This window comes from Gobius niger (genome assembly GCF_951799975.1).
Source record: "Gobius niger genome assembly, chromosome: 5".
In the NCBI taxonomy this organism is placed as follows: Eukaryota; Metazoa; Chordata; class Actinopteri; order Gobiiformes; family Gobiidae; genus Gobius; species Gobius niger.
The window spans coordinates 38,061,910-38,206,088 of NC_136856.1; the positions used below are offsets into that span (position 1 = coordinate 38,061,910).

At 44.3% G+C, this 144,179-nt stretch overlaps 4 protein-coding genes across 4 annotated transcripts in view; 1 reads left to right on the plus strand and 3 right to left on the minus strand.

Annotated features, from left to right (window-relative positions):
* The window catches only part of LOC306962733 (uncharacterized protein), a 25,467-nt gene extending 25,441 nt beyond the window's left edge, over positions 1-26 (plus strand). The window contains exon 7 of the mRNA XM_079555987.1: positions 1-26. This exon is cut by the window's left edge and continues 1,952 nt beyond it. The gene's annotated coding sequence lies outside the window, so the exon portion shown is untranslated.
* A 33,886-nt stretch (positions 27-33,912) lies between these two features.
* LOC306963084 (protein phosphatase 1 regulatory subunit 15B-like) lies at positions 33,913-41,925 on the minus strand. The gene is made up of 4 exons (XM_079556538.1): positions 41,144-41,925; positions 39,106-39,271; positions 36,924-37,856; positions 33,913-34,250 (listed from the first exon to the last, which is right to left on the minus strand). The coding sequence occupies exons 1-4, from the start codon at positions 41,299-41,301 to the stop codon at positions 34,053-34,055; spliced, it is 1,455 nt and encodes a 484-aa protein (XP_079412664.1). The 5' UTR covers positions 41,302-41,925; the 3' UTR covers positions 33,913-34,052.
* An 8,075-nt stretch (positions 41,926-50,000) lies between these two features.
* On the minus strand, positions 50,001-103,976 carry pik3c2b (phosphatidylinositol-4-phosphate 3-kinase, catalytic subunit type 2 beta). The gene is made up of 33 exons (XM_079556044.1): positions 103,700-103,976; positions 99,732-99,991; positions 99,251-99,433; positions 93,740-93,837; positions 91,628-91,785; positions 91,372-91,489; positions 89,176-89,287; positions 86,061-86,140; positions 84,676-84,739; positions 81,894-82,040; positions 81,765-81,798; positions 81,241-81,436; positions 78,162-78,284; positions 76,508-76,675; positions 75,766-75,874; positions 75,383-75,525; positions 75,098-75,286; positions 74,451-74,544; positions 73,513-73,607; positions 72,395-72,575; positions 71,282-71,482; positions 70,085-70,214; positions 69,884-70,020; positions 62,290-62,459; positions 62,041-62,197; positions 61,058-61,167; positions 60,752-60,944; positions 58,929-59,047; positions 58,124-58,241; positions 57,975-58,053; positions 55,958-56,064; positions 55,729-55,857; positions 50,001-50,438 (listed from the first exon to the last, which is right to left on the minus strand). Exons 1-33 carry the CDS (start codon positions 103,968-103,970, stop codon positions 50,241-50,243), a joined length of 4,671 nt encoding a protein of 1,556 aa, XP_079412170.1. The 5' UTR covers positions 103,971-103,976; the 3' UTR covers positions 50,001-50,240.
* A 10,245-nt stretch (positions 103,977-114,221) lies between these two features.
* LOC306963151 (protein FAM107B-like) lies at positions 114,222-124,578 on the minus strand. The gene is made up of 4 exons (XM_079556629.1): positions 124,456-124,578; positions 118,310-118,493; positions 116,362-116,521; positions 114,222-114,568 (listed from the first exon to the last, which is right to left on the minus strand). Exons 1-4 carry the CDS (start codon positions 124,493-124,495, stop codon positions 114,455-114,457), a joined length of 498 nt encoding a protein of 165 aa, XP_079412755.1. The 5' UTR covers positions 124,496-124,578; the 3' UTR covers positions 114,222-114,454.
* Between the last annotated feature and the right edge of the window lie 19,601 nt (positions 124,579-144,179).

Sequence of the window (144,179 nt, forward strand, 5' to 3'; positions counted from 1 at the left end):
ACAAAAACAGTGAAACTCCTTGGAATTAGGTAGCCTTGGCTATCGCCGGACAAAAGATCACATGTTATTTTTAGTCTGGGGACCACCAATTCATTTTCTGGTATAGGAGAGGTGTGGCTACAATTTTTCATAGTCGTTTATTGGGCTGAATGTCTATCATGTACGTAGCCACAGCCATCGTATCATCGTATCACATGACGTATGACGTGCCTGCTGTAAACTTTCAGCTAAACTATATAGGACACGGTCTAAAGCTTGATCCAAATATGGAGTCGCTGCTGTCATGTTGGATCCGTAAATAAACTTGAAAAAGATTTTTTGTAAAACGTAAACAAACTACGAGCTTCTGTATTTCCAATAGCGCGTTATCGTCTTTCCGTCCCTCCTCGTTCTGTGTTTGGTCCCAAATCCATGCGAAAATTTGGGCCATGTTCCCCAGGCTGTTGTGCAGCATGGGTGTTCGCAGGCTAGGAATTAGGTACATTCTCAGAATATATTAGCTTTCCTTCTTTAATATTTGTAACCTGGTCAAAAATATATTTTTGAAATATTTACTGTTAGACCAGATGACTTACGGCGTTACACCAAATGACATGGTGCTTTTTCCACACATACAGTAATACTGAAAACAATAACGAGAGTTTAGTGCACAGTTCAGCTGAATGACACTGAGACTCAAAATGACAAACTCTTTCATCAATTTATGAACTTTTGTTATGAACAATCAGCAACAATGATTGTCAGTAAAACAGCCCCAAAGAAACTGAACCTTTGTCCACTTAAACATTTTGATCATAAACATTTGATATGTGTACTTGTCTCTCTTTACACGCTTAGGGCCTGGCAAAAGGTCTTCACCTCCACCATCTAGCGATATGGTATTCTCCGAGTGGCAGATCTGTTGCGCTATACGCCTTCGCCACTTGCGAGAGAAAAAAAGAGTTTGACTGAGGTGGTTTATTACCAGCAGCACTGATGGGAGCCTAACCTTCATGTCCTTGTTTACATCGTGCTGCCTTGTGTCCTTGTTTAAGCTTTATAAGCTCAAAGTAATAACTTTATTAACCCCATCATGACCTAAACGATGTTTGTGTCCTGAGAGAAAGAGATGTCGCCTATAGCCGGTCCCACTGTGGCGCGGGTCGGCACTCGCATGGTAGTAAATATGTTACGGAGACGAAAACAAAAGCACATGTTCACCCCCCACAGCCCCTCTCCCCTTCCCGGCCGTGGAGTCTGGTTGGAGGAAAACACAGTTGTTTCTCCAAGTGCACTAAGTCTGGAGCGGAAAGATCTCAAAGTGCGCTCCTACTAAGAGAAAAATGTTGCACTATAGTCTGTTTTTAGAAGCACAAGATCAGGCCCTTTATTTTGAGGCTCTCAGTCATCCAGGTGTTGACCACAAGTCTGTTCAAAAGCCGATGTTACAAGAGAAACATTATGTTTCTTACAAAGTCCAGACTCGGCCTTTGACACAGACCTGGAGAAAACTCAAGTCCAAAGAAACAACAGATCGAGAACTGTCTTCGTATATTTATTGTCCAATAACTCTTTTCAGAAATAGAAATGAACCTCCTGGAACCGCCACCTTAACGGGGTGGAGGCGTTTGATCTTGGGAGCTCTGTTGTCGGGGGCTTCGTGTCCCTGGGTCTCCCAGGTCAAACAGGTCCTATAGGTAATGGATCAGACAAAGAGCGGTTCAAAAGCCTCTTATGAGAGATCAACAGGCCTGAATCGTGAGGCCGTCCTTCTGTGGACCCACCACCTGCAGGAGGAGCCAGAGGGGCTGGTGCTGCTCCAACAGCTGCCCCAGAAAATGACCCAGCAACGGACTAGAGGAAGACAATGCACGGATGGAAAGAGAAACAAAAATGAGCCTGACAAAACCCAAATTTCTCAACACACGTGCTTAGTTTGAATTTAAAATGAAAAGTTATATCAGAAAACTACAGTATTCCCTTGTAAGTGTAGAAAACAAATCCATAAACATGTTGTTTGACCATGTGACCAATTATGTTTTTGTTGAATTGACACATCTTGTTTGTCCAGATGACATTTCCATATGTTTTTTGTTGTAAAAAGGCACATTATGTATCAATTAATAAGAAACACAGGCATTTATATTGACTATTCATAATAATGATTAATGTACAACACAATATTTTTTATTTAAATCTGCATATTATTACTTACACCCAAATTTATGCCATTTCCACTTTTCAGTACAAATGGGAAATGAGTACAAATATTAACCCAGTGCCCAACTTTTGTGTTCTGCCATGACGCGTCTTCTAAAGAAAGTCACGTGATTATTTTTAAAATGGCCCTTGAAGTTTGTTTGACCGAATGACATTTAATTGAAGGAAATTGCTTTTCCAGGACAAATGTGTTTTAAACTTTAATGATGGTGGTAGTGTGTTTATAAAGCTCATCCTGGTCAATGTTCAGTTCAAGACTCGACAGAAAATCATTTGTTAATCATTTATTGAGGAATTTATTTTTTGAGAAAAGGCTTTGGCTCCGCTAGACCGAATTACATTATAACACTTTAAATGGGAAAGTGTGGGAAAGTGTGGGAAAGTGTGGGAAAGTGTGGGAAAGTGTGGGAAAGTGTGGGACAGTCTGGGAAAGTGTGGGACAGCGCGGGACATTGTGGGACAGTTGTAAAAACCTGTCGGCTCCACTTTTTGCACACGTTTTTTACCTGGACTTTGTGGACAGAGCTGTACATACACTTCCCCCTTGCCGTGGTTCAACGTGACGCTGTTTTTATCCTTTAGAGCAGATTCTAGAAGCGGAACGCCGAGACGGAGAGAGGCCGCAGTACCGACGCCGTCCCACCAGGAGGGGCACAATCACTGTTCTCCATATGATTTAAATTAAAAAAAAAACGTTATTCTTGTGTTATTCAGGAGGGTCTCGTGTTGGCGTCGTGGGCCGAATGAAACTCCTCTATGGACCGCATTTGGCCCGCGAGCTGCACTTTGAGCACCTCTGGTTTACAGTTTTACTCCAGCAGGGGGCTCCAGTCTATTCCCGTGAGCAGAGAACTCTTTCTGCTCTTTCCGAGTCAGTTCTTAAGTCGAGACGAGTAAAAAACTTCCCGAACTCTCTCTTTGCCGTGTTTATCCTCTGACGTTTGTCACTTTGAGTCGGAGATTTACCCACGTGTCGCACGAAAGGCCTGGATGACCCAGTAATCCAAACACGGTCATTCAAATATACACAGGGCGCATGTGCAGACAAAGGGACTAAACTTAGGGCCGTTTTCATCCCACTCTTTAAGGACAACTTTACAAAAATAATCAACAAGTTGGTAAAAATATACTTGAAATACATATATTTCCCCTTGATTTAAGTTGGCCAACGGAAAAACATATGTGTTTTACATGAAACAAGAGCAAATATCTTATTGCTTTTAAAACTGGATAATAAAACTAATTTGACTTGAAATAGACGCTTTATTTTTACGTGCATTGGTAGATTTGTCGACTTGGCAAATCAAAATTACTTAAAATAGGGGAAATTCTTAAAGGGATATTTCAGGATTTTTGACACAAGGCCTCATGTCCTAGTTATACAGAGTGCATTTTTTTTTCTTTTTTATAATTCATGCAGTTCTTATATTTGAAGAGATACGTGGTGCTAGGCTAGTGCATTTCTACGGTATCAGCTAGCCTGCATTAAAAACAGTGTGACCCGCTCCACAGAGCACCTGAGGCAAATCACTTATAACACCAGACTAACCATATAAATGTTTGTCGATAGAGTAACTTTTTGAATATAACTGACCTTGCATCACATGAATTACCGCATTTTGAGGGACTATTTTCTAGCAGATCACTCCGCCGCTGCGTAGCTTATACAACCACGAAGCTGATGCTGCTCAAATATAAGGTATTTTAAATGCAAAATGGTATACAGTGTGCGAGAGATTTTTCCTTTTCTATATTTGGCCCTTGTGCCTTCTCTTACGCACCTGTTGAAAACAAAGGAGATGTGCGAAGTAAACCTTCTTTAAATGCAAAATGGTTAAAATTATTCTATTGACACCAGACATTTATATGTTTAGTCTGGTGTTATAAGTGATTTGTCTCAGGTGCACTGTGGAGCGGGTCAGACTGTTTTTAATGCAGGCTAGCTGATACCATAGACATGTGCTAGCCTAGCGCCACTGTTCAAATTTGAGAACTGCATGAATTAATAATAATACATCTCCAGAAAACAACAACCTTCTGTGTTAAAAATGTGTCAAAAATCCTGAAATATCCCTTTAAGTGATTTTTATCTGATCTGGATATGACTTTTTGCAGTTTAGTAGCTCCTCCTTTGAACACACACAAACAAAATGGAGGATTATTCTGCAGATCAGGGCAAATTTTTGGAACTAATTTGTCCCAAAATAAAAGCACACATTTAAACCTTTTCTATTCACCTGCAGCGTCTCGCCTTAAGCTGTCGCCTGACTCGCCTGAAACGGCCGCGAGGTCCCGGTCCCCAGGTTGAGAACCGTCCTCAGTCTTGAGTGGGGGAAGAGTTCGGAGCCACTGGGATGGACTGGAGTCGGCACACCGGGTCTGCGGCCCGAGCTCGCTCCTCTCGGCGCCTCGTGTCCAAGACGTGTTTCCTCTTGTACATGTTTTTTGCAGATGATTTAGCGCCGTCTCTTTGTTTCGAGCGGTTTTTAAACGGGAGGTTTTTTTTCTGTAGTTTCATGATTTTGTGTAAAAAAAAACGTGCTGTTTCACTTTCACTTTTGAGTTGAATAAAAGACACGAACTGAACCGGCGTGTGTGGGTGACTCTGAGGGGGAAAACCAGCGAACGTTTCAAGCCTCTCACCTTAACCGAGCGCTGGGTCCAGTTCGGCTTTACCCAAATCTAAAAGCTTCTTGAAAAAAGTGTCAAATTAGCGACGAAAACCAGATGTGAATTCGGATGACAAAAATCCACAAAAAAGTGACAAAAATATGAGCGTTGAAATAAAAACGACAACGGCACAGAAACAACGCGAGGAAAAAGATCTGTTTAGCTCAGTTTAGTAGGTCTTAGCTTTCAAATGAGGCGTTACTTTGGCTAATTGGCTATTGGCTGTCCAGAATCTTTTAGTTTTGGGTAAAGCTGAACTGGAGAACATGCACTTGGTAAGGGGTTCAATGAACACAGAAAGCAACACCTCGCCTGAGCTGTGTCACAAGTCTCGTGACCAACACTTTCACTGTGTCATGTTGTATCATGTAGTGTCGGACGCAACGTGCAGCAGGGGGCAGCAGGGGGCAGCAGGGGGCAGCAGCGAGCAGCAGGGAGCAGCAGGGAGCAGCAGGGGGCAGCAGGGGGCAGCAGCGAGCAGAAGGGGGCAGCAGCGAGCAGCAGGTGGCAGCAGGGGGCAGCAGGGGGCAGCAGGGGGGCAGCAGGGGGCAGCAGGGGGGCAGCAGGGGGCAGCAGCGAGCAGCAGCGAGCAGCAGGGGGCAGCAGGGAGCAGCAGGGGGCAGCAGGGGGGCAGCAGGGGGCAGCAGGGGGGCAGCAGGGGGCAGCAGCGAGCAGCAGGGGGCAGCAGGGGGCAGCAGGGAGCAGCAGGGGGCAGCAGGGGGGCAGCAGGGGGCAGCAGGGGGGCAGCAGGGGGCAGCAGCGAGCAGCAGCGAGCAGCAGGGGGCAGCAGGGAGCAGCAGGGGGCAGCAGGGGGGCAGCAGGGGGCAGCAGGGGGGCAGCAGGGGGCAGCAGCGAGCAGCAGCGAGCAGCAGGGGGCAGCAGGGAGCAGCAGGGGGCAGCAGGGGGGCAGCAGCGAGCAGCAGGGAGCAGCAGGGGGCGCCAGGTGAAGGAGAGCAACACCTCGGCCGAGCTGTGTCACAAGTCTCGTGACCAACACTTTCACTGTGTCATGTTGTATCATGTAGTGTCGGACGCAACGTGCAGCAGGGGGCAGCAGCGAGCAGCAGCGAGCAGCAGGGGGCAGCAGCGAGCAGCAGCGAGCAGCAGGGGGCAGCAGCGAGCAGCAGGGGGCAGCAGGGGGCGCCAGGTGAAGGAGAGCAACACCGAGCTCATTTGGTCATTTGGGATTTACGTGCCAGACGCCCGCCCTCATCTGTGGGCACCAGGAGCACCTGCCCGGATGACATGATTGGATATCAGGAGAGTGTCAGGAGTGTCACCAGAGTCAGCACTGGGAGTCTGATGATGGTTTATGGTGGTTTAGTCGTTTGACTTGACACCCTCTGGTAAACAACAACAAAAATATGCCTGGTGCCCTAGAGTTGTCACGAGCACTATCCTTTATTAAATCTCGGTCAGTGACTTCATTTTGAGATAATGAGTGTATCACTGATACTTCTCATGAATTCTCATACATTAGTTTCTATTCTCAATATCCACAGCAGTTTCCCTCTGACCTTTACCATCACTCTCAGCTGTTAAAGCGCTGAAATATATTTTTTTGTCTAAGATCTTAGATCTTGACCCACTCTGAGTCTCTGTGATCTGATTGGCTTCAGAGTTACACTGTAGGTCAGACACCGTGAGTGACAAAAGCATGATGCTGAATACTGAGCTCTTTATTTTCTGTAAAAAGGCTGAGGCCTCATTGCTCTTCAGTCACAGACTGAGAAGTGAAGAAGGAAGTCATGGAGATTCTGCTTGAGAACATTACACTTCTGCTGGAAGCAACAATAAAATATTGAAATTCAAGTATTCCTTCATAATAAGTGTGAAAATCCTGTATATTAAAATATTAGTTAATTATTAATGACACTCATTCTACAAAAACAAACCCTTGTCATTTGTATCTGCTGTAGAGTCGTGGTGCAGCAGAACTGATGTGGACAGATGTCGCAGAAGAAGCTCATGAGGTTCATTTCTTCAACAGTTACTATAGTAACTATTTTCTCCAAAGTTAAATCCACCACAGTCCTGTCCACATCTGTCATGATGTGGACAGGCGGGTCCTATACGGGCTCAAGCTCATTCATGACGATTTGGTTCACAAAGTGTTGAGCTCACTTTTCTCAGGCTCACTACTGCAATGCTTTTTCACCACCAGATGGCGCCAATACAATGTAGCCGACCAACACTGTGCGATACAGTGTGACACACACATTGACACATCTGCCCATCACTACATTAGAGTGCCGAGTTCTTGACTGAATCGACTCTTTTTAATGGCTCTTCGGTATACACTGTGTTCCAAATTATTATGCAAATTGGATTTTTGTGTCAAAAAGGTTAAACAAAAAACAATAATAATGAAACTCATGGATGGTATCGTGTCTTGGGGCTCTATGAGTCATTGACATTAATCTCAGAGACCTGGGATGATTAGTTTTCAGGTTAAGCCCAGTTAAGGGAAAAACTACTGAAAAAGGGTGTTCCACTTTATTATGCAGATCATCATTTTCAAGCAATATGGGAAAGAAAAAGGGTCTGTCTGCTGATGAAAAGCTTGAAATGGTTGAATGCCTTAGTCTAGGTATGAAAACCTTCGATATTTCATGAAAGATTAAGCTTAATCATCGTATTAATAAGAGATTTGTGGATGATTCAGATCACACTCCGGTTTATGCAGATAAAGGCACAATAAGGACGGTTTCTGCCAGACAAACACATCAGATTAGGAGAACAGATGCTACAAAGCAGCATACAGATATTTGAAGCTGCTGGTGCCTCTGGAGTCTCGTGAAGATCAAAGTGTAGGACCCTCCAGAGGCTGCAGTTGTGCATAAACCTTCTATCCGGGCCTCCCCTGAACTGTTCATTGAAGCTGATGAACAGAAACGGCTGCAGTGGCTCAGAAATACATGAGGACTCATTTTCAAACAGTCTTGTTCACTGATGAGGCCGTGTGACCCTGGATGGTCAAATCAATGGAGTAGTGAATGGTTGGTGAATGACCACAATGTCCCAACAAGGCTGTGACGTCAGTAAGGAGGGGGCGGAGTCATGTTTTGGGCCAGAATCATGGTGAGAGAGCTGGTCGGCCCCTTTAGGCCCTTTTAGGATCCCTGAAGGTGTGAAAATGACCTTTGAAAAATATGTGGAGTTTCTGACTGACCACTGTCTTCTATGCTACAAAAAGAAGAGCTGTGCATTCCTGAACAAAATCATCTTCATCATGACAACGTACCATGTCCTGCTGTAAAGAAAACCTCTGCATCACTGGCTGCTATGGGCATAAAAGGAGAGAAACTCATGATGTGGACCCCCTCCTCCCCTGACCTCAACCCTGGTGAGAACCTTTGGAGCCTCAACAAAAAACACTTCTATGAGGGTGGGAGGCAGTTTTCATCCAAACAGCAGATCTGGGAGGCTATTCTGACACCCTGCAAAGAAATTGAAGCAGAGACTGTCCAAAACCCACAAGTTTAATGGATTTAAGAATTTTGAAGCTGTTTCACACAAGGGCTCCTTTGGTAAAATATAACTTGACCTGTTAATATTTTTTTGATTGAAATAGCTTTTGATTTCAGTAAGTATGACCTCCTAATGCTACAAATTCAACAAATGACCATTTTCAGTTAATTACAAGCTTTAAAATGTATTGAAACGATGAGTTGCATAATAATTTGGAACAGTGGATTTTGAGGTTTTTACTATATTTATTTTTGAAAAAAGTACTGTTATCACTAGGAAATTTTTTCCACCACATTTAAATGATCCTCTACCAGCTTAAGACTTGAAAATTATGCTGACTCTCATTTGAGTTGACAATTTAGAAAATCTTAGAAAAATGTCATTTGCATAATAATTTGGAACGCAGTGTAGTAGGCAGGCAGGTTCGTTCAGCAGAGGTCGATTTTCTTCAGCCGGACCCTCCAACTGCAGCTGAAGCAAAGCATCACTTTACTGGCACCAGTTCTTTAACGATACTTGTTCTTTAGTCGACACAGTAAAACCAGACACATCAGAAGTGGCTTTTCTGCAAAGACATTTTAAAAACAGCCGACTCGAGCTCGTGACAGTCCTCTATATCCCAGGGCTCTCAAACCCGGTCAGCTACTACTTTTACGCAACAAAATCTGTCGGAGAGCAACTTGTTTGTCAAAGACACTTGTGGTCACCCAGGAGAGTTAGGAGCCAGGTCTTGTCCTGACGGGGGCTGAGAAATGTTACTTTTGTCCGATACCAGTACTTTAACGATACTTGGTTCACGATGCCAATACCTTTTCTAAATACCTATATTGTGCATCCAATTACACAATGGAGATCACTTTTTTCACTCAAACGTTGCTGTAAATACTGTTTAAGTGGCGCTAGCCCGCAGTTAGCTTTGCCCGTTAGCCTGTTAGCGTCTTCTTCGTGATTCCATTAGCGTGAATTGGGCCCACCAACCCGGAGCAGGGAAAGTTGCAATTGTGGTTTTCTGTCCTGAGACACCAGGGGGAGATGACCGACCCCCCTATCATCCCGTTAACACCTGCATTACCCCCAGAGGGACGACGGGAAGGACTCATTAAGGAAAACAAGTTACTGCTTTAATGCTGTCCCTGAACCAACAACAATGCTTGGATCCAAAAATGTAAGATTCTTTTTTTTTTAAGTTCCTTTTTTTCAATGCCAACTAAACCTAAAGTAAGTTTGACTAGCTTACGATGGGAACACACTAACCCCATGACGAGGGGGGGACTCATGTATAAGTGAACTGACAAGCCCAACAAAGCAGCAAATAGGTCGACATGCACCATTTTTTCAACGTGTGTGTGTTGTGGGAAACAGTTTCGACACAACAATCCCCTCTTCTGAGAACCCATTTGATATTAATCACAGCAATGAATAACCACTCGTGTCGAGCCATTCAAGAAAAACACTCAAAAATCAACATAAGAAAATACAAAATGATTAGGATAAAATGTGGTCAAGTTTATCTTGCTTCAGGATCCCTTTACATGAAGTCATTTACCCGTAATAAATGTAATGGATAAACACAGGACAGTCACTCACAGCGCCCTCCTCTAAACCTGAATATCACCCACACAAAACATACGACGACTGAATTACCTCCTTTTACGTAGAGCCTTTCAATCATACCAAATGCTAACAGTATTTCAGTATCACCATAGTATTTCATTGTTTCAAAAATGTCCTCTGTGGTGGACATTTTTACTTATTTTGTCCATTGTGATGAAGGAAAACAGGACAAAGATGGAAGAAAATAACGACACCCCCCACATCAGACGCCTCAGCCAAATGAAGCTCTGAGACACTTTGGTCCGTCCATCTTCAGAGAAGGTGGACCACACATTCATTAAGGCGTCGCCGATCAAGATGCAGGAGCAAAACCTGTGCACAAAGTCCAAGGCTCTGTGTTTCCAAGAAGAAGAGCAGCTTTTTCAACTGCCCTCCCAACAAAGTGACACCAAAGTGAGGATGGACAGATTTATGGATGTTCTTATGTTGGCATTTTCTTTGGGACTAACTCTGCCAACAAGGTTCAGTTTCACAAATAATATGTATAATAATATATCTTAATGTTATGATATATATGATGCAGTAACAGCTCGACCTGTGCGTCATTCTGCCAAATTGTGCTATTTGAATTTTGTTTTTTTTAAATCAATTAAACTTTTCATCAGAATGTGTTTTTGGGCCCGTCCCGCTATCTTTAATGTGTAAACTGTATAAAAGACACATTGTCCACAAAGAGAGCTCATTGTTTTACTGTTTCTTTGTTATGGTTTTGTTAAAGGTCCCGTGACGTCCCGCTTCACTCTGACCATGGAACACCTGAAAGAACAGATTTCAGTTTTGGTGCATTTATTGAATAAGAAGTGTCAGCAGGTCATGCATTCTGCAGTCACGGCCGCCGCTCAGGAGGGAAGTGTGTGCTACAAAGAGAACATGTGACGGTTGTTCTTCAGAAGTGAGAATGTTTATCATGAGCTCGGGAATGTTGGGAGTGAAACACTTTGACCCTGAATCTTATCCAGGCTCTTCCTCAAATACAATCCACCAGGTTCCAGTTTGTGTGTCCTTGGAGCAGCTTTACTTTACCCAAAACAGACACTGTGTTTCTATAGATGAAACTATGTGAAAGTGTCCCTTTATAAAAAAAAACAACGTATTACTATCGAACCTTCCCAGTTATATGTGTCAAAAGTAGTGACACCAAACAATTACTTGAGTAAAAGTTCAAAAAAACGGTCAATGTCAATGTCAATTTTATTTATAAAGCACATTTAAAAACAACCATAGTCGACCAAAGTGCTGTACAAGAACAGTAACAATAAGTACAATAAACACAATAAAAGTTAAACACAGGTAATATATAAAGGCACAAACTGTGTCTGGTCTACATGGAACCGAAGGCCAAAGCAAAAAGATGAGTTTTTAATTTGGTTTTAAACTCCTCTACAGACTGAGCCGAGCGCACATGTAGAGAAAACTGTGAGTTACTGTTTTGGCACAAAAGTGTGATTTATTTTCAATGATGCCACAAAGTGGGTGAAACAACAATAAAATCCTGCAGATATTGTGATATTTACAAAGAAAATGTCAGAAAATACAGGAAAAACTGAATCATTGTAGGGAATGTAGTTATATTGGTCCAGCATGACCTTCTGCGTTTGTTAGCATTAGCTTGGTCTAATGTTGTCATTCCTGTTAGCGACATTACTGATCCCATTCTGGGAAAGAGAAATCCATTCAAAAAGGTAATAAAGAGAGACCAAGTTGGCCCCTTTACGTTTTTTGTACATTTAAACATATGCTAATGAAAAACATAAAAAACTGATTTGTGGAATGACCATATGATTGTTCTGTGACGCTTGGAGATGTTTTGTTTAGGTTTAAAGGTTTGAGACTTAAAAACACATCCAACTAAGTCGTCTCCATCAGTGCGCCGCCTGCTGGCCTGATGGGCTCTGATGGGTCAGCCTGGACGAGCCCACAGTGACGCGGTGAAGCTGGATCTTCAGTTCTCTCAGATGGATCTCTGCTCCCTGGGTCTCGTCTCCAGCGGCGCTGATTCCACAGTGACTCCGACGATGCAATGTCAGATATCTCAAACACGAAAATCTCTTCTTACACTGGCCACATCGGAAAGGTTTTTCTCCAGAGTGGATTGTTAAGTGGTGTTTATAATTCATCAAACAAGCCAGCTCCTTCCCACACTGCTCACAGCGGTAGGGTTTTAGTCCCGCGTGGACCGAGCGCTGGTGCAGGGAAAGGTATCCCGCTCTTTTGAAAGCCTTGCCACACTCTTCACACACGTACGGCCTGTCATCTCTGTGGACGACCTGGTGACACGTGAGCGAGCTTCGATCGATAAACGTTGCCCCACACTGGTCGCACTTGTACGGCTTCTCTCCAGTGTGGATGCGCTTGTGCTTTTTCAGATACATGGGTTGTCTGAACGCCCGGTCACAGACGTCACAGACGTACTTCTTTTCACCCGTGTGGATCTTCTTGTGATACATGAGATTTTTCGCTATAGAAAAGGTCTTCCCACACTGGTCGCATTCGTATGGTCTTTCTCCCGTGTGAATCCTGTAGTGCTGCTTCAGGGAGGAGCGGTCTCTGAACTCCTTCCCACACTGGTCGCACTCATACGGTTTTTCTCCAGTGTGAGACCTCATGTGGCTCCTCAAGGCGTCTCTCATCACAAACCTTCTCCCGCACAGTTGACACTCGTACGGCTTCTCCCCAGTGTGACGTCTCTTGTGTACTTTCAAGTAAGACAGGCACGTAAACTCCTTCCCACACTGGTCACAGCTGCATGCTTTCTCTCCTGTGTGGGTTCGACGGTGTCTTGAGAGATCACCGGCCTCTCTAAAAGCCTGATCACACTGGTCGCACCTGTGCGGCCGCTCGCCTCGGTGGGACTTTTGGTGACGCTGGAGCTTGCCCTTAAGCCTAAAGGTCTTCCCACACTGGTCGCACTCGTACGGCTTCTCTCCAGTGTGAACCGTCATGTGCAGTTTGAGCCCGTCCTTCTGCGTGAAGGCCTTCCCACACGTGTCACAGCTGTACGGCTTTTCCCCAGCGTGGACTCTCATGTGGGAGTCCAGATTGGCTTTTGAGGTGTACGCCTTTCCGCACTGATCGCACTCGTACGTTTTTTTACCCGTGTGAATCCTCTGGTGCCGTTTATAGTTTCCTAACTGACGAAATTCCGCCCCACACTGGTCACAGCTGTATGGTTTTTCTCCCGTGTGAATTTGCTTATGAGCGGAAAGGTGTGCTAACTTTTTGAAGGCCTTGTCACACTGGTCACACTGGTGCGGCCGCTCGTCCGTGTGGCAGAGACGATGTTGTGAAAGGCCGCTTCTGAATCCAAACGTCTTCCCACAGTCGTCGCACACGAAGGGCTTCGCTCGGTAGTTTTTCAAACCAGTCCGCCCCATGTTCGCTGCTTAGTCGACCCAGATCTGCAAGAAGATAAACAGGAGATGCAAAGTTAGAGATAAATACAGTCAGAGTTTAGCCCTGTCCTTAGACTCTTCAGCACGGCGAGGGAAAAACTCAAAAAACCCAGGGGGGAAAACGGAGAAAGCTCAGGGAGAACCACAGAAGGAGAGATCCACTCCCATGGACGGACGGGAGAGTTTGGGTCATTTGGACGAGACAGTCCCTGTTTGTTGATCATCAGCCGTGGATGTTCAAATGTAGATGACAGGTCCGGCTCTGACTTTAGAATACGTCAATGTTTCAGGAAAATGGATTTGATCGCGTGCGAATCAGTGTTAATTTCGTCGACTAAAATATTTAGTCTTAATTTTAGTCAATGTGATATTTTTGACGACTGAAATTGGACTAAAACTAAATTAAAAGTTTCTCATGAGACTAAAACTGTGACTAAAATGTCCAGATATTTTAGTCGACTAAAATCAGACTAAATAAAAATGAAAAGGAGAGATTAAAATCATCCAAACTTCTATTGAGCGTCTGAAAGAGCCTCAGATCATGTAAATTCTCTGCCAAAGGATCAGCTCTGAGCTTTGTTCATGTGGAGCAGCTCCATGAAGCAGAGGAACAAGATTAAAAATGATTATAATAAATATTATCAATTATCAATCAACTTTATTTACACCGCGCATTTCGTACACAAGGCAACTCAATGTGCCTTACAAAAGAAGATCTGCGGAATTACAATCAGGTGACGTTAAGGCAAAGCACATAGATAGAAACATCAGGACATGGGAAAAACACACCACACCAGGGAAGGCGCTGGTGTAGTGGGGACAGGAAGGACGAGCGGCCATTTGACCGGGGGGCGGGGCTGAGGAAAGGTGTTGAGGCAGACGCAGAGCGGCGGGGGCGTGGTTAGGGAGGGGTATGTGTGTGCAGTTGTTTACAATCTGAAAGTCAGTGTTATGCAAAATATGACCCAGAGCTCAGTCCTTATCTGGTTTAGCCCCGTGGCTTGGCCTTGAAGGGAAGTGTTGACGGCGTAGGAGAGATAAGAGGTCCAGGTGCTTCAAATAAATACGAGAGTCATATCCGCGGATGTGCATGCATTATATATATTTCAGCACAATGCCGTGAAAATATTAAAAACATAAATACGTGGCTTATTGCGGGGTTTGTTTGGGCTGAATGTTTTGCTCGTCCACGACATCCTGAGCTGCGGCAGATTGTGGATAATTCCTGACCTTTACCCGTCCTGGGGCAGGCTTTGTCCCCGACGTGGACCAGGGACCACTGGGGGGGAGGTGAAAGCCGGGGCCGGAGAGAGAGAGAGAGTTCAGCTGATGGAGTTCAGTGGAGGGAGAACTTTTATCCGGGTCTGTGTCTTGACTCCAGAAACAGGAGCTCTTCAGACTCGCCGCCGTCGCCATGTTTGTTTATAATTAACGATGCAAGGAATGGCCAGTGGCTTCAAACAAACCGGAAAATAGAGTAAACATGCTGTTTTATCCCATTTACTGTTGGAGAATCCGGGTTTCTATAATCAGGAAACTGAGTTTATTTGATCAAAGATAAAATTGTCATATTAAGGGGAGACACTACAGGCAAAACTCAATTTTTTCAGTTTTTAGGTTTTGGGCCAAATTGGTCTCTGCACATATAAACTTTCACCTGGAAACAGAAAATATACCTAATCCTCACAATAACATGTTTAAATATTGCGCTGATTCAATGTTCCCCCATAGACTTATATGGGACAATGCAATTTCAAGGGCCTTTTTCTCAAAACACATTTTTCTGTCATTGTGGCGACACTATGTCCACGTCAGTCGGACCTAAAGACTTCACATTTTCCAGCCTTGGACTGAACAACACTTGGAAGAGGGATTTTTTATTATCTAATCCCTAAGCCCCATTTATTGAGTTTTGAATGTCAAAAAATAAGGCGAAAATTAAATTTTTACACATTTTTTCACTAAAAAACAGCTTATTTTAAAACTAAACAAGAAATCCAAAATCCCCTCTGAAAAAGTCTTGGCAACTCATTCATCAATAAAATGAAACCATAAATTTGAATGTAGCTCTATCCATTATTCAGATTTCGTCACTGAAAAGATGGGAAATTTGGGGCATTTTTAGGCATAAAACACCTTGTTCTTATATGAAAAGATAAAATGACACAAAACTTGCAATGTATTTTTTCCCACATTCATGCCAGTGATCGACAGCAACAGTTTCAAATTGATATCTGTAAATTTAATTTTCTTTCCTATTCACCTGCAGTGTCTCGCCTTAAACACTCCCGATAATAACCAGGAAAGACCAGCGCTTGTAAACACTCACAGTCAAATAAAACTATAGGCTTTAAGTCACACTGGCAACCAAAAAACAGCAACAACAAAATCTAAGGAATGCCATTTAGGTCGAGAAATTATTATTATTATTTTTTTCCTCTTTTGAATGAACTCTTGCCAACATGTACAATACAGGGAGACGGCAGATGAGTGAGAATCTGCAGCACACTGAGACTGGTGAACAAACGTGAGTGTGAAGGACAGAGATACAGACTCTTAGATCTGGACCAGACGCCCCAGACCAGGTCACAGAGAAGCTCCCAGGCTCACAGCTGTGGTGGAACTCTCACCCTGAGCTAAACCTGGGCACAGCTTCAACAATAACAAACACATCACTGAACCAGAGAAAAGGGACAAACGAGTCTATATCACATATTAGAGTCACAATTTAAGATGAATTACAACAATAAATGAACTTTTGAATTATATTTTAATTTTCAATGTCAGAATCAGTTTTATTGCCATGGTCATAAACAGATTCACAACAAGACATTGTGTCGGTCGATGGTGCAACGTGAAACATAAAACATTTAACTTCAGATAAACTATAAAGACTTTAAACTAAATGGCTATAAGGGCATGTGTAAGAAGATTACATTGAAACCATGATAAAGACAATTAGACTGAGAACAACAGTGTGAGTGTTCTCAGACGTGTGAGCAGCAGATGTGAGAGTGGACAGACCACAGACCACAGACCACATTCACCAGACTGTCACTGAGTTATTGTTCATGAGTCTGATGGCGGAGGGGGATTCAGATGAAGCGACACACTGGCCTACAGGCTGTAAACTCCAGTCCAGAAAGTTTTAGACTTGGGTAAAGCCGAACAGGACGAAACGTGCTGGGTTCAGGCGGGGGGGAAGAGGTTATTAAAAACATGGATTTGAGTTTCCTCATTTCTCAGAGACATAATCACCAAATCCCCAAAACACACACACTGACATCACACGACACTCACCACTAACACGTGTGGACTTTCCCTCTGGGGTCCCGACAGCGATGATCCCGGGACAGTCTTTTGGAGCGAGGTGCAGAGGTGGATGGTCTTCCCACTGGTCCTCTCTTCTGACACGCTCACTCGCCAGATCCCATCCTCGGACTTTCTCAGTGATGTGTAACTGTGGCACAAATTAAGAAGAGTCCAAGTCTGAATGAGGGAGAGCGCAGACCAGCGCACAGGCAAAGTGTTCTGCTCAAGGACGAGTCAGCAGTGTTTATACTGGAGAACAGACAGAGAGAGAGAGAGAGCTGTGAGTCACTGTCACAGTTTACCATCACTCTCCTGTCACACTTCACCGTTACTACTGACATTGTTCATGTTTGTTAATCATGATGCAGGCACTAATGTGAAAAAAGGACGAGGTTTTTTATTAATGATGATTCTTTCTATCTGCATTGTTCTCTGTTGGCGACGTCTCTGCTGATCTACCATTCTGAAGGACATTGTAACTCATCACTTTTTCCACAAGCCTAATTTAAAAAGGATTTTGAAAATATTAGATTTATTATTTATCGATATCGTCTTTCAGATTTTCTATTATTATCACACTCCTTAAGTTACAAACAGCCTTAGCTCTCATTTCAACTCTTCTTTTTGAAATGGGCTCATTGATTGACTGCGGAATTCTTCCGGGACTTCTGCAACTTACGTTTTTTCCGCAATCGGCCAAAATGTCGGAGATTTTTCCCATTGACTTATAATGGGGCTGCCACAAATCCATGCTTTTCTGCACTTTTTTCTGCATTTTATGCAATTTCTGCACTTTGTGCATGTTCAGCTTCTGCAACTTGTGGGTTTTGAGAAAAAATTGTCCTTCTGCAGTTTTCCAGTTTTTTTATACGGGAGTTTTAAATTTTTGCATTGGTGTGTATGGGGGAATCCAGCCAATGGGGAGACTCCAGGCCTTTCAGCCATTTGTGCAGCTTCTGCCAATCAAGCACTGAGGTCATTTCAACAGTTTGACCAGTTTATGGAATATAAAAGTTTATGCAATATTAACAATTTATGCAAATTAACCACTTTATGGGATTTAACCAGTTAATGCATTTTAAAGCGTTTATTCAACTTAAGAGTTTATGCTATTTAGGATTAATGAATTTTAAAGAGTTTATGCAATTTACATAATTTATGTAAATTAACCCATTCGTGCATTTTACCACTTTATGCAGTTTATACAGTTTGTGCAACATGACATTTTATGCATTTTACCAGTTTATGCAAATTAGATTATGCAAATTAAGCAATTTGTGCAATTTGAACAGTTTATGCAATTTCTGCATTCGCTTCCCGCAATTCCGCAGTCAATCGCAATGGCACAATTTCTAGTTTTAAAATGCAATTTCAGTTAAATATCGCATTGTTTTTGGCTAAAAACATGTTTATATTTGTGATTATTATCAGTATCAGTATTTGTTTCTGATTGTGCTTTTTTTTTCTCTGTGGACTTGAAAGGACGTGGGTCAAAGCTGTTGTTGGACCTTTCAGGTTATACGACACATCCTTTCAGACGCTTGAAGGACGAACTGGCAGATGAAGCACCATCGTTGTCCTTTTCAACCTCACGTTCCATTGTTTAGTTGGGATCATAGGTAATAGACTGACACATATTTGCAATTATTATATCTTTTGTCGCCTATGTCGCTGCAGGACCTTTTGCTGAGGGTTGAGTCCTGTTCGTCATCTCAGTGCTGTAGTGGCATCGAGTCTGTTTGTAGGAGGCAGATTTGAGACGATAAAAAAGGTTTAATTCTTCTCACCTTTGCCACTTCACACGGTCAACATTAGGTCCTTAAATCTTTTCACATCAGATGAACTTCCCCACAGAGGATTTATGTCGGCGGTGACTGGATTTTGCTGGTTTGTTGTGTTTGCCTTCAGTGCATTTGGGAAGGAAAACATACACCAGGTCATTAATATAAAATACTCTTTCCTTTCTTAGTTTATCCACATGACAGAAAAAGAAGTTGTGCTGATCCTCTGTCAAATGTGAGCAGATATGAGCGGAAGATTCTCAGAAACTGGAGGTTTTGAATCTCAGATTAAACCATCTGAGAATTGTAAAACAAGTCATTCTAGTGAATGTTTTGTCTAAGAAGAGGGTGGAGAGACTTGACTCTGAAAAGTGCTCCATCACAAAAGGCAACAAGACTCTGCAGCTGTGGGGTCTGAACATACGTGTTTTTCCAGGCCTACAATGTGACCAGATGTGACACTTAGATGAATTAAAAGAAAAACATTTGTCATAAATGTGACCTTGTAGGTTTACAATGGAGACAATATAAAACTCAAATTGGCCCCGCCTGAAGACAAGTGGATAAGGAGACACGCAGGTCAGATGTGAAGTATGTTTGGTATGATAACATCTTTATAGACACCCTTGTATCTTTCAAAAAGACCTAAAAACGATGAGGGCACATTTCTACACTGACTGCACGTGTCGATAGGTAGAGTTGTCAAATTCTCTAAAGGAGGAACTTCTCCACATGGGCGGCCATTTCAACAGAACACCAGCACCATGGCCACCATCAAGCACCGCTAGATGCGCCACCACCATGTGCGCCACCACCATGTGCACCACCACCACCATGTGCGCCACCACCATGTGCACCACCACCATGTGCGCCACCACCATGTGCACCACCACCATGTGCGCCACCACCATGTGCGCCACCACCACCATGTGCGCCACCACCACCATGTGCACCACCACCATGTGCGCCACCACCACCATGTGCACCACCACCATGTGCGCCACCATGTGCGTCACCACCACCATGTGCACCACCACCATGTGCGCCACCACCATGTGCACCACCACCATGTGCGCCACCACCATGTGCGCCACCACCACCATGTGCGCCACCACCACCATGTGCACCACCACCACCATGTGCGCCACCACCATGTGCGCCACCACCATGTGCGCCACCACCACCATGTGCACCACCACCATGTGCGCCACCACCACCATGTGCACCACCACCATGTGCGACACCACCATGTGCACCACCACCATGTGCACCACCACCATGTGCGACACCACCACCATGTGCGCCACCACCACCATGTGCGCCACCACCATGTGCACCACCACCATGTGCGCCACCACCACCATGTGCGCCACCACCATGTGCGCCACCACCATGTGCGCCACCACCACCATGTGCGCCACCACCATGTGCACCACCACCATGTGCGCCACCACCACCATGTGCGCCACCACCACCATGTGCGCCACCACCATGTGCACCACCACCATGTGCGCCACCATGTGCGTCACCACCACCATGTGCACCACCACCATGTGCGCCACCACCATGTGCACCACCACCATGTGCGCCACCACCATGTGCGCCACCACCACCATGTGCGCCACCACCACCATGTGCACCACCACCACCATGTGCGCCACCACCATGTGCGCCACCACCATGTGCGCCACCACCACCATGTGCACCACCACCATGTGCGCCACCACCACCATGTGCACCACCACCATGTGCGACACCACCATGTGCACCACCACCATGTGCACCACCACCATGTGCGACACCACCACCATGTGCGCCACCACCACCATGTGCGCCACCACCATGTGCACCACCACCATGTGCGCCACCACCACCATGTGCGCCACCACCATGTGCGCCACCACCATGTGCGCCACCACCACCATGTGCGCCACCACCATGTGCACCACCACCATGTGCGCCACCACCACCATGTGCGCCACCACCACCATGTGCGCCACCACCATGTGCACCACCACCATGTGCGCCACCACCACCATGTGCGCCACCACCATGTGTACCACCACCATGTGCGCCACCACCATGTGCGCCACCACCATGTGCACCACCACCATGTGCGCCACCACCACCATGTGCGCCACCACCACCATGTGCGCCACCACCATGTGCGCCACCACCATGTGCGCCACCACCATGTGCACCACCACCATGTGCGTCACCACCATGTGCGTCACCACCATGTGCGCCACCACCACCATGTGCGCCACCACCATGTGCGACACCACCATGTGCGCCACCACCATGTGCGTCACCACCATGTGCGACACCACCATGTGCGCCACCACCATGTGCGACACCACCATGTGCGTCACCACCACCATGAGCACCACCACCACCATGAGCACCACCACCATGTGCGCCACCACCATGTGCACCACCACCATGTGCGCCACCACCACCATGTGCGCCACCACCATGTGCACCACCACCATGTGCGCCACCACCATGTGCGCCACCACCACCATGTGCGACACCACCACCATGTGCGCCACCACCATGTGCGCCACCACCACCATGTGCGACACCACCATGTGCACCACCACCATGTGCGCCACCACCATGTGCGACACCACCATGTGCGCCACCACCATGTGCACCACCACCATGTGCGCCACCACCATGTGCGCCACCACCACCATGTGCACCACCACCATGTGCGCCACCACCACCATGTGCACCACCACCATGTGCGACACCACCATGTGCACCACCACCATGTGCACCACCACCATGTGCGACACCACCACCATGTGCGCCACCACCACCATGTGCGCCACCACCATGTGCACCACCACCATGTGCGCCACCACCATGTGCACCACCACCATGTGCACCACCACCATGTGCGACACCACCATGTGCACCACCACCATGTGCACCACCACCATGTGCGACACCACCACCATGTGCGCCACCACCACCATGTGCGCCACCACCATGTGCACCACCACCATGTGCGCCACCACCATGTGCACCACCACCATGTGCGACACCACCATGTGCACCACCACCATGTGCACCACCACCATGTGCGACACCACCATGTGCACCACCACCATGTGCACCACCACCATGTGCGACACCACCATGTGCACCACCACCATGTGCGACACCACCATGTGCACCACCACCATGTGCACCACCACCATGTGCGACACCACCATGTGCGACACCACCATGTGCGCCACCACCATGTGCACCACCACCATGTGCGCCACCACCATGTGCACCACCACCATGTGCGTCACCACCATGTGCGCCACCACCACCATGAGCACCACCACCATGAGCACCACCACCATGAGCACCACCACCATGTGCGCCACCACCATGTGCGCCACCACCACCATGAGCACCACCACCATGAGCACCACCACCATGAGCACCACCACCATGTGCGTCACCACCATGAGCACCACCACCATGTGCGCCACCACCACCATGTGCGCCACCACCACCATGTGCGCCACCACCACCATGTGCGCCACCACCACCATGTGCACCACCACCATGAGCACCACCACCATGTGCGCCACCACCACCATGTGCGCCACCACCACCATGAGCACCACCACCATGTGCGCCACCACCACCATGTGCGCCACCACCATGTGCACCACCACCATGTGCGCCACCACCACCATGTGCACCACCACCATGTGCGCCACCACCATGTGCGCCACCACCATGTGCGCCACCACCATGTGCGCCACCAACATGTGCGCCACCACCATGTGCGCCACCACCATGTGCACCACCACCATGTGCGCCACCACCATGTGCGCCACCACCATGTGCACCACCATGTGCACCACCACCATGTGCACCACCACCATGTGCGCCACCACCATGTGCACCACCATGTGCACCACCACCATGTGCGCCACCACCATGTGCGCCACCACCATGAGCACCACCACCATGTGCGCCACCACCATGTGCACCACCACCATGTGCGACACCACCACCATGAGCACCACCACCATGTGCGCCACCACCATGTGCGCCACCACCATGTGCGACACCACCATGTGCACCACCACCACCATGTGCACCACCACCACCATGTGCACCACCACCATGTGCACCACCACCACCATGTGCACCACCACCATGTGCGACACCACCACCATGTGCTCCACCACCACCATGTGCACCACCACCATGTGCACCACCACCATGTGCGACACCACCACCATGAGCACCACCACCATGTGCGCCACCACCATGTGCGACACCACCACCATGAGCACCACCACCATGAGCACCACCACCATGTGCGCCACCACCATGTGCGACACCACCACCATGTGCACCACCACCATGTGCACCACCACCATGAGCACCACCGCCATGTGCGCCACCACCATGAGCACCACCACCATGAGCACCACCACCATGTGCGACACCACCACCATGAGCACCACCACCATGTGCGACACCACCATGTGCGACACCACCATGTGCGACACCACCACCATGTGCGACACCACCATGTGCGACACCACCACCATGAGCACCACCACCATGAGCACCACCACCATGTGCACCACCACCATGTGCGACACCACCATGTGCGACACCACCACCATGTGCGACACCACCATGTGCGACACCACCACCATGTCCGCCACCACCATGTCCGCCACCACCATGTGCGCCACCACCATGTGCGACGCCACCACCATGTGCGCCACCACCATGTGCACCACCACCATGTGCGCCACCACCATGTCCGCCACCACCATGTGCGCCACCACCATGTGCACCACCACCATGTGCGCCACCACCACCATGTGCGCCACCACCACCATGTGCGCTACCACCATGTGCGCCACCACCATGTGCGCCACCACCACCATGTGCGCCACCACCACCATGTGCGCCACCACCACCATGTGCGCCACCACCATGTGCACCACCACCATGTGTGTCACCACCATGTGCACCACCACCATGTGCACCACCACCATGTGCACCACCACCATGAGCACCACCACCATGTGCGCCACCACCACCATGTGCGCCACCACCATGTGCACCACCACCATGTGTGTCACCACCATGTGCGCCACCACCATGTGCGTCACCATGTGCGCCACCACCACCATGTGCGCCACCACCATGTGCACCACCACCATGTGCGCCACCACCATGTGCGCCACCACCATGTGCGCCACTACCATGTGCGTCACCACCATGAGCACCACACTCGCAAACAACAGAAGAAGACTGGCACCCCCGCACCACAAACACATGAACAAGAGATCGCACATGTTTGAAACAGAAGACGCAGCAACAGTTAGCGGCTAACAGTTTAGCATTATGGCAGAAGTTCACAAAAAGATGGTGACCTGACAAACATCTGACCAACCTGCTCTGATGCAGCTGAAACCCTCCCGTTTATGAATCCAACATCTGCAGGAGCCTCAGGTGTTTCTCCTCCTCATGATCACAAAGCAGAGGATGAACCGGCCATATGTCCATTCTGGAAGAGAACAGAAGGGCCACCGATCTGGCCTCTCGATTTTCTCCTTCACCTCTTACCCCACGCCTTAACCGAGCTTTACCCAAATCTAAAAGCTTGAAAGAAAATCATCAAAATAGCGACGAAAATGAGGATGAAAACGGAACAAATAAAAAGTGAGTAAAACGTGAAGAAAACATGACAAAAAGCGACGAAAAAAGTAATGATAAACCAACAAAAACATGACAAAAAACCTGACAAAGACGTGATGAAAACACGACAAAGCAGTGAAAAATAAGCCACGAGGAAAAGCTCAGTTTAGATGAGTTGTGTAGTTGTTGGTCTTAGCTTTCAAATGAGGCATTACTCTGCGTTATAGGCTGTAACATTTTAGATTTGGGTCAAGCTGAACTGGAGAAAATGCGCTCGGTTAAGGCGGGGTCTCATGTTGTTGATTCGGTGATTTTGGGGGTCGCAGCCTGAAAAGTTTGGGAACCCCTACCTTAGGCTGTCTACAATAAAAGGACACTCTGAAACATTCAGTTTGGCTTCATTTATTGTAAACTAGTCAGTGAGATGAGTGAGAGCTGGTCAACTCTTCTTCAGTGGAGGACACTGTTGTATACCCCGATCCAGAGCATCTAAAACATGCTCAATGGGGGACATGTCATTCAAAACGTCATTAGTAAATCCCGTCTCGGTGATGTGGCAGCATTTCCCAGAGTCCGGGAAGTCGCGGCCCCTAATCCATCCAAATGTGGAAAGTGTTTTTTCTGTTCAAGTAAAACAATGTAAATGCAGATGTTTGCAGCACATTTAAAGATATTTCTCACTTCATCATCATCGTTATCCAGAAAGTCCCACAAATATCAAGATATTCATTTTGTCAATATTACCCGGTGAGGAGGTCCTTACTCCCCCTGGCGGCTGTGTAGGGAGTAAGGGTAAGCTGCGACCTGGAGCTGAGACAGATCTACCGTGAAGTGAATCCACCGTGATAGTGCGCCCTCTGCTGGATAAAGCGGATCTAGACCGATAGAAATTGGAATCTCAATCTCAACGATCGTCCTGGGACTTTATGATGGACAGGTTTACAGTCATTTCTTTGGCACAAACAGTTCCTGGTTTGGGAGTTTTCCACGAGACAATGGAAGACTTTTGTGAGTTAAATGAGACTTGATGAAAGCATTTGTTTTTGTTTGAGCTGAGGTTTGAATAAAAGATTTATCTAATTTTTGTTATTGTTATTGTTATGAAAAAAATGCAATAGAATCGAAAATCAAGATGATCGATATGGGGAAAATAATCGTGATATTATTATTTTTTCAATTGCCCAGCCCTAGCTTTAAAAAGGTTGATGTTGATATGTTGATCTACTTAATGCAGTGAGAAGTTTGGAACTGAGTTATTTAAATGTTATCATTAAAATAAAAACGAAGAAATATTCTTATGAACAAATCTGGAAAGTCTAACTGCTTCTGTTGATTGATAAACATAACATAACTTCTTACAGCATAGGAATTGTTATTTTTGTTCCTAAATGACCTTAAACCCAATCCTAATACTAACAATAAATGTACAATTTTAAATATTAACAAATAATACCGTCGTGTATCCGCTCCTACCAGCAGAGGACACACTAGCACGGTGAATCCACCTCATCGTCGTAGATCTGCCTCGGCTCCGGGCCTGCAGTGAACTATTATTGTGTGTAGGAAGTCCTTACTCCCCCTGGTGGCCAGTGTAGCAGATCGTGACTCCCCCTGGTGGCCGGCGAGGAGGTCGTTGCTCCCCCTGGTGGCCAGTGTAGGGGATCGTTACTCCCCCTGGAGGATGTCGTTGGCCTCTTTACTCCCCCTGGTGGCCGTGTAGAAGATTGCTACTCCCCCTGGTGGCCGGTGAGGAGGTCCTTACTCCCCCTGGTGGCCAGTGTAGGAGATCGTTACTTCCCCGGTGGCTGGTGTAGGAGATCGTTACTCCCTCTGGTGGCCGGTGAAGAGGCCCTTACTTCCCCTGGTGGCCAGCAAGGAGGTCCTTGCTGCCCCTGGTGGCCGGCGAGGTGGTCCTTTCTCCACCTGGTAGTCGGCGAGGATGTTGTTGGCCTCTTTACTCCGCCTAATGGCCGGCGAGGAGGTCTTTGCTCCCCCTAATGGCCGGCAGGGAGGTCGTTACTCCGCCTGGTGGCCAGTGAGGATGTCGTAGACCTCTTTACTCCCCCTGGTAGCCGGTGTAGGAGATTGTTGCACCCCCTGGTGGCCAGTGAGGATGTCGTAGACCTCTTTACTCCCCCTCGTGGCACGTGAGGAGGTCCTTACTCCCCCTGGTAGCCGGTGTAGGAGATCGTTGCACCCCTTGGTGGCCGGTGAGGATGTCGTTGGCCCCCTGGTGGCCGGCGAGGTGGTCCTTACTCCCCCTGGTAGCCGGTGTAGGAGATCGTTGCACCCCTTGGTGGCCGGTGAGGATGTCGTTGACCTCTTTACTCCCCCTGGTGGCCGGTGAGGAGGTCCTTACTCCCCCTGGTAGCCGGTCAGGAGGTCCTTACTCCCCCTGGTAGCAGGTGTAGGAGATCGTTGCACCCCTTGGTGGCCGGTGAGGATGTCGTTGGCCCCCTGGTGGCCGGCGAGGTGGTCCTTACTCCCCCTGGTGGCCGGTGAGCAGCCTCTGCAGCTCGCTGATGTACCGTATGGCGGCTCTGAGCGTCTGCACTTTGCTGAGTCGCGGCTCGCTTTTGGGCAGGATCTCCCTCAGTCGGGCGTAGCCCTGGTTCACGTGCCGCACGCGCTCCCTCTCGCGCTCGTTGCGCCGCCGCACGAATGCCGGCTCCGGGTCGAAGGTCAGGGGCGCGTGCACGGCCAGGGGGGCGTGCACGTGGGGGTGGTATCCGTGGTAACAGGGCGGCAGCAGGGCGTGTCCCGGAGGGGGCGCTAGAGAGAAACCCAGCGGGGACAGAGGGTTCATCCTCACAGCTAGAAAAAAGTGAAAAGGTTTAGTCATTAAACTGAGTTTTAAGTTTCTCAGTCAGAGTAAAAACATCACAAACTCTCTCTCTCGAAGTTTATTCTCTGAGGTTTTGTCGTTTTGAGCTGGAGATTTATCCAGGAAGTAACTCCAACATGGCTGTGTGGCTCCCTGACGCTGACCTGTTTGGTATCCATGTGTAGCTCGAATGGCTGTGAACGAAATGACGCTGCAATCCAAATTACTCTAATAAGTAGTATATTTAAAAACTAAACTAAATCCCTCTGAGCAAATCTTTGTTACTAATATGTAACAAAATAAAACCACACATTTAACACTGGCTCTGAACATTATTTAGATTTCTTCACTAAAAATGAATTGAAAAATGGCAGAAAACGTACATTCATATTTATGTCAGTGTCCACAACATTGATCTCGATAACGATGATGAAGCGATATTTTTACAAACCATTAGAAATACAGTGCGTTCCAAATGACTATGCAAACTGTATTTCAGTGTCAAAAAGGTAAACAAAACAAACTCATGGATGGTATCGTGTCTCGGGGCTCTTTGAATCACTGACATTAATCTCAGAGACCTGGAATAATTAGTTTTCAGGTTAAGCCCAGTTAAGGGAAAAAACACTGAAAGAAGATGTTCCACTTTATTAAGCAGACCATCATTTTCAATCAATAAGGGAAAGAAAAAGGACCTCTCCGCTGATGAAAAGCGTGAAATAGTTGAATGCCTTGGTCTAGGTATGAAAACCTTCGATATTTCATGAAAGATTAAGTGTAATCATCGTACTGATAAGAGATTTGTGGCTGATTCAGAGACACACGGGTTTGTGCAGATAAAGGCACAAACTGGAGTCCCCCGAACATCAAGGTGTCGGACCCTCCAGAGGCTGCAGTCGTGCATAAACCTTCTATCCGGCCTCCCCTAAACTGTTCATTGAAGCTGATGAACAGAAACGGCTGCAGTGGCTCAGAAATACATGAGGAGTAGTGGATGGTTGGTGAACGGCCACAATGTCCCAACAAGGCTGTGACGTCAGTAAGGAAGGGGCGGAGTCATGTTTTGGGCCAGAATCATGAGGAGAGAACTGGTCAGTCCCTATAGGATCCCTGAAGGTGTGAAAATGACCTCTGAAAAATATGTGGCGTTTCCGACTGACCCGTGCTTTCTCTAACAAGTAGGGCTGCAACTAACGATTATTTTGGTAATCGATTAATCGACCGATTATTTTTACGATTAATCGATTAATCGCTTGGCTGTGAAAGGTTCATGGAAATTGTATTTCTTCATTTTTTTTTTATCGCATAAAGCTAAAGTGGCGCCGCTTGAGGACACGTGGATGGAGTAAACTTAAAGTAAACGTTTGTAGGAGGCTCTTTGTGCTAATTCTGCTTTGATCGGACGAGACAAAGACAGATATTTATGAAATTTACGATGTACAAAACACTGCAGACCCTAACTTTAAAAAACAACGTAGGTTTTCATCCAAAATAAATAATTGTCTTGTCTTTTTTGCTCTATTTTAGTCTATGTTTACTAGAAAACGATTAATTGATTACTGGAATAGTTGACAACTATTTTAGTAATCGATTAGTTGTCGATTAATCGATTAGTTGTTTCAGCCCTACTAACAAGATCATCTTCATCATGACAACGTACCATGTCCTGCTGCAAAGAATACCATCACTGGCTGCTATGGGCATAAAAGGAGAGAAACTCATGATGTGGACCCCCTCCTCCCCTGACCTCAACCCTGTTGAGAACCTTTGGAGCCTCAAGAAGAAAAACATCTATGAGGGTGGGAGGCAGTTTTCATCCAAACAGCAGCTCTGGGAGGCTATTCTAACATCCTGCAAAGAAATCCAAGCAGAAACTGTCCAAAAACTCACAAGTTTAATGGATTTAAGAATTTTGAAGCTGCTCAAAGAACGGCTCCTATGGTAAAATATAACTTGACCTGTTAATTTTTTTTTTATTGAAATATCTTTTGATTTCAGTAAGTATGACCTCCTAATGCTACAAATTCAACAAATGACCATTTTCAGTTAATAGGTGGCGTTCACGATTTAGAATGTGATGATGTCATAATGTCAGATAGAGGGCGGGGCCAATGCAACTCTATGGGAGAAATGCAGTTTTGGGAAGAAATCTCCAAAACGAAAATTTACAAATGTTTTTCCTCTTCAGTATTTGATCGTGATTGGATTCACAAACCTGTGATATTATTTTTTTGTCTGAAAGTCCTTTCTATTGGACAACATCATGGTCATGTTTTCGCATATTGTCACCACTTTTTGACATTTTTCAGAGATAATAATTGTACATTAGTTCATATGTGCCGACAGAGGAGACGATGAACTTTGTGACAGTTTTTGTTTCATGTGGATTCCTCCAGTAATGACTGAGATATGAGCCAAAAAACAAAGACATAAAAATCTGCATTTTGTCAGTTACCACCGTTACCATAGTTACCGTCAGTTGACCTCCACCTCAATGTTAAACTATAGGCTCTTTAGAATGTTGTGATGTCACGTGAACGCTACCTATTACAAGCTTTAAAATGTATTGAAACGATGAGTTGCATAATAATTTGGAACAGTAGATTTAGAGGTTTTTACTATATTTATTTTTGAAAAAAATCCTGTTATCACTGGGAGATTTTTTCAACCGCATTTAAATGATCCTCTACCAGTTAAAGACTTGAATATTATGTTGACTCTCATTTGAGTTGACAGTTTAGAAAATCAGAGAAAAATGTCATTTGCATCATTTGTTGCTCAAACTCAAATTGTCCTGAACAAACAAAAAAGTCATTATTTTCTCAACTCCTCCCTCTATTTTTTGCGCAATATTTCCCCACCAAAAAAATCGAAAAGTTTTCCTCATTTTTTCCTGACACTGGAGATATATTTGCGTCACTTTCAAACTGCAAATGTCTATATTTCCTTGACATCCTTCCAGCTCTGTGACTGAATAAACCCGTACCTGCTCTACACGTTCAAACATGAAGGAGTTTTACCTGCAGCGGTGCGTCCTCTCTCTCCTCTCTCCGTCTCTGATCTGCTTCAGCTCACACCGAGGAAACACACCTGAGCTCAGCCAATCACGGGCCTGCACAGACCACAGCCCCGCCCCACAGGTGGGTCCTACCCGGGAATGATTTTGTGATACAACTCATTTTTCCCCCACACAATTTTTCCTCTTTCTTACCAAATTTCTTTCCCATTTCCCCCCTTATTTCCCCCATTCTGTTTTTTCTTTTCCCTTTTATACTTTCCCAGTTTTTCCCCCCCATTACATCCCACTTTATCCACTTTCTTACCAATTTTCCCCTTCATTTTTCCACAATTTCAGTTCTGAGCATGTGTTCTGTAAGGTTCTCCACTTCCTCAGTCCCGTCACGGTTTGGTGTAGCCCGGCTTTAGTCCGGCTTTAGTCCGGCTTTAGTCCGCGCTGATCCCTCGCTGCCGCGGTTCAAAGCCTCCCGTTTAAATGATTGTTTTGGGTTCCTGGATCAAACGCACACTTCCTGTCATCAGCCCAGTCTGAGCCGTGTTTACTCCCAACACCGAGGCCCCGCCGCCCGCCCTCACATCCTCCTGCACCGTCTGCGGGGGACGCTGGGGCAAAAATTCACAACTCCATGTTTGTGGGACTTTCTCGATGATGATGAAAAAGCAAAAATGTGCTGCATACATCTATAGTTACACAAATGTTCTATGATGGTACTTTGGGAAAGGTCTGGAAAGCTTTGTTGTTGTAAAGTCATGTTCTTGTGCTGTTCGGAAACAGGACTGCTATTATGTCTGTATATATTCGTAATGTAATCTGAAGTTATGTTTTAAAACCCCCTTAACCCCCGCCTGAGCCGAGCACATTTCAGCTTTACCCAAATTACCCGGTTTCTGCCAGACAAACACATCAGATTAAGAGAACAGCTGCTACAAAGCAATAAACAAGTATTTGAAGTTTCTGGTGCCTCTGGAGTCTCCCGAACATGAAGGTGTAGGACCCTCCAGAGGCTGCAGTTGTGCATAAACCTTCTATCCGGGCCTCCCCTAAACTGTTCATTGAAGCTCATAAACAGAAACGGCTGCAGTGGCTCAGAAATACATGAGGAGAAGTGGATGGTTGGTGAATGGCCACCATGTCCCAACAAGGCTGTGACGTCAGTAAGGAGGGGGCGGAGTTATGTTTTGGGCCAGAATCATGGTGAGAGAGCTGGTCGGCCCCTTCAGGATCCCTGAAGGTGTGAAAATGACCTTGTGGGCCTGTAGTTCAGGCTTATTACTGCCTTTAGCTGTAATTTGTCCACATATGAAAAAAAGCTCAGAAGGTCATTTATTATGCTATTATTGAATACATTTCTGCTTTTTTGGCGATTCAGTTTGTGGAATGGAGCATTCTGCATTGGAAAAAATGATCGATAAACAAAGGCTATATATCAATGCTTACTATTGGTAATGCACAATATTTGTCACTTTTTGGAGAAAATGTGTTCTGTTCAGGTGGGGGTGATGAGGTTTTTAATATTGTACTTGCGTGAACCCCAAGAAGAATTGGAAAAGACTGTTGGGGATCCAATAATAAACAAGACTACAAACGGGAAGACTAAAACCTTTCATTTTTCCCCTATATGAGCGATCGCTGTCATTGTTTACTGACGCAATTTTGGCCGGATGTTTTGGTGAATGGTCGGCAACAGCTGATGCATCCAGGCCTCTAACTCGGGTTTATAAAATGATAGATCTGTTACAGTGCAAGAGAAGCAATGCCCTGTTTATGGACATTGTTTTTGTTATTATAGGGTTTTAATAAAATGTTTATCAAATATGAAAATGTAAAATGCCGACCACGGCCAACGGATGTGACGACATCGCGATCGCTCGTATTGTTTCAAATCTTCCTCAACCATTTGTTCCCTATTTTTTCGCATAATTTCCCAATAAAAAATTAAAAACATTTTCCACCCCCCCTCGCTCTCCCACTTGTCGACGTTGCAGATAAACTGGACATTGTGAAGATGAATAAGAATGAAGAGTCCAGACCGAAGTGCGATCATTAAATACTGGTTTATTCATTAGTTTGATTCAATCAAAGTCAGAAAGAGCAAACGTTAGAAAAATAAACTGTCGGAGTCCGTCGGTCCCTTCAGTTCACTCTCTCATCAGTTATGGATCAGTTATGGATCATCTTTGGTTTGGGGCTGAACACTTTGGACTGAAGAAAGACCTGGAAACAAAGTCTGTCACAGGGAAATACTGCCCCCAAAAGCTTTCTTCAGCGTTTCACCTTTTGGAAAGACTTTAGTCGACGCTGCAGGGAAATTAATATCGAGATAAAAATGGAACTCCTGCTGTAGAGACATAATTATGAGGAACAAATGTACTGCATTTTTGTTTTCAGATCAAATAAAGCATTTAAAGCTCTGTCTTTATGGATTATGTTTATGTCAGTGACTGCCCCCCCTCCTCTGGCTCCACACGCTGCTCTGATGGATTCAATCATACACAAATGTCATTAATGTGAGAAACACACATTTATCTGCATAAATAATGTGTAGCAAAGTAAACATTTCGTTGCTGAGATTAGATTTTTTGAATGTGTAAAATGTCTCATTAATACAAAAACACAATGTGACAGAAGTTTCACATTGATGTCTCTACACTTAAAGTTCCTCCTCGTTTCACCTGCAGCGTCCCGCCTTAAAGGGAGTGACCTGGGCGTGTCCCACTGACCCTCGTGTCAGGTGACTCGGACAGATGTGACCTCCTGCTGCACAGATGTTGGTTTCTGGCGGATTTGGCCGCGTTCTGACCCTGTTTCCAAGTCTGTTTGTGAATCTGGGTTAATACAGTCATGTCAGTGAATACAGGAGCTTTTGTATTTCAAACACTTCTTACCAGAAAGATTAGTCTGATCTAGAGATGCACCGATCCAGATCCATCGCCTCCGATACCGATACTAGAGCTTGAGCATTTACCAATACCCGATATCAACCGATACCAGGAGACTTTATGAACCTTTTAACCCCCACTTTAACCGAGCTCTTGATCCAAATCGAAAAGCCTTGAGTTTACAGCCTGTAGGTCAGAGTAACGCCTCTTTTGAAAGCTAAGACCAACAAAACTCATCTAAGATTTTTCCTTGTGTTGTTGCAGATGTTACAGATCTTTTAACCATGAAACAAAACACACTGGACCTTTCTGCACTCAACGTCCTCAGGCTTTAGGTCACATTAGCAAATTCATTTAAAAACAGTTTTCTTTTACCTCTCATTTTGATCAATCTCAAGTCTTGATTCATTTTTTTCAGGATAAAAACAAACACATGCAGCTGATTCATGAACTCAAACTCAACTTTAACCCAAAACAAAAGCTTTCCACCAACTTAATTGAACACAAACATGTCTTTAAACCATTATTGAGATTGACCAGAGCAGAGACTGTGACTGACTGCCCTGTCCTTAAATCTTGAGGTGGTGACCCGGTCATAGTTTCTGTCCCAGTGCTGGTCAGTGAAGTCCGTTTGTGGGGGTTAAAGCTAACTCAGCGACTCCGGGTGAAGGCAGCAGCTCCACAGTCACTGAGGTTTCGTTTTGTGAATGTTCGGTATCGGTTCAGTGTCAGGTATTTGGAATCGATGCCGGATCAGGGTTTATCCAGGCAGCAGCATTTTTAAATACCACTGTTATGCCCAAATACTACATTTCAATGCCACAAACGCAGGAAAATAAATCAGGGCATATTCAGGCCCATCACAGACTGGGCTTTGGTGAAGTGGAGTCCAGTCGATGATTTGGCTCCTCTGTGATGGACACTCCCTGGACATTGAAGGCCTTGTTTTTCACTACATTCGCTTAATGCCTTTTAATGCCCTGCACAAAACCTGCTGACACTGGATTTTTCCCGTATCGGATCAGTGCATCCCTAAAGTTAAACATTATTTTCAGATTTTAAAAGTCGCCTCAAACAAAGCAGTCCTGGTTTTTCCATCCCGTGGGCGTCGGACACACCGGGTTTTAAAGAGTTTGAGTGAACGTCATGGACGACTCTGAAGTCTCTCCGTTTTAAATTCTCTTCATTTCAGTTCAACAAAAAGTGTTTCCTTTATTCCTGGGACTCTGATTGGCAGAGCCGGAGGTAGACCCGCCTCCGGTGCTCGCGCTGCAGACAGGAGCTCAGCACCAGCTCCATCTCGCTGCAGCGTTTGGCGAAGCGAGCCCGGTCCCTCGCCAGCTCCTCCCACGGGCCGCAGCGCTCCTCACAGCCCACCGCGAAGACCCGCACCTCGGCCAGGAACCGAACCTGAGACCAGAGACACCGTTAGGACTGAGGAGCCAGGAACTGAACCTGAGACCAGAGACACCGTTAGGACTGAGGAGCCAGGAACTGAACCTGAGACCAGAGACAGCGTTAGCACTGAAGACCCAGGAACCCAACCTGAGACAGTTAGGACTGAAGACCCAGGAACCCAACCTCAGACATAGTTAGGACTAGGGATGTCACGGTAACCGGTGTAGCGGTAAACCCCGGTAAAAGTTTTGACGGTGAAAATGACCGTCTTGTTTTGTGTTTTTATTATTATCTCGGTGAATAACCGCACCCGCGGTGTCGGCACAGTGAGCCTCACCAGCCACCGTCTCATCTGCTGCAGTTTCCGCGCATGCGCACGTTGTTGTTTGCAACCCAAACAAAACTTTCTCGAAGCTGGAATCATGTCCGACACGACAGCGCAGGATCTGTCAGCCTTCAGAGTTCAGTTTGCGGAACGTGCAGGAAAAAGTGTCTCCAAATGCAGCAAGACTTCGAACCTCTGACTCACCTGCGTGACCGTCTCCCACAGCTCTATAGCAGTAAGCTAACGTTAGCATGACCGTCTCCCACAGCTCTATAGCAGGAAGCTAACGTTAGCGTGACCGTCTCCCACAGCTCTATAGCAGTAAGCTAACGTTAGCGTGACCGTCTCCCACAGCTCTATAGCAGTAAGCTAACGTTAGCGTGACCGTCTCCCACAGCTCTATAGCAGTAAGCTAACGTTAGCGTGACCGTCTCCACAGCTCTATAGCAGTAAGCTAACGTTAGCGTGACCGTCTCCCACAGCTCTATAGCAGTAAGCTAACGTTAGCGTGACCGTCTCCACAGCTCTATAGCAGTAAGTTAACGTTAGCGTGACCGTCTCCACAGCTCTATAGCAGTAAGCTAACGTTAGCGTGACCGTCTCCCACAGCTCTATAGCAGTAAGCTAACGTTAGCGTGACCGTCTCCACAGCTCTATAGCAGTAAGCTAACGTTAGCGTGACCGTCTCCACAGCTCTATAGCAGTAAGCTAACGTTAGCGTGACCGTCTCCCACAGCTCTATAGCAGTAAGTTAACGTTAGCGTGACCGTCTCCACAGCTCTATAGCAGTAAGCTAACGTTAGCGTGACCGTCTCCACAGCTCTATAGCAGTAAGCTAACGTTAGCGTGACCGTCTCCCACAGCTCTATAGCAGTAAGCTAACGTTAGCGTGACCGTCTCCCACAGCTCTATAGCAGTAAGCTAACGTTAGCGTGACCGTCTCCCACAGCTCTATAGCAGTAAGCTAACGTTAGCGTGACCGTCTCCACAGCTCTATAGCAGTAAGCTAACGTTAGCGTGACCGTCTCCCACAGCTCTATAGCAGTAAGCTAACGTTAGCATGACCGTCTCCCACAGCTCTATAGCAGTAAGCTAACGTTAGCGTGACCGTCTCCCACAGCTCTATAGCAGTAAGCTAACGTTAGCGTGACCGTCTCCCACAGCTCTATAGCAGTAAGCTAACGTTAGCGTGACCATCTCCACAGCTCTATAGCAGTAAGCTAACGTTAGCGTGACCGTCTCCACAGCTCTATAGCAGTAAGCTAACGTTAGCGTGACCGTCTCCCACAGCTCTATAGCAGTAAGCTAACGTTAGCGTGACCGTCTCCCACAGCTCTATAGCAGTAAGCTAACGTTAGCGTGACCGTCTCCCACAGCTCTATAGCAGTAAGCTAACGTTAGCGTGACCGTCTCCCACAGCTCTATAGCAGTAAGCTAACGTTAGCGTGACCGTCTCCCACAGCTCTATAGCAGTAAGCTAACGTTAGCGTGACCGTCTCCCACAGCTCTATAGCAGTAAGCTAACGTTAGCGTGACGTCTCCCACAGCTCTATAGCAGTAATGTAACGTTAGCGCTTTAGCTGAAATGCTGATGTGGGACTTTGGGTTGAAGGAGAATGTAACGAGTCGCTCCATAGTGCGGCTGCAGCGCCACCGCCAGCATAAGCCGTGTCCGGATACCTCCGCACGATGGCACAATGCGTTACGGAGCTCCCAGTGGCAGATTGCAATAGATTCACTCTCGCCGCAGTTTTATGAATTTAATAATGACGGCATTTTCCCAAATCTGCAAAGCGAAAGCTCACTGGAAGGACAACAACAATGTTCCTGATATAGACAGTTTATCTTCGTTTCTGGTGCTATAAATAGTCCACGTAATACCCTCGAAACATCAACAACACATCGTTATAGTTCCTTTACTTTGATGTGAAAAGGCTTTGTCTGTATTTTTTTTATGTAACAAGTACTGTTAAACCTTTTTGAAACGATTTCAGTTTGTGTAGGACTATCGATGCTTTCTGAACATATTAACACACATTTAAAAAAAATACTGCGATAATACCGAAAACCGTGGTAATTTTGGTCACAATAACCGTGAGGTAAAATTTTCATACCGTGACAGCCCTAGTTAGCACTGAAGACCCAGGAACCGAACCTGAGACAGTTAGGACTGAAGAGCCAGGAACTGAACCTGCGAATCGATGCCGGATCAGGGTTTATACAGGCAGAAGCATTTTTTAAATCAGCTTTGGCCCCGCCCCCTCAACTTCGGCCCTGGTCCTCTGTCCCCATCTCCTTAACATATCCAGGCCAAACTGTGTAAACAAGTGTTGTGCTTCTCTGTCCTGGGTCAGACTCACCTTCTTCTTCTTCTTCTTCTTGCTGTTGCTGGTTCTGCTGCTGCGGTGAGAGGACTCTGAGCTCGTCCGGACTCTCTGCTCCGGTTCCAGTTCCGGGTCCGGTCTCGGTTTAGTCCTAATGGAGGCCTGGAAGTTGAGCGGGCTGTACGGGTCTGAGGAGCAGAACGCCGCCAGCAGCTTCTCCCCCTCCGTCTCCGTCTCGCTGGCTTCATCCCAGGACGAGGAGGAGGCGCAGGAGGAGGCGCAGGAGGAGGCGCAGGACGAGGCGCAGGACGAGGCAGAGGGGGAGGTCCCGGGTTCCACTCCCGCGCGGGGCATGTTGGGGATGGGGCGCGGTGCCGAGCCCTGTTTGGCGGTGAAGTTGCGAGGGCTGTACGGGTCGTGGTTTTGGCACAGGGTGCTCCACAGCCGCTCCGCCTCTGAATCAAACTCCGCCTCCTCCTCCTCCGGGTCGTCCGAGTCCGAGATGTCGCTGGAGCCGTCGCTGTCGAAGCCGTCGTCGTCGTCTTCATCGTCCTCGTCTTCGCTGCTGTCGGAGCCGCTGTCGTCACTGCAGGGACAGCCCATGATGAACGCGATGGCCTTGTTGTCGCACTTTAGCACGGGGACCTCCTCTTCCTCCTCCTCCTCCTCCTCCTTGGCTGGCTCCGCCCCCGCGCTCTGCAGCAGCTGGGCCTTGGCCGCCAGCAGCTGCTCCTCCTCCAGGCTGGAGTAGCCGTTATCGGGGTCGGGGGCGAGCGTGTTCAGGCCGAGGCTGTGGATGAGGGCGGGGCTGAGGTGGGGGAGTCCGGGGGCGGCGCTTTCGTGGATGAACGCGGCGGTGAGCAGACCCGCCCCCGCAGGTTTGAGGCGCTCGTCTTCGCTCCACAAAGCGCCGAGCCAGGGCTGGGACGCAGCGCGAGGAGGATGGACCAGGACATGGCTCACCACCGTCTGCAGAGGAAACATGCAGGGAAATACGGTCACATGGACGGACCACAGAGGGGGGCGGGACAAAGGGTCAAAACAGAATAGCACCACTTGTTTTTTTGGAAAAGTTTGGAGTTTTTAAATAACTTCTGTATGAAAAGCACTTTAGAAATAATGTTTTAATTGATTGATGTAGCACTAAACACTGATCGTTTAACAATAGTATTGAGATGTTACTTAAATGGTCTCTTTTTGTCTTTACTTCAGCTTCGTGTATTTTCTCGTGTGTTTGTAGCAACTTAGCGAGTAGCTACAGCGTTTTCATTGTTCTGCTGCAGCTCTTTTTTGCTCTATATAAACATGCTGTATGTCTTTATTTTGGATTTTCTGAGGACTTTTTAGTCGCTGGGTTAGTTTGTCAGATGAATAAACCCCTGGGCATAAAACGGCGCCAGAATGGCCAAAACAGCTAGCCGCGAGTTAGCAACATTAGCCTGTATGTTGTAAACACTGCAGCACTAACAACATTTAGCTCTGGTTAAATCCAGCTCAGACTCTGATTTAGAGAGCGCAGTCTGTAATAAAGTCAGCTCTATGTGGATTATTGTATTTCCACTAAACAATTCTCCAGTTTGTTGCTTCTTCTCTCCTCAGCTGAGAGCTGCGCCTCGTAGCTGCGCCTCGTAGCTGCGCCTCGTAGCTGCGCTGGCCGCACGTCAAATGGTATCGGTTTCTGGTATCGGGACCTCATGAATGAGTACGAGTACAAGCGTGTGGTATCGGCCCGATACCCGATACTGGTATCGGTGCATCCCTATCTTATACATATTTATTGTTTTTAGCTAAAGTGCATGAACAAGCCTTTTAAAATCACAAAGGTACTCACTGCAAAACCCTGAAGTCATGTTTGCAAACATCCAAATTATTAAGACTAAAAAATGAATGAATTAATCAAATTGGTTTTCTGACAATATGAATCGACCAACTCGATTTCTAAATCCAATACTTTTTTGGCGCTGAAAATGAAAAGTAGTTCTAAATGTAACCTCTCGGAAGTCTGTTCATCACCTCGGAAAGCGGGCTGTGATATACGTCAATTTTTTAAATTATAAATTTATTAGATCTTTTTTTTTTTAAATGACTTTTCCAAAGGGTTAACCCAGAGGTCTCTATTGTACATGTTTATTGAGTATTACATCAGTATAAATCTGACGCTGAACACTTGTGTACTACTTTATTTGACCTCATACTGTGGTACTTCCTGTGTACTGACCTGGAGGCCTGCGTCCTCAGGGCTGTGGGGGTCGTCAGGTGAGTGGATGCCCAGCTCGCTCAGGTCAAACCAGGGCAGCGAGTGCAGCGGCTGCGGAGGCAGGAACTCGCTCTGCTGCTCCACAAAGTCCTGTTTGAGCGCACGCCCGGGCACGAACGAGGACCACCTTGAGAAGGAGACGTCGGACCATGAGAACCGAACACTGACAGACCGAAAAAATAAAACACTGCTCCAAACCAGAGAGTGAAAGCTGCTCTGCCTAAATCTGAGACAGTGTTTAGTAAACACTTTTCCAGCTCTCACAGACCCTCCAGACGCTCCTCTCTGCTGGTGGAGCGACTTCAAACTACCGCCCATTCACCTAACCCCCCAGTACTTTCAAATCAATTTAAATTACCCCCGGGGGTAACCTGAAACTCAAGCCCAACTCTCTTTAAGGTTATGGCTAAGGTAAGGTTAGCTTTAGCTTGTAAACTCCACTAACCTTAAGGCTAGAGCTGAGGTAAGGTTAGCTTTAGCTTGTAAACTCCACTATCCTTAAGGTTAGGGCTAAGGTAAGGTTAGCTTTAGCTTGTAAACTCCACTATCCTTAAGGCTAGAGCTGAGGTAAGGTTAGCTTTAGTTTGTAAACTCCACTATCCTTAAGGCTAGAGCTGAGGTAAGGTTAGCTTTAGTTTGTAAACTCCACTATCCTTAAGGCTAGAGCTGAGGTAAGGTTAGCTTTAGTTTGTAAACTCCACTATCCTTAAGGTTAGGGCTACGGTAAGGTTAGCTTTAGCTTGTAAACTCCACTATCCTTAAGCTTAGGGCTTAGGTAAGGTTAGCTTTAGTTTGTAAACTCCACTATCCTTAAGGTTAGGGCTTAGGTAAGGTTAGCTTTAGTTTGTAAACTCCACTATCCTTAAGCTTAGGGCTTAGGTAAGGTTAGCTTTAGTTTGTAAACTCCACTATCCTTAAGGTTAGGGCTTAGGTAAGGTTAGCTTTAGTTTGTAAACTCCACTATCCTTAAGCTTAGGGCTTAGGTAAGGTTAGCTTTAGTTTGTAAACTCCACTATCCTTAAGGTTAGGGCTAAGGTAAGGTTAGCTTTAGTTTGTAAACTCCACTATCCTTAAGTTTAGGGCTAAGGTAAGGTTAGCTTTAGTTTGTAAACTCTACTATCCTTAAGGTTAGGACTAAGGTAAGGTTAGCTTTAGTTTGTAAACTCTACTATCCTTAAGGTTAGGACTAAGGTAAGGTTAGCTTTAGTTTGTAAACTCTACTATCCTTAAGCTTAGGGCTTAGGTAAGGTTAGCTTTAGTTTGTAAACTCCACTATCCTTAAGTTTAGGGCTAAGGTAAGGTTAGCTTTAGTTTGTAAACTCTACTATCCTTAAGGTTAGGACTAAGGTAAGGTTAGCTTTAGTTTGTAAACTCTACTATCCTTAAGGTTAGGGCTAAGGTAAGGTTAGCTTTAGTTTGTAAACTCCACTATCCTTAAGGTTAGGACTAAGGTAAGGTTAGTTTTAATTTGTAAACTCCACTATCCTTAAGGTTAGGGCTGAGGTAAGGTTAGCTTTAGTTTGTAAACTCCACTATCTTTCAGGTTAGGGCTTCAACAGCGGTCCCTGTAAGGTAGCCTATTTCCATAACGGATGAAGGCAGCAGTTGACAAGGGGGTAATCTGAAATCAGCGGGGGTAGCTTGAAATCGCGGTCATCTTACCTCCGGGGTAACTGAAATGGGGGGGTGTTAGGGTTAGAGTTCATAGAGCCCTGAGACGTGAGCAGGGCGGGGCTAACACGGCACTAATTTAGCCTCTGACTTCCTGGTGCTCACTGGAGGAAAATGCGCTAAAATTAGACACAAAACACACGGTCTTTTTCAGTCACAAATGAGCCAAATGAACTCTACTTCTCTCGCTCTAAAAAGAAAGTTTGGCCCAAAGAAATAAAACCCGTCGCTTCTTTAACATCAATGAAAACTTATAACACAGGTCAGAGCGAGGTCAAAGGGGTAAAAAAAAAAAGGCAGTGCAGGTCGACCCCGCACGGACAGGTACCTCTGGAGGAAGGACACGGCGGGCCTGGACACGGCGGAGAGCAGCCCGAGCAGCGGACTGTCCTGTGGGTACAGGCTGAGGGAGGAGAGCTCTGGCGCGGGCGCAGGGCTCGCTCTCGCCCCGCTGTTTCCTCTCTCCCCTGTTACGGTTCTCCACATTTTCCTTTCAAATTTCACAAATACTAAGAGTCAGAGATGAGTTCAGTCCTTGGGGAAAGAGGGGGGCTTCAGTGCTGCTCATGGCGTTGATTCGAGCCGACGACAGCGGGGAGCCAGGGATCTGAGGCCGCGGAAGGAGCGCTGCTGTGCGGGAGAGCTTCGTGCTGAGAGCGGGGGTCAGACTTCCTTCTGGTGTAGAGTGTAATACCGACAGAAAACCAACACTGCGACATCAGCCTCGACTCGTACGTGAATAATCCCAGCTCCGAGCACGAACACACTGCCATTATGTTCCAGAAATGTTATAAGAAAAGCGAAACAAAAAACCCCGCAGGTTCTGGAAGTAGCAGTTAGCCGCTAACTGTTAGCTTTTAGCTTAGCATCAACTGACAGCTGCTGACACTGGCGCGTTCTGATCCGAAAAACACCGATTTATAAGAAATACTTTCGGTGAATACTGGCGTTATTAGTCCCGGGAGTGGGATACGAAGCAGGTGCGACGGTCCCAGCGGAAAAAGCGCCCTGTCCTCGCGGTTAATACTGTTTTTGGCTCGGTTTATGGCCCGGTGTGACTGGACTCGAATGTCGCTTTGGAGGAAGATTTCATCAGAAACTTTAGGGACCGGCTCCAGTGCTTGGTCCCGGGTGAAAGCGTGGAGCAGCTGCAGATCCAGGACCGCAGATTTAGGACACTCCAGCTGCATGTGCGAAAAGCTGCAGTGATGCAAAATTATTGAAATGAATTGAACAGTTTTCTCACATTGAGTACGTTTTCAATGTATATTTAACTTTAAGCCTCCACAGATTGTATGCCATCAGGGTTTACGCAAAAAAAAAAAAAAGCTAGTCAAATTGTATGTTTTTTAATGCCACAAATGCTAAAAATCTCATTATTAATTAGTTCTGATGACTGTTATTGTGAAAACTGTGATATTTATATTCAAATATTGTATAGAATTGTATAAAAATATTGTATAAAACTGGCAGAAAATGAGTAATTATATGCAAATGTGTTCTGGCCATTTTATATTTATCGTTTTATTTATATTATGGAAATTTAATTAAAAGAAACAATAAGTTGTATTTCTATTGCACTTTCATGTAATGCCATGCATGTCATTTTAGACAAATGTATGTCTTTTGTGCAATGTCCCTGATCAAATCAAAATGCATTAACATGTATTTGTAGGCTAGGCTTACATTACATGTTTGTGTTTGGAGGTTTTTCCCCTGCAAAAAAAAAAACGAATCTTAACTCTTTATTTATTTGGGATAACTTTGGTAATTCAACTGGTGAAGGTTGGGTTCTTCGGGTTTTCTCTCGTAGTTATAAAAAATATTCTCTCAGTTCTTTGATAGGTGGCGCTGTCTTCGAAATAAAAACGACGGCCGTGAATCTGCGGTCGTGAATCTGCTGCGCTCGTCTGGAAGGCCCAGGGACCGTCGCGATGTTCGTGTCTCGGCTCCTGTGAAACGCAACGGCGGCGAAAAACGAAGAAAATATAATCCCGTGTTACGTAACCACACGGCCCGAAGTCCACGAGCGGAGTCAGCTCCACGTGTTTATCAGAGGGAAGTCACACGCCGTTTTTAGACTCGGCCAGAGCAGTTTTTAGACTGGGGGTGTGAGGGAGTGGAGCAGCAGATAAGAAGAGTCAACACAGCCAGACTCCAGGTGACTGCTGTCTCACCTGGGGCATTTTCATATTATCACTATGTTTGCATCATATTTTTGCCTCCAGGCTGTTCTCTTACTGTAATATTTCACTCCTGTCAAGAGTTTGCACAATCTCCAGATTCACATTCAGCAGATTTCACTTAAGGGAGACACAGCTGTCTGTAGTTTTGAGTTCATCCGCGGGTTAATCCTGTTTAATGATCAAAACCTGAAAGTCCATTATCCAAATATATATTGGTTCAAAGTGTGTTTATCATGAGGCCGAGCTGAAGCTGTAAACCAGGGGTGCCCAACCTTTTTTGAGACCAGAATCTTCTTTTCAAGTAGCCAACCAGTGTCAACATTGCAAATCCGCTCACATCGTTTACATCCTGCAGTAACTGACCTTAAAACAAGTTTTCTTATTGTCACACAAACACTAGACATCACATCACAAACCCTTCCTCTCTCAAACACATGCACACAAACTCCTGTCACAGTTAAAATACACAATACACACACATCAATCTGCATGACGGGCCATAACTGTCCTTAATATGAACCAAACAGAAAAATAAATGCTTTTTTGTTGTGTTTTCATCAATATTTTGATTAGCCTATATTTTTTCAAGAAGCTTTTAGATTTGGGTAAAGCCAAACTGGAGGGGGTTGGTTCAGGTGGGGAGGGGGGCACAGTATTCAGTTAGTCTGTAAAAATTTACTCAAATCTAAAAGCTTCTTGGGAAAAAAAAAGGTCAAAGCGAGCAACAAAAAAGTGATGAAAATGAGATGAGGGTTACGATAATGGGATCAGTTTTGTAGGTCTTAGCTTTCAAATGAGATGTTACTCTGGCCTATAGGCTGCAAGCTTCAGATGATAAACTTCTAGATTTGGGTAAAGCTGAACTGGAGAACAGGTGGTGGTTAAGAGATTATGATCAAATTGAACTGAACATTCTAAAATAACCCGGCTCTTCTTTCTGACTTTGGTGCATAGATACAGACGGCATCTCGTCATCGAAGGGGGCGTGGCTTTGCCGAGGGGGAAAATAGAATCTTTAGAGAAACACATTTGTCCACTCTTTTTAGCCATTTTCTGGTGGAATATGAACTTATTTATCACATATAAGTAAAGTCAAGTGTAAATCGGGCCCATAAGGATATTTTCTTACAGCAGATTGTTCAGTAGAAGTGAAAAAACGGCAGTTGTAGCTAGCGCTAGCTAACCATTAGCATTAGCCCGATGCTAACATGTAGCATTATGTTAGCATTCTCCGTTATGTATTTATGGGCTGTTGAACCACTTTGCTCCTCTCCACGTCTTTGTATCTTTATTTAGTAGAAAAATATATTCATAATTCAGCATTTGTTAAAGTAATTTTTGAATAATTAGAGAAAGTTTAGATTTTTCTCCAACTTGTTTTCCCCCTTAACTGTTTTTAAACATGACCATATATGGGCGATTCCAGAGATGCTGTCTGCTATTGTCCCTGATACACACATACATTTAGTTATTAGTGGAAAAAAAACTGTACAAATTCAAATGTCTCCTTGTTTTTTTTTTAGTCCAGAGCTCAGTAAATAAATGTCAGAATCCAGTGCGTTCTGCTGAAGTTAGTTTTAATGGTTGCAGGATCTTACAAAAACACTTTGTACATTCATATTTACAGTTCATTTCATTCTGCTTCGATACAAAACAAAGGTCTAGTACATTCAGGAGGAGTCTCAGTGTTTCAGACGGTTTTCACCATTCTGCATTTGACACGGTTCTACAGTGCATTTCACCTGGTACACGAACAGGACCCAGAGAGGGGAAGGAGAAAACAACAACCAAACAGAGACAGGGAATCTGAGAGAATATCTGACCTTCATCTGTTTTATCAACCTCTACATTATTTCATCAGTTTGTATGAACTGAACTTAAAGGAAGACAGACTCGTGTGTAGTTCTTAAGTCAAATGAAAGCAAAAAAAACAAAAACAAAGGATAAATATTAGTGTTTTTGTGAAATCAAGTTTTATCTGAATTACAAAAACAAAAAACATTCACATTTCTCTGAATAAGTAAATTCCCCTTGATCTCAGTGATTCAATAAAAACTCTGCAGTGGAACAAGTATTTCTGCAGTGAAACTAAGGAACAAATATCTCATGAGGGACGGGCGGATCGATACCAACATATCGATACTTTGGCCTGAGCAGCTCCGCTATCGAGCTTTTTTTCCATACATCTCACTGCACTTCAAATCTGAAAACACAAGGGCTGGGACGATCTGATACGTATGCCGATACTCTGGGCCGATGCGATACGTCTGCGATACAGTAAGTCATTATGAGTCATGTGTTTCGCTTAAAATGTGTCAAACAGGAATGTCCAAACAGTTTTCACCGAGAGCCGCATATTGAAGCCTACATACTGAGGAGGGCCACAGATCGGTGGTCAAGGCGGGTGAAATTACAACAGGATGTATTTAGAAGGGGTTTTCCTGTTCCCCACACCTTTGATTCGACTTGGAACAGTAATGCAAGAACGTGAGGCACAAGTCTTTAGCCGCTGCTGTCTCCCACAAAGGAAATGACCATATTTGGATTACAGCGTCATCTCGGTCACAGCCTTTCGTGCTACACGTGGATACCAAACCTGTCAGTATTTGTGAATGAAGAAGCGTGGGGAAGACCAGGGAGCCACACAGCCAAGTGTGAGTTACTTCCTGGATAAATCTCCGGCTCAAAGTGACAAAACATCAGACGTTGAGGAGGAAACACGACACAAATCTCTAAAGCCGACCTGTTTCTGAAGTGGATTTTTCCGGTGTTTTCTTTCACACTTGAACACGAGTCATTTTCTTTGTGTCCACATGTTTTTGTTTGAGTGAAATTTCCAAAACAAACCACTGTGAACCCAATTTAAAATATTAAAAAACACACGTCACTCTTTACTAAAGCGAGGTCCGCCCACTGTCCGCACGCGTCACATGATCAGCGTCGTATTTAGGTCCAATGATTCGTCCAAAGTCTGAAAATCCAGGACGTAAACAGAAAAAACTGTCTTGAAATCCCTTGGTTTTAAAAGAAATGTTGCTCCATGAACTTCACAATAAAACGCAGTCTTTCATGGCCAGTCCAGAGGCTTTTAACCTCTCCACCTCCGCCTGAACCCAGCACATTCTCTCCAAAATCTAGAAAGCTTCTTTACGACAAAGTGCTTCACAGAAAGATAAGAGTGGTGAGAAAGAGAAAGTACACATTTCCCGTCACATTTGTGCCTAAATTGGTCACTAAATGTGGTCTGTCCTTCATCAAAATCATAAGAATAATTAAACAGTGTCTGCTTAAACTAAAACCACCCAAGCCTACATACTGAGGAGGGCCACAGATCGGTGGTCAAGGCGGGTGAAATTACAACAGGATGTATTTAGAAGGGGTTTTCCTGTTCCCCACACCTTTGATTCGACTTGGAACAGTAATGCAAGCTCTTTCTTACAATAAAATGTTAGTTTCTAACGCTATAATTGTGCAGAAGCCAAGTCACTAAAGGTGGTTTTCCACAGACAGGCGCGTGTCAGCCAAGCTTTTCCATAACAAAGGCCAGGGCCAAACTGGTCTGACCAGGTATACGTTTTGGGACCGACCTCTGGCTGTGGCCAAAGTGCGCTAACCCGTGTCTGATGTGACGTGAACAGACTTCTGGCTTCTGATTGGTCAACGAGAGAGTGGACAGCCCTCATGATTAACACGCAGGTCATATGGATATAATATTTCACAACATCATACGGCTGTGCTATAAGATTTTGCAGATATTAGCATTTAGCCGCTGTTATCGCAGCTCTAGCTGGTGTTAGCATAACATTTACATGTAGCTTTTGTACAGCGTGCTCCTCCGTGGGGGCGTAGCCCACAACAAATGTGTGTGTGTGTGTGTGGAAACAGAAGTGTGTGTTGGGTAGAGTCGATACGTGCACGTAGATCGTGGTGTGCACGGGTCGTGCTATGTGGAACTATGCTTAAGAAGCCTGAGGGCCACCACACTTTGGACAACAGTCACGTGTGCAAAGTTTATAAACCAAATGGCATTTACTGAAGTGTAGAGATTAAAAAGTACATTAACATAAAATGTTACTGTTACTGCAGGATAAAAATGCCTCCAAACACAAGTATTGAAAGTGTTGGGATATTTGATTAAGGCATCAATGCTTGGTGTTGCAGTACAAAGTATACTAGTATCTAGTAGTAGTATAAGTATACAAAGTATCGGCACGGTAGCGAAGCGGTTAGCGCCTCCGCTTCACAGCTAGAAGGTCCCGGGTTCGATTCCCACCAGGACGGGGCCTTTCTGTGTGGAGTTTGCATGTTCTCCCCGTGTCTGCGTAGGTTTCCTCCGGGTACTCCGGTTTCCCCTACCACTAAAAAAAACATGTGCAATAGGTGAATCCTCCAGCCAGGTGATTCTGACCATCAGCCTGGCTCCACATCATGGAGATGGGTCCCCGGGCGCGGCACGGCCGTCGACCACTGCTCCTTACGGGTCGCCCCAGTGGCATCGAAGGATGGGTTAAATGCAGAGGACAAATTTCCCTACGGGGACAATAAAGTATACAAACAAAACAAAACAAACAAAACAAAGTATTATGATCCGATATTTTGTCCCAGCCCTAGAAAATATATCTCCATTTACTTGAAATACGTTTTCCCCTTTACTTTAAATGCTAAAACATTTGTTCCACTGGCAGATAGTTTCGTTTTACTTGGCAAACTCCAAATGACTCAAACTAAGGTCAAACATTCTTCGTTCGAGTCATTTAAACTCATTTTAGTAGGCTGTGCATCATTTTCCGGATTTAGAAAGTTCATTTTATTCACTTTTGTTAAAAACAAACCCAAAGGTTTTCATTTGTAAAACATTCAGTGTAAACCGTCTACAGCGCGTCAACACTTTCCCTTCAGTTCAGCAAAAATCACCAATATTCATTCACACAAACCCTTATAAAGGCAACGTCACAACGCGGTTCCACCACAAACAAAAACGTGAGGCACAAGTCTTTAGCCGCTGCTGTCTCCCACAAAGGAAATGACCATATTTGGATTACAGCGTCATCTCGGTCACAGCCTTTCGTGCTACACGTGGATACCAAACCTGTCAGTATTTGTGAATGAAGAAGCGTGGGGAAGACCAGGGAGCCACACAGCCAAGTGTGAGTTACTTCCTGGATAAATCTCCGGCTCAAAGTGACAAAACGTCAGACGTTGAGGAGGAAACACGACACAAATCTCTAAAGCCGACCTGTTTCTGAAGTGGATTTTTCCGGTGTTTTCTTTCAGCACACTTGAACACGAGTCATTTTCTTTGTGTCCACATGTTTTTGTTTGAGTGAAATTTCCAAAACAAACCACTGTGAACCCAATTTAAAATATTAAAAAACACACGTCACTCTTTACTAAAGCGAGGTCCGCCCACTGTCCGCACGCGTCACATGATCAGCGTCGTATTTAGGTCCAATGATTCGTCCAAAGTCTGAAAATCCAGGACGTAAACAGAAAAAACTGTCTTGAAATCCCTTGGTTTTAAAAGAAATGTTGCTCCATGAACTTCACAATAAAACGCAGTCTTTCATGGCCAGTCCAGAGGCTTTTAACCTCTCCACCTCCGCCTGAACCCAGCACATTCTCTCCAAAATCTAGAAAGCTTCTTTACGACAAAGTGCTTCACAGAAAGATAAGAGTGGTGAGAAAGAGAAAGTACACATTTCCCGTCACATTTGTGCCTAAATTGGTCACTAAATGTGGTCTGTCCTTCATCAAAATCATAAGAATAATTAAACAGTGTCTGCTTAAACTAAAACCACCCAAACATTTACATTTGACCATATTATTATTGGCCATAACATGTAAACAGTGCGGAATAAGTAAGTACACCCCCTGAATCTCGCTGACCTGCAGCAGTTTTGTAAAGAGGAATGGTCCAAGATTCATCCTGATCGTTGTGAACGTCTAATCTGAAACTATAGAAAAGCAGTTATTGCTGCAAAAGAAGGATCAGCAGATATTTAATACAAGGTATTCCACGCTGTTGTGAATGTCTCAGGTTTTTCAGAAAAATATCATGATTAACTTGTGAATTCATCTCACGCTGTCCAGGCCCTGAGGAAACAAAACAACCCCAAACCATGATTCTCCTGCTCCAGACTTCACAGTGAGGAGAGGGTTTTGATGTTCCATTTTTCCTCCTCACATGAAGTTGTGTGTTCCTCCCAAACTATTCAACTGTAGTTTGTGAAAGAGCTCCTGGATGAACCCAAAGTTGAATATTTTAGTGAGAATCATGGTGTGGGGCTGTTTTGTTGCCTCAGGGCCTGGACAACGTGCTATCATCAATGGAAGAATTTAAGAAGTACCCCCTGTATTAAACAGCTGGCTGACTCAGACGCTCACAATGATCCGGATGAATCTTGGATCATTCCTCTTTACAAAACTGTTGCAGTTCAGCGAGATTCAGGGGGTCTACTTACTTATTCCACATTCTCCAGTGAATGTTTACATGTTATGGCCAATAAAAATATGATCAAAAGTAAAGGCTTGGATGGTATTGCTTTACTTTATTTTAAGCTGTTAATTCATCCATCATGAATCCTTATGAAAACAAAAATTATTACATCCCAGACATAATTCAGTGCGTTCTTGAAGAAAATTATGGCAACAACAAGGAAAAAGATCTGTCTAGATCAGTTTAATCAGTCTTAGCCGTCAAATGAGGTGATACAATGGCCTGTAAGGTCCAGTCGAGAAGCGTTTAGATTTGGGTAAAGCTGAACTGGAGATGCGCTCGGTTAAGGCAGGTTTAATGTGACAGGACGTGTTTCCTATTCATGTCAGTGCAGTGGGCTCATTGGGGGAAAACCAAACCCTTAACCCCCGCCTCAACCGAGTGCCTTTTCTCCAGCTCAGCTTCTTGACTGGAGAGCTATAGGCCAGTGTAATGTCTCATTTGAAAGACCAACAAAACTGATCTTAACGGACCTTTTTCCCTGTGTTGTTGCCGGTCGGTTTTGTCACTTTTTAAAAACGCTTTATCGTTGTGCTTTCATCTTCGGCTTCGTCTGTTTTTTTGCCGCTATTTTGCCGCTTTTTCAAGAAGCTTTCAGATTTGGGTCAAGCCGAACTGGAGACAATGTGCTCTGTTAAAGCAGGGGTTAAAAGTGCAGTGGCTTCATTCTTCAACAAAAACACCTGGAGCTCACGGGGAAAACCTGTGCCTCGGTCTTCAGCGTCTTTAACCTGCTCCTCCGGTCAGTGCAGCAGAGCCGTGGTCTCGGACGGCGCCCCCAGCTGGTGCCAGTCCACCCAGTGCTGCCCCGGGCTGAGAGACGACAGCGGGATGAAGGTCTCGCCCAAAACCGGGTTCTCCCAGAACGAGCCGTCGCCCAGAACCCGCAGGTGGATCATCCGGTGTCCCAGGTCCCCGCGAGAGACACGCTCGTACACCAGCTGTGGACAGAGACATGAGACACTAGTACACCAGCTGTGGACAGAGACATGAGACACTCATACACCAGCTGTGGACAGAGACATGAGACACTCATACACCAGCTGTGGACAGAGACATGAGACACTCGTACACCAGCTGTGGACAGAGACATGAGACACTCGTACACCAGCTGTGGACAGAGACATGAGACGCTCATACACCAGCTGTGGACAGAGACATGAGACACTCATACACCAGCTGTGGACAGAGACATGAGACACTCGTACACCAGCTGTGGACAGAGACATGAGACGCTCATACACCAGCTGTGGACAGAGACATGAGACACTCATACACCAGCTGTGGACAGAGACATGAGACACTCGTACACCAGCTGTGGACAGAGACATGAGACGCTCATACACCAGCTGTGGACAGAGACATGAGACACTCGTACACCAGCTGTGGACAGAGACATGAGACACTCGTACACCAGCTGTGGACAGAGACATGAGACGCTCGTACACCAGCTGTGGACAGAGACATGAGACACTCATACACCAGCTGTGGACAGAGACATGAGACACTCGTACACCAGCTGTGGACAGAGACATGAGACACTCATACACCAGCTGTGGACAGAGACATGAGACACTCGTACACCAGACAGAGACATGAGACACTCCTACACCAGCTGTGGACAGAGACATGAGACACTCATACACCAGCTGTGGACAGAGACATGAGACGCTCGTACACCAGCTGTGGACAGAGACATGAGACACTCATACACCAGCTGTGGACAGAGACATGAGACGCTCGTACACCAGCTGTGGACAGAGACATGAGACACTCGTACACCAGACAGAGACATGAGACACTCGTACACCAGCTGTGGACAGAGACATGAGACACTCATACACCAGCTGTGGACAGAGACATGAGACACTCATACACCAGCTGAGGACAGAGACATGAGACACTCATACACCAGCTGTGGACAGAGACATGAGACACTCATACACCAGCTGAGGACAGAGACATGAGACGCTCGTACACCAGCTGTGGACAGAGACATGAGACACTCATACACCAGCTGTGGACAGAGACATGAGACACTCCTACACCAGCTGTGGACAGAGACATGAGACGCTCGTACACCAGCTGTGGACAGAGACATGAGACACTCGTACACCAGACAGAGACATGAGACACTCGTACACCAGCTGTGGACAGAGACATGAGACACTCATACACCAGACAGAGACACTCGTACACCAGCTGTGGACAGAGACATGAGACACTCATACACCAGCTGTGGACAGAGACATGAGACACTCGTACACCAGACAGAGACACTCGTACACCAGCTGTGGACAGAGACATGAGACACTCGTACACCAGACAGAGACACTCGTACACCAGCTGTGGACAGAGACATGAGACACTAGTACACCAGCTGTGGACAGAGACATGAGACACTCATACACCAGCTGTGGACAGAGACATGAGACACTCGTACACCAGCTGTGGACAGAGACATGAGACACTCGTACACCAGCTGTGGACAGAGACATGAGACACTCGTACACCAGCCGTGGACAGAGACATGAGACACTCGTACACCAGCTGTGGACAGAGACATGAGACACTCGTACACCAGCTGTGGACAGAGACATGAGACACTAGTACACCAGCTGTGGACAGAGACATGAGACACTCATACACCAGCTGTGGACAGAGACATGAGACACTCGTACACCAGCTGTGGACAGAGACATGAGACACTCGTACACCAGCTGTGGACAGAGACATGAGACACTCGTACACCAGCTGTGGACAGAGACATGAGACACTCGTACACCAGCCGTGGACAGAGACATGAGACACTCGTACACCAGCTGTGCACAGAGACATGAGACGCTCATACACCAGCTGTGGACAGAGACATGAGACGCTCGTGCACCAGCTGTGGACAGAGACATGAGACACTCGTACACCAGCTGTGGACAGAGACATGAGACACTAGTACACCAGCTGTGGACAGAGACATGAGACACTAGTACACCAGCTGTGGACAGAGACATGAGACACTCATACACCAGCTGTGGACAGAGACATGAGACACTCGTACACCAGAAAGAGACATGAGACACTCCTACACCAGCTGTGGACAGAGACATGAGACACTCATACACCAGCTGTGGACAGAGACATGAGACACTCATACACCAGCTGTGGACAGAGACATGAGACACTCATACACCAGCTGTGGACAGAGACATGAGACGCTCGTACACCAGCTGTGGACAGAGACATGAGACACTCGTACACCAGACAGAGACACTCGTACACCAGCTGTGGACAGAGACATGAGACACTCGTACACCAGCTGTGGACAGAGACATGAGACACTTATACACCAGCTGTGGACAGAGACATGAGACACTCATACACCAGCTGTGGACAGAGACATGAGACACTCATACACCAGCTGTGGACAGAGACATGAGACACTCATACACCAGCTGTGGACAGAGACATGAGACACTCGTACACCAGACAGAGACATGAGACACTCGTACACCAGCTGTGGACAGAGACATGAGACACTCATACACCAGCTGTGGACAGAGACATGAGACGCTCGTACACCAGCTGTGGACAGAGACATGAGACACTCATACACCAGCTGTGGACAGAGACATGAGACGCTCGTACACCAGCTGTGGACAGAGACATGAGACGCTCGTACACCAGCTGTGGACAGAGACATGAGACGCTCGTACACCAGCTGTGGACAGAGACATGAGACACTCGTACACCAGCTGTGGACAGAGACATGAGACACTCATACACCAGCTGTGGACAGAGACATGAGACACTCGTACACCAGCTGTGGACAGAGACATGAGACGCTCGTACACCAGCTGTGGACAGAGACATGAGACACTCGTACACCAGACAGAGACATGAGACACTCCTACACCAGCTGTGGACAGAGACATGAGACACTCATACACCAGCTGTGGACAGAGACATGAGACACTCGTACACCAGACAGAGACACTCGTACACCAGCTGTGGACAGAGACATGAGACACTCATACACCAGCTGTGGACAGAGACATGAGACACTCGTACACCAGCTGTGGACAGAGACATGAGACATGAGACACTCGTACACCAGACAGAGACACTCGTACACCAGCTGTGGACAGAGACATGAGACACTCATACACCAGCTGTGGACAGAGACATGAGACACTCGTACACCAGCTGTGGACAGAGACATGAGACACTCGTACACCAGCTGTGGACAGAGACATGAGACACTCATACACCAGCTGTGGACAGAGACATGAGACACTCGTACACCAGCCGTGGACAGAGACATGAGACACTCGTACACCAGCTGTGGACAGAGACATGAGACATGAGACACTCGTACACCAGCTGTGGACAGAGACATGAGACATGAGACACTCGTACACCAGCCGTGGACAGAGACATGAGACACTCATACACCAGCTGTGGACAGAGACATGAGACATGAGACACTCATACACCAGCTGTGGACAGAGACATGAGACACTCATACACCAGCTGTGGACAGAGACATGAGACACTCATACACCAGCTGTGGACAGAGACATGAGACACTCATACACCAACTGTGGACAGAGACATGAGACATGAGACACTCATACACCAGCTGTGGACAGAGACATGAGACACTTGTACACCAGACAGAGACATGAGACACTCATACACCAGCTGTGGACAGAGACATGAGACACTCATACACCAGCTGTGGACAGAGACATGAGACACTCGTACACCAGCTGTGGACAGAGACATGAGACACTCATACACCAGCTGTGGACAGAGACATGAGACACTCATACACCAGCTGTGGACAGAGACATGAGACGCTCGTACACCAGCTGTGGACAGAGACATGAGACGCTCGTACACCAGCTGTGGACAGAGACATGAGACACTCGTACACCAGCTGTGGACAGAGACATGAGACGCTCGTACACCAGCTGTGGACAGAGACATGAGACACTCGTACACCAGCTGTGGACAGAGACATGAGACACTCATACACCAGCTGTGGACAGAGACATGAGACACTCGTACACCAGCTGTGGACAGAGACATGAGACGCTCGTACACCAGCTGTGGACAGACACGCTCGTACACCAGCTGTGGACAGAGACATGAGACACTCGTACACCAGCTGTGGACAGACACGCTCGTACACCAGCTGTGGACAGAGACATGAGACACTCGTACACCAGCTGTGGACAGACACGCTCGTACACCAGCTGTGGACAGAGACATGAGACGCTCGTACACCAGCTCTGGACAGAGACATGAGACACTCGTACACCAGACAGAGACATGAGACACTCATACACCAGCTGTGGACAGAGACATGAGACACTCGTACACCAGACAGAGACATGAGACACTCATACACCAGCTGTGGACAGAGACATGAGACACTCGTACACCAGCTGTGGACAGAGACATGAGACACTCGTACACCAGCTGTGGACAGAGACATGAGACATGAGACATGAGACACTCATACACCAGCCGTGGACAGAGACATGAGACATGAGACACTCGTACACCAGCTGAGGACAGAGACATGAGACACTCGTACACCAGCTGTGGACAGAGACATGAGACACTCGTACACCAGCTGTGGACAGAGACATGAGACACTCGTACACCAGCTGTGGACAGAGACATGAGACACTCATACACCAGCCGTGGACAGAGACATGAGACACTCGTACACCAGCCGTGGACAGAGACATGAGACACTCGTACACCAGCTGTGGACAGAGACATGAGACATGAGACACTCGTACACCAGCTGAGGACAGAGACATGAGACACTCGTACACCAGCTGTGGACAGAGACATGAGACATGAGACACTCGTACACCAGCTGAGGACAGAGACATGAGACACTCGTACACCAGCTGTGGACAGAGACATGAGACACTCATACACCAGCCGTGGACAGAGACATGAGACATGAGACACTCGTACACCAGCTGAGGACAGAGACATGAGACACTCGTACACCAGCTGTGGACAGAGACATGAGACACTCGTACACCAGCTGTGGACAGAGACATGAGACACTCGTACACCAGCCGTGGACAGAGACATGAGACAGGCCCCAGTCCAAGAAGGCCATACTAGGCGACGATGGGCCCTTGATTTATCCCTGTCCATAAAGGTCTTCTATATAAAATGGACCAAACAAATGGTTACTATGGTTACCATCTCATTATAGGTGGGGTTGCAGGTCTTCCTCGCCGCCTTGGTCTTCCTCTTGCTGCTCTTCTGAGGGTCCGGGAGCAGGTAGACCTTCACGTACGGGTCTGGGTCCGTGCCGTCAGGGAGCGACTGCTGAGAGACCGAACACACCCGGGTCAGTCCAGGTTTAGTCCTGGGTCAGTCCAGGTTTAGTCCAGTACCAGTCCCGGTTTAGTCCAGTTTGAGTCCTCACCAGGCCGCGGATGTGCATGACCATGATGAACAGCTTGTCGTTCTTGTAGGAGATGGAAAGTTTGATTTGTCCCAGTTCTTTCCCTGAGACCGGACTCCACGTCAACTCTGCAACACACAACCAATTATGAAGATAAACGACGACAAATGTAGGAGGCTTTTGAAGCATTTTCATTTTAAACCTGTTTCTTCCCACTTCTAAAGAATCACAGATGTATAAATCACCAGCAGGTTGCGGCGTGTGTCATGTTTATATAAGTATAAAAGGGGAGTTACCTGCAGGTTTGGGGGCGTGTCATGTTTATATAAGTATAAAAGGGGAGTTACCTGCAGGTTTGGGGGCGTGTCATTATATAAGTATAAAAGGGGAGTTACCTGCAGGTTCGGGGGCGTGTCATCTATTATAGAAAACGCTATCTCAATGGCCGCCGCCTGGGCGCCGCCATGTTTATTTCCCATACCGACTTTGAAGCTAAGCAGGAAAGTGCCTGGTTAGAACTGGGATGGGAGACCGTTCCTCGGATGCTAAGCAGGGAAGGGCCTGGTTAGGACTGGGATGGGAGACCGTTTGGGAACACCAGGAAGCCTGGCGACAGTACTGAGTGTGTGCGTGGTTGGTGTTATTACATCCGCGGCCGGCCCCCACGTGACGAGTCCCACCGGCCGCGTGCATTGGCCACGGGTCCATATGGACCGCGGTGCTGCTGCCCGAGGACAACCCGCTGTCACAAAAACGCGAGTGCATGAGATCTGACTGCCGTGCGTGTGCGCGCATCCAAACAGGGCGATGTGTGTGTGCGCGCGTGTGTGTGTGTTCGTGCGTGTGTGTATGTATGTGTGCGCGTGCGCATCCAAACAGGGCGATGTGTGCGTGTGTGTGCGTTCGTGTGTATGTGTGTGCGTGTGTGTGCGTGTGTGTGTGTGTGTATGTATGTGTGCGCGTGCGCATCCAAACAGGGCGATGTGTGCGTGTGTGTGCGTTCGTGTGTATGTGTGCGCGTGTGTGTGTTCGTGCGTGTGTGTGTGTATGTATGTGTGCGCATGCGCATCCAAACAGGGCAATGTGTGCGTGTGTGTGCGTGTGTGTATGTGTGTGCGTGTGCGTGCGTGCCCAAAACCTGCTCAAACACGAGCCTCTAATCACACGCGCTGCTCCGACTGATTTATCCTCCGTGTGAGTAAAAGCGAAAATGACCACTTAACGAGCGCATGGCCTGCACTGCGTAGTTTTTTTTCTTTTTATCTTTTTTTTTACTTTGCTGCTGGACCATTTGTTTTCTATTTTGCTTTCACGTATTGAGCCCAGAGGTACATTTTATTCTAAAGCAGCTTGGAAAGCATTGCCAATTTTATTGTAAGGTTATAAATACTGTCTAACAACGATAATTTGGCTATTTCATTTCAAAACCTACTCATTATTTTTTGGATTGTAAACCAAACCACGGGTCCTGCACCGTGAACCTAAGCGTTAGAACTGAACCCCTAATATTTATCCATAATTATTCCACTGTCTCTTGAATCCTGTTCCCCGAGTTTAGCGAAAATATTGTCGTTGTAGTTTATAAGAAAGGAGTACGGGTGCATCAAACACTCCAATTGCAGTTTGTTTGAAAACATTTTTGGCATTCATTCTTTTACTCATTTGTAGTGGCCATAGTTTCTGGAATGGGTTGGGAACCACTGGTCTACAGCTGAACTGTGTGACGGGTTGGACATTTCTTTGTAATCACTCATAATCTCAGAATATCAAATGTGGAGACTAGCGAGGCCCGGCCGAAGGCCGGGTGTCAGCTAGTGTTTATATAAGTATAAAAGGGGAGTTACCTGCAGGTTTGGGGGCGTGTCATTATATAAGTATAAAAGGGGAGTTACCTGCAGGTCGGGGGCGGGTCATGTTTATATAAGTATAAAAGGGGAGTTACCTGCAGGTTTGGGGGCGTGTCATTATATAAGTATAAAAGGGGAGTTACCTGCAGGTTTGGGGGCGTGTCATTATATAAGTATAAAAGGGGAGTTACCTGCAGGTTTGGGGGCGGGTCTCTCTGACGGCGTCTCATCTCGTGGCAGAGGGTGGAAGAACGAGTAAACCAGGTCACACTGAGGAAATAAAGACAAACATTTATATTTCCTGTTTAACTTGTGATGTTTTTGAGCTGTGACCACTTACCTGGGCGACCTCGGCGGCCGCGTGCAGCAGGTGCCACACATATCCGTTCAGCTCGTCTTTCCTCCTGTCCGCTGCTGCCTCACCACGCGACCGGCCAATCACGAAGCGGCTCGGGAAGCTGCGGAAGGGACCGTAAGTCAATATATAAATATACACTGCTCACAAAAACTTAGGGCACACTCAAAAAACACAATGTAACTCCAAGTCAATCAAATTTCTGGGATATCAGACTGTCCAGTTAGGAAGCCACGCTTATTGTGAATCAATTTGACTTGGTGTTGTGGAAATTAAACAGACACAGGTGGAAATGAGAGGCAATTAGCAAGATCACTCCAAAAGAGGAATGGTTTTGCAGGTGGTGACCACAGACCATTTCCCTGTCTTCATCCTTTGGACCGTATTTTTGGAACACTTTTGCATTTGTCCAGTGTTCTCACCACTAGAGGTATCATGAGGAGCATCTACAACCCACAGAAGCTGCTCAGGGAGTGATGCTCATCCAAAATGGCACGTCCATTCGTGCTGTGGCAAGAAGGTTTGCTGTGTCTCCCAGCGCAGTGTCCAGAGCATGGAGGAGATACCAGGAGACAGGCCAGTACACCAGGAGACCTGGGGGGGGGGCCGACCGAGGTCAACAACCTGTTACCTGGGCAGTTTGAAGGAGGCAGAGTCTGGAGTGTTACCTGGGCAGTTTGGTTTGGAGGAGGCGGAGTCTGGAGTGTTACCTGGGCAGTTTGGAGGAGGCGGAGTCTGGTGGAGGGTTACCTGGGTAGTTTGGAGGAGGCGGAGTCTGGTAGAGTGTTACCTGGGCAGTTTGGAGGAGGGGAAGAGCAGCCGCAGTTTGCTGTGGAGCTCGTGGAATTCCTCAAAGGTTCTCTGCACCAGTGACGTCTCTTGCTCCCGCTCCACCTTCACCACAAACAACTGGAGGAAAACATCCAGAAAATCAAAGCAGATGAACACATGTCAACAATACACAATACATAGCGCTTGTTGGAGCAGATTTATAATAACGTACATAACCCTTGTTGGAGCATAGTTATAATAACGTACATAACCCTTGTTGGAGCATAGTTATAATAACGTACATAACCCTTGTTGGAGCAGATTCATAATAACGTACATAACCCTTGTTGGAGCATAGTTATATTAACGTACATAACCCTTGTTGGAGCATAGTTATATTAACGTACATAACCCTTGTTGGAGCATAGTTATATTAACGTACATAACCCTTGTTGGAGCATAGTTATATTAACGTACATAACCCTTGTTGGAGCATAGTTATATTAACGTACATAACCCTTGTTGGAGCATAGTTATAATAACGTACATAACCCTTGTTGGAGCATAGTTATATTAACGTACATAACCCTTGTTGGAGCATAGTTATATTAACGTACATAACCCTTGTTGGAGCATAGTTATAATAACGTACATAACCCTTGTTGGAGCATAGTTATATTAACGTACATAACCCTTGTTGGAGCAGATTTATAATAACGTACATAACCCTTGTTGGAGCATAGTTATATTAACGTACATAACCCTTGTTGGAGCATAGTTATAATAACGTACATAACCCTTGTTGGAGCATAGTTATATTAACGTACATAACCCTTGTTGGAGCATAGTTATAATAACGTACATAACCCTTGTTGGAGCATAGTTATATTAACGTACATAACCCTTGTTGGAGCATAGTTATATTAACGTACATAACCCTTGTTGGAGCATAGTTATATTAACGTACATAACCCTTGTTGGAGCATAGTTATATTAACGTACATAACCCTTGTTGGAGCATAGTTATATTAACGTACATAACCCTTGTTGGAGCATAGTTATAATAACGTACATAACCCTTGTTGGAGCATAGTTATATTAACGTACATAACCCTTGTTGGAGCATAGTTATATTAACGTACATAACCCTTGTTGGAGCATAGTTATATTAACGTACATAACCCTTGTTGGAGCATAGTTATATTAACGTACATAACCCTTGTTGGAGCATAGTTATAATAACGTACATAACCCTTGTTGGAGCATAGTTATATTAACGTACATAACCCTTGTTGGAGCATAGTTATATTAACGTACATAACCCTTGTTGGAGCATAGTTATAATAACGTACATAACCCTTGTTGGAGCATAGTTATAATAACGTACATAACCCTTGTTGGAGCATAGTTATAATAACGTACATAACCCTTGTTGGAGCATAGTTATAATAACGTACATAACCCTTGTTGGAGCATAGTTATATTAACGTACATAACCCTTGTTGGAGCAGATTTATAATAACGTACATAACCCTTGTTGGAGCATAGTTATATTAACGTACATAACCCTTGTTGGAGCATAGTTATAATAACGTACATAACCCTTGTTGGAGCATAGTTATAATAACGTACATAACCCTTGTTGGAGCATAGTTATAATAACGTACATAACCCTTGTTGGAGCATAGTTATAATAACGTACATAACCCTTGTTGGAGCATAGTTATAATAACGTACATAACCCTTGTTGGAGCATAGTTATAATAACGTACATAACCCTTGTTGGAGCATAGTTATAATAACGTACATAACCCTTGTTGGAGCATAGTTATAATAACGTACATAACCCTTGTTGGAGCGCATGTGTCTGCAGATGTACAGGTTCTTGATGGTGCCATCGCTCCTCGCCGTATAAACTCGGGGGCAGAAGGAAAGCGTCGGTCGCTCTTCGTTCGTCGTGAACTTCATTTGGGCCAAGTTATGGATGAAAAAGTTCAGTTTGGTGGCGACGCTGCCCAGACTGGACTCGATCAGCCTGGACACAACGGAAAAGAGGAATAAAGTCTGGAGGCGGCCGGGTTTTAAAAGTAGTCATCTGATAACGCTGCCACTGAAAGCCATGGAAAGAAAGAAAACCAACACCATTACCTGGTGAAGTACATGGTAGCATCGGCCTCAGACTCCTGAGGTCTGAGCGCATCATAAACATATTTCAGATCCTCCAGGTCGGACAGCTCCGGGATCCCACAGGACAACATCTAAACAAGAAAACAACACCTTTACAAAAGCATCATGGACATTCACGTGGGAACAGTGATTACATTTTTACAAAACAAAATAACAGTAAACTGACTGGTGACGATATTCCTTTGATGTATTTGTGTTGACAGAGCTAATGCTGCGGTCCATTTGTCCTCGGAGGTTGGAAAGCAGTTGGAAAGTTTAATTAAAATCTAACTCCTTTAGGCTACGAAACTGTAAAAAGGCCATACTCTGCCTGATCCTGTCAGACCTCGAGGCTAAGCAGGGAAGGGACTGACTGGTACTCGGATGGAGACCATTTGGGAAACACTAGGAAGCCTGTGTGTCTGTAGTGAGTGAGCGGTGGTGGGAGGGGACGAGGGCACAGACTGATTGCCTCGCTTCCGTCAGTCTACCCCAGGGCAGCTGTGGCTACAGTAATAGTTTACCACCACCGAGTACAGAGTGAATGAATAATGACTACAGTGTGGCGCTTTGAGAAACTTGGTAATAAAGGCTTGTAAAGTGCAATACATGTAAGACAACGGGGTCACAATTTTTAAATAGGTAAACATCAGCCATTTTACTGTGGGTACTAATAGAGTAATGGAGGGGTACTCACCAGGCCCAGCAGGTTTAGAATGTGTGGGTAATCGTGGGGTAATGGAGGTGTACTCTGGGGTACTCACCAGGCCCAGCAGGTTGAGAATGTGTGGGTAATCGTGGGGTAATGGAGGGGTACTCTGGGGTACTCACCAGGCCCAGCAGGCTGAGAATGTGTGGGTAATCGTGGGGTAATGGAGGGGTACTCTGGGGTACTCACCAGGCCCAGCAGGTTGAGAATGTGTGGGTAATCATGGGGTAATGGAGGTGTACTCTGGGGTACTCACCAGGCCCAGCAGGTTGAGGAACAGGTGCGTGTGTTTGCGGATGAGGTTGTAGGCCTCGCAGCACAGATCCACAAAGTCATGAAAGCGACTGGACGGTTTGTCTCCGCCGTTAATCACGTACGCCATGTCGGAGGTGAACACGAACGGGGCGCGGTCTCTGCAGGGAGAGATAATGTGTGTTTTCTCACTGTACAGACGTAAACAGGGACTTTAAAAAGCTGTAAGTGGACCTGAAACTCTGGCTCTCACCGTTTGATGTTGCCGAACATCTGGGCGTGTCCGAGGAACTTCCCGAAGTCGATGTGGAACATGTGTCCGCTGCTCTTCAACATGATGTTGTCGTTGTGGCGATCACAGATGCCCAGGACGTACGTGGCCACGCAGCAGCCCGCACACGAGTAGATGAAGTTCTCCACCGCCTGAAGAGGAGAAGAGGTGGTCAGGAGAAGCCCTTCTTTAGACAGAACTCACTGCTGCAGCCACTGCTGTCTACACATGAACTGTACAGGTAGAAGTATTCATGGTACCTTGTACTGGGTTGCAATAGTATTCCTAGTTTTATTATAAATATTGTGTTTGTAATTAGGACAAGGGCCGAGGTGGGTCACAATGTTTATCATGAGTTTTTCAGTCTTTTTATATATATATATATATATATATATATATATATATATATATATATATATATATATATATATATATATATACGTGTATGTATATATATATATATATATATATATATATATACATGTACGCCATACGCTTTGCCTTACTTTACATGGAATATTTAAAACTATAAATAAAGTAACTCTCTGATCATACAGAGAATATGAGCCAGCTGGGCCTTATATGAAACTACAAATGGTGCTGAAATGTCTTTCTGTTACTAACTTATTGTACAACCCACATCAACGTCTCAATGCCTTCGGTAAAAACTGGAATTGTAGTATATGCAGTAATATTTGCAGTACCTTGTCATACTGCTCCTCTGTGGGGTTGTAGTTGTAGTAATAGTATTTGCAGTAGTAGTAGTACCTTGTTGTACTGCTCCTCTGTGGGGTTGTAGTAATAGTATTTGCAGTAGTAGTAGTACCTTGTCGTACTGCTCCTCTGTGGGGTTGTAGTTGTAGTAATAGTATTTGCAGTAGTAGTAGTACCTTGTCGTACTGCTCCTCTGTGGGGTTGTAGTTGTAGTAATAGTATTTGCAGTAGTAGTAGTACCTTGTCGTACTGCTCCTCTGTGGGGTTGTAGTTGTAGTAATAGTATTTGCAGTAGTAGTAGTACCTTGTCGTACTGCTCCTCTGTGGGGTTGTAGTTGTAGTAATAGTATTTGCAGTAGCAGTAGTACCTTGTCGTACTGCTCCTCTGTGGGGTTGTAGTTGTAGTAGTAGTATTTGCAGTAGTAGTAGTACCTTGTCGTACTGCTCCTCTGTGGGGTTGTAGTTGTAGTAGTAGTATTTGCAGTGGTAGTAGTACCTTGTCGTACTGCTCCTCTGTGGGGTTGTAGTAATAGTATTTGCAGTAGTAGTAGTAGTACCTTGTCGTACTGCTCCTCTGTGGGGTTGTAGTAATAGTATTTGCAGTAGTAGTAGTACCTTGTCGTACTGCTCCTCTGTGGGGTTGTAGTTGTAGTAGTAGTATTTGCAGTGGTAGTAGTACCTTGTCGTACTGCTCCTCTGTGGGGTTGTAGTAATAGTATTTGCAGTAGTATTTGCAGTACCTTGTCGTACAGCTCCTCTGTGGGGTTGTAGTAATAGTATTTGCAGTAGTAGTAGTACCTTGTCGTACTGCTCCTCTGTGGGGTTGTAGTAATAGTATTTGCAGTAGTAGTAGTACCTTGTTGTACTGCTCCTCTGTGGGGTTGTAGTAATAGTATTTGCAGTAGTATTTGCAGTTCCTTGTCGTACTGCTCCTCTGTGGGGTTGTAGTTGTAGTAATAGTATTTGCAGTAGTAGTAGTACCTTGTCGTACTGCTCCTCTGTGGGGTTGTAGTTGTAGTAATAGTATTTGCAGTAGTAGTAGTACCTTGTCGTACTGCTCCTCTGTGGGGTTGTAGTTGTAGTAATAGTATTTGCAGTAGTAGTAGTACCTTGTCGTACTGCTCCTCTGTGGGGTTGTAGTTGTAGTAATAGTATTTGCAGTAGTAGTAGTACCTTGTCGTACTGCTCCTCTGTGGGGTTGTAGTAATAGTATTTGCAGTAGTAGTAGTACCTTGTCGTACTGCTCCTCTGTGGGGTTGTAGTTGTAGTAATAGTATTTGCAGTAGTAGTAGTACCTTGTCGTACTGCTCCTCTGTGGGGTTGTAGTTGTAGTAATAGTATTTGCAGTAGTAGTAGTACCTTGTCGTACTGCTCCTCTGTGGGGTTGTAGTTGTAGTAATAGTATTTGCAGTAGTAGTAGTACCTTGTCGTACTGCTCCTCTGTGGGGTTGTAGTTGTAGTAATAGTATTTGCAGTAGTAGTAGTACCTTGTCGTACTGCTCCTCTGTGGGGTTGTAGTTGTAGTAATAGTATTTGCAGTAGTAGTAGTACCTTGTCGTACTGCTCCTCTGTGGGGTTGTAGTTGTAGTAATAGTATTTGCAGTAGTAGTAGTACCTTGTCGTACTGCTCCTCTGTGGGGTTGTAGTAATAGTATTTGCAGTAGTAGTAGTACCTTGTCGTACTGCTCCTCTGTGGGGTTGTAGTTGTAATAATAGTATTTGCAGTAGTAGTAGTACCTTGTCGTACTGCTCCTCTGTGGGGTTGTAGTTGTAGTAATAGTATTTGCAGTAGTAGTAGTACCTTGTCGTACTGCTCCTCTGTGGGGTTGTAGTTGTAGTAATAGTATTTGCAGTAGTAGTAGTACCTTGTCGTACTGCTCCTCTGTGGGGTTGTAGTTGTAGTAATAGTATTTGCAGTAGTAGTAGTACCTTGTCGTACTGCTCCTCTGTGGGGTTGTAGTTGTAGTAATAGTATTTGCAGTAGTAGTAGTACCTTGTCGTACTGCTCCTCTGTGGGGTTGTAGTTGTAGTAATAGTATTTGCAGTAGTAGTAGTACCTTGTCGTACTGCTCCTCTGTGGGGTTGTAGTTGTAGTAATAGTATTTGCAGTAGTAGTAGTACCTTGTCGTACTGCTCCTCTGTGGGGTTGTAGTTGTAGTAATAGTATTTGCAGTAGTAGTAGTACCTTGTCGTACTGCTCCTCTGTGGGGTTGTAGTTGTAGTAATAGTATTTGCAGTAGTAGTAGTACCTTGTCGTACTGCTCCTCTGTGGGGTTGTAGTTGTAGTAATAGTATTTGCAGTAGTAGTAGTACCTTGTCGTACTGCTCCTCTGTGGGGTTGTAGTTGTAGTAATAGTATTTGCAGTAGTAGTAGTACCTTGTCGTACTGCTCCTCTGTGGGGTTGTAGTAATAGTATTTGCAGTAGTAGTAGTACCTTGTCGTACTGCTCCTCTGTGGGGTTGTAGTTGTAATAATAGTATTTGCAGTAGTAGTAGTACCTTGTCGTACTGCTCCTCTGTGGGGTTGTAGTTGTAGTAGTAGTATTTGCAGTAGTAGTAGTACCTTGTCGTACTGCTCCTCTGTGGGGTTGTAGTTGTAGTAGTAGTATTTGCAGTGGTAGTAGTACCTTGTCGTACTGCTCCTCTGTGGGGTTGTAGTTGTAGTAATAGTATTTGCAGTAGTAGTAGTACCTTGTCGTACTGCTCCTCTGTGGGGTTGTAGTTGTAGTAGTAGTATTTGCAGTAGTAGTAGTACCTTGTCGTACTGCTCCTCTGTGGGGTTGTAGTTGTAGTAGTAGTATTTGCAGTGGTAGTAGTACCTTGTCGTACTGCTCCTCTGTGGGGTTGTAGTAATAGTATTTGCAGTAGTAGTAGTAGTACCTTGTCGTACTGCTCCTCTGTGGGGTTGTAGTAATAGTATTTGCAGTAGTAGTAGTACCTTGTCGTACTGCTCCTCTGTGGGGTTGTAGTTGTAGTAGTAGTATTTGCAGTGGTAGTAGTACCTTGTCGTACTGCTCCTCTGTGGGGTTGTAGTAATAGTATTTGCAGTAGTAGTAGTAGTACCTTGTCGTACTGCTCCTCTGTGGGGTTGTAGTTGTAGTAATAGTATTTGCAGTAGTAGTAGTACCTTGTCGTACTGCTCCTCTGTGGGGTTGTAGTTGTAGTAATAGTATTTGCAGTAGTAGTAGTACCTTGTCGTACTGCTCCTCTGTGGGGTTGTAGTAATAGTATTTGCAGTAGTAGTAGTACCTTGTCGTACTGCTCCTCTGTGGGGTTGTAGTTGTAATAATAGTATTTGCAGTAGTAGTAGTACCTTGTCGTACTGCTCCTCTGTGGGGTTGTAGTTGTAGTAGTAGTATTTGCAGTAGTAGTAGTACCTTGTCGTACTGCTCCTCTGTGGGGTTGTAGTTGTAGTAGTAGTATTTGCAGTGGTAGTAGTACCTTGTCGTACTGCTCCTCTGTGGGGTTGTAGTAATAGTATTTGCAGTAGTAGTAGTACCTTGTCGTACTGCTCCTCTGTGGGGTTGTAGTAATAGTATTTGCAGTAGTAGTAGTACCTTGTTGTACTGCTCCTCTGTGGGGTTGTAGTAATAGTATTTGCAGTAGTATTTGCAGTTCCTTGTCGTACTGCTCCTCTGTGGGGTTGTAGTTGTAGTAATAGTATTTACAGTAGTAGTAGTACCTTGTCGTACTGCTCCTCTGTGGGGTTGTAGTTGTAGTAATAGTATTTGCAGTAGTAGTAGTACCTTGTCGTACTGCTCCTCTGTGGGATTGTAGTTGTAGTAATAGTATTTACAGTAGTAGTAGTACCTTGTCGTACTGCTCCTCTGTGGGGTTGTAGTTGTAGTAATAGTATTTGCAGTAGTAGTAGTACCTTGTCGTACTGCTCCTCTGTGGGGTTGTAGTTGTAGTAATAGTATTTGCAGTAGTAGTAGTACCTTGTCGTACTGCTCCTCTGTGGGGTTGTAGTAATAGTATTTGCAGTAGTAGTAGTACCTTGTCGTACTGCTCCTCTGTGGGGTTGTAGTTGTAGTAATAGTATTTGCAGTAGTAGTAGTACCTTGTCGTACTGCTCCTCTGTGGGATTGTAGTTGTAGTAATAGTATTTGCAGTAGTAGTAGTACCTTGTCGTACTGCTCCTCTGTGGGGTTGTAGTTGTAGTAATAGTATTTGCAGTAGCAGTAGTACCTTGTCGTACTGCTCCTCTGTGGGATTGTAGTTGTAGTAATAGTATTTGCAGTAGTAGTAGTTCCTTGTCGTACTGCTCCTCTGTGGGGTTGTAGTTGTAGTAATAGTATTTGCAGTAGTAGTAGTACCTTGTCGTACTGCTCCTCTGTGGGGTTGTAGTTGTAGTAATAGTATTTGCAGTAGTAGTAGTACCTTGTCGTACTGCTCCTCTGTGGGGTTGTAGTTGTAGTAATAGTATTTGCAGTAGTAGTAGTACCTTGTCGTACTGCTCCTCTGTGGGGTTGTAGTAATAGTATTTGCAGTAGTATTTGCAGTACCTTGTCGTACTGCTCCTCTGTGGGGTTGTAATAATAGTATTTGCAGTAGTAGTAGTACCTTGTCGTACTGCTCCTCTGTGGGGTTGTAGTAATAGTATTTGCAGTAGTATTTGCAGTACCTTGTCGTACTGCTCCTCTGTGGGGTTGTAGTTGTAGTAGTAGTATTTGCAGTAGTAGTAGTACCTTGTCGTACTGCTCCTCTGTGGGGTTGTAGTTGTAGTAGTAGTATTTGCAGTGGTAGTAGTACCTTGTCGTACTGCTCCTCTGTGGGGTTGTAGTAATAGTATTTGCAGTAGTAGTAGTAGTACCTTGTCGTACTGCTCCTCTGTGGGGTTGTAGTAATAGTATTTGCAGTAGTAGTAGTACCTTGTCGTACTGCTCCTCTGTGGGGTTGTAGTTGTAGTAGTAGTATTTGCAGTGGTAGTAGTACCTTGTCGTACTGCTCCTCTGTGGGGTTGTAGTAATAGTATTTGCAGTAGTAGTAGTAGTACCTTGTCATACTGCTCCTCTGTGGGGTTGTAGTTGTAGTAATAGTATTTGCAGTAGTAGTAGTACCTTGTCGTACTGCTCCTCTGTGGGGTTGTAGTTGTAGTAATAGTATTTGCAGTAGTAGTAGTACCTTGTCGTACTGCTCCTCTGTGGGGTTGTAGTAATAGTATTTGCAGTAGTAGTAGTACCTTGTCGTACTGCTCCTCTGTGGGGTTGTAGTTGTAATAATAGTATTTGCAGTAGTAGTAGTACCTTGTCGTACTGCTCCTCTGTGGGGTTGTAGTTGTAGTAGTAGTATTTGCAGTAGTAGTAGTACCTTGTCGTACTGCTCCTCTGTGGGGTTGTAGTTGTAGTAGTAGTATTTGCAGTGGTAGTAGTACCTTGTCGTACTGCTCCTCTGTGGGGTTGTAGTAATAGTATTTGCAGTAGTAGTAGTACCTTGTCGTACTGCTCCTCTGTGGGGTTGTAGTAATAGTATTTGCAGTAGTAGTAGTACCTTGTTGTACTGCTCCTCTGTGGGGTTGTAGTAATAGTATTTGCAGTAGTATTTGCAGTTCCTTGTCGTACTGCTCCTCTGTGGGGTTGTAGTTGTAGTAATAGTATTTACAGTAGTAGTAGTACCTTGTCGTACTGCTCCTCTGTGGGGTTGTAGTTGTAGTAATAGTATTTGCAGTAGTAGTAGTACCTTGTCGTACTGCTCCTCTGTGGGATTGTAGTTGTAGTAATAGTATTTACAGTAGTAGTAGTACCTTGTCGTACTGCTCCTCTGTGGGGTTGTAGTTGTAGTAATAGTATTTGCAGTAGTAGTAGTACCTTGTCGTACTGCTCCTCTGTGGGGTTGTAGTTGTAGTAATAGTATTTGCAGTAGTAGTAGTACCTTGTCGTACTGCTCCTCTGTGGGGTTGTAGTAATAGTATTTGCAGTAGTAGTAGTACCTTGTCGTACTGCTCCTCTGTGGGGTTGTAGTTGTAGTAATAGTATTTGCAGTAGTAGTAGTACCTTGTCGTACTGCTCCTCTGTGGGATTGTAGTTGTAGTAATAGTATTTGCAGTAGTAGTAGTACCTTGTCGTACTGCTCCTCTGTGGGGTTGTAGTTGTAGTAATAGTATTTGCAGTAGCAGTAGTACCTTGTCGTACTGCTCCTCTGTGGGATTGTAGTTGTAGTAATAGTATTTGCAGTAGTAGTAGTTCCTTGTCGTACTGCTCCTCTGTGGGGTTGTAGTTGTAGTAATAGTATTTGCAGTAGTAGTAGTACCTTGTCGTACTGCTCCTCTGTGGGGTTGTAGTTGTAGTAATAGTATTTGCAGTAGTAGTAGTACCTTGTCGTACTGCTCCTCTGTGGGGTTGTAGTTGTAGTAATAGTATTTGCAGTAGTAGTAGTACCTTGTCGTACTGCTCCTCTGTGGGGTTGTAGTAATAGTATTTGCAGTAGTATTTGCAGTACCTTGTCGTACTGCTCCTCTGTGGGGTTGTAATAATAGTATTTGCAGTAGTAGTAGTACCTTGTCGTACTGCTCCTCTGTGGGGTTGTAGTAATAGTATTTGCAGTAGTATTTGCAGTACCTTGTCGTACTGCTCCTCTGTGGGGTTGTAATAATAGTATTTGCAGTAGTAGTAGTAGTACCTTGTCGTACTGCTCCTCTGTGGGGTTGTAGTTGTAGTAATAGTATTTGCAGTAGTAGTAGTACCTTGTCGTACTGCTCCTCTGTGGGGTTGTAGTAATAGTATTTGCAGTAGTAGTAGTACCTTGTCGTACTGCTCCTCTGTGGGGTTGTAGTTGTAGTAATAGTATTTGCAGTAGTAGTAGTACCTTGTCGTACTGCTCCTCTGTGGGGTTGTAGTAATAGTATTTGCAGTGGTAGTAGTACCTTGTCGTACTGCTCCTCTGTGGGGTTGTACTTCTGGAGCCAGTCAGCCAGAGGTCTGTCCTTAAAGGAGCCTGTGACTCCGTGCTCCACCTGGATCCTCCTCAGAGTGTCGGCCTGAGGGATCATCTCCACCATCCCTGAGGAACAGGAGAGTGTGTCAGATGCCCTCCCACGCCTCAGATGCCCTCCCGTGCCCCGTACCTCTGCCGCGGCCCGTGGAGAAGCACTTGAACAGCACCATCCTCATGTCCAGACCCTCCTGGATCCAGATGTTGTTCATGACGCGGATCATCTGCAGCGTCAGCATGTCCTGGCGGAGGTCGTCCCCAGACTGGACATAAACAGACACACCGTCACACACCGACACACACCGTCACACACCGTCACACACACCGAAACATGTGTGAGAGATGATGACACAATCTGACAGTTAAAGTGCATATGACACAATTTTTGCTAATAACATAATGAACACAATTATATTGAAAATTGTTCTAATGTTTGTACCCAGTAGAAGTGTCCATGATTAACTGATTAACCGCTGAAAATTGCGTAACTTCTTTATTGAACACCGACAGGGAGTGACATAGATGAAGGCGAACAATTATCAACTGTTGCTGTGCCAACTAGGGATGCACCCAGTGTGCAGAATCTGGGAGGGTCCGACCCCCCTGATTAACCCATCAGACCCCTGGGGCCCGATCTTGAAGGCGAAGGCAAACGTGGTGGACGAGAGCAAAGACAGTGGCACTTGAAGGGCCCATCACGGGCAGGGATTGGGCACAATCGTAGGCCTACTACAATACCACCATTTAAATACAGTAATTTGCTGACGGTCCCTAAATCTGACCGGTCATTAGTGTACGAGCGCTAGCCGCTTCCCCGTGGGTGTCTTCACAGCCGCTGCAGCTCCCGCTCTGAATATTTGCGTGAAACCAGTGAACTTTTCCAGGCTGTCCACGAGTTCTGAACAATGCGACTGATGATGCCCGGTCATAACTGTCAAGTTAACCTATTTTGGCCGGGAAACTACCGTATTTTGCCCCTCGTATCAGCCACGGCAGAGCTGTCATTTCAAAGCCGAAATTGGTAAAGACCTCGGAGTGCCATGGGTCAGGAACAGTGAAAATAACTGAGCGGAAACTGGATTTCGCCACAAGAGCGAATGAGTTGTTTTTGGCCTTTGGGCTGTAGAGCTAGGCACTATGAGAAGAACTATTCTCTCGCGTGAGAATAGTTCACAGTTCAGGCAGTTTATTCCAAAACTAAACCAGATCCAAGAGCAAATCTTTGGAACTATTATGTCACAAAATGAAAATCTAGCCCTGAATATTGTTTAGATCTTGTGGCAATTACTGGTCGTATTTTTATGTCAGTAAACCGAGTCGTGGGCAGGACCTTGAAGATGACGTTGATGTTGTCTCCCAGCGGGTCCATGTTCCTGAAGCTCAGTTTGAGAGGGACGGCATTGGAGTTGAAGAAGGAGCAGGACTGAAGGTTTATGCCCCTCACGACCAGCGCGGGGTTCAGGGGCAGGCGGCACACGCTGTTCACTGAGAAGAACTGCTCCATCTCCGCCAGACTCTCCCTCAGCACCACCTGCAGGATGAAAAGGAGAGTGCATTCATAGGGCCACCTGCGAGCAAAAGAAACATGGCCTGGAAAGCACTGGGTTCATGAGGCGCTAGCGGCACATCACAATGTTTTAAAGAATATGTTTTTGTGGTTTAGTTTTCACAGTGTTAAAACGTTCAAAGAGTCAAGGGTGGAGCAGAATTAAAGATACAAGTATCAGGTTTTTTTTCTTGTGTAAAACAGATGCAGCTCCATAAGCTTTATCTTATCAATATATAAATCTGATTGCTCTTTTTAAGTGCAGAGAAAACATGAGATGTAATGATTTCAGATCAGTGTAAGTCGATGGGTGGTTACAGCAGCTGCTTCGCTCTAAAAATACATTTTCTCCAGTTTGGCTTTACCCAAATCTAAAAGCTTAAAAGAAATTTAAGCATCAAAATAGTGATGAAAACGAGGATGAATTCACATTCAAAATGGCGAATATCGCCGAAAGGTGAGTGATTTTCATCACCATCAACATTGACCCCCCGCCTGAAACAAGCGCATTTTCGCCAGTTTGGCTTTACCCAAATCTAAAAGCTTCTGTACTGGAGTGCAACAGTGTAATGCCTCATTTGAAAGCTAAGACTTACAAAAGAGATCGTAACTTTGTTTATCGCTGTGTTTTTGTTGTGTTTTCTTCTGTTTTTTGTCATGTTTTGTCATGTTTCCTTGTGGAGACTGCACTGCAACAGTTCAGGATTCAATGTAAGCCTGGAGTTATTTCCGTCTTTGGAAAAAAAAGCTAGTTTGGTTACTGTCCCCGAGACATAGCATGTTAGGCTCCACAGCAGTTGTACCCATGCTTTCATATGAGCTAATATAATAATATATAACGCCTGATGCCTGCCACATGAATTTGTATCCCAGGTGAGGGGGAGGGGCCTCGCTCACCTGTCTGTTAGAGGGCGGGGCCTCTCTGACGCGGTGGGCGACCCCGGTGAGCACGGACACCATCCAGGCCTGTTTGTCCAGCTCCTCTCTGGCTCCGCGGCCGACGCAGCAGAGCAGCGCCGCCAACAGCGTCTGGTACCGAGCGGAGAACTGCCCGTCCTGCAGGTTATCCTTCAGCAGCCTGGAAAACCACAGCCACATAAACCAAAGTGAAGAGCTTTCAACAACACTGCACACTGGGGGAATGACTTAAGCGCCAGACGCTGCATTTGAACATGGTTTGAATGTGTGGCTTTATTCTGTTTTGGATCTGGTTTATTTAATTTTTAAATCTCCTTGTTTTTTGGTTCAAAAGTCAACAAATCTGTGGAATGAAAACGGCCCAAGTGTTTAGTTTCTTTGGAGAAATATATGCATGTTTAGACAGTCTTTAGCCACTGCTGTCTCCCACAAAGGAAATGACCATATTTGGATTACAGCGTCATCTCGGTCGCAGCCTTTTATGGATAAATCTACAGTGTGTTTGAGAAAACACACCGTAAAGACAGAGTTTGGGCTGTTTTTGACTCTGACAGATCAAACTGAGACGTTTAGTTTCTAAACTCGACACAGATCCATTTTTTCTGCTGCAGCGTCTCGCCTTAAAGCAGTACTAAGTAACTCTTCCCCCTAGAGGCCATGAGCGCAACTGCAGGTGTAGTAGCAAGTTACGATTTTTTAATTTATTAATTGTCTTGTAGAGTAAATACTACGCTGACAGGAAAGGCGAAGGGAGAGAGGGTTACTGTGCATCCAATTATACAACGGAAATATTTTTTTTAACTCAGCTTGGCTGTAAATACTGTTTAAAGTGACGTTAGCCCGCAGTTAGCTTTGCCCGTTAGCATGTTAGCTTCTTCTTCGTGATTACATTAGTGTGTATTGCTTTCTCAGCACCGGGGGCAGTCAAGTTGCAAACATGGTTTTCTGGCCAGAGACACCAGGGGGAGATGAAAGACCCTCCAATCATCCCATAAACACTTGTATTACCCCCACAGGGACTACGGAAAGGATTTATTAAAGTAAATAAGTTACTTAGTACTGCTTTAATAAAGATGTTTTTATGTATTGTCACTGACCAGAAAAGGTAGTGGGCGACGCGCACGTCTCGGATTGCTCTCCTCAGAAGGAATCGAACCAGAGAACTGTCCAGGTAACACTCGTACTTCAGCGCCTGAGGGTTCAACACGACATGACACGTCAAGAGCAGACAAAACACAGATGAAGCACAGCAGAGTCGTGGGTCTGTGAAGCAGGAAGAAATTCAGCTCATTTGGGACCTTGTGATAAAATGGATATCAAGAAAGTGATTATATTAAACTGAACGGTCATTGTGCTATGATTCCACCTGTTGTGCAGCAGGGGGCGACATTGGAGTAGTGTTATTAATCATCAGAGGGAAGACAGCACATCCCACAAAAAATCTGAAAAGCGTGCCGGACTGAGAGAGTACGAGTTCCGTCCTGGACCAGGACACCTGAAACGTCACCTAGGTGTAAGCAAAAATAAAACTTTCCTATATGGGAGCTAAGTGAGCTGTGCTTACCTTTTCTTACTTACTCTATTATTAATCATGTAGACATGCAAGAATACATTAATATTTCAATATTTCTGAGGACGTTCCATCAGAAATAAGCAGAAATGTGCTGCAAATATCAGAATTTACATTGCTTTGTCTCACTAAAACATGGTTGTCCTGAACAACAATGACGACAAAAATTTTGGGGAAAAAAAAAATCTTCCACACATTTTTTCCACTTACATTTTTTTTTCTTTTTCAAATTATTTTATATATATATATATATATATTGCATCATCATTAAAATAGATTTGTAAATTCTGTCTCCGCTCAGCAGGTCGACTTGGGATCAGTCTGTGGTACTGAGGTCTGTGGGCACTACTGTTGGAGACGATATATCGCTCAGCTCTACCCGAAATGAAGTTCTGCAGTTGTAAGAGTCAGTACAACTGAAGTATCTTAAGTATCTTAAGTATATGAAGTTCATGAAGTACTGGCCTGTACAAATTGTGGTAGAAAGTCCAGTAGCTCCGAGTCTGAGATGGAGTCCATCCACTGCACGGCGGTTCTCCTCAGCTCTTGGTCCGGGAACCTGCCACAAAGAGACGCTCTGAGGCTTAAACCTACGGGACAAAGCGAACTACAGGGCTGCGAGGCCTGTGCTTAAGCCTCGATTGTTGTAGCATCCCCTTTGTTGTATATTTTGAATATATTCCTCTGCACATTGAACCCATTTAGCCTCGACTTTAACTTTAACTTCTCCCCCACTATGACACCTGTTAGACTCCACTTCTGACAGACAGGGATGGTATCGTTAAGGATTTATCCATACGACTACTCTTATCGATCCGGTACTTTAACGGGACTCTTATCGGTACTTTAAAAGGAAAAAAAATGTTTAAGCCTAGGCCTATATTTATTCTGTATTACTCTTTTTATTATTATTTATTGCTCCCACCTGTAGAAACCCTCGTAAAAAAATAACATTTAAATTAACTTCCTTTAAACCTGGACCAGCAGCATCAAAACTCTAAAGATTGCCTTCGATACTTTATTTTCTCCAATGCCAGTAAAATTTAGACTTTTATTTATTTTACTGTGCGGGTATTGTTTAACGGTGTCCCGCCTCTAAATGTGTGTCTTACTGTGCGTGCAGCAGCCCCAGAGCGTCCAGGTGCCCGGGACACGCCCACTGCCGCAGCAGCCCGTAGATCTCCGGCAGACACGTCCACTGCCAGCAGGGGGCGCTGCTGAGGACCAGGGGCAGGGCACAGCTCTGCGCCTGGCAGAAGGAGCGCTTCTCCCACAGCAGACGCTTGTCCTCGGTCGTCAGCCTGAAATCACAGAGAATGTCTCAAAACCTTTAAAGTAATGTCTAACTGGGGACAACTTAGCAGCAGTAGTAGTAATAACAGTAGTAATAGCAGTACCAGAAGGCAGCCTTCTTGTGCAGGACGTCCTGTAGTTGTATCTGGGAGACGGAGTCCAGGCGGCTGAACTCGTACTGAGGACAGAACTCTGCAGGAGGCGGCGTCGAGAAGATCACTTCGAACTGAGACGTGGGGAAGTCCACCTTAAATACACAAGAACAGTCCGCCTTAAAGCTGCTCTAAGTGATCACATTTTGCCGGTCTGGCACTGATGCATTACCAATAAGCTTTTCTAGATGCGCCACCATGTGCACCACACTTGCAAACAGCAGAAGAAGACCAGTGCTGCACCTCGCACCTCCCTCACCCGTTTATTATAGTAGATCCATGCCCTCACCTCAGAGCACACCCCCAACACACCGCAAGATACTCTTGTCTGTTACCTGCAGTATGACACTGTCTGGTTGGCTGAAGTTCGGGGAGCTGGAGCGAGTGTTTGGTCCTGAGGAGGAGGGCCACAGACCGAGCAGCTTCCGCCCGCACGTCAGAACACTGAAAACAGAGAACTATTCATGAAAACACACGTTTCGGTCAGAGCTGGGGCCGATATTGCGTGAAAGAAGGTGGGTCTGGCCATACACGGTAAACAAGTTGCTGATTGACGGCTAATAAGGCCTAGCCAAACCAATCACAATGTCACTCGCTGCACCACTATGTTGTTAGTTCAATTAACATTAACTTTAGCTAAAACTGATCATGGATGAAGTAGTCGAGGATTGTGCTTCCACGTTCTCCACGTGAGTTTATATTCAGTTCTTATTTTGTGAATTGAACGACAGCTGTCACGTCCGCTAATTTGTTTATTTCACTGACAATCTGTGCGCGTTAGGCCCGCCCCTTCTAACTGCTCCAATTGCTCCGTGACCAGACTAATTCCCTGCGTGGAATGGACAGGGAAGAGTATGGCAGAGCCAGGCAAGGCCGAAACAACTCTACGGGGGAGACTTGTTTTGGAAAAAAAAAGTCCAAATAGTTTCCCTAACATGAGACAGTCACGTGACCTCACTTCATCTGTGCTGAGAGAGAAGACGCTGGACTTCAGGACAGCCTTTGTTTTGTGTGGATAGTTCGAGCCGCTGCAGAGATATTAACCAGAAACCGAGGAGAAACCCCCTTTGTACTCACTGTCTGAAGTTGAAGAGCGGAGTACAGACCCAGCCCAGGGCCTCCACGCTGCGCTTCTGCCGGCCCTTCTCCTCTGCTCCACCAGGGGGCGGCAGGGCGCTGGCGAACAGCGTGATGGTCAGCACTGACTCACGAGGAAGCTGGTTTATCTGCACCGGGAAACACACCCTGAAGAGGAGCAGAGCGGCAAGTCATTCAACCAGAATCGTCATCGTTTTAAAGCAGAACTAAGCAACTCCTGCCCCAAGAGGCAATAAGCGCCACTGCAGGTGTCATAGCACATTGCATTTATTTACTCATTAATTGTCCGTGAGAGTAAATACTACGATGACAGAAAAGACTAAGGGACAGAGGGATATTGTACATCCAACCACACAATGGAGACCTTTTTTTTCCACACAAAACTTGGCTGTAAATACTGTTTAAGTGGCGCTAGCCCGCAGTTAGCTTTGCCCATTAGCCTGCTAGCTTCTTCTTCGTGATTCCATTAGTGTGTATTGGTGTTTTTTTTTCAAGATACTTCTAGATATTGGTCAAGCTAAACTGGAGAAAATGTGCTCGGTTCAGGTGGGGGTTAAAGGAACAGGCCAGCATTTTTACACACTGAGATATGTTCTTACCTGAGGTTAGACGAGAAAGATGCTGTTAGCATTTGGCCTCTCCCAGCATATTCCTATAGCTCCAAACGGGGGGTGAAGTTAGAAGCTACGACGCTCTTTCAGGGGCATGCACAAAGACCAGACAGGTGCATATCAACTTGTCTAAGCTCAGGTAAGAACATTTCTTTGCATGGAAAAGCAGTGGCCTGTTCTTTTAAGGCGTTGAAAACTAATGAATGTCTTTGTACAAGCCTCTTAAATGTCTTAATTGTAAATATGCCTTACAACTGTGTGAAATATATGAACTAATGCTGTCTTGTTATTGTTGTTGTGCTCCAATTTATTATTCTATTCCTTGTGCTGCCTGGACTTTTCTCTTCCGCAGTTATTTGTATTGCCTTTTTGATGGCAACTACAAAGTAAATTGGACAAAATAACTGAGCTTCCGTCACAGAGAGTTGCCTTGTGTACGAAATGTGCGGTATAAATAAAGTTGCCTTGCCTTGTTCAAAACAAAAGCAAATTTAAATTGAGTTGCGGATTGAGTTGCCTTGTGTACGAAATGCGCGGTATAAATAAAGTTGCCTTGCCTTGCAAGAGTTGAAGCGAATGATGGCCAATGGTTACCAATACAACTGCAGTATTTACACACACACAGTGCCAGAGGGTACACTGTGTGTGTGTTTTGACTCGAGGTGCCAGCTTTTTCTGTTTTGCTGCTGGCCAAATCATTTACCCTGTCGAGATAAATAAGTGAGTTGTTTGAATATGTTCATTTGCTCCCTTACCACATGTTAAAACCAACTAAGCGAAGGCCGGTTCTTTTTTGTACTCTTGCATAATTATCCAAGAGTCAGTTTTCTAGTGGAGACCAGGAGCGTCTGCGTCTTCGGGCAAGTTTAGAGATGCGCTCGGTTATAAACGGCACAGCACATCTGGGAAAATGTATTATGTATGTATTTGGACCAGAAACGGCCAGCGACTGACAGGTTTATTTGGACACAGTTTCAGTGCAGTGTAAAGTGGTTTATGTTGAGGGGCGGGTCATGGGTTACCTGTGGTCCCATGTGACCAGGTGGAACAGGTATTTGCTGACAGCCTGACGGGACGTGTGCTGAGGCGCGCACAGCTCTGAGCCGCCGTGGGTCAGCGAGCAGGTCAGGAAGAAGCCCTCGTAACTGAAACACAGACAGGAAGAAGCTTCGTCACTGAAACACAGACAGGAAGAAGCCCTCGTAACTGTAACACAGACAGGAAGAAGCCCTCATAACTGAAACTCAGACAGGAAGAAGCCCTCATAACTGAAACTCAGACAGGAAGAAGCCCTCGTAACTGTAACACAGACAGGAAGAAGCCCTCGTAACTGAAACACAGACAGGAAGAAGCCCTCGTAACTGAAACACAGACAGGAAGAAGCTTCGTCACTGAAACACAGACAGGAAGAAGCCCTCGTAACTGAAACACAGACAGGAAGAAGCTTCGTAACTGAAACACAGACAGGAAGAAGCCCTCGTAACTGAAACACAGACAGGAAGAAGCCCTCGTAACTGAAACACAGACAGGAAGAAGCCCTCGTAACTGAAACACAGACAGGAAGAAGCCCTCGTAACTGAAACACAGACAGGAAGAAGCTTCGTAACTGAAACACAGACAGGAAGAAGCCCTCGTAACTGAAACACAGACAGGAAGAAGCTTCGTCACTGAAACACAGACAGGAAGAAGCTTCGTCACTGAAACACAGACAGGAAGAAGCCCTCATAACTGAAACACAGACAGGAAGAAGCCCTCGTAACTGAAACACAGACAGGAAGAAGCTTCGTAACTGAAACACAGACAGGAAGAAGCCCTCGTAACTGAAACACAGACAGGAAGAAGCCCTCGTAACTGTAACTCAGACAGGAAGAAGCTTCGTCACTGAAACACAGACAGGAAGAAGCCTTCGTAACTGAAACACAGACAGGAAGAAGCCCCCGTAACTGAAACACAGACAGGAAGAAGCCCTCGTAACTGAAACACAGACAGGAAGAAGCCCTCGTAACTGAAACACAGACAGGAAGAAGCCCCCGTAACTGAAACACAGACAGGTAAAAGCTTCGTAACTGAAACACAGACAGGAAGAAGCCCTCGTAACTGAAACACAGACAGGAAGAAGCTTCGTCACTGAAACAGGAAGAAGCTCAATTTGTCCGGGTCAGAGGAACTAATCCAGGACGAGTTCAGCCGATGGAGGGCATGTGATCTCCACAGGAAATGACCTCACCTCCAAACTAACCCTACCCACTAACCCTAACCTTAAGGACAGTGGAGTTTACTTTTATTGAGATTAATTTAAAAAAATGTCGTGGGGGGAAAAATGTGAAGGTGATGTCATTTCCTGTGGAGGTCTGGAGCTCCACTGATCACGTGACTCTCTCTATGTGGCCAGATCAGTCTCTTTGGCCGATTTTAGTCCCAATTCCAACAATCCTAAGGACGCTCCGATGATCATAACCGCTCTAAGGATAATCTGATCAGATATTCCTGCCGTGTGTGGTGTGTTCAAACATTGTTCTCCTGGTGTGTGATGAGCCCCGAGGACAGACAAACTGCAGCCTGTTGACTGTGACATGTAGCCAATGAGAAAGTGAGGCGATGAGGAAGCATGGAGGGGAATCCAAAATCAAAACAGCGCTCATGGTGCGCCAGAAACGTAACCTCTTACCCGCCACTTTAACCGAGTGCATTCACTCCAGTTCGGCTTTACCCAAATCTAAAAGCTTTGCGATGCCTATAGGCCTTTTTTGTCACATTGTCGCAGCGTTTTTGTCACATTTTTGAAGCGTTTTTGTCTCTTTTTCATCACCTTATTTCATTGCCTTTTTGACGCTTTTTTGTGGCTTTTATGTTGTGCCATTTTGTCCATTTTTTTCCAAGAAGCTTTAAGATTTGGATAAAGCCAAACTGGAGACAATGTTCTTGGTTCAGGCAATGTGTAAGAGGTAAAAAACAAACTAAGAACTCTGGCCACTGCGTCTTCTTCGTCCGCCATGTTTGTGTGGAGACTCTCGGGTTTGGGAACTCTGCACACAATTTTTTTGAAATTGTCCCGTGTGAACCAGGCTTTTAAGGGAAGGAGCTAAACTTTGAACTAAGTCCCTGCTTTCAGCTCAACATATATAAAATATATAAAAGCTGTTCAGATATTACTTTGAAACTCCACAGGAAATGTTTTTTTAAGGCACTTCCTGTTTTGGGTGCAGCCTGGCGCTTCCTCCCGTCATTTGAATACATTTGCATCTCGCCTGCAGCTCTGCCTTCACCTCAGTGCCCGCTGTACCCGCTGTACCCGCTGTACCCGCTGTGCCCCGTGTGCCCGCAGCCACAGCAGCAGGTGCCGAGGTCGAGGAGGGGGTTTTGGGGACGTCTATTGAGGTCAGAGGTCGCGGTGGTTCCCAGGCTCAGCGCTTTGTGACTGAGGCTCCTCCCCCTCCTCCGTTTTCCAAGAGAAACAAACAGCTCGCATTTATCAAAGCGTCTACACATATTTAAGGCTTTTTAATGTCGTTTTAATGACCAAGGACCAGATTTTTTTATGCCACAAACGCAAACAATCATTAAGGCCATCAATAAATCCATCAGGAAACAGATCAGTAAAAATACTTGTGTGTAAAAAATCATCCAAATGTAGTTGAGTGTCTGCATGTAAAGTGTCTTACGGAGAGATTAAAGTACAGATGTTGTTAAAAAGTGGAATGAAAACGGCCCTAAAGCTTCCCACCTTTAGCTGCAGCTGTCTCACACAAAGGAAATGACCATATTTGGATTACGGCGTCATCGACCATTAAGTGACTTCTTTTCGTGTTACATTGGTTGTTATATTTTCTGTATTTCTGTCATCTGCCGAGGGACTATGGACGTAAAAGAACCTGTGGCTATAATTCAGTGTATTTACGCCTGTTTTGATCGTTTCAATGCAGATGTTCATTAATATGCATTGTTCCTATCAAATAAATAAATAAATGAAAATTCCAAAATAACAAAAAAATAAAAAAAATCCAATAATTTACAAACTCTTTCCAGTTACTGTGAGGGAGACGCGATGGGCGGGACTAACCTGGTCGCCCAGGTGATGGGGACACGGTGGGCGGGTCTTACCTGGTCGCCCAGGTGATGGGCACGCGGTGGGCGGCGTACACGCTGAAGGACAGCACCGTGGACACCAGCCCCGCCTCCTGCGTGGGGGCGGAGCCACTCAGCGAGGGTGTGGTCGGGTGGAAGTTGGCGTTGAAGCTGCAACAGTACAACTCCACCAGGTCCAAGATGGCGGCCGTCAGCTTCTCCACCACACGCTCTGAGCGGCACATATTTTAATCAATATATACTGAAGGTACGACATATATATTCCTCAAAAAATCCCAATTTTTTTTGTTTTTTTTCACACAGAAAATCCCTATTTTCCTCCCACATTTTTTTTTCTAAACCTTATTTTTTCCCCAATAATTTGCCCTATTTTTGTTTATTCCTTTACTTTTTCAATACTTTTTCACAGTTTTTATCTTCAGTGTTTTCTCTATTTTCTCCTTAGTTTCTCAAATTTTTTCACCTCATTTCATGACATTGGAGATAAACCTGATAGTGTAAATTTGTAAACATTTTTAATGACATTTGAAGCCTCTCACCTCGGTTCTCTCTGAGCACCAGTGCAGACGCGTCCTGGAGGAAACAAAAAGTCAAAGTTAGAAAAACGTTTGTTCTGGACTGGATGGGGCAGGTGGAGGGGGCAGGGTGGAGGGGCGGTGGCTGGTTACCTTGGCGACCTTGGGCTGCACGCGGCAGGGGCAGGCGGGCAGCAGGTTGAGGGCGGCGGTGATCTCCGGCGTCTCGATCGTGGCCAAAGAGCTGCACAGAGCCTTGACCGACTGCACCAGGCGCTCCACGTGAAGAGGAAGCTCTGCCTGTGACCACCAGAGGGAGCTTTAGAGTTTATACCAACAACAACAGCTCCGCCTGAGACCACCAGAGGGAGCTTTAGAGTTTATACCAACAACAACAGCTCCGCCTGAGACCACCAGAGGGAGCTTTAGAGTTTATACCAACAACAACAGCTCCGCCTGAGACCACCAGAGGGAGCTTTAGAGTTTATACCAACAACAACAGCTCCGCCTGAGACCACCAGAGGGAGCTTTAGAGTTTATACCAACAACAACAGCTCCGCCTGAGACCACCAGAGGGAGCTTTAGAGTTTATACCAACAACAACAGCTCTGCCTGTGACCACCAGAGGGAGCTTTAAAGTTTATACTAACAAGAACAGCTCCGCCTGCGACCACCAGAGGGAGCTTTAGAGTTTATACTAACAAGAACAGCTCCGCCTGCGACCACCAGAGGGAGCTTTAGAGTTTATACTAACAAGAACAGCTCCGCCTGCGACCACCAGAGGGAGCTTTAAAGTTTATACTAACAAGAACAGCTCCGCCTGAGACCACCAGAGGGAGCTTTAGAGTTTATACTAACAAGAATAGCTCCGCCAGCGACCACCAGAGGGAGCTTTAAAGTTTATACTAACAAGAACAGCTCCGCCTGAGACCACCAGAGGGAGCTTTAGAGTTTACACTAACAACAACAGCTCTGACTGCGACCACCAGAGGGAGCTTTAAAGTTTATACTAACAAGAACAGCTCCGCCTGAGACCACCAGAGGGAGCTTTAGAGTTTATACTAACAAGAACAGCTCTGTCTGAGACCATCAGAGGGAGCTTTAGAGTTTATACTAACAAGAACAGCTCTGTCTGAGACCATCAGAGGGAGCTTTAGAGTTTACACTAACAAGAACAGCTCCGCCTGGGACCACCAGAGGGAGCTTTAGAGTTTACACTAACAACAACAGCTCTGACTGCGACCACCAGAGGGAGCTTTAGAGTTTACACTAACAACAACAGCTCTGCCTGTGACCACCAGAGGGAGCTTTAAAGTTTATACTAACAAGAACAGCTCCGCCAGCGACCACCAGAGGGAGCTTTAAAGTTTACACTAAAGAGCGGCAAAAGAGCGCCAAAAACATGCTAGAAAAGCAACAGGCTGTTACATTTTACCTCTTACTTTTCCGAGCACTTTACTCCCTTTCAGTCGGGAGCAGTCCCGTGCCGGTCTCTAGATAGTACTAACAAAAGTAGCTCCACCTGAGACCACCAGAGGGAGCTTTAAAGTTTATACTAACAACAACAGCTCCGCCTGCGACCACCAGAGGGAGCTTTAGAGTTTACACTAACAACAACAGCTCTGCCTGCGACCACCAGAGGGAGCTTTTGAGTTTATACTAACAACAACAGCTCTGACTGCGACCACCAGAGGGAGCTTTTGAGTTTATACTAACAACAACAGCTCTGACTGCGACCACCAGAGGGAGCTTTTGAGTTTACACTAACAACAACAGCTCTGCCTGCGACCACCAGAGGGAGCTTTTGAGTTTATACTAACAACAACAGCTCCGCCAGCGACCACCAGAGGGAGCTTTAAAGTTTACACTAAAGAGCGGCAAAAGAGCGCCAAAAACATGCTAGAAAAGCAACAGGCTGTTACATTTTACCTCTTACTTTTCCGAGCACTTTACTCCCTTTCAGTCGGGAGCAGTCCCGTGCCGGTCTCTAGATAGTACTAGTGCGGCCATCGGGGGAGCTTTAGCTTTAGAGTTCGGGCGGGGCGATGTCGAGGAAAATCTCAATCTTTTTGGAATTTTCTCGATAACGATGCTGCAGCGATATTTTTTAGAAATCTGTAAAACTGTGCCTCAAACATCTACATTTACGTTGCTTTTTCCCATTTTTCCCCCATTTTCTCAATAAACCGTTCTTAATCCCTTACCCCCCCCGCCTTAATCAAACACATTCTGTCTAGTTTGGCTTTACCCAAATCTTAACTGGAGCTTCCAGCCTATAGGCCAGAGTAACGGCTCATTTGAAAGCTAAGACCAACAAAACAGATGTCATGTTTTGTCATCAAGTCTTTGCTGCTTTTTAATTCTTTTTACATATTTTGGTCGCTTTTTTGTGGCTTGATCACAGTTACACTAAATAAAGGCCAAAAAAAATGTGATTAACAAAAATAAATTAAACAAAGCTTTGGGGTAAACTGGAGAAAATGTGCTTGGTTAAGGCGGGGGTTAAGAGGTTAACTCATGACAGGTCGAAAGGGAAACATAATAATAAGGCCGTTTCAGAGCAGAAACGCACTGTCCACACTTCACAGTTAATATTCATCAGACACCGCTCCAAACCACACGTTTAGCTCTGCGTCGGTCACTCTCTGTTCCTCTTTTCTCAAACACATTCTGCAGGGTTTCACGCAGCGTTTTTCTGTTTAGGCCGCCGACTAAACAACACCAGGCTGCCGCCTTAACTAACTTCTCAAAAAAAAAATATTTATTATTTATTTTGCTAATAAATAATTGTTCAATGTTGTAAACAGAGTCTGGATTACAACACTTATCTTTCAAATTAGGTGTGACACTGGCCTATAGGCTGCAACCTTTTAGATTTGGGCAAAGCTGAACTGGAGAAAATGCATTGAGTAAAGAAGTTAAAGGGACGGTTTACCTCCGACAGCAGGAAGCACTCGGCCTCGTTATGGAAGGTGTCGAGGAGCAGCGTCAGGGCCTCTCTGTCAAACACACAGGATTCACAGGTGAAACAGCGCCCCCACCTGGGTATGTGTGCGGTTTTAAGGTGAGACGCCCCAGGTGAAAACATGAACCTCTTAGTTTTGACTTCAAAAACAGGCCAAACTTTCTCTTTACGATGTTTATTCTCCGTCGTTTTGTCGCTTTGAGCCAGAGATTTATCCAGGAAGTAACTCCAACACTTTGGAAAAAAAATTGGTAAATAGGGGTGCCACGATTTCAAATGTTTGAGTCACAATTATTGTGAAAGAAAATATTGCGATTTTATGAATATTCCCAATTATCGACCTACTGAAAGGAAATAACAGATATTTTAAATACTTGAACTTGTAAACATTCACTGTTTATTTTCTTGGTTTTAATATTTTATTATTAAACCACAATCCAGGCGAGGTTTTATGTTCTAAAAACTTATGCTGCCCCCCTGCTTGATTATTTGTCAGATGTTTTGATAAACAGACAAAGGAAACGTGTTTCTAAAGTGACTAACGGGACTAGCTCGAGTTGATTATCACATGTGAGCACAGTGAGTTTTCGTTTCATTTGTCGTTCTGTTTATTTCACTGAAGCAGAGGAGAGTTCGTTTTTTGTTTACATTTGGACAAACTTTATTGGGAATTATCCAGTTTGTTTCACTGACTTGGACATTTATAGCAAAGGATTATCTCCAAGATGATGTTTCATATTTGACGTCCACGCCTTTTGCTGCAGCTTTCCTGACGACAGGATTTGCATGGACGTCCACAACACACTGATGGATACACTAAGAGGTCCCACTCTGCTGACTTCACACTTTTTTTGTTGTTGCGTGGATGCAGCTCCGAGTCTGAGTCTGCTTCACTCAACTGTGGGTGAGTTTACGCACTGTTCGTACGTTGGAGCAAGAGATTCCAGCGGTAAACCGCGGCTATAAATTTGTAGAGTGAACCTACTGCGTTCTTTCAGAATCATGGTAAACCGTTTCATCTTGACATCCCTACAGGGAAATGTTTAGGAAATTCTGGAACACTTTGGAAAAATTTGGAACGGTCTGGATTTGTTTTTTAGAAAGTTTTGTTTTGGAAAAGTTTAGGGTTTCTTTAGAGATTATTTTCACTTATAACTAGTTTAGACTTTTAAACTTGTTAATTACTTTGATTTTGCCGCTGAAACTGTTTTATTTTCTTTTATGCAAAAATTATGCATACGTTTTTATTTATTTTATTATTTTCATTTGATATATTATTATTTCTTTTCACCAAGAGCATCTGGCCATGACTCATGTGTGTGTGTGCTGCTGTGGGACAGTGACATCGCCCCCACCTGGTAACCGTCTGCCTGATGGGCCGCTCCTGCAGCAGGATACTGTGGTTCATGGAGGAGGTCGCGTCATCGTCGTCTTTCTGCAAAGGAACAGCGGGTCGAACGTTAAATCTTTCAGACCTAAAGGCGAGTGTGAAAAGGACCTAAAGGTGAGTGTGAAAAGGACCTGAAGGCGAGTGTGAAAAGGACCTGAAGGCGAGTGTGAAAAGGACCTGAAGGTGAGTGTGAAATTAACCTAAAGGTGAGTGTGAAATTAACCTAAAGGTGAGTGTGAAAAGGGCCTGAAGGCGAGTGTGAAAAGGACCTGAAGGTGAGTGTGAAAAGGACCTGAAGGCGAGTGTGAAAAGGACCTAAAGGTGAGTGTGAAAAGGACCTGAAAGCGAGTGTGAAAAGGACCTGAAGGCGAGTGTGAAAAGAACCTAAAGGCGAGTGTGAAAAGGACCTAAAGGTGAGTGTGAAAAGGACCTGAAAGCGAGTGTGAAAAGGACCTAAAGGCGAGTGTGAAAAGAACCTAAAGGCGAGTGTGAAAAGGACCTAAAGGCGAGTGTGAAAAGGACCTAAAGGCGAGTGTGAAAAGGACCTGAAGGTGAGTGTGAAAAGGACCTAAAGGTGAGTGTGAAAAGGACCTGAAGGCGAGTGTGAAAAGAACCTAAAGGCGAGTGTGAAAAGGACCTAAAGGTGAGTGTGAAAAGGACCTGAAAGCGAGTGTGAAAAGGACCTAAAGGCGAGTGTGAAAAGGACCTAAAGGTGAGTGTGAAAAGGACCTGAAGGCGAGTGTGAAAAGAACCTAAAGGCGAGTGTGAAAAGGACCTAAAGGTGAGTGTGAAAAGGACCTGAAAGCGAGTGTGAAAAGGACCTAAAGGCGAGTGTGAAAAGGACCTAAAGGCGAGTGTGAAAAGGACCTAAAGGCGAGTGTGAAAAGAACCTAAAGGCGAGTGTGAAAAGGACCTGAAGGTGAGTGTGAAAAGGACCTGAAGGCGAGTGTGAAAAGAACCTGAAGGCGAGTGTGAAAAGAACCTGAAGGTGAGTGTGAAAAGGACCTAAAGGCGAGTGTGAAAAGGACCTAAAGGCGAGTGTGAAAAGGACCTGAAGGTGAGTGTGAAAAGGACCTGAAGGTGAGAGTGAAAAGAACCTAAAGGCGAGTGTGAAAAGGACCTAAAGGCGAGTGTGAAAAGGACCTGAAGGCGAGAGTGAAAAGAACCTAAAGGCGAGTGTGAAAAGGACCTGAAGGCGAGTGTGAAAAGGACCTAAAGGCGAGTGTGAAAAGGACCTAAAGGTGAGTGTGAAAAGGACCTAAAGGCGAGTGTGAAAAGAACCTGAAGGCGAGTGTGAAAAGAACCTGAAGGCGAGTGTGAAAAGGACCTGAAGGCGAGTGTGAAAAGGACCTGAAGGCGAGTGTGAAAAGAACCTAAAGGTGAGTGTGAAAAGGACCTGAAGGCGAGTGTGAAAAGAACCTGAAGGCGAGTGTGAAAAGGACCTAAAGGCGAGTGTGAAAAGGACCTAAAGGTGAGTGTGAAAAGGACCTAAAGTCGAGTGTGAAAAGGACCTAAAGGCGAGTGTGAAAAGGACCTAAAGGCGAGTGTGAAAAGGACCTGAAGGCGAGTGTGAAAAGGACCTAAAGGCGAGTGTGAAAAGGACCTGAAGGCGAGTGTGAAAAGAACCTAAAGGCGAGTGTGAAAAGGACCTAAAGGCGAGTGTGAAAAGGACCTAAAGGCGAGTGTGAAAAGGACCTAAAGGCGAGTGTGAAAAGGACCTAAAGGTGAGTGTGAAAAGGACCTAAAGGTGAGTGTGAAAAGGACCTAAAGGTGAGTGTGAAAAGGACCTAAAGGCGAGTGTGAAAAGGACCTGAAGGCGAGTGTGAAAAGGACCTGAAGGCGAGTGTGAAAAGGACCTAAAGGTGAGTGTGAAAAGGACCTGAAGGCGAGTGTGAAAAGGACCTAAAGGCGAGTGTGAAAAGAACCTAAAGGCGAGTTTGAAAAGGACCTAAAGGTGAGTGTGAAAAGGACCTAAAGGCGAGTGTGAAAAGGACCTAAAGGTGAGTGTGAAAAGGACCTAAAGGCGAGTGTGAAAAGGACCTGAAGGCGAGTGTGAAATGGACCTGAAGGCGAGTGTGAAAAGGACCTAAAGGCGAGTGTGAAAAGGACCTGAAGGCGAGTGTGAAAAGGACCTGAAGGCGAGTGTGAAAAGGACCTGAAGGCGAGTGTGAAAAGGACCTAAAGGTGAGTGTGAAAAGGACCTAACGGTGAGTGTGAAAAGGACCTAAAGGTGAGTGTGAAAAGGACCTGAAGGCGAGTGTGAAAAGAACCTGAAGGTGAGTGTGAAAAGAACCTAAAGGCGAGTGTGAAAAGGACCTGAAGGCGAGTGTGAAAAGAACCTAAAGGCAAGTGTGAAAAGAACCTAAAGGCGAGTGTGAAAAGGACCTGAAGGCGAGTGTGAAAAGAACCTAAAGGTGAATGTGAAAAGAACCTGAAGGCGAATGTGAAAAGGACCTGAAGGCGAGTGTGAAAAGGACCTGAAGGCGAGTGTGAAAAGGACCTGAAGGCGAGTGTGAAAAGGACCTAAAGGCGAGTGTGAAAAGGACCTGAAGGCGAGTGTGAAAAGGACCTAAAGGCGAGTGTGAAATGGACCAAAAGGCGAGTGTGAAAAGGACCTGAAGGCGAGTGTGAAAAGGACCTAAAGGCGAGTGTGAAAAGAACCTGAAGGCGAGTGTGAAAAGGACCTAAAGGCGAGTGTGAAAAGAACCTAAAGGCGAGTGTGAAAAGGACCTGAAGGCGAGTGTGAAAAGAACCTAAAGGTGAATGTGAAAAGGACCTAAAGGTGAGTGTGAAAAGGACCTAAAGGCGAGTGTGAAAAGGACCTGAAGGCGAGTGTGAAAAGGACCTAAAGGCGAGTGTGAAAAGGACCTGAAGGCGAGTGTGAAAAGGACCTGAAGGCGAGTGTGAAAAGGACCTAAAGGTGAGTGTGAAAAGGACCTGAAGGCGAGTGTGAAAAGGACCTGAAGGCGAGTGTGAAAAGGACCTAAAGGTGAGTGTGAAAAGAACCTAAAGGCGAGTGTGAAAAGAACCTAAAGGCGAGTGTGAAAAGGACCTGAAGGCGAGTGTGAAAAGTGCGGTACCGTTCTCCGCAGCTCGGTGTTGATGGCGGAGCGTTTGGTGAGACAGAGCCGTACGTCCCAATCGAACTTCAGACACTGCTGCACGTGTTCCAGAGCGGCCAGCGTCTGCGAGCTGGAACACAACGTTACATCTTTTTTATACCAATACTAAAATACAAATCGGGGAAAAATTCACATTTTGCAAGGTTGGATCTTCACAACGTCCCAAGCAGAACTTCAATATGTGGTCCTAAACTTTTGGTCAGTAGGACTATATTGTCGTATCAAACCCGAAAACAGGACAATAATGTTAATTTATTCTATAAAAAATGTAAATCATTTATTTGAGCTGAAAATAGTGACTTCCTTTAATAATAATAATAATAATAATAATAATAATAATGGCTTACACTTATATTGTGCTTTACAAGCCTGTTGTACCAAGTTTCTAAAAGCGCTACACTGTCGTCATTACTCATTCACTCCATACGCGGTTGTGGTAAGCTGCTGACGGAAGTGAGGCGACCAAAACTAACCACTCACTCACTACATCCAACCAGGCTTCCTGGCGTTTCCCAGACGGCATCCATCCAAGTACCGGCCAGGCCCTTCCTGCTTAGCTTCGAGATCTGATGGGATCGGGCAGAGCAAAGGCGGAATGGCCCTTTAATCCTGTCCCTGGACCAACAGCATCAAAACGTGGATCTAAATACAGTATGTCTTTTTTTTTTCAGTATCTGCTTTCAATACTTAATACTATTTTTCCGATACCAGTAGTACCTAAACTTGTGCAAGATCATACACCGCTCTCTATTCACAACGTTGAGGTCACCCAGGTTCATTTGTCCAAATTCCACATTGACTCCAGCCTCATGTGGGACGTCCATGTAAGCAGTCTGTAGCCGATCACAAAAAAGACTGGACTTTCTGCGTAGACTAATGGCCGGTGTGCACTGTGCGATTCTTTTTTGTCTCATAAGAAAAATACATGTCACATTGCACCACGTGGGGATTGTAAAATCATGAGCTGCTCTCGTCTCCAGTCTGTAGTTCAAAGAGAGAATCGTAGTTTCGACCAAAGTTTATCGGTGCGAAGGCTCCAGAGGTGTGTATTTAGCGGAGGCGAGCGCCGAATGCTAGCAGTGTTTATTTCCACAGAAAGGTGCAGGGAAAGTCCTGTAAAATGGGGAGTCAGACCCGCTCATGTCTGTCCTCTGTTGCCTGTGACTCTGGCGTGACGTGCACTGATGTGTTGACGAGGCACTGACAGAAATCTTCAACTTTTTTCTCCTAAAGCCCTAAAGATAAGTGTGTTAACTATTATGTTATGAATAGGAAATGCCTGTACCCTAATAAACTCCTCAGAAAGGCCCCGTCCAGCCGGGAATCGAACCCGGGACATTTTTACTGTGAAGCACGACCCTGCGCAGGAAAACACAAATACTACTATACTACTTCAAACGGATTTGTGCTTTGCTTTAGCTGCTTTTCGTACTCGTGCTTAATTAACTGTTTTAAGGGTGATTGAGGGGTGAGTGGCTCCTTCTGTCATGGTTTGAAAATGGGAAGTGTTTAATACACAGGAGCAGCTGAAGGAGCAGCTGTGGAGTGTGCAGATGTGTCCAGATGTGTGTAGATGTGCGTGTGTACTTTCTGCAGTACAGTGTGTAGTCGCTCCTGTAATCTGCAGTAGAATGTAGCAGAGTGATAAATGTTTCTCCGTCTGGCAGAGGCACTTCCTGAAGTTCATCCTCTGAACTCACACCAGGCTCTGATCCAGTTATTCGCAGATTGTTTCAGAAACATGGTCCAAACGGATTTCCTACTCGTATTTTCTACTCTGACCATGTTCAGATCCAGACTAACAATGCTTTACATCTAATCTATGTTTATTTATGTTTGATAGATTGTATTTGAGTTTTCACAGCAGCAGCCAGTCACATTTAATGCTTTTTTAGGCTATTGTGATTCCAAAATACTATATCCACCAAACAGTGGGATGAGGGAAATTTTAATATTCAAACACATTTCAGCCAAAACTGCAGCTGAACGAGTTTTTGACCATGTTTTTGTATTTTTGACGTGAGGAAACCCGGGTTTGTGAAACGATGTTGTAGCTACTTCTGGAAAATCTCCGCCTCGCGACAAAACGTCATAAATCGGTGCAGGTGTAATTGCAGGTGTCGGTGCAGGTGAAGTAGGAGCGGCAGGTCGTACTTGGGCAGATACTCGTCGAAGCCGCAGACCTTCAGCAAAAACTGGTCCACGTCCAGATCCTCCTGGTCCTGAGTGTAGCACAAGGTCTGAAGGATCACCAGGTCCACGGTGGAGGAGCCTGAAAGAGAAAGGGGGAGCTCCAAGTCGTTAAGTAGCAGTTAGTAGTGAGTAGTAGTCGTACTGCTACTGAGAGCTTACAGAGACAGTAGTAGTCGTAGTTAAATGTAGTAGTAGTAATATCATAAGGACTTGTTACCGTCGCAGGTGAAGGCCAGCGGCTCACGGATCTCAGGGACGCTCACACACACTCGCACCGACACGCCCAGCCCCTGGATCAGCTCCGGACTCAGACACGACGACCACACGAAGCCCGGGTTAGAGGCGGAGTCCGAGTGAGGGAAGGCGGCGCGCAGTCTGCAACAGAGACATGTCAGGACTAACCGGGCCAAACCAGGCTTAACCAGACTAAAGAGGGTCGGAAGTGGCGAGCCGTCTGCAATAGAAACAAGGTTAATTGATGTCATGTAAGCAGTCTAAGGGCATTTCACACAGACTCTGGTTCAGTCGACCTAAAGGGCCTCTTTACCTGAGAGCGGCACTTTTGGGTCAGAGTGAACCCAACTGCAGCACTGCAGACGATCTAAACAGATGCTCTGAGCCCGGCTGGAACCGAAGTCTCTCTACTGCCCCTCGTTCCCCTCCTGCTGCAGTATAGCTTTCCTCTCCATGTGTCAATTAAGGTAATTTCTCCTCGCCTCATGCATCAGCCTCATTGTATTTAACCACGAGGAAGAGGCGTGACCACTGTAACCCGTGCGTGTCGGCACATTGACAGGTCGATGTCCGTTGTCATGGGAATAAGTACCTGGAACAGCTGATGGTTGTTACGTGGCTGATGCGACGTCTGGTACGAGTGACTGTGAACACGGACTGAACTTTGAAGTGAATACAGTTGAAGCTAGGGCTGCTCGACTATTGAAAAAACAATTATCACGATTATTTTTGTCATAATTAAAATCACGATTATTCAAACGATTATTTGTTGCCTTTAAAAGAAAGTCTTTATTGTCTTTCTATATTTATTAATAAAAAAACTATGCTGAATATTTTCTGTTTTCTGAACAGTCATAAAAGTGCAAATGATTTCAAGTTTGCCTCGATTAAGGAGAGGTCTCTGTTTCACTCCTGCCCCCTGCTGGCCAGCCCTCACACCTGCGCAAGCAAACTGAGCAGCGCGGCCTGATGACATCATCACACAGAGCTTTTTGTTTTTTTGTCAGGCAAAAGCATGAGCCGTGGCACGTGAAATGCAAAGGGAAATTAATCCCAGCGCCGTGAAATAATGCAAGTCTGCTTTGCAAAAAAAAAAAAAATTCAATGAAAAAAAAATTGAAAAAATTGTTCTTTTTTTTCTGATTATGCAAATGTTGTAAGCGTTTAGTGTAATCATTGAAATTGTAATCGAATTTTGATTAATTGCACAGCCCTAGTTGAAGCTAGGGAAGTTTCGGGTCGACCTATTTACCTTATTCCGCCCCGCCCACTTTTGCCTCTTTTTGCGTTGTCCAGACACTTCCGGTCGAGCGTGAAGCCCGTTCGTTTAAACGGAGAATGAGGGAAAATATTCTCTGCTCAAATCTGATGTTTAGTCGATTGATTTGTGTAAAATGTTCAATGTTCATTTGCACAAACATGTCAACACTGCAGCGTTTCTCAGCGCGGCCGAAAAACGGCTTTGTTTTCGTGTAGTGACTGATTTTATCTGGACTTCTCCAGTCCCATGTTAACACATAGGAGAAAAGGGGCGGGGCCCACGCGAGGCTCCGGAATAAGGTGAATACGGCTCCGACATGAGTGAAAGCATTTTATGCCCTATGGGGGTTTGATTGCCTGTCTAACTGTCATCGGCATAACTGGAACGGGACGCCGTGTTATTTGTTCCAAGAAATGACCCATCCTCAAAGCTGCTCCAGATGTGGAGCCAGGCTGATGGTCAGAAACACCTGGCTGGAGGATTCAACTATTGTACATGTTTTTAGTGGTCGGGGAAACCTATGCAGACGCGGGGAGAACATGAAAACTCCACGCAGAAAGGCCCCGTTCAGGTGGGAATCGAACCCGGCCCTTCTCGCTGTGAAGCACGAGCGCTAACCGCTGTGCCACCTTGTTTCAGGAGGATGACCACGAGAGGGAGGACAGAAAAGGTCCTTGTCTGGGCATCCGGACGCTCCTCCATTCTGCTCAAAAGACCTGTCAGAACTGTCGGAAGCTGTCGCTGCACTCTTCCAGTATCGTATTTAAACCGGACTGGAACGTTTGTAAAATATCAAGTTCTTCAAATGATTTCAATTGGGTGAAAAAAACTCACACGTCCAGCATGTGGCAGAAGGCGGCCACCTCCTCGTCCCGCTCCTCAGACACCTGGAACAGCTCGTATCCGAAGCCGCTGCTGCGCGACACCGCCACCTGCAGGACACAGCAGAGCATTATGGCAAAACGGGACGAAAAATCAGGACTTAAAGCGGGACGATGCAGTGGGATTTCAGCTAGTTTGGTTTATTCATATTGATTCAAACCAAAAAACGAGGAGATGCTTTAACCTCTTAACCCCTCACCTGAACCGAGAACATTTTCTCCAGTTTGGCTTTATCCAAATCTAAAGAAGAGTGTCAAAATAGCAACAAAAACAAGATGAAAATGAGGATGAAAATGCAACATAAGAGCGACAAAAAGTGACAGAAAATGATGAAAATGTGGCAACAATGTGAGACAAAAAATGCAACAAAAAGCCAGCTAAGAGCAACAGAAAAGTGACAAAAAGTGATGAAAAAAAAGTGACAATAAAGTGTGACGAAAACCAACAAAAAAGACACAAAAGAGCAACAGAAATGTGACAAAAAGTGTGATGAAAATGAGACAAAAACACATTAAAAAAGCAAAAAAAAAGTGACGTCAATGCGGCAGTGATGCAGGGAAAATGACCCGTTCAGACAAGTTTTGTAGATTTGGGTAAAGCTGAACTGGAGAAAATGCACTTGTGTTAATCAGGGGTTAAATGGTAAACCTTTTCAACTGGTTTATTCAAAAACTGAACACGATCCCAAATCCCGTGCGTTGTGTTGTCTCAGTGGGATGGAGACGTTGGGGATTGTGCGATCCGTAGCCATTCTCCCTCCTGTGTGAGTTGAGACGTGCAGAGAGTCGTCCGGTCCGACCTGTTTCTGTTTACAGAGGTTTACAGAAGCAGCTGCGCCTCGTTCTCGGTTTACACCAACACACGCCGCCTCCATCCTCACCATACAACCTAGGCTGAGTTGTTTTAGTCCACTGTCTTAGTGTTTTTTATGCCCGGTGTGCACTGTTTTTGGCTTATAATATTTTTAGATGACACATTGAAGACCTGTGGATTGCAAAATCGTGAACTGCTTTCGTCTCCACTGTAAGATGGTTCAAAGAGAGAATCGTAGCGGTGACCAAAGTTTTGTTGTAGCAGTTTCAGGAGCAGAGGCGTGTGCTTAGCTGACACAAGTGCAGCTAGGGGTGTTTATTTCCATGGAAAAGTGCAAGGAAAGCCCTGTAAAATGCGGCGTCAGACCCGTACTGCATTCAACCACACTGCAAAAAGTATTTAACTAGATCAGTATAAACATCTCAATTTGAGCATAATAATCCAAATTTTAGTTGTTTTGACTGGTCAAGAAGTTCTTGGGCGTTTGTCCTGGATTATTTCACTTGTTCTGAGATGTTTCTGACTCGTTTCGATACATTTCGTCCTTATTTCAGGTAATTTTCTTTGCCAATGGGGTAAGGAAATTGGTCTTATCTCATTGGCAATTTTACTTTCTTATTTCAAGCGAGATTTACCCTAGAACTGGTCTGAAATGTCCTCAAACAAGCAAAGTAAACTTGGTCCGATCAGGAAAAGTGTCTAAATGAGTGAAAACCGCTCAAAACAAGATACATTTCCTCAATTAAAGTCATTTAAGCCAATGCTTGATATTTACTTTTTGTAGTGCACGACTCATTCTATCATCCTTACAGCAGGTCTCTGATGTAAATACTGTATGTGGCAGACTTGCTGCTTGTATTTCAAAGAACGCTTTTATGGAGCTCAATGTTTCCTATTTTCCACGGTATGTGAAAGAGACACACCAGTCCTGCTCATTTCAAGCTCATTTTTGTAAGGAATTACAGCTGTGGTCCATTCAGACAGGATCATATTTATAACATCCATCCAGCCATCTTCTTCTTCTACCTATCTGTTGCCAGGTCGTGGGGGCAGCCGTTGGAGTCGCCCAAATCACATTGCACCAGCTCCTCACGATTCTAACCGGGCCTGTTGGTCTCTCACAAGAGGCTTCTGAACCGCTCTTTGTCTGACCCATAAGCTAGGACCCGTTTACCATGGGAGACCCGGCCAGGGGCACGAAGCCCCCGACAACAGAGCTCCAGGATCATTCGGGCGCTCAAACCCCTCCACCACGTAAAGGTTGTGTTTCCAGGAGGGGAACATTTATGACATGTCATTTTTAACCTCTTAACACCCACCTTTACCAAGTGCATCTTCTCCATTTTGGCATTACCCAAATCTAAAACCTTCTTGGAAAAAACGGGAAGATAACAAGGATGTAAATGCTCAGACTGGAGAACGGAGTGTGAGTGAGGATGTCAAGAAGAACCAGTTTTACAATCATCGTGGTTATAAAAGCTCGCTGTAGGTTAAATTGTGGGACCAACAGTAAACCTGAGGGACTGAAGAAACATGTGCAGAGAACAAATATTTCCAATCCATCTTCACGTGATAACTGTATAAAGAGTCCCAAATAACCATGAGCAGCTGCGTTTTTGTCGCGAGTCCAGTGCGAGTGCCTGGGAATCAAGTTCATTTGTTAAGGTCACTCAGACAGGACTGTATCTGATGAATTCTCACGACTTTCTTAATTTCCATAACCGTGATTAATTGGAAAATGACAATACTTGCGTGAGTCATGTGACTTTCAGACGATGCGAGGCAAAAGTGAGTGACAAATGTGATGACAACTGAGAGCAGTGAGGGAGATGTTTTCCATTAGTGTGTATTGGGGCTCCGGGTCGGGGCAGGGAAAGCTGCAAGTGTGGTTTTCTGGCCACAGACACCAGGCTGAGATGAAAGACCCCCCAATCATCCCATTAACACTTGTGCTACCTCCAGAGGGAACAAGTTACTTAGTACTGCTTTAAAATGAGCCTCCCACAACTTCCTGGGCCTCAGGGGAACTGAGAAACATCGCGGTGAACATTGGTCACAAGTTTGTGCACATTGAGGCCATTTTCTTTTAATCTGCTGATTTTTGTCTTTCAAATGAGCTTCCTCAGAAAAACTGACATTTAAAAAAACGTGTTTATGTCAGGTTCTGTTGCTTTTTTGTCACTTTGTCACTTTTTTGTTGTGTTATTGTTGTTTTTTGTCACGTTTTTGTCACACCTTTTGTGGCTTTTAAACATCATTTTTTATGCTTTTTATTTTGCTATTGTTTTTTTTTTCCGGCACGGTTTAGTTGCTCTTTTGTCAGGAAGTTTTTAGATTTGGGTAATACCTAATTTAAGAAAATGTGCTCAGTTAAAGGGGCTAGATGCAAGTTAGCCATTTTACACTCAGCACTGCCACCTCAGGTCATACGTGTAACTGCAGCTTCTATATTAAGCTTGTGCATGACGGCACTTCAGACCCGAATCAACACCTTTCTGAGTGACAGGATTTTAGGGGCAGTTGTGGTGAACAGGTCTGAGCTCATTCTACACATTAGGACACATTGGAACATGTAGGGGGAGGAAAATACTTCATTTTAACATTTTTAAACTCCGTATAGACCTGTTCACCACAACTGCCTCTAAAATAGATACAGACGGCATCTCGTCATAGAAGGGGGCGTGGCTTCGCCGAGGGGGAAAATAGAATCTTTAGAGAAACACAATTTTCCCCTCTTTTTAGCCATTTTCTGGTGGAATATCAACTTATTTATCACACATAAAAAAGTCCAGTGTAAATCGGGCCCATATGGATATTTTGTCGCAACAGATTGTTCAGTAGAAGTGAAAAAACGGCAGTTGTAGCAAGCGCTAGCTAACCGTTAGCATTATCCCGATGCTAACATGTAGCATCAAGTTAGCATTCTCCGTTATTCATGTATTTATGGGCTGTTTAACCATTTTGCTCCTCCCCATGTCTTTGTATCATTATCTAGTAGAAAACTATATTCATAATTCAGCATTTGTTACTGTAGTTGTTGAATAATTAGAGAAAATTTACAGTTTTTCAAAATTGTTTTTCCCCCTTAACTGTTTTCAAAAATGACCATATATGGGCGATTCCAGAGATGCCGTCTGTATCTATCCTGCACTGTCACTTAAAAAGTTGTTACTTCAGGTCTGAAGTGCCGTCATGCACGAGCTTAATATAGAACCTGCAGTTACGTGTAAGACCTGAGGTGGCAGTAGTGAGCATAAAAAAGACCAACGTGCATCCAGTCCCCCTAAACTAAACATGATTTCTGAATAGAATCATAGAATACAAATATTGGAACAGAAATGTATATGAAGTCGTGCGTAAAGTCCCAGAGGAGGACCACGTATTCAGAACATCTGCTCCTCGATATTAAAGCTGGGCTACCTGACTTTATGTTGTTGCATTGTTTTCACCCAAAGGTTTATTGAGCGATGGAAGATGGTGGAAGGGCTGGTCTTCCCTGCTCCACTTGACCACAGCTCAAAGCTTTAAACGGGCATAGAATTCATTAGCTTGAACAATTCAGGGGTAAAAGAGGGACTGTGAGAGGGACTGTCAGAGCTAGAAACAAGTTTGGGCCAAAACTATTTCATTTTTGAACAGGAAAATCAGGTACCCCAGCTTTAAGCCTCATATTTCACTGTTACAAATGTAAATTGGAGCTTATTATTTGCATTTTGTCAATTTTAACTCACCGGGTCAGTTAGATGAACCTATTGTACATGTTTTGGTACTCACCGGGTCAGCGTCTGGATGAACCTATTGTACATGTTTTGGTACTCACCGGGTCAGCGTCTGGATGAACCTATTGTACATGTTTTGGGACTCACAGGGTCAGCCTCTAGATGAACCTATAGTACATGTTTTGGAACTCGCCGGGTTGCTGTCTGGGTGAACCTATTGTATATGTTTTGGAACTCGCCGGGTTGCTGTCTGGATGAACCTATTGTACATGTTTTGGAACTCGCCGGGTTGGCCTCTGGGTGAACCTATTGTACATGTTTAGGGACTCACTGGGTTGGCCTCTGGGTGAACCTATTGTACATGTTTTGGAACTCGCCGGGTTGCTGTCTGGGTGAACCTATTGTACATGTTTTGGGACTCACTGGGTCGGCTGTCTGGGTGAACCTATTGTACATGTTTTGGAACTCGCCGGGTTGCTGTCTGGATGAACCTATTGTACATGTTTTGGAACTCGCCGAGTTGCTGTCTGGATGAACCTATTGTACATGTTTTGGAACTCGCCGAGTTGCTGTCTGGATGAACCTATTGTACATGTTTTGGAACTCGCCGGGTCGGCTGTCTGGGTGAACCTATTGTACATGTTTTGGAACTCGCCGGGTTGCTGTCTGGATGAACCTATTGTACATGTTTTGGAACTCGCCGGGTTGCTGTCTGGATGAACCTATTGTACATGTTTTGGAACTCGCCGGGTTGCTGTCTGGATGAACCTATTGTACATGTTTTGGGACTCACTGGGTCGGCCTCTGGGTGAACCTATTGTACATGTTTTGGGACTCACTGGGTTGCTGTCTGGGTGAACCTATTGTACATGTTTTGGAACTCGCCGAGTTGCTGTCTGGGTGAACCTATTGTACATGTTTTGGGACTCACCGGGTCGGCTGACACGCGCCGCTGGTTGCGGTTGGTCTTCACCACTGGGAGGTAGGTTCGGGGCGGGACCTGAGGGGGGAGGGTCTTGCTGCGGGCCACAGGTTTTCCTGATTGGTCCCGGCGCGGCCTGGGGGGTGGGGTCTCATTGAGTCTGAGCAGGGATTGGTTGATGCTGTCAAAGTCCTGGGGGAGGAGTTAAACGTCAGGAGTTCGATCAAAAAACACGTTTAATCAATCAGTCAATTTAAAGGCGGGCTGGTCGACTTTTTTCAATAACGACGTTGCAGTTTCCCCCCCCATTATTTCCTAAATGTGACCAAATCTTTTCCCCACTCCTTTACGAATAACAACTGACCCCCACGACGCGTTTGAAACATGAAAACATATTTAGGTCGGTCCCACAGCAGAAGGTTCACGTTGATATTTATTTCCCTGTTCCCTGTGGCCTTAACGCCAGCTGTGGGCGGAGTCAGACTCGTACCTCCACCTTGGGCGCGTCTCCGTCGGGCCTGAACAGGTTGACATCCCGCGGCGGCGGCGTCCTGAAGGGGTTTTCCGGGGGCGGGCCGTGGGGGGCGATGGGCAGCCGAGGGGGGATAGCGGGGGGGACGTCGTCGTCGTTGTGGAAACAGGGGAGGGGTTTGGGGGGCGGGTCCTCCGGCACGTCCAGGATGTACAAGGGCGGAGTCTGCTGAGAGCCGCCCGGCTGGGACAGGGCGGGGTCCGACCCGGAGAGGACGCCTGCGGCAGAGAACAGAACCTCAACATCGTGGACATTAAAGGAATAGGCCACCGTTTTTATATACTAAGATATGTTCTTACCTCACTTTAGTCGAGTTAATATATCCCCGTCTGGTCATTGTCCGTGCGCTCTGCCAGGCAAACGGAGCACATACGCAGCCTCTCCCACATGTCACATAGCTCCGAAAAAGCTCACGATAGAAGCTACCAAGCTCTTCCACGTGTTCCCTATTTAAATAAAGTTACGTGAAGTGTTTTCATGCGAAGTGTATTTACACAGAAATGTAACATGTCGATTTTATAAGCAAATAAAGAGGGGGACTATATTGTGAGGCGTAATGATACGAGGAGCAAAACGTCCGCGCAGTAACTCCTAAAGACTTCCCCGCTCACTTCCGTCAATAACCTTTAGGAGTTACTGCGCGGACGTTTTACTCCTCGTATCATTACGCCTCACAATATAGTCCCCCTCTTTATTTGCTTATAAAATCGACACGTTACATTTCTGTGTAAATATACTTCGCATGAAAACACTTCACGTAACTTTATTTAAATAGGGAACACGTGGAAGAGCTTGGTAGCTTCTATCGTGAGCTTTTTCGGAGCTATGTGACATGTGGGAGAAGCTGCGTATGTGCTCCGTTTGCGTGACAGAGCGCACGGACAAAGACCAGACGGGGATATATTAACTCGGCTAAAGTGAGGTAAGAACATATTTTAGTATATAAAAACGGTGGCCTATTCCTTTAAAGCAGAGGAGAGAGGGAGGGATTAAAAACAATCACAGGGGTTTTACTCTCTAACTATCACTGACAGACTTCAACTAAGCAATGTTCCATGAAACACAGGAATGAGGGAAATTTCAATCAAACACCAGGAAACGGAAATTAGGAATGTCTCGATCTGATATTCTGACAGATCATATGTTTTTATTATAAAATGTTTATATAATACAATACAGTACATACATTATCTATTTAATTATAGATAGTCTATTTGATATAGTTGTCTATTATAATTCTTTACATAAATATACAAGAAGTTTTGGATTGAATTTTCAATTAGAAGGGAACATTGCCGTGATATAAATGTTATTATTAAATCAATGTATGAGCATTTCATAATAAAAAAAACAATAATGGTTTTACAATTGCAGCATTTGAAGCCCCTTCACAAAACAGCAGCAGCAGATTTTATAGTTTTAACTCAATCAGCTTCTAAAGGCCATTCAGGTATATGGCATTATGTGTAGGGCTTGTCAAAGACAAACACTAGGAGCACATGGCTAATCATTCTGCATAAACAAAAGTGTGAGAGCCTCTCTTCTGCACTGTTGGACTCGATTCTTTCGGACTCCTCTGTCAAAGCTAAATGAAGCTCTGCAAAGGAAACTATGAACGTTTCTTTGACATTATTATGTTTTCAGTCCGAGTTTTTTGTCCTCATGTGCAGCACTGTGGTGGACCTGCAGGCTGGAGCCGCTGTAGATTCCATACCGATACTGAGTCGATTCCTCGATACTAAAAGTGGTATTGAAGCTCGATATTCATTTGTATTGATACTTTCTGTGTCTCCCCCGGGCCTCTCCTCGCTTGATCGAAACTTTAGAATTTGTGATTGTGGCCAAAGTTTGCTGAACTGCTCATTTACATGTATCATGGATATTAAGCCGTTTTTTCTCCTAAAAATTCCCCAAAAAATAAAATCACACCAATGTCAACTGTTCAGTTACATATTTCCTTTCTGTACTTGACTCATGGATAAATCTAGAGGAATTTTAAAGGCCAGCTTTCATAGTCATTGTACATAAGATTCCTCTATTTACTATTTAACTGTTTGCACATTTTCTGTTTATTCTAGTGTTTCTGAGAGCTGATGTAACAAGAGAATTTCTCCATTGTGAGCTCAATAAAGGCTTATCTTATCTTAACATTGTGCTTTAATGAATGCAGTGTTCTGCTCCTAAATATGACAGCAGCGACTGTTACTGTTTAAGGCAGAAACAGACAGTGTTTAACCTGATGGTCATGGGACAAATACAATCTGTAAGTAGTTTATATTGTTGGTTAGATAAGTACAGTTTTAGCATTTGACTATAAATATTGCACCGAAAATGCAAACCAGTTAAAGAGAACAAATTAGACCTTTGAATATCATAACTTCTCCAGAACATGGTTAATCTGAATAAACTAATATGAGTTTCCTACAACCATATTAGTTGTAGGAAACTCATATTAGAGTGTATATTTAAAGGCACACAGCGTAACATTTTGGACTATACTGTTGCCATCAATACAAAACATGCTCCAAATGACCAGCTCAACACAGAAAATGATATTACTGCAGTGGGTGCTCAAAGAATGGATTTGGATGAGAATCTAACCTGTTTGAATCTCAAAATTCTACTGAGTTTAGTCACATCTCCATGGAGACGAGCTGGAGACGTCCCCACTCCTGGTTAGGGATGAGTATCGTTCAACGGTTCCTACTTGGAACCGACCGAAAAGCTCCGGTCGGGGGAGGTATCGAAAAATTGTAATTCTTTCGGTTCTTTCTTTTCTCTCCAAACGTCAATATATGCCCCGCAGCCAGTCTAAAAAAGGAAAGGTGTGGGCAGATACTGACCCACTTCAGCGCAAATGGAGCGAAGAACAGCTATATTTTTTATATATATATAGAACTTATAGCGACGCAAAGCTATAACTTGTTAAACTTTTGTAATAGAGTTGACAGAGCCGTGGTCTGTGTCAGGACTGAGCCAGGACTGAGACTACACCGGTTATAAACCCAGAGCTAAACTAAAGCAGTTATAAACCAGGACTAAACCAGGACTGAATAAGAAACTTGAGCTTTTAGTCAAATTAAAAAGCAAAAGAGAGCAGTGACAACAAGAAAGACGTCTTTACCTTTAGCCACAGACCCGGAGGCGGAGCTTACGTGCTGTTGTTTACAACTTTACAAGCAGCTGCAGAGAGGGGAATATCCAAGATGGTTTATAGAAAAGTGAGCGCTCACTCTGTATTAGACATTGTTGGTCCAGTTTTGGTACATTATTAGTAGCAGAGTGAGCACTCACACCACGTAAGGATCTTTGAGTCTGAAGTTGCTTTCGCTTTGTGTTTAGAAAAGTTTATCTGAAAGTAAAACCGTGTCCTGATGTGGATGTGGGTCTGTCTCTGCAGCTCAGGAGATAAAAACGTCCTTTCTCTCTTTGTATGGCTGTTTAAGAGGGAAGTCTGCTCAAGACATGAAGCTACAGGCGACGCTGCTGCTGTGCTTTTTCACACACGTTATGTTTGTTGAATTTAAATAACATTGGTATCGGAAAAAAGTACCGTTAAGGCACTGGTACCGAAAAGCAGGTATCGTTAAAGTAGTGGTATTGGAAAAAAAAAAACAACGGTACCCATCCCTACTCCTGGTAAAGTTAGTCATGTCTGAGGAGTCGCTCACAGCAAGGCCTCATGTTTGTTTGTTCATTTATGAGGTATTTTTTAATTATGAAAATATCTGTCAGAAATAAATGCTTGTATTTCAATTTTTTTTGCTTACTGGGTGAAATTGTATGCGGTGCGGCTTTAAAAGGGGATTGTTTTTTGCCGTGGGATCGAAATCGGTATCAAGAATCATTTAATTTCAGTATCGAAATCGTTTGGACCAGATCTTTTCTACTGGTTTAAGAATGAGGAAAGAGTGAGCGGAGTTTACCGGAGCCGAGGGTGGCGGTGAAGGCTCTGGAGGCGCTGGGTCTGGGCCTCTGGATGGACGGCGGGGGCCCCTCCTGGACGCGGCCCTGGCTCGGCTGCTCCGGCGGGGCGTGGGGCTCCTGGGCGGGCCGGTCCTGCTTGATGCGGGACAGGGCGTCGTACTCCATCTGCAGGGCCTCGGCCAGCACCAGCTCCTTCTGCGACAGCCCCAGGGCCTCCAGGCAGCTCCAGCCCGACTCCGGGGCCTCGCTCTGGGTGTGGGCCGCCGACATGACGGGGCGGGGGCGGGGCTGGAGACCAGAGAGGAGGCAGGGGTAAGATTATGATGTACTCAGAGGCGCAAACAGATCGTCTATGAAATGATCAAAATGTGTTTGGTAGCTCTGCAATGTCAGGAAATTAGGATGAAAATGGGTGGAAACTAGGGAAAAATAACCTCTCAACCCCCACATGAACCGAGCATATTTTCTCCGGTTCTACTTTACCCAAATCTAAGCAAAAAAGTGTTAAAAGAGCTACAAAAACGCGCCGGAAAAGCAACAATAACACAACCACAAAAAATAAACAAAAAACACGACTAAAGAGTGAAGTCAAAAAGGTTAGGATGAGTTTTGGAGGTCTTAGCTTTCAAATGAGGCGTTACACTGGTTGAGCAGCTTTTAGATTTGGGTAAAACTGAACTGGAGAAAGGCGGGGGTAAGAGCAGGGGCGGACTGGCCATATGTCCATTCTGGAAGAGCACAGAAAGGGCCACCGGCTCTAGGGCCACCGGTCCCGCCTCAACCGAGCTTTACCCAAATCTAAAAGCTAAAAAGAAAAGCATCAAAATAGCGAGAAAAAGAGGATGAAAAGTCGACCAAAACATTAGAAAAACACGGACCAAAAAAAACTACAAAAACGTGAGGAAAAACAAAACAAAAAATGATAGAAAAAATGATTAAAAAAACAACAAAAATACGACAAAAATGTGGCGACGTGACGAAAAGTTTCCGTCACTTTTGTAGGTCTTAGCTTTCAAATGAGGCGTTACATTGTTGATCTCCAGTCGAGAAGCTTTTAGATTTGGGTAAAGCCCAGTATAAAAATCTAAATCTAAAAGGAACTCCGTGGAGTATGGTGTACCACAAGGTTCAATTTTGGGACCACTATTATTTATTATTTATATTAATGATTTTTCCTTTCCCGTTCTTTTTGCTGATGATACCAGTCAAAAAAATAATAATAAAAAGCCGAACTGGGGAAAATGCACTCGTTAATGTTAAGGCGGGTGGTAAGAGGTTAAAATATGTATTTGTGGAAGTGCACAATACGCTAATTTGGGCCAGGCTGGTCAGAGCCCAGGGCTGTTTTTCAGTCCCAGGTAAGAGGTTAAAAAATGAGGAAATCAGGAGGTAATTGGGGGAAATGACAAAATAAATATCCATATCGTTTTGTCCATATCTATAAAGTCACAGCCTTTAGGCCAGAGTAACGGCTCATTTGAAAGCTAAGACCAACAAAACTGATCGTTGTCGCGTTTTTGTCGGCTTTTGTCATCACTTTTTTGTCGATTTTTTTGTGATATTGTTGATTTTTGTGGCATGTTTTTGTTGCTTCTTTGTTGGGTTTTTTGTCACTTTTTGTGGCTTTTTAACGCCACTTTTTCATCCAATTTTTGTCAGTTTTTGTCATGTTTTCGTCACGTTTTTGTACGTTTTTTGTTGCTTTTCCGACACGTCATTGTTGTACTTCCATCACTTTTTTGTCACTTATTTTATTGTGTTTTCTTCTTGTTTTTGTCGCTATTTTGACGCTTTATTCCAAGAAGCTTTAAGATCTGGCTAAACTGAAGAAAATGTGCAGGGTCCAGGTGGGGGTTAAGAGGTTAAAACGTGGATGTTTGCAGCACGTTTTCAGAAGTATCGCTCCGTCATAGTTATCGACAGGCCCACAGATATCCAGATATTCATTCTCCTCGATATCTCTCATCTCTAAAGGTAACACAAGGTTTTCTCTTCACACTGAGGCTTTGTCAGCAGGTCACACATCGCAGACTGAGAAATGAAACTGACAGGCAGGAAAAGGAACGATGTGTTTGCAGCGTTTTTGCTTTGGAGTGTGAGGAGGGAACCTGGATGTGAATAAATCCTCTTCGTGAAGCTCGAGTCGAGCGTTGGAGCCGTTCCTTTCAGAGATAAAGAGGATATGCTTTTATGACGGTGTCGCTCCTGATACAAGTTCTTAATGATTGAAGGATTTGGTGGACTTTGTACTTTCCGTGGCGTTTACTTTCTGCACAGACGGTAGATATGATCCACTGTCTGTCATAGGTATATAGGTATATATAGGTACAAAATCAAAGTATCAAAATGCTGTTGGAGGAAGTGACTTGGATGTTTCAGCTCAAATAAATGATTCCTCCCCATTTATTTTCTTGAGTATGGGTAAAGGAAAAAGTATGGTTCAGGTACATAGCTGCAGTTTTCAGTTTTGCCGCAGCATCTGTTTACATGCTCGTCCAGGAAAGACCACATTTATTGTCTTTTTTCCTTTTAGACAAAAAAAAGTAATTGAAAATCGAGATAGATCAACATGGAGAAATAATATGTATTCCTTTTCCCAAAATTGCCGAGCCCGAGTTCTGTTGAGTAATAAAAAGTGTTGCAGCGTCACTGAGGCCCGTTCTCCACGCCTTACACCTGATGTTTCCTCCTGCACTTCCTCCTCTTCCGCTTCATTGTTTGGTCTTTTCCTTCAGACCGACTCAGACCGGCCAGGAAATCCACACAATATTTTTGAAAGCACAAACGCAAATAAATCAAAGGATGTCAGAGAAGAGGACATTTAAAAGAAATGTGGGCACAGAGGGAAACTTTTGAGCCAAACTTTGTGTAAAACTGACAAGAAATTGGTGGGACCGAACTCAACTTCTGTTTAATCTCTTAACCCCCACCTTAAAGCAGTACTAAGTAACGTGTTTACCTTAATAAATCCTTCCCGTAGTCCCTGTGGGGGTGATACAAGTGTTAGTGGGATGATTGGAGGGTCTGTCATCTCCCCCTGGTGTCTCTGGCCAGAAAACCATGTTTGCAACTTGACTGCCACCGTGCCGGAGCGACCAATACACACTAATAGATTCACAAAGAAGAAGCTAACAGGCTAACGGGCAAAGCTATTTCCATTGTATAATTGGATGTACAATATCCCTCTCTCCCTTCACCTTTCCTGTCAGTGTAGTATTTACTCTCCAAGACAATAAATAAGTTAAAAAACTCGTAACTTGCTACTACACCTGCAGTTGCGCTTATGGCCTCTAGGGGGAAGAGTTACTTAGTACTGCTTTAACCGGGTGCATTTTCTCCAGTTCAGCTTTCCCCAAATCTAAAAGCCTCTTGAACAAAGCGTCAAAACAAATGATAAAAGCGAAACAAAAACGTGACACACCCTGACACCGTGACAAGAAAGTTACATCCGTTTTGCAGGTCTTAGCTTTCAAAAGGCTTTAGATTAGGGTAAAGCTGAACCGCTGGGTTAAGGCGGGGGGTAAATGTAATGTTTTCTGCTGACGTTCCCTGGCCCTAGTTCAGTGATCAGTGAGAGAGCAGCTGCAGCGGGACTGGGTCAGGTCTCTCTGGGGGATGCGTTATCCTCCCCCTCCTCACACCTCCCCCCGGTCACTCCGCCTCCGGGACACGGCGGCAGCAGCTGGGGCAGCACAAGCCTGGATGATTCTAGGTCTGCACAATATAATCACAGAACTGTCCAAACATCAGCTGTGTCACAAGAAACCACAGAGTATCAGCCTGGGCGTCCGACAGCACTTCTGTCTGATATTCCTCAGAATCATCTGGAGGGCCAGAGGGTCTGATTTTGGCCCCCGGGCCTGACGTTGCCAACCGACCCGGTCTAAAAGCTGATATAGAAATGGCCGCTTGGAAGATCTGCAAACAATATCGAGTTGATCTCCAATGTCAAGAAATGTGGATCAAATAAAACTAAAGTTAGAATTAAAATTATGAAAAATTGGGGAGAAACATATATATATTTTTTTTTTTTATAGAAAAAAATGTGGAAGAACATGATGGGAAAACTGCAAAAAAGTAGGGGAAAATTGGGGAAAATGTGGAAAGAGAATAGATTTTTTTTTGGGGGGGTGAAGGAAATGTGGGGGGGGGGGAATGGGAAGAACTAGGAAAAAATGGGGAACATTTGGAAGAAAATGGGGAAAAAACATCTGAAAACATGTGTTGAAAATGTTTTTCTAAATTGGGAACAATTGGGAAAAAATATTGAAAAACAAATAGAGGGAATGAAGTGGGAGATAAAACCTGAAAAAAATATGGAATATGGAAAAAAAATTGGGGCTTTTTTGGGGGGGAAATATGGGGGAAAATTGTGGGAAAATGTGGAAAAATCAAAAGAAAAATTGGGGAAAATGTGGAAGAAAATGAGGGAAAATACATGGAAGTAAATGAGAAGAAAAATGGCCAAAACATTGGGAAAAAATTAGGGAAAATTTTATAAAATTGGGGAAAAATTGGGAGGAAAATAGAGCTGGACGATTTTTTCCCCACCAAAAAAAAGTTGGGATTGTTTTTATATAAAAAAAAAGAAAACTTGATTTACGATTTAAAACAAAATAACTGTGAACTCTACACACATATATATATATATACATATTCATTGTGGTTAATTAAAGTGCACCAACATAAACAAAAATGCAAAGGCAAACCCTTTCTCGAGCTGAAAAGTCACACTGCAACATCCAAATCACTTACACTGTATTTGGATTAAGTGAATAAAACAACTAAAAATCCAGAGGGACCTGAAGAACGTCTGTACAGCACGACCTTCTTCCTCTAAGCAGAGAGCTCAAAAACAACAAAACAAAAACAGAAATTCTAAACAAAAAAATAACTCGATTTTTAAATCAAATCTTTCCCAGCCCTAGAAGAAAATATGGAAAAAATTGTCATCTGTTCAGAACAATTGTCTTTTAGAAAGACAAGGCGTCATAGATGTAGACGTCTGCAGCACATTCTCACATATTCTGACAAAAGCCCCAATAAAATGAAGATATAAAGATAAAGACATTATTCATCTCAGTGGGACTTTCCTGGTTAAATATAAAGGTCAAATCAACTTAAATTAAATACTCATATTTACCTATCTCTGTCAAAGTGAACCGCCTCTGCATGAAGCATGAGGGCCACCAAAATAACAGCCCGAGGACCGCATTTAGCCCGCGGGCCGCACTTTGGGCACCTCTCCACAGCGTGCGCCTCAGTTTACCAACAGTCCTGTCGCTTTGGCCCTGACTCTGCGAGGTTCTGCGCTCACCTGAGGGTTTAGTTTAGTTCCTATGGTCCCTGTGGTGGTCCCTGTGTGGTGGTCCTTGTGGTGGTCCCTCTGTGGTGGTCCCCAGTGTCAGATGCAGAAGGCGGAGGAGGAGGATGCCATGGCCGCAGCCGCAGCAGCAGCAGCTCCCCTCGCAGGTTACGGAGCTTTTCTTTTCTCCCGGGGCGGACTTCGGAGCACAGCCGCCGCGGGGGGGCCTCTGCGCGGGCCTGGGCTGTGGTCCGGGTCCGGTGTGACCCGTGAGAGTCCCGTTAAAACGCCGTTATTCCCGGAATCACAGCGGAGGAGGAACGGGCTCCAGCGGCATCACGGCGACAGGAAGAAACACGGCCACTTCCGGGCGCTTTCACAATAAAACTGCGCACAAAATAAAAGCGCTTTCACATAAACACACTCGTGCTTACATTTATTTATCATACAAAAAAATAACGTTTTGCGGCTATAATTACAAATAGCATCTTACTGCTGAATAATAACCAAATCGTGTCAAATCTAGAACTATTTAAATATTTTTTTAATGTCCTTCTAAGGTTTTTCATCGTTGTTTTGGATAAATAGTCTTGAATTAAAATATGTACTTATAAAAATGAAATAATAATATATATATTTGTGTTTTTTTTTAAAGTGGCGCAAGGTAAAAGAGCTAAAGCTATCGATTAAACAGAGGAACAGCGCTTACCAGTGGAGAAATGACAGTAGTACAAGTCTTAGTATTTATTCGTTTATCTACTTATTCTTTCATTTATTTAATTACTTATTTATCCTTCAATGTGTTTGGTAGTTTCATCGAGGGCTGCGTTTCGAAGTGTTTGCCGATGCTCAGTGCAGTGAAACATTGACCCGGGTGCATTTAAGAGCGGTTCAAACTGTGCCCCACACCTTTATTTAGGCCTGAACCTCAGAGCCAGCTCGGCCGTACAACGAGACATTCGTATTTGAGGTTTTAATCATGTGGAATTATGAAACTTGCAGTTTCTATCTCTGGAAATATGTGCCAGTAGGTTACATTCACATGACGTCATGAAATTCTATAGAGCCTACAGTTTATAATAATTGTAATTCCTGGGCCAATTCCCATGAAACAAAAACTGTCACAAAGTTCAAAGTCCTCTCTTCAGCTCATATGAACTATGGTCTAATTATTTCCTCATAAAGGTGTCCAAAAGTGGAGACAATATTCAAAAACATGAGATACTGGTCATTAGAATAAGAAGAATGTGTCAGGTTTGTGAATCCGATCATGGTCAAATAATGATCAGAGGAAACATTTGTACATCCCGTAGAGCTGGATTGGCACCAGCTTCACCTGAAATAGAATTATATTTAGAACATGAATGCAAACAATTCAACAGGATCAATCACTAGCCAAACCAACCTAACAATGCAGTCCAGATGACTTGGCTTCTGGAAACATTTACACTATCATTGTAAAATAAATATCAAATAATAAAATAAACTAGAAATGCAATGGCTGCGCCATTGCGATTGACTGCGGAATTGCGGGAAGCGAATGCAGAAATTGCATAAACTGTTCAAATTGCATAAATTGCTTAATTTGCATAATCCAATTTGCATAAACTGGTAAAATGCATACAATGTCATGTTGCATAAACTGCATAAAGTGGTAAAATGCATGAATGGGTTAATTTGCATAAATTATGTAAATTGCATAAACTGTTTAAAATTCATAAATCCTAAATGGCATAAATGGTTTAAAATGCATAAACTGGTTAAATCCCATAAAGTGGTTACTTTGCATAAATTATTAATATTGCATAAACTTTTATATTCCATAAACTGGTCAAACTGTTGAAATGGCCTCAGTGCTTCAATGGCAGAAGCTGCACAAATGGCTGAAAGGCCTGGAGTCTCCCCATTGGCTGGATTCCCCCATACACACTAATGCGACAGGTCCACATACACATCAATGCAAAAATTTCAAATTCTCGTATAAAAAAACTGGAAAACTACAGAAGGCCAATTTTTTCTCAAAACCCACAAGTTGCATAAGCTGAACATGCACAAAGTGCAGAAATTGCATAAAATGCAGAAAAAAGTGCAGAAAAGCATGGATTTGCGGCAGCCCCATTATAAGTCAATGGGAAAAATCTCCGACATTTTGGCCGATTGTGGAAAAAACGTAAATTGCAGAAGTCCCAAAAGTAATAGCACCTTCTCCTCAACATGCGGAACATTTTGATGCATAACTTGCATAAATTGCACAAAGCATGAAGGTGCTGAAAGCTCTAGAAAATCGGGAAAAAGATGGAAGAGGAATAATAATAAAGAACATGAAAACCAATAATTGACTGCGGAAGAATTCCGCAGTCAATTATTGGAAGAATTCCGCAGTCAATCAATTAAGACATAACTTGTGTAACCTCATGATGTGATGTATGTGACGTTCAAAGCCCCTGCATGACATGTTTCATATTTAATAATGGTAAACAAGCGTGCTGCAGCTCGTGCGGGCACAGAGGCAAAAACTGGGGTCTGGGAGGAGTTTGGAGAAGCCATGGAGGAGGACTATCGGTCGGCGTCGAAGAGGTTCTAGCAAACCATCCGGCGCCTCAGGAGGGGGAAGCAGTGCTTCACCAACACTGTTTACAGTGCGGTAAAAGGGGGCTGCAAGACCTCGACTGGGGATGTTGTTGGGCGGTGTCACCGTGGTGGCTAGAAAGCTCCTCGGTGGCAAGGCTCCGGGGGTGGATGAGATTCGCCCTGAGTACCTTAAGTCTCTGGATGTTGTAGGACTGTCGTGGCTGACACGTCTTAGGGTCTCGGTCGGGGACAGTGCCCCTGGATTGGCAGACCAGGGTGGTGGTCCCTCTCTTTAAGAAGGGGGACCGGAGGGTGTGCTCCAGTTACAGAGGGATCACACTCCTCAGCCTCCCTGGTAAGGTCTACTCCAGGGTCCTGGAGAGGAGGATCAGGCCGATAGTCGAACCTCGGATCCAGGAGGAACAATGCGGTTTTCATCCTGGTCGTGGCACACTGGACCAGCTCTATACCCTCCGTCGGGTGCTCGAGGGTTCGTGGGAGTTCGACCAACCAGTCCACATGTGTTTTGTGGATCTGGAGAAAGCGTTCGACCGTGTCCCTCGTGGTGCCCTGTGAGGGGTGCTCCTGGAGTATGGGGCCCGGGGCCCTCTGCTAAGGGCTGTCCGTTCTATGTCCCTCTATGACGCAGCAGGAGCTTGGTTCCCATTGCCGGCAGTAAGTCAGACGTGTTCCCGGTGCGTGTTGGTCTCCGCCAGGGCTGCCCTTTGTCACCGGTTCTGTTCATTACCTTTATGGATAGAATTTCTAGGCGCAGCCAGGGGCCGGAGGGTGTCCGGTTTGGGAGCCTCAGGATCTCATCTCTGCTGTTTGCGGATGATGTTGTTCTGTTGGCTTCAACAAACCAGGACCTTCAGCTGCACTGGCGCGGTTTGCAGCCGAGTGTGTAGCGGCCGGGATGAGGATCAGCACCTTCAAATCTGAGGCCATGGTTCTCCACTGGAAAAAGGTGGCTTCCCCTCTACAGGTCGGTGGGGAGTCCTTACCACAAGTGGAGGAGTTCAAGTATCTCGGGATCTTGTTCACGAGTGAGGGACGGATGGAGTGTGAGATCGACAGATGGATCTGAGGCGTCAGCAGTGATGCGGTCGCTGTATCGGTCTGTCGTGGTGAAGAGGGAGCTGAGTCGGGGCAAAGCTCTCGATTTTCACCTATGGTCATGAGATTTGGGTAATGACCGAAAGGACAAGATCGCGAATACAAGCGGCCGAAATGAGTTTCCCTCACAGGGTGGCTGGGCGCACCCTTCGAGATCGGGTGAGGAGCTCAGTTACCCGGGAGGAGCTCGGAGTAGAGTCGCTGCTCCTTCACGTCGAAAGGAGCCAGCTGAGGTGGCTCGGGCATCTGTTCCGGATGCCTCCTGGCTGCCTCCCGCGGGAGGTGTTCCAGGCATGTCCTAGTGGGACAAGACCTCGTGGAAGGCCCAGGACACGCTGGTGGGACTATGTCTCCGAGCTGGCCTGGTGTCGCCTCGGGGTCAGAACAGCTGGAGGAAGTGTGTGTGGATCGGGTCTGGGCTTCTCTGCTGTGACTGCTGCCCCCGTGACCCGGCCCCGGATAAAGCGGAAGAAAATGGATGGATGGATGGAATATATAATAAATAGTATAAATAATTATATACTTATTTGTTATCAAAAACATAAAAGTCACACCATGACTTTGCCGAAATGAAGGAAACTCACAAACGTATAACAGTTTTTTTTATTATAAATCATTAAAATCAGAAATTAGACATCATTTATTCACAGTTTTTACAAAATGACTTTCACAGTAAAAGTATAAGTGCAAACGTGTCTTCAGCGGAAACAGCAGAGTTTTATTGTGAAAGGGTTCAGTTTGGTCAGTAACAAGTTTTTACAGGAAGTGCTCTCTTTTTTATTTTTTTATTTTTTTACAAGCGTTTCATTAATGAGCTCGGTAACTCTCTTTGTTAAAGGCGATTATCATTTTAGAGATCATGAACCCGGAATTGTGTGTCTCCAGGGCTGAGTTTCCAGAGTCTTGGTTTAGTCTAGGTTTAGGTTCCTCTCAGGCCGATCACAAACATGACCTGACCACGCTTTAGTAGAAGGGCTCATGAATTCATGCTTAGGTCACTTCAAATTCACAAATTCACTTACAAAGAAGAACTAAACTGAACAGGACGTTTCAGTTTATACAAAGGTTGGTCATGGCCCGTTTTTATCTTCTATCCTGATCATGGTTAATAACTCATCATCAATAATGAGTGTATTACCTGTTAGTTCATCATACTTGTAACTATGGTAACTGTCAAAACGGAGATTTCTAGACTCAGTTTTTCTCTGTAATTCCTGGGCCAATTCACATGAAACAAAACTGTCAAAAAGTTAAAGTCCTCTCTTCAGCTCACATGAACTATGGTCTAATTATTTCCTCATAAAGGCGTCCAAAAGTGGAGACAATATTCAAAAACATGAGCGTGATGTTGGTCAGTAGAAGAAGAAGAATGAGTCAGGTTTGTGAATCCAATCAAATAATGACCAGGGGAAACATTTGGACTTTTGCTTTTTCTCTCCCTGTACGAGCACCTGCTCCGACTGAAATAGAATTCTAGAAGATGAACACAGCCTATCCCTGATGCATTATGCATGAATTCATTTGCTCTCATTATAAAGCATTACTGCTTAGTTTAGCCCTGGTTTAGTCTCGGCTTTAGACTTATTTTAGTTCCAGTTTAGCCCTGGGTTTAGTCCTGGTTCAGCTCCGGTTTTCCCCTGGTTTAGTTCTGGTTTGGTCCCAGTTTAGTTGCGGTTTAGTCCTGGTTCTCCCCTGGTTTAGTTCTGGTTTTCCCCGGTTTAGTCCTGGTTTAGATCCAGTTTTGCCTTGGTTTAGTCCTGGTCTAGCTCTGGTCCTGGCGCAGCTCGACGCTCGTCCTCCTCAGATTCTCTTTGACTTTGATAAACTCCGGCGCTCGACTGGACTCCAGCTTCTGTCTCTGCTCCTGCTCCTCCAGCTGCAACACACACACAGGCCAGGTCAGGGCCAGGCCAGGGAGGGCCGTCACCCAGGGGCCCCATAGGACCGTCACCCAGGAGCCCCAGCTACAGGGCTGTCCACCAGGGGCCCCAGCTACAGGGCCCCTCATGTGTCTTAAAATGCTGTCTCAAAAAATGTCTCGCTGAGACTGAGATCCTTTGTGCAGTATATTTTAATCTGTGTTATACGGAGTTTATAAATGTTAAAATTAAGTATTTTCCTCCCCCTACATGTTCCTCCATGTCCTAATGTGTAGAATGAGCTCAGACCTGTTCACCACAACTGCCTCTAAAATCCTGCACTGTCACTCAGAAAGGTGTTAATTGCACAAGCTTAAAGGTCCTATATCATGCAAAATCGACTTTTTGTTGCTTTTAGCCATGTTGTTATGCTATTTCCTGATCAAAAACACCCCCAGAGTGGTTTGTGGCTTCATTCACGCAGCTCTCAGTAATCCTCCTGAATCCTGCTCTCTGAGCAGCTGCTCCTCCCTCTCCTGGTGAACGGCTGAGTGTTCAGTTGTGTTGTCACAGCAGAACGGAAGTTCTCGACGTCTGTGATGTAATGTCTTAATTCTATGCTTACGGCCTGATTTTAATTTGTAAAACAGCGTTTTCATTATTTCTGTCGTAAGAGAGAAACAAAGAGTAAAAAAAAAAAAAAAAAAAAAAAAAAAAGGATGTGCCCGAAGTGCTTCCAGGTCAGCTGAGGCCAAAACAAACACATTGCGTCTGAACAGATCAGTCATGTTTGCGCTGCAGCTGTGAAGATGGAGCTCGTTACCTACTCTTGACACATCTGTTCTTTATTCTTAACTAACGATAATGTCACGGAGAAAAAGAAGCGTGTTTGGCTACGAGGACGAGGAGTTTATTCAGCCTTTTTCAAGAAGAGGCCACTCAGCTGTTTTTTTCTCCGGGATTCAGCGACTATCACCAAAATATTGTTTTTCTGTGACTGTCACTGATGGATGTTTGGTGAACCTTCGCCAGAACCAAAGTGGATTAACTTTTATAACCAACGCGAGTCCCATAATGTAAACAGCGATGGACCAGAGGGTGAGTCAATCCAAACGCGGGTTAGCTTGTGTGTTAGCATATTAGCATATGTGTTAGCCATTTATGAAGCTGTGTTGCAGATGTCAACTCCGTATAACTGCATCGTGAAGTGACTTCACTTATTGTTGTTTATTTATATTACGGTAAAGTTGTATGTGCGGAGAGAGGGGGCGGAGTTAACTGAATCGAAGCGTTGTGTCTTCCGGGTTCGAAAAATACCTCCAGAAAACCCTTATATTTATCACAAAAATGAGTGCTCCATAGTGGTAGAGGTACAATATATCATATAAATGCCTATACTTAACTTTGGAATGGCTAAAATAGCATGATATAGCTCCTTTAATATAGAAGGTGCAGTTACACGTATGACCTGAGGTGGCAGTAGTGAGTATAAAATAGCTAACTTGCATCTAGCCCCTTTAAAGTACTTGGTTTCTTTACTTGAGTAAAAGTACAGATAGTACCGGTCAAATATTTCTCCATTAAAAGTTGCTCAGTCCGATTATTACATACTTATTTCTTAGTACATTTGCAAATATTTCACTTCATAATAAATACAATAATAGTAAAATAATCACTTTGTCATTGTGGGATATTGTGTGTAAAGATGAGGTAAAATAATTGAATCCATTTTGGAAAAAGGCTGTACCAAAACAGGGGAAAAAGTGAAGGTGGCTGAATACTTTCTGATTCTCTGTAAACTGTTCCTGACCTCCTGCAGGAGGCGCTGTCTCCTCCTCAGCTCCTCCTCTAGTGGAGATAGCTTCTTGTGCGCCTCTTCCTCCTGCCTCCTCTGGCTCCTCCTCTGCTCCCTCCGTCTGGACTCAAGGACCCGCTGGAGCTCGGGCTTCACCTCCAGAGTGTCTCCAGATCTGTCGTCAACAACAACAGGTCACTAATAACTAAACAAGATCCAAAATCTATGTTTTATGTTATGTTATGTTTTGGTCATGTTTTGATTATGTTTTCCTTGGTTATGTTTTGGTTGGTCATGTTTTAGTTATGTTTTCCTTGGTTATGTTTTGGTCATGTTTTGGTTATGTTTTCCTTGGTTATGTTTTGGTTATGTTTTGGTTGGTCATGTTTTAATTATGTTTTCCTTGGTTATGTTTTGGTCATGTTTTGGTTATGTTTTCCTTGGTTATGTTTTGGTTAGTCATGTTTTAGTTATGTTTTCCTTGGTTATGTTTTGGTTATGTTTTGGTTGGTCATGTTTTGGTTATGTTTTGGTTATGTTTTGGTTGGTCATGTTTTGGTTATGCTTTCCTTGGTTGTGTTTTAGTTGGTCATGTTTTGGTTATGTTTTCCTTGGTTATGTTTTGGTTATGTTTTGGTCATGTTTTGGTTGGTCATGTTTTGGTTGGTTATGTTTTCCTTGGTTATGTTTTGGTCATGTGTTGGTTATGTTTTCCTTGGATATGTTTTGTTCATGTTTTGGTTATGTTTTCCTTGGTAATGTTTTGTTCATGTTTTGGTTATGCTTTCCTAAGTTATGTTTTGGTCATGTTTTGGTTATGTTTTCCTTGGTTATGTTTTGGTCGTGTTTCGGTTATGTTTTCCTTGGTTATGTTTTGGTCATGTTTTGGTTGGTCATGTTTTGGTTATGCTTTCCTTGGTTATGTTTTAGTTGGTCATGTTTTGGTTATGTTTTCCTTGGTTATGTTTTGGTTATGTTTTGGTCATGTTTTGGTTGGTCATGTTTTGGTTGGTTATGTTTTCCTTGGTTATGTTTTGGTCATGTGTTGGTTATGTTTTCCTTGGATATGTTTTGTTCATGTTTTGGTCATGTTTTGGTTATGTTTTCCTTGGTTATGTTTTGGTTAGTCATGTTTTAGTTATGTTTTCCTTGGTTATGTTTTGGTCATGTTTTAATTATGTTTTCCTTGGTTATGTTTTGGTCATGTTTTGGTTGGTCATGTTTTAGTTATGTTTTGGTTATGTTTTGGTTGGTCATGTTTTGGTTATGCTTTCCTTGGTTGTGTTTTAGTTGGTCATGTTTTGGTTATGTTTTCCTTGGTTATGTTTTGGTTATGTTTTGGTCATGTTTTGGTTGGTCATGTTTTGGTTGGTTATGTTTTCCTTGGTTATGTTTTGGTCATGTGTTGGTTATGTTTTCCTTGGATATGTTTTGTTCATGTTTTGGTTATGTTTTCCTTGGTAATGTTTTGTTCATGTTTTGGTTATGCTTTCCTAAGTTATGTTTTGGTCATGTTTTGGTTATGTTTTCCTTGGTTATGTTTTGGTCGTGTTTCGGTTATGTTTTCCTTGGTTATGTTTTGGTCATGTTTTGGTTGGTCATGTTTTGGTTATGCTTTCCTTGGTTATGTTTTAGTTGGTCATGTTTTGGTTATGTTTTCCTTGGTTATGTTTTGGTTATGTTTTGGTCATGTTTTGGTTGGTCATGTTTTGGTTGGTCATGTTTTGGTTGGTTATGTTTTGGTCATGTGTTGGTTATGTTTTCCTTGGATATGTTTTGTTCATGTTTTGGTTATGTTTTGGTCATGTTTTGGTTATGTTTTGGTCATGTTTTGGTTACGTTTTGGTCATGTTTTGGTTATGTTTTCCTTGGTTATGTTTTGGTCGTGTTTTCCTTGGTTATGTTTTCTTTGGTTATGTTTTGGTTGGTTATATTTTAGTTGGTTATGTTTTTGGTCTCTTGCCGTTTGCAGGTGGTGAGCAGCTCACGGTGCAGCTGCTGGTGGCTCTTCGACTCCTTCACCGGGTTGCTGAGTTTGCGCGGTTTGATGACCTCATCATTGTGCGTCTCGTAGTCCGGGGGCGGGACGTAGACGCTGACGGGGGCGGACTTCCTGTCGGGGCGCTGCAGGTCGGCGTGCGCTGAAACTGAAGAGAAAAACACAAATGAAAAATCAAAGTCTGGCTGTAAACACATTATTTAGAGCAAGTAGAAGAGGTCGATATATCGGACTGATATTTGTGTATTTGGGCAATATCGGCCGATCTAACGGCGATAAAGGATAAAGGCTTTGGAAAGAGTTCAGTCAGAGCTTTAAAATGAGCCTGTCACAACTTCCTCGGTCTCAGGAGCGGAGAAACATTGCAATGAAAACCTGTCACAAGTTTGTGCACCTCAGATCCTATTTTATATATTTTATGTTGCCGACTTTTACAACGCCCCCTGCTGTCACAGTTCAAGACTGACACGTGTACAGTTTAACACAAGGCCTGAGATGATGTAGAGCTTAAATTCCACAGTATATTCAAACCGGCCCTCCACTTGTAGAGCATCAAATTCACAGTATATGAAAGAAGTAAGTTTCACTTTGATTCTTTTGTAGAATTATGAATTTGTAAAGGAATAACCAGAATGCTCAGCTTTATTAATAAAAAGAAAAATAATTCCACTTGTATCCAGCAGAGGGCACTGAGATAATAATAAGAAAAAGAGATCAGGATATAAACAACACATTATAGCCACGTGGTACATGGTCAGTCTAGTTTACCATCACAGAGTGTGGACTGAATGAAGAATGACTATGTAAGCCGTGACTATTGACGAGGCCACAGTCCTGATGGGCTTTGATTTTAAAATCACAGCTCATTGCTATTATTCATTAATTGAAGAAATGTTTTCTCAATAGAAGAGGTATTTTCCTGTTTGTGGCCCGCGATGCGCTGTAGGAGCTGAATTTCGGCCCATGACCAAAATGAGTGTTACACCCCTGGTTTAGAAGCATCATACACAGGATTATTATTCATATACAGGATTGTTGCATATCGGCTGAAAAAAACACATAATTGGACCTCTAGTAAGCAGTATTCATCAAGCAATCAAAGATGTAACTGGATTACTTTTAAAGGAGTAATCAGCTGGATTACTGGAGTAAAGCTGCGTTCAGGCGACTGGTCACCGTGAATCTCTGACCTCAGACCGAGATCAGGAAGCGGATTTCTAAAATAACCTTTCATGGGAAGACAACAAAACGCATCAGATGAGCTGTGCCAACAATCAAGGCCTTAAATGTCTTTTAAAAGTGTTACATTGAAAAGAATTGTTTTTTTTTTAAATTTTGTCAAGAACAAAATCTTTACAACACATTCAGCTGCAGTTTTTGGCTGAAATTACACATCTTATTTTGCTGAAAAGTTTCCCGTCGATTTTCTTTTATCTACTGAAATGTTTCTCCTTGCTCTGATTCTTAATATGTACGGATTTGTAGAAAGCTGTATATATGAGACCTGCCTGTAAACCCTGTCCTGATGACTGAACATGCATCTGTCTTGATTTGCAGATGCTTCTGGTCCAGTCTGAGCCAAGGGTCCAGTCTCAGTCCAGTCTCAGTCCAGTCTCAGTCCAGTCTCAGTCCAGTCTCAGTCCAGTCTCAGTCCAGTCTCAGTCCAGTCTCAGTCCAGTCTCAGTCCAGTCTCAGTCCAGTCTCAGTCCAGTCTTATAGGCCTCAGTCTCGGTGTCGGGGCTGAGGTCTGAGAAAGTCGTGGAGAGATTGTGAGTGCAGATCTGGTTTCATAAAACAATGAGATAAAGTTCAGCTGAAACATGAGCCTCCTTCAGCTGCAGCATATCACACAGTCTCCTCCTGCTTTAGACCTGCTTTACACTTCAGCCCTGCTGAACCAGCTTTAAACCTTTAAACTCACTTATTTGACACGGACAGACACAAAAACACAGAAGTCCGACGTGTCATGGAGCTTATACGCCACAGAAACGAGTTAGATTTTCTCTCCATTCCATTTGTCCTTGATTTCAGAAAGTCATTTCAAGAAATCTGTCCATGAGGCAAGTTTTTATGCTTAAAGGTATTATAAAGGTATCATTTAAAATGATCCTGATTTAACTCAGATTTGTAAAATAACTCGCCTCAGTGACGGATTTCTTGAAATGAGTCAGTCTCTTTATTTGGAGATGTGTGAAGTCACCCGAAGTAAGTCCAAAGATGTTTGTAAATGTCTTGTGATAAGTCTGCTGGTTATGGTTCAGTCCTGGTTCAGTCCTGGTTCAGTCCTGGTTCAGTCCTGGTTCAGTCCTGGTTCAGTCCTGGTTCAGTCCTGGTCCAGTCCTGGTTCAGTCCTGGTTCAGTCCTGGTTCAGTCCTGGTTCAGTCCTGGTTCAGTCCTGGTCCGGCCATGACCTTGCTCTGAAGCCGCTGAAAGACGACTCTGATATTGATTTAGTTTGAGGCTCTTCCTCGGATCAGATCCAATCAGATTCTCACAAACTCAAACCTTGTTACCCGTAAGAGGTCGATTAAAGCCAAGTCCAGGTCTGGTCCGTCCTTCAGCAGGAGGACGCCCAGGTTTAACTTTACCATTTGAGAGGCAAAACTCTCTCTTTTTTATCTTTAATCTCTTACAGACCATACAAAGTTTCACCTGGAAACAAGCCCCTAATCTAATACATGTTTCATTATTGACTGGTTCAGTGTTTCTCGACAGATGTGTTTCAAAGCCATTTCTCTCACATTGTTGCAACAACATCTCCACTTCAGTCACTCCTACAGACTTCAAAGTTTGAGCTTTGAATTTCATACAGTTTTTATCCACTAATAAACCTCTTATTTTTTATTTTTTTTAACTGAACAAGATCCAAACACCCTCCGAAAAAGTATTTGTAAATTTAAACCTGGCTCTGTCCATTATTCAGATTTGTTTATTTATTTTTTAATTGTAAAAGTATTTTTTCCTCATATTCATGTCAGTAACCTACAGCAGAAGTTTCAGATCCATATCTCTACATTTAAAAGTCTCCACGTTCACCTGCAGCATGTCGCAGTGATGCAGTTATTCAGTTCATGTAAAGTCACCATAACACAAGTTCCATATATTGTGGCTGGAAAATACTGCAATAAACAATATTGTAGATGAAGCTAACTTCAAACATGGAAATCTCAGTGTACCCTTGCTTTTACAGTGCACATTAAAGTGATAGTCTGTAAGTTTGCAAAGTGAGGAGAGAGAGAGTGAAAGCATTTCTTGGTTTGAAAATAATGAAAGCAGGAACAAGCTCCTCCCCCTCCCTCCTGATTGGACCTGACAGGCTGGTTCACAGGAAAAGCTCGTCTCATTGGTCGACGCAGGAGGATACTAGACTCTTAGCTGCTGAGATCCGGGAACGATGGACTCTACAATAAACAATATACGTATATACAGTAAATATATATTATTACACTACATCATAACGTAAAACCAGGCGGTAGATTTTTCACATTTTATAAAATGTGAAAAACATTTAGACTTCCAGACTATCACTTTAAAGGCCCATTTGTAGGGCTTTTAAAGCATAAAAGTCTGTCAAACCAGGAAGCACGCTTTCCTCTTCTTTACAAAGACGTGTTTCTGGGATCAAGCTGGTTTCTCCGAGTTCTTGAGGGCCGTGAAGTAAGCTTTACCCAAATCTAAAGGCTTACAAACTATAGGCCAGAGTTTTTGTGGTGTTATTGTTGCTTTTCCAGCATGTTTTTGACGCTCTTTTGTCGTGTTTTTGCTTTTAGTTTTAGGTAAAGCCAAACTAGAGTCAGTGCTTGGTTCATGTGGGGTTGAGAGGTTAACCAATCAGAGAAAACACAAACGACGGCGGCGTATTTAGTTTGACGATGCGTCGCCAGGCGAGCAGAGACTAATGTGAACCATCTCAAAACTGAAGGAACAAGAAGAAGAATTCAACATGAACCAATGTCTGTTTGGGACAGAAACGAGAAGATGAAGCAGGAACATTCTTGTTCATACAGTTACTGGGGCCGGGCACGTGAAACAATCCCAGTCCAGAATCAGAAAACAACTTCAGGTTCTGCCGGTATCAATAAAATCAAAGCATCGAAACCGTAAATAAATCTTCGGTCTTTAGATCCAAGTTTTGCTTCAATGATGTCACTTTGTTTCATTTTCCATTTTATTTCTTATCTTTGCCCAATTTTTTCTCATTTTTATAACTAGTATTTTCCCCATTTAGCCCACGTTTAACCAAAGGATTCTCCGTATTCACACACATTTGTTGTCATTAAAGATGAACAGAATATATTGTTCTGTTTCTGGTTCTAGACCACAAATATTTCAGTATTGGAAAAAGTATCCTTAAAGTACTGGTATTGACAGAAAGTACCAGGCCCGGCTCTACATGCTCTAGTGGGACAAACGTACTGCATGAGTGAAGCAGTAAAGAACCACCAGAGGACCCGGAGGAACCTGCACAATCACAAGCAGCTTCTCCCCCAGACTCTGGGGCAGGTTCAGCTCAGACTGACGTCCCACATGTTCCTAAACTGAGGTTCAAAGATCAGCGGAAAAACAAACAGCAGGAGCAAAGGGCCCTCGCAAAATGTTACGTAAAACTAAACTATACAGATGTGACGCTAAAGCAAACACAAACATGTTACTGAAATGTTTTGGTTCAAAACGGAATAAATCCATCAGGAATTAAGATCTGTGAAAATCCCAGTGTGAAAAAAGCTTCTAAAGAGTTGAGTCAGAGCCTGTAGTGCAGGGGCAGGCAATATCAGGCCCGGGGGCTAAATCTGGCCCTCCAGCTCAGAACCTCTGGCCCCCAAGATGAGCTAGAGAAATATTATGTCTCAAATAAGAGATGAAAGAGCTGTGAAAGAGCTCTGATAATGTCCAGACAGAACAGCCCATGGTCAGATATAATGTACAGCAGTGGGTCAGGGCCAGAAAGTGGGTCGCGGGCCTATAGGCTGCCTGGAGAACATTGTTTCTTTATTTTCTATATTTATCTCACATTAGTGCGACAGCATCATCAGGAGCTCCTCCAGACCTCAAACTTTCCAATCTAAGACTCAACAATATTTTAAAGTTTTTTTCATGTATAAAATCCCAATATTGAGTTTTGAATGTCAACAAAACCAGGCGAAATGAAAATAAAAAATCCTAAGCTTCACAAAGAACATGTACAATGGTTTCACTGAGTCACTTCTTCTACAAAGATTTTTTCAAGGCCATTTTCTGATATTTTGTTCTCACATCAGCGTCTCCTACGGACCCCAAACTCTACAGTCCCCCCACCTTTTCTCCAGTTCAGCTATACCCAAATCTAAAAGCTTCTGGACTGGAGAGCAACAGGGTAACGCCTCATTTGAAAGCTAAGACCTACAAAACTGATCACATTTAGCCACATTTTTACACCATTTTGTTGCTTTTCCATCATATCCTGTGTGATTTTTTTGTTGTCGCTTTTTTGTTGCTTTCGGCGCATTTTTGTTTTGGTTGTGTTTTTGTTTACTGCCTCTCGGCCAGAGCAAAAAAGTGTAAGATCTGAGTGAGTAAAACATGACTGATGTGGTGGGAGGCAGGACAATGTTTGGAAGTTTTTTCAGAGGGATTTTTTAAACATCTCATTCCAAGCCTGATTTGTTGAGTTTTGAATAAAAAAATGAAAAGAAAAAAGGTAAAAAAAACAAACAGGTTATTATAAAACTAAACAAGAGCAATAATCCCCTCTAATATGTCACAAAATTAAACCATGAACTTAACCCGGGCTCCAGCCATTATTCAGGTTTTGCTGGAAATACGGGACATTGAGTGCATTTTTGAGGCATTAAAGGCCTTATTTTCACACAAAAACATAAAATGATTTTTTTTCCCTCATATTAATGTCAGTAATCTGCAGCAACAGTTTCAGATTGATGTCTCTGCATTTAAAAAAGTTTCCCTCTTCACCTGCAGTGTCTCGCCTTAAGGTCAAATCTCCTTCATTCCTGCACAAACAGTTCCTCGGTCACTAAAACCCTTGAGTAAAAGTGATCAAAAGCTCCGGACTGACCCTCGAACCTCTCTCCCCCTCTCCCCCTCCACCCCGCCCCCCCCTCTCCCACTCTTACCGGACTTGACCATCCCTCCTCGGGGCGGCTCGTGCTCCATGTCCCGTCGCTCTCCCTCGCGCTCCTTGCACTGACGGAGGGGAACGAGGCTGGAGCGGGACGCGCGGTCACGTGACCCCCTCCCCCGCCCCTCCCCCTTTCATCATGTGTTTTTCCCACGAGAGGCCGAAGAATGGGCCCCATACGAGAGCTCAGCCAAGCCCGGGCAGGGCCGTGTGTGTGGCTCTGAGGGGCCCCAGGTCAGCTCTGACAGGGGGGGGGCCCCAGAGAAGAAAAGACTATCATGTTATATCAGTATGAGAGGCGGGTGATGTATCCTCTACAAGTCTGGAAGATCTGCACATTTACACTGTCGAGCTCATCTCTAATGTGAAGAAATGGAGGAAATGAAAAAAAATAAATAAAACAGGTACAATTTTGACAAAAAAATAGGGTAAAAAAGACAACATTCTTTGGGAACATTTCTCGAAAAATGGTGGGAAAATATTGAGCAAATTTGGAAAAAATAGGAAAAAATGTTGGAAAAAAATTATGAAAAAGACAATAGGAAAAAAAATGGGGGAAATGGGAAAGTTCTTTGAGAAGCATTCAGATAAATGGTCGGAAAATAGGCAGGAATAGAAAAAAAAATGTACAAAAAAAGGAATGGAAAATAATTTTGAAAAATCTGGAAAAATAGCACAAAAAAATGAAAAAAAAAAACAAACAAAAAAATGTACAAAATGTTTCTTTTCTGCCCTTTGACTGTCTGTTCAGGAAAATTATCTTTTTGAGAGACAAAGCCAGGGCCCTTGCCTATATGGCGCCCTGGGCAAGATTGAACTTTTGCGCCTACTATCACTATGAAACTTCTGTTGTAGATTACTGACATATCGATGTGGGAGAAAAATGTACTGCATGATTTGTTTCCAGTCGGGTTTCGTTTGGGTCTTGGTTCAGCCTGGTTTTGGGTTTGTTCCTGGCCCTGTGCTCTCTGGTCTAAAGCCTGTATTGTGTCTTTTGTTGGTGGACGGTAACCTGAGAGGGACAAACTTACCTCTGACGTTTGCCTTTCCATTCCTCGGAGACGACTCCTGCTCCACCGAGTACCCGCCCTGTAACACACCAGGATTAGACTGGGTTTGTATAGAGTAGACTGGGTATAGACCAAGTACCCGCCCTGTAACACACCAGGATTAGACTGGGTTTGTATAGAGTAGACTGGGTATAGACCAAGTACCCGCCCTGTAACACACTGGGAGTAGACTGGGTATAGACCAAGTACCCGCCCTGTAACACACCAGGAGTAGACTGGGTTTAGTCCGAGTACCCGCCCTGTAACACACCAGGAGTAGACTGGGTTTAGTCCGAGTACCCGCCCTGTAACACACCGGGATTAGACTGGGTTCGTACAGAGTAGACTGGGTTTAGTCCGAGTACCCGCCCTGTAACACACTGGGATTAGACTGGGTTTGTATAGAGTAGACTGGGTATAGACCAAGTACCCGCCCTGTAACACACTGGGATTAGACTGGGTTCGTACAGAGTAGACTGGGTTTAGTCCGAGTAACCGCCCTGTAACACACCAGGAGTAGACTGGGTTTAGTCCGAGTACCCGCCCTGTAACACACTGGGAGTAGACTGGGTTTAGTCCAAGTACCCGCCCTGTAACACACCAGGATTAGACTGGGTTTGTATAGAGTAGACTGGGTATAGACCAAGTAACCGCCCTGTAACACACCGGGATTAGACTGGGTTCGTACAGAGTAGACTGGGTTTAGTCCGAGTACCCGCCCTGTAACACACCAGGAGTAGACTGGGTTTAGTCCAAGTACCCGCCCTGTAACACACCGGGATTAGACTGGGTTCGTACAGAGTAGACTGGGTTTAGTCCGAGTACCCGCCCTGTAACACACTGGGATTAGACTGGGTTTGTATAGAGTAGACTGGGTATAGACCAAGTACCCGCCCTGTAACACACTGGGAGTAGACTGGGTTTAGTCCGAGTACCCGCTCTGAAACACACAGGGATAAGACTGGGTTTAGACCGAGTACCCGCCCTGAAACACACCAGGAGTAGACTGGGTTTAGTCCGAGTACCCGCTCTGAAACACACAGGGATAAGACTGGGTATAGACCAAGTACCCGCCCTGTAACACACCGGGATTAGTCACTCTGGGATTAGTCTGGGTTCATACGGAGGACACTAACCCTTGGAGCTGGGCAATATCTCACTTGTACTGCTTTTTGGAGGATTTGCAAACTTACAATATTGAGTAAGTTACAATACTTACAATATCTCCAATTCAGGAAATGAATGAATAAAACAGAAAAAAATGGGAGAAAAGTTTGAAAAATTGTCAAAACATTGACAAAATTGTGGGAAGAACATGGGAATTATTTGTGACCTAATTTAAAAAATAATCATGGAAAAATAGGGAAAACATGTTTTTTTTGTCCACCTTTTTTAAATGTCAGAACATTTCAGAAAAAAAACAGAAGCAATTACGGGAAAAACAATCTGGAAAGCTTGGGACAAAATGCTCCAATTGCCACTGTAAAATTCTAAAATGCCATTTCTGCTACACTTGGAATGGTTTTATGAAAGACTCCTTAGAGTTGACGCATCATTTTCACTGGATTTTTTCCCCACATTATGTTCTACCGGTGAGCTGGAAATGATCAAACTTTACTGTGAAAATCCTGAGAATGTTTTAAGGACAAAATGCCTACAATCGTCACTGCAGCCATTATGCAACATGCCATATCTGCTAGATTTGGAAAATGACACAGGTTTAGTTGAAAATGTGGTGAATGGTGAATACGGGTCTTCAGATTGCCATATTTGCTATATTTAGTAAGCGATTCTATAAATGTCTTTATATGTGACACTAAACTCTTATATAATAATAATCCACATCATGTGTTCTACCTGTTTACACAATATCATCAAAGTTTACTGTGAAAATCCCGAAAAAGGGTAAGGACAAAAGGCCTACGATTGTGACTGCAATCATTATCCAGTCAGGCCTAAGTGTGGAGTGGTTTGAGTGAGGAAAGGCTTTTTTTGTGTTTGGGATTGTTATTTTTTGCCTCTCAAAGCTACATGACAGGTTTGGAACAAGACGGAGCTACAGTTATACATAATGTTGCAAAATCAAAGTCATTCTTGTTTAAATGTATCATTATAAGGGGTTATAATCCAGCCTGAGGGGTTAAAATGACCCGAGTATCCAAGAGCTATACCAAAAGAGAAGCACAGAAATGCTGTTTCCTCTAAATTCACATGTGGGTTTTCTGATTTGTATGTTTCTCCTGTTTTTGGTCCGTGCAGGGCTTCTCTCCGTGGGATCAGTGGGTTTGGATGTGGGTTTTTTTAAGAAGCTGATGAATAGTTGTTGCTCAGAGACGAACAGAGGGCTCCAAAACTGTCCCACAACAACAGCAGCTCATTAGGATTCAGCACACACCTCCTATCTCCTACCTCCTACCTCCTAACTCTCTCTGTCTCTGTCCTGAACATGGGAAGTGCTCCCTCTTGTGGTGAGATCAGGCGCAGCAGGTGAATAAGGAGAAAAATGAAATGTAGATACATGATTTTCAAACTTCGGCTGTAGATTACCATCAAGCTAATGAGGAAGAAATGTATCGCTTGTTTTCTGTCATTTTATGAGTGTTATGAGTAAAAATACTTTTTCATGACCGTATTTAACCCTTTCTTGTCTAGGGCCCTTTTCCCCAAAATGCTGTACATGTGTTTATTTGGGTTTAACTCAGCCTCTACAAGGGGTACATGGCTAATCTTGGTACCAAAATAAACTTTATCCTTGGGACATTTTGTTTCAATGAAAAATATTTTTTTTAAATTACAGTTTGTAAGTAAAAATTAGATTGAAATTCCGCCTGAATAAAAAACACATATTTTCACCTGAAAATGCTCTTTCTCTGTCTGTGCTGTAGCAAATAAGAACAGAAATGGAAATAATCAATATAGTGTGTGCTCCCTGTAGTCAACAAAATACCAGTAGGTCAAAACACTGAAGTTATACATGCTTTATAAAAAAAAGTCCAGGCGGAATCTAACTGTGCCTAATTGTGCCAAATTAAAAATAATAATAATAATTTTGTACATTTTCTTTTTTTTTTCTTTTTTTTTTTTTTACAGAAATTAAGTATTTTAGTCGTAGGGACATATTGGGTCACAAAATTGTATTCCCTGTCTAAAAATGAACACCATTTTTTCCAAAAACATTACACAATAGCATTTATTTGTCACTGACCAAAATATGTACAACGAATTATGACAAATTGACATATTGTGGCTTGCTGTTTGAGTTAGGATCTGTTGATTTGAAATTGGAGTGGATGAATTTGTTGCTGAGAGTCCACTGAACACGGAGAGGTGAAAAATATGACTGACAGTATTTGTATGCGAAAGTTATGGCCCCGGAGATGCAGACAAGAGGGGTGCGGAGCCAAATATGGCTCTTTTGAGCTTAAGGGGTTAAGCCTAGTTTAAATGTGTGGCTTTTTTTGTTTGTTTGTTCATTTATTGGAAATCACAAATATGAAAATGAGACAATACTTAGAAAAAAGAAGGAATAAAAAATGCAAAGGAAATTTTTCAAACAATGCCATGTAATTAAAATGAGACATTATGCAGCGGTCTCATTTACAAGTGCAACACAGCCTCTGCTGCCATGATGTCAGTGATATGTTGTGGACAAAGCCCACAGCTCTGTAGGTACAACCTTCCAGAGTTGTTGCATTTTTGTTGCTTTTTGGTCACTTTTTGATCGCCTGTTTAGCTGCGCTTTTGTCGCTCTTTTGATGCTTTTATTTTGCTGTCTTTTCATCCTCATTTAAGTCTCCTTAAGAGAACACTACATAATTGTGACGTACTAGATCCAAAGATTTGCTCAAAGTAGTTTTTGAATAAACAATTTAGAGGAAAAAATGCGGGGGAAAAGGAAAAAATGTGTCAATTTTTTTTATTTTTTTTTATTTTTCAAAACTCAATAAAAGTGTCAGAAAATATCACACAAACCTTCAAATGTTATTCGGGGGAGACTCCAGGGGTGGACTGAGACTGAAAAACAGCCCTGGACTCAATAAGTGTAAATGCGACACTTACCACAAATACATATCTCTTATCCCACGCCTTAACCGAGAGCATTTTCTCCAGTTCGGCTTTACCCAAATCAAAAGGCTTCTTAACGGTTTGATACTTCCTGATGGTTTAATACTTCCTGACGGTTTGATGCTATACTTCGTGATGGTCTGATGCTTCCTGACGGTTTGATACTTCCTGACGATTTGATACTTCCTGATGGTTTGATACTTCCTGACGGTTTGATGCTATACTTCGTGATGGTCTGATGCTTCCTGACGGTTTGATACTTCCTGACGATTTGATACTTCCTGATGGTTTGATACTTCCTGACGGTTTGATGCTATACTTCGTGATGGTCTGATGCTTCCTGACGGTTTGATACTTCCTGACGATTTGATGCTATACTTCGTGATGGTCTGATGCTTCCTGACGGTTTGATACTTCCTGACGATTTGATACTTCCTGATGGTTTGATACTTCCTGACGGTTTGATGCTATACTTCGTGACGGTCTGATGCTTCCTGACGGTTTGATACTTCCTGATGGTTTGATTTCCTAGCGGTTTGATACTATACTTCCTGACGGTTTGATGCTTTATTTCGTGGCGGTCTGATGCTTCCTGACAGTTTGATACTTCCTGATGGTTTGATATTTCAAAAGGCTTCTTAACTGGAGAGCAACACTGTAAAGCCTCATTTGAAGGCTAAAATCTAGAAAAGTGATGGTAAGTTTTTGTCACGTTGTCGCTGCATTTTTGTCATGTTTTTGCTTTTTGCTGCTTTTTCCTCACTTTTTTGTCACTTTTTTGTCACTTAATCGTTGTGTTTCCGTCTTTTGTTTTTCTTTTTTTTTCATGTTGTTTTTTCATCGCTCTTTTCATTGCTTTGTCGCAAACGTTTTCGTCACATTTTGTTGTGTTTTTTCTCACTTTTTTGTCACATTTTTGTTGCTTTTCCAGCACATTTATGTATTTGGATGCTTTTCTTTTAAGCTTTTAGATTTGGGTAAAGCTCGGTTTCGCCCGGGGGTAAGGGTAAGGTAAAGTGAGAGGCCAGACCGGTAGCCCTAGAGCCAGTGGCCCTTCTGTGCTCTTCCAGAATGGACATATGGCCAGTCCGCCCTGGGAGACTCACACACATTTTGAGAAAACAGCTTTTGAGTTTACAATTTCCCAAATAAGATTAAGGCCTTAAAGTGGAGGCGCTTCTCCAGGAGCACTAAAGGCACTATATCTTTTCTAGTAAGTGTAAAACATTAGTATCAATTTCATGAACTTTTCTCACATTTCTGTGAAAGTAACCCGTAAGTTGTGAAATGAGCCGATAAACTAGTCCCTGTGAAGAATTGGAGGACACAAATGTTTTAGGAAAAGTTAGGACTGAGTTTGGACACAACTAATATTTGCTTTTTGTTGTATGTTAAAGGGACTATACGTTTTTTTTTTCATTGTAATGGAACAAAATGAGTTGTCCTCCTTTAGTATACTGTAAACTCTGATTATAAAGCATTTGGATCAATGTCAGGTGAGTTTTGTCGCAGGTCTGTGACAGTGACCCTGAAAAGTCACCTGTATGTGGTGAAATAAAGTCGTCCCTGTGAAGAATTGGGAGGCATTAAATGTGTTTGATGTTAGGACTGAGTTTGGACACAACTAACATTATCATTGAGTTGTAATATAAAGATAAACAGGTATTATTATTGCAGGTGCTTTGTTTGATTGCTTCTGGTAAAGAAACTCCAAAGGACCAGATCAACACTAAATGGACTGCAGTAAAGGCCTGTTTAATGTAGACGGTTTCAAAGTCGACCCACTCAGGCTGACTGCACTCCTGTTATGTTTGTTGTAATCCGTGGTAACAGGTCAAATTCAGTAATGTTTCGTTAAGCATTTGAAAAGTTCAGAAGTTGTGTTATATGTTGTGGCTCCAGACGGCTTTCCTTTGGCGGGAGAGGAGGGAAAATGTTTCTTTTGATAATGAAGTTTGCAGACCTCGGGTACAGATCCTTTAAGCTGTTATAAACTAAAGTTATGTGTTCATTTCCCCTCCACATTCAGCACTGTTTCAGAGATTTGACTTTGACTTCATCATTCATAAGAAATGAGGTCACTGCGGTGTTTGGGGATGACCGACTTTGAGCAGAAATGTAGGAAAAAAAGGAAGAAAATGTTGAACCTCATGCCCCGCCTGAACCGAGCACATTTTTTCTGGGCAACAGAGCAACAACTCATCTGAAAACTACGCCCTACAAAAGTGATCCCGACTTTATTGTCTCATTTTGTTAGTGTTTTTGTCATGTTTTCGTAGTTTTTGTTGTTGTGCTTTGGTCACTTTTCCATCCTATTTTAGTTGCAGTTTTTTCTCAGATTTTTTGTTGCTTTTCCAGCACATTTTTGTCGCTCTTTTGCCACTCTTGTGCTTTTAGATTTGGGTAAAGCCAAACAGGAGAAAAAGTGCATGGTACAGGCAGGGTACTTCCTGACGGTTTGATACTTCCTGATGGTTTGATACTTCCTGATGGTTTGATACTATACTGCCTGACGGTTCGATACTTCCTGATGGTTTGATACTTCCTGATGGTTTGATACTATACTTCCTGACGGTTTGATACTATACTGCCTGAGGGTTTGATACTTCCTGATGGTTTGATGCTATACTTCCTGATGGTTTGACACTTCCTGGCGGTTTGATACTTCCTGGCGGTTTGATACTTCCTGACGGTTTGATATTTCCTGACAGTTTGATACTATACTGCCTGACGGTTCGATACTTCCTGATGGTTTGATACTTCCTGATGGTTTGATACTATACTTCCTGACGGTTTGATACTATACTTCCTGATGGTTTGATACTTCCTGATGGTTTGATGCTTCCTGACGGTTTGATACTTCCTGATGGTTTGATGCTTCCTGACGGTTTGATACTTCCTGATGGTTTGATGTTTCCTGACGGTTTGATACTTTCTGATGGTTTGATGCTTCCTGATGGTTTGATACTTCCTAACGGTTTGATACTTCCTGATGGGTTGATACTTCCTAGCGGTTTGATACTATACTTCCTGACGGTTTGATATTATACTTCCTGACAGTTTGATACTTCCTGATGGTTTGATATTTCCTGACCGTTTGATACTTCCTGACGGTTTGATACTTCCTAACGGTTTGATACTTCCTGATGGTTTGAGTCTTCCTGATGGTTTGATATTTTCTGACGGTTTGATACTATACTTCCTGACAGTTTGATACTTCCTGACAGTTTGATACTTCCTGACGGTTTGATACTTCCTGATGGTTTGATACTTCCTGACGGTTTGATACTTCCTGATGGTTTGATACTTCCTGATGGTTTGATACTTCCTGATGGTTTGATGCTGCCTGACGGTTTGATACTTCCTGACGGTTTGATACTTCCTGATGGTTTGATACTTCCTGACGGTTTGATGCTTCCTGATGGTTTGTTGCTGCCTGACGGTTTGATACTTCCTGACGGTTTGATGCTTCCTGATGGTTTGATGCTGCCTGACGGTTTGATACTTCCTGACGGTTTGATACTTCCTGATGGTTTGATACTTCCTGACGGTTTGATACTTCCTGACGGTTTGATACTTCCTGATGGTTTGATACTTCCTGACGGTTTGATGCTTCCTGATGGTTTGATGCTGCCTGACGGTTTGATACTTCCTGACGGTTTGATACTTCCTGATGGTTTGATACTTCCTGATGGTTTGATACTTCCTGATGGTTTGATGCTTCCTGACGGTTTGATACTTCCTAACGGTTTGATACTTCCTGATGGGTTGATGCTTCCTGACGGTTTGATACTTCCTGATGGGTTGATACTTCCTAGCGGTTTGATACTTCCTGATGGGTTGATACTTCCTAGCAGTTTGATACTATACTTCCTGACGGTTTGATATTATACTTCCTGACCGTTTGATACTTCCTAACGGTTTGATACTTCCTAACGGTTTGAGCCTTCCTGATGGTTTGATGTTTTCTGACGGTTTGATATTATACTTCCTGACAGTTTGATACTTCCTGATGGTTTGATGTTTCCTGACGGTTTGATATTATACTTCCTGACGGTTTGATACTTCCTGACGGTTTGATACTTCCTGACGGTTTGATTCTTCCTGACGGTTTGATACTTCCTGACGGCTTGATACTTCCTGATGGTTTGATACTTCCTGATAGTTTGATACTTCCTGACGGCTTGATACTTCCTGATGGTTTGATACTTCCTGATAGTTTGATACTTCCTGATGGTTTGATACTTCCTGATGGTTTGATACTTAGTGACGGCTTGATACTTCCTGATGGTTTGATACTTCCTGACGGCTTGATACTTCCTGATGGTTTGATACTTCCTGATAGTTTGATACTTCCTGATGGTTTGATACTTCCTGATGGTTTGATACTTCCTGACGGTTTGATACTTCCTGACTGTTTGATCCTTCCTGACGATTTGATATTTCCTGACGGTTTGATACGTCCTGATGGTTGGATACTTCCCGTTGTCTCTGAATCCCATTGGTTCCTGAACGATGAGGTCGCCCATGTCTGTCTGGGCTCTCAGTCGTCCAGGCGTGTCCCCAGAGTCACAAAGGTTTTCCCAGAGTCTTCGTCTGGACCGTTATGACAGTGTTAAGCCGCAGGTTACAGCAGGAGTCAGCGGGGTCAGATTAACTCCTTAATCTCTGACGCTAAAAATACCCAGTGCCACACGAGGAGCGACACTTCCTGTTTACAAAACATGCACAACGGGCTCACGCCAGCAGTGATGTCATTCAATACAATATTTGATCAGAATTCTAGTCACAGTAATGTCTCAGTGAAGTAAAAGAAAAGGTCTAAAAACTAAATACCTCAATATTTGTGGGTTTCTCCATAACAATCAGAATCAGACTTGTGATGTTGGCTATTGTTATGAACAGGTTCACGACTAGGATTTTTATTTGACGGTTCTTCCTCAATCCCCCATTTTTTCCCAAATTGTTTTTCTCTGTTTTTTCCCCTAAATTTCCCCCATTTTTAATCTATTTTTTATTTATTTTCCCCAACTTTTTCCTAAATTTCCCCATTTTTTTTGTGCTAAATTCTTCCTCAATTTTTATTTATTTATTAATTTTTTCTGTATTTCCCCCCATTTTTTTCTGTGACGGCTCTGGGCCCCCTCTGTCAAATGTAATTGTAGGAACCGATAATGTTATAAGCCGATAACGTAATAAGTTATTTCATTATTGGCTGGTTATTAAGTTATTGGTCTTGAAACGAGAAAATCCTTTGATAACGTAATAACTGCAGCCAATAATGTAGCAACATTAATCAAGTTATTTGATGTATCAACACAATGTGGCTACTTTTTCCTGTCTTCTTTTGGGTTTGTGCAATATGCTAACAAGGACACACACTTTTTTTTCTTAAAAGCATTAAAAAGCATGTTTGGCGACGACAGACTGGGAAGGGTTAAAGGCTGCTTCTAACAACCTGGATAAATATAAGTTCACTGTGACCTCATACATCCAGTTCAATGAGGCGTGCATCATACCAACATGCACCAGACTTTGTTTCAACAATGTTAAACACTTGTTCACATCCAAACTCCGACAGCTGCGAGAGGAGAAAGAGGCGGCGCACAGGAGTGGAGACAGGATCTGATACAGAGAGGCAAAGTACAGCAGGGAAGTGGGGAAAGCTAAACCTGCATATTCAGCCCATCTACAACAATTCTCCTCTAATTTGGTTTGTTATTTATATTGTAAGATAGTATAATTTTCCACAAACTGTTGTTGAATAAGCCTTAAATCAACCTAATAAGCTGAAATCGTAATAAAAAGTTATTTGCTTAGTTTAAATGAGTGTATTTTACGCCATGGAAATGTAGATAGTTAAGAAATAATAACAACAAAACCAACTGTGATAATCAAGTTTCAAGTTTGGGGGCAGTGAAGAGGAAAAATCATCTGAGAACCTCCCCTTTGAAATAGGAAAAAGGATTTATTTGTTTTATTTATGACTTGAATGTGAAAATGAAGCCATGGGAGTGACCTGTTTCTTTAGATAATTCACAGACGGTTCACGTTTAAAACTGAGCTCATTTGTTTGTGTAACTTTTATAATGTCATCACAGCTTTTAGTCTGTTCCTTTTATATTGTCATTAAATTAAAATCATACAGCCTGCCATGTAGATTTGTAGCTTTAGAGCAAATGATACATGGTTCATTCAGCAGCAATTCTACTGCTGCTAATACTAACAACAATGTGCCTTTCAAACACAGAGAATCGTTCATTAAATGAAATGAAATCCAGCACTCTGAGACTGTACGCTAGCCGTAAGGACTAGTGAGTGTGAGAGCCACTATCCAGGATGAAACATCCATGATCCATAAGTACATCAAGGACAAGGCTCTAACAGATGACGTGATCAGTGAATGTCTCAGACAATGGGGAACAGAAGATGAGGTGCCGGAGGCCCCGTACACGGCAGGTACCACCAAAACATAACTGAAGTGGCGGATATCAAGAAATCCTACCAATGGCTAGACAGAGCCGGACTAAAGGACAGCACAGAGGCTCATCATGGCTGCACAGGAGCAGGCCTTGAGCACCAGAGCAATACACTGCGTTCCAAATTATTATGCAAATCATATTTTTGTGTCAAAAAGGTACAAAAAAAATAAAAATGAATGAAACTCATGGATGGTGTTGTGTCGCGGGGCTCTATGAATCACTGACATTAATCTCAGAGACCTCGGATAATTATTTGTCAGGTTAAGCCCAGTTAAGGGAAAAACTACTGAAAAAGGATGTTCCGCTTTATTAAGCAGATCATCATATTCAAGCAATATGGGGGGAAAAAAGGGTCTCTCTGCTGATGAAAAGCGTGAAATAGTTGAATGCCTTGGTCTAGGTATGAAAACCTTCGATATTTCATGAAAGATTAAGCGTAATCATCATACAGTTAAGAGATTTGTGGATGATTCAGAACACACTCCGGTTTGTGCAGATGATGACACAATATGGACGGTTTCTGCCAGACAAACACATCGGATTAAGAGAAAAGCAGCTACAAAGCAGCAAACAGATGTTTGAAGCTGCTGGTGCCTCTGGAGTCTCCCGAACATCAAGGTGTGGGACCCTCCAGAGGCTGCAGTTGTGCATAAACCTTCTATCCGGGCCTCCCCTAAACTGTTGAAGCTGATGAACAGAAACGGCTTCAGTGGCTCAGAAATACATGAAGACTCATTTTCAAACAGTCTTGTTCACTGATGAGGCCGTGTAGCCCTGGATGGTCAAATCAATGGAGTAGTGGATGGTTGGTGAATGGCCACAATGTCCCAACAAGGCTGTGACGTCAGTAGCGGAGTTATATTTTGGGCCAGAATCATGAGGAGAGAGCTGGTCGGCCCCATTAGGCCCTTTTAGGATCCCTGAAGGTGTGAAAATGACCTTTGAAAAATATGTGGAGTTTCTGACTGACAACTGTCTTCTATGCTCCAAAAAGAAGAGCCGTGCTTTCCCTAACAAGATTATCCTCATGCATGACAACGCACCATGTCCTGCTGTAAAGAATACCTCTGCATCACTGGCTGCTATGAGCATAAAAGGAGAGAAGCTCATGATGTGGACCCCATCCTTTCCTGACCTCAACCCTATTGAGAATCTTTGGAGCCTCAACAAAAAAAACTTCTATGAGGGTTGGAGCCAGTTTTCATCCGACAGCAGCTCTGGGAGGCTATTCTGACATCCTGCAAAGAAATCCAAGCAGAAACTCTCCAAAAACTCACAAGTTTAATGGATTTAAGATCCAAGATTTAAAGATTCCAATGAGACAATCCAGCTTTACATAACTGCAGGGTGTAAGATGCTGGCAGGGAAAGCTTACATGGAACGCCATAACCAAGTGGCTGGTATAGTGTACAGGAACATCTGTGCAGGCTGGAAACCCCAAGGTCAAAGTGGGAAACACCTCCAAAGGTGGTCGAGAATGACCGAGCCAAGATCCTGTGGGACTTCCAGATACAGACGGACAAAATGGTAATGGCGAACCATCCGGACATTGTGGTGGTGGACAAAGAGCAGAGGAAAGCCATTGTGGTCGACATAGCAACACCAAGACTTCAACATCAGGAAAAAGGAACACGAGAAACTAGAGAAATACCAGGGGCTCAGAGAAGAGCTGGAGAAAACCTGGAGGGTGAAGGCATCAGTGGTGCCCGTGGTCGTTGGGGCACTCGGGGCAGTGACCCCCAAACTGGAGGAGTGGCTCCAGCAGATCCCAGGAAATACATCAGACATCTCGGTCCAGAAAAGTGCAGTTCTAGGAACTGCAAAGATACTACGCAGAACCCTCAAGCTCCCAGGCCTCTGGTAGAGGACCCGAGCAGGAGGAAAAAGAGACCGCCCGCGGAGGGTGAGGAAGAGTAGTTTTTTTTTTTTGTGGTGATTAAATATAGCATGTTGAATGCTCCAGTCTATGCTCAAAATGACTGGGACAGCATCCTAAGCATCCTTTTAAACATGAGCTGCTTTTCCCCGTAGATAAAAAATATATATATTTTTTATTTTTGTTTTTCTGTCAGTCTGTCCCTGTAATGCCCCAGCCCCTGTATACATGGATTCGCCCCTGCTCAAAGGTCTTCAATCCCGCTGTCACTGGGCTCTGTGTGGCTATAATGCTGGAACGTAAAAGTCCCTCTGAGGAAGTCCTTGTAGCTAATATGTTAACGAAATAAAACCATGGATTTAAATCTGGCTTTGTCCATTATTTAGATTTTGTTGCCCAAATTGTGGTCATTTTTTATTTTTATGTGTAAATCTATCATATTTATATCAGTTCACCTGCAGCGTCTGGTCTTAAAGAAGCTAGATGCAAGTTGGTCATTTTATACTCACTACTGCCACCTCAGGTCATACATGTAACTGCAGCTTCTTTATTAAGCTCATGCATGACGGCACTTCAGACCCGAATTAACACCTTTCTGAGTGACAGTGCAGGATTTTAGAGGCAGTTGTGGTGAACAGGTCTGAGCTCATTCTACACATTAGGACATGGAGGAACATGTGGGGGAAGGAAAATACTTATTTTTAACACTATTAAACTCCGTACAGTCCATTTAAGCTAACAAACTAAATATACTTTCTGAAAAGGCTTTAACCTCTTAACCCCCACCACATTTTCTCCATTTCGGCTTTACCCAAATCAAAAAGCTTCTTGGAAAAAAAAGTCAAAGCATTGACAAAGTGACAAAATAGCAACAAAATAGTGACAAAAAGTGCTGCAAAAATGGCAACAATGTGACAAAAAAGTGATAAAAACTTGACTAAAAAAATCAACTAAGATGTGGCAAAAATGTGATGCAAAAAAATCCCCCCCAAAAAAAACATTTAGATGAGTTTTGTAGGTCTAGGCTTTAAAATGTTGCATGACACTGGCCTGGAGGCTGTAAACCCCAGTTGGAAAACTTTGATTTGGGTAAAGCTGAATTGGAGTAAAGGTGGGGGTTAAGAGGTTAAACAAAGAAGAGGTTAAACAGCTAAATTCTGGAATAAAGTGAGTAAAGAGCTGAAAAAGTGTAAGAACATGATCTGTTTTAGAGAGAAATGTAAATGAATGGATTTGCTTGATAATGAAGGTCATGTGTAGAGTTGGGTCAATGGTAAATGGTCACATTTATATAACACCTTGTACCTGCTTTAGGCACTGAAAAAGTGCTTTACATCAAGAAACCAGTCGCCCATGCACTCTTTCACTCACACACCAGTGTACGCATATCCTGACTATCAGCAGACTACAATCACACGTTATATTTAGCCTGGGGACCACTATTCATGTTCTGGCAGGAGAGGTGTGGTTTACGATGGTCCATTGCCGGCTGAATGCATCTGCAGTGGCCACAGCCAATCGTATCATCGTATCAGATCACGTACACTGTAAATTCCAACTCATTGCACTTAATTGGAATAAGTTGTAAACCCGATGCATAACTATTACTCCCAATGTTAAGCCATGATTACTAGAAACGCTAGTATGATTAAGAGGGCTTTCACAGTATTCATTACTAATGATACAAGTTCTGATTACTAGACATGTTAGTACTGGCAACTGGGAATTCCGAGTACTGATTACTTTTGTTACTTAAACATGGCCTTAACCTGTACTATTATGCTTAGTACTGGTTAATGGAACATTCCTGTTCCCTTTATGGTTTATTGGTTATTCCCATTAATGAAGTTTTACAAATTTAGTACAAGATATAAATGTTGTAATAAAGCAAAACAAAGTATAGTTATAAAGTCAATTTATTTAACATTAACACAGTGTAAAACACTTACATTTTTAGGTGCAGTTAATGATAGAACATCTGTATTTCTGCAGTTCTAGTTCACATCAGTCCAAACAGGTGGATTAGTCTGTACTGAGCCGATGAAGACGAGGAGCTGAAGTGTCTCAGAAGGTTCCACAGACTCTGTACATGCAGCAGGTTCTGCAGACTCACAGCAGGAAGCAGGAAGGGCATCTTTGTAAATCACCGTCAAGTCTTCATCAGTGTGGTCAGATTTCTGTAAGACATAAAAAGAACAAAAATATTTTAGTTGTGAGTCCCTATGGCAAGTACAAAACCTACAGGTAAAATGTTGCTTTGTCTCATCCAAACATCTCAGCTCTGACTCTGTCTCACCTCAGTGTGTTCAGCTCCAGCCTCAGCAGATCCTTCAACAGCTGCTCTTCAGTCTGACACTGGACACACACAAACCATTCACAAATGTTATTTCACATCCAACTTATGGCCACTTTATCACAATACAACGATGAGTGCCGTCTTACCAACTGCCTGGATGCTGAGATGGTCTCAGAGTTTTCACAGCAGTTCAGATTTCTGTAAAACAAAGAATTACAATGAGTAAGCTCAGTAAAAACAGGTAAAAAAGCCTATGGACTTCCTCAGAGTTTTATGACAATATGGATAAACTATCATATAAAAAGTCAGGATTGATATTTATATATTTATATTATATTTGAAGTCTAAACACTTGTGTACTAATACTAAAGTCCAAACCGCAGGTAAATGTTTTTGACACAAACATTTGAGTGTCTCACCTCAGTGTGTTCAGCTCCGTCTCATCAGGTCTTTCCACAGCTGGACTCCTCAGTCTGACACTGGACACACAAACCATTACAAAGATTATTTTACTAAAGTACATGCTGTTTAAAACACTGATCAGTGCAGTCTTACCTTCAGCCTTGATGCAGAGTCAGTCTCTAAATCTTCACAGCTGTCACTGTCTGGGAATAAAAGAAAATCTTTAATCATAACCAGTAGTATTAGATGTTGTGGACAGGCTGCACCTGATTTAACATTTGAAATAATGAGTATTACAGTAATATGGCCAAAGCTAATGTGTAAATGGTCCATGAGTAAAAAATACACGAATGACTGTGCTGCTGCTGCTGCACTTTTGCACGAGAACACATAGTAAATTACCCTTAAGTATCTATTTTCTGTCTTTAAATGACACGTCTGGAGCTTTACTACTTAAATTTGTATCACTAATATTAGACAGGCCACTGTGCAGTCACCAAATTAAATAACAAATGTGTTTCAAGGTAGAGCAAGAGCGTTATTGCATTTTTCAAATATAAAAAACTATTGAAAATAGTAACAATACATCAAACTCTCAGAGCAAACACAAATATATCCAAAGACACACTCACCTTATGTCGATTAATGAGAAATAAAACAGAAAAGGTCCTGTTTTCTGCTGTTTCTGCTGATGATACACTGAGGGCTGTCGAACACTTCTCTTTTGAATTCAAAACAGTTCAGAGCAATCTGATTGGCTCATTCTGTACATGTGACATATGACCTGAACCAATCACGGGCAGCATAGGTTACAGCTTAGTTTTGTCAGTTACGATTACTAGACAGTCAAGTTCCCGTTACAGGGGGGCAGTAGAGGACACTGGGGGGGTTAGTGAGAGTTACTAAAAACATGTACTGGATAAAAAGAAAAGCAAGTCAAGCCAATGTTCAGCCTATATTATTCAAAACTGGCAAATCCTAGTAAGTGGGACAGAATCTGATAATGGATACTTTAGATTGAGCGCGAGCACAACAGGATGACAAATAATCATTACTGGCATCATGTAAAGTTAGTAATTACTGGCAAAACCCTGTTTTTGGAGCAGAAACATGTTGCTGTAAAACGGAAAAGCAATTAATCACAATTTTCTCTTGAAAATGTACTTCTTACATGGAATAGAGGGTTAATGCTGAAAATTTCAAGTCTCCTAGTAATTATAACACTTTATTTCATGTTGCGACCATAGTTGGAATTTACAGTGTATGACGTACCCGCTGTAAACTTTCAGCTGAACTATTTAGAACACGGTCTAGATACATTTCTTAAAATTGCTTGAATAAATTTGAGTTGGTTTGAACTAATCTAAGATGAGATAAAAATGCTAATGCCAATTGAACAAATAGAAATCCCACTGGAAATCAGACAAATTAACTTGAAACTGTGAAAATTATTTATGTTTCACTTGAAATTATACATTATAAAAAATCTGAACTAAGAAAAAAACTTGAACAAACCTGCTTGTTCCATTGGCAAGAACAGGTTTGATCTGCTCTAAGGCCAGACCAAATCTACTCAAACTTTAGATTTAATCTCTTTCTTTCTTTTAATCTCATCTCTATTCAAGTAGAGTTAAGTCATTTCTTCCTTTAGATGATTATTCTTTTAGGATTATGGCCTAAAAGGGTGCTCTGTTAAGACATTTTAAGGAATTGACAGTATTTTTCACATTTCTACAATACTTTAACAGGCATTTGATCTCTGATTTGGGTCATAATATTTCTCAAAATCATCTTGAGGGCCAGAGTTTGATGAAAGAGGGGCGGTTTTGGCCCCCGGGGCCTGACATTGCCTATACCCCTGGTCTAAAGCTTGATCCAAATATGGAGTCGTTGCTGTCATGTTGGATCCATAAATAAACTACAAACTTCCGTCTGTTGAATAACGCGACACACACACACACACACACACACACACACACACACACACACACACACACACACACACACACACACACACACACACACACACACGGTGGGTGAAGTGTCTTGCCCAAGGACACAATGACAGTGTGCACTTGTGGGATTCGAACTGCTGATCCTCCCATCACAAGACCACCCGCTCTACTCTCTGATGTTGAAAAAAAATCACTTTAGGTTCTACTGGTATCAAAAAGTGTAGAACGCAGGAACCCAAAAAACTGAAATTCTTTAGTTTGAAGTTTTGATGTTGTTGTTCATGAAAAATTGAGGAAAAATTGGAAAAAATATAAAATGATCAAAAACTAAAAAAATGGAGAGTGTTTTGTCGACAAAGTAAAGGAACCTTTTGAAGGAAAAGGAATAACTGCTCTGTTTTCTGGTTCTATAAAACAAATATTTTAGTACACTTGGCTTTTTCAGCTCAAATAAAAGAAAAAAATCCCATTTTATCCACAAATTCTTCCCCATTTTCCCCGCACTGGAGATGAACTCGACATTGTAAATGTGCAGATCTTCCTCACATTTTCCTTCTGTTTCTGGGTCTAGATGACAGATATTTGCAAGGCCGTGGGAACCCAGGGTGCTGAGAGCGCTACAGCACCCCCTGGTGGATCTTCTATGCACTACAAGCAATATTAACCTCTTAACTCCCGCCTGAACTGAGAGCATTTTCTCCAGTTCAGCTTTACCCAAATCCTGTAGGCCAGTGTAACACCTCATTTGAAAGATCTACAAAACTCATCTAAATGGATCTTTTTCCTCACATCATCAGATTTTTTTTCCATTTTTTCAGGGGGGTATTCGACTATTTTTTGTAAATTTAGTGTCATTTTTTTTCCAAATTTTTTGTCATTTTTTTGTCATTTTATTGTCCATTTTTTTTGTCAGTTTTTGTCTTTTTTTTGTCTTTTTTTGTCACATCTTCATCATTGTTTTCGTCTCAGTTCTGTCGCTATTTTCACACCTTTTTTCCAGAAACTTTTGGATTGGGGTAAAGCCAATCTGGAGAAAATGTGCTCGGTTCAGGTGGGAGTTAAGGGGTTAAAAAAATAGGAAATAAGCAAAGAAATAGCGTTTTGGGGGGCAATCTTGTCTCTCTGGATATTTGAGTATAAGTATCAGTATCAAAAGAACGTAACAGTACCCAGCCCTGATGATGTATAATTTCACTAATATTAAAAAGTCGTTTTAAACTGACTGACAAAGTGTGACTGACCTTCTTCCCGTTGGCGGCTCCCATCGTCTCCTCTTTCTCTCTGGGCTCTGCGTGGGTCACGGCTCCATGCTGCTCTGACTCAGGGACGTCACTCTCATACAGCAGGAGTCGCAGAGAGAGGGGGGCGGGGCTAAACCCATAATCAGCTCTGATTGGATTAGCTCTAATTCTGCCCCGACGCCAAACGCACCTGTCGCTTTAAACGCCACAAAGTCACTCAGGAAGAAGAAGGGAATCTGTCCCTGAGGCTCTGCTCCACCTGATGATGTCACGAGGGGGCGAGAGAGAAAGTGGTGACAAACAAAAGTCCCGAAAGAGGAGCAAAAACGTGACACAAATAAGCGATGACAGTG

Bases quoted from the DNA above. Each gene is read 5' to 3' on its own strand.
- LOC306963084 (XM_079556538.1), bottom strand. From the start codon at position 41,301: ATGTGGAGAACCGTAACAGGGGAGAGAGGAAACAGCGGGGCGAGAGCG. The intron at 37,857-39,105 runs GTCAGTACACAG...TTTCCTCTGCAG, and splicing joins CTGAGGACGCAGGCCTCCAG to ACGGTGGTGAGCCATGTCCT. The intron at 34,251-36,923 runs GTGAGTCTGACC...CTCTGGTCTCAG, and splicing joins AGAAGAAGAAGAAGAAGAAG to GTTCGGTTCCTGGCCGAGGT.
- pik3c2b (XM_079556044.1), bottom strand. From the start codon at position 103,970: ATGTCGGCGGCCCACACCCAGAGCGAGGCCCCGGAGTCGGGCTGGAGC. The intron at 99,434-99,731 runs GTACGAGTCTGA...CTCCTCCCCCAG, and splicing joins GAGACGCGCCCAAGGTGGAG to GACTTTGACAGCATCAACCA. The intron at 56,065-57,974 runs GTAACTCCCCTT...TGTGTGTTGCAG, and splicing joins ACCCGCCCCCAAACCTGCAG to AGTTGACGTGGAGTCCGGTC.
- LOC306963151 (XM_079556629.1), bottom strand. From the start codon at position 124,495: ATGGAGCACGAGCCGCCCCGAGGAGGGATGGTCAAGTCCG. The intron at 118,494-124,455 runs GTAAGAGTGGGA...TTTTCTCTTCAG, and splicing joins AGGAGGGATGGTCAAGTCCG to TTTCAGCGCACGCCGACCTG. The intron at 114,569-116,361 runs GTCAGGAACAGT...TGTGTGTTGCAG, and splicing joins GACAGCGCCTCCTGCAGGAG to CTGGAGGAGCAGGAGCAGAG.